General features: G+C 49.2%; 2 protein-coding genes and 2 pseudogenes across 2 annotated transcripts in view; 1 reads left to right on the top strand and 3 right to left on the bottom strand.

Annotated features, from left to right (window-relative positions):
• LOC144130257 (uncharacterized) overlaps nucleotides 1-16,452 on the top strand; it is a 118,242-nt gene extending 101,790 nt beyond the window's left edge. Inside the window, exons 7-10 of the mRNA XM_077664221.1 lie at nucleotides 72-256; nucleotides 2,131-2,240; nucleotides 9,496-9,586; nucleotides 15,897-16,452. Coding sequence (XP_077520347.1) covers nucleotides 72-256; nucleotides 2,131-2,240; nucleotides 9,496-9,586; nucleotides 15,897-16,220 — 710 coding nt within the window. The 3' untranslated portion in view covers nucleotides 16,221-16,452. The remainder of the gene's footprint in view (nucleotides 1-71; nucleotides 257-2,130; nucleotides 2,241-9,495; nucleotides 9,587-15,896) is intronic.
• Nucleotides 16,453-45,456: 29,004 nt separating this feature from the next.
• Nucleotides 45,457-105,335, bottom strand: LOC144130255 (scoloptoxin SSD976-like). Its single transcript, XM_077664219.1, has 6 exons — nucleotides 105,264-105,335; nucleotides 103,133-103,226; nucleotides 96,184-96,365; nucleotides 55,909-56,018; nucleotides 52,144-52,237; nucleotides 45,457-45,921 (listed from the first exon to the last, which is right to left on the bottom strand). Exons 1-6 carry the CDS (start codon nucleotides 105,273-105,275, stop codon nucleotides 45,601-45,603), a joined length of 813 nt encoding a protein of 270 aa, XP_077520345.1. The 5' UTR covers nucleotides 105,276-105,335; the 3' UTR covers nucleotides 45,457-45,600.
• On the bottom strand, nucleotides 90,262-90,425 carry LOC144130712 (U2 spliceosomal RNA; annotated as a pseudogene).
• Nucleotides 105,336-117,649: 12,314 nt separating the features above from the next.
• Nucleotides 117,650-118,479, bottom strand: LOC144129675 (uncharacterized; annotated as a pseudogene).
• Nucleotides 118,480-144,179: the final 25,700 nt, after the last annotated feature.

The raw sequence follows: 144,179 nt of genomic DNA, 5'->3' as shown, positions 1-144,179 counted from the left end.
CAATGACCGGCACCGATTGTTTATTTTGTGGCTGTAGTTGTTTACGCCCGCTCTCACTTTGGACTGCGCAGACGAAGATTACGAAGGAGGCATCTCCCAGAATACGGGATCTATCTTCATCAAAAAAACGGAGAAAGCCTCGCAGAAAGGATTCGCAATTCTCCAGAACTGGTTCAAAGCCAGGGAGAAATTCGACGTCGCGGGCTTGGACAAGTACGTCAAACAAGCTGACGCAGATGTTGAGAGGTTCGCTCAGGTATGAAATCAAATCTGCTGTCGAAAAAGCAACTTTTCTGGATTGAACGCGGGTTAAAGAGGAGTTCTACACTTAGATGTGTCGAGCTTGGAACTTTGAATGTTAAAGGAGTACGGACGGCAGATTTTGATTGCGTGTTTTTCCTGTAAAGATGCGGAAGACATTACTAGATAATCAGCTCATGGAATACGCCTGCTCACTAAATAATTATCCCTACTTGATAATGCTTCGCAAGTAGAGAATTAATTCAAAATACGAAAAACTATTTTGAGGTACAAAAAGTGAGCTGGAAGATAAAAGCTTCAATTGGCTACGTAAACTGTTCCCTGCAATGTAATAGGGTGTTCGTTGTTGTAAAATATACATCAGCATGCTCTGTATAAATCTACTGTTCAATGCTCACCCACCTCTTTGAAAAATCTGTGGAGGAGGTTCTGAAATGTAAAAAATACATAGGCATTAGAAAGAAGCATTAAAAAGAAGTATTTGATGTTTTTAAGAAAAAACACTGTACCAATACTCAAACCCTGAAAGCCGCCCTTTCCTATTACCTATGAGCCCTTACTAGCAGTCTTGTGAAATCTTTTGAAGATATTCTGAGTATCAGATAACCTTCGTATTTGAATTCCATGAACTGCTCGATGGTCAGCTGTATGTTTTAAAAAGCAGGCCGCTCTACTTGCCGTCTAGTTCGCCATGATAGTAATGTCCAAGAAGCGTTCGTGACCGCAGTTCCTTTCAGTCGACGAGGTGAGAGCCTTCAATTTTTCTTTTGATTCAATATTTTATTTTAAATATTCATTAAATTATTTAACACATCATTATCTATTCTTCACTGTTCCAAAGTACATTTGTTAAATGCATATAACACTTATATTGGCCTGGGAAACGTTCAAAATATGCATTCGCGAGAAGTGATCGACTGCATTTTGCGCGCAGTCTGTTTCAATTCTGCTAATCAAGCTTATGAACAAGAGTGAGCGAACAATGACTTCTGTTGCGACATGATTAGTTTAGGTTACTCAAACAAAAACCTTTAAGTCTGGCTATATATGAAGCGAACTGGATCGCCCTCTCTGTGCTTTATATTCAAACGTCCCAGAATTGAAGTGTTCGTCAGAGATCTGATCTGAGCGCAAACATTTGGGGCCTCGGGTGGCTATGCCCCTCTGGAGAATTTTTTTTGGGACGGGGGAGTGGGACGATTCTCTTTTCCCTGCCCTTGCGGCCCCCTCTCCCAACTCTCTCTGCTCTTGAAGTACTCTTCGATATGGAAGCTAGTTAGTCTTTGTCACAATGTCATTGTCAAAATAAACCACGACACTGCTGATGTGGCTTGAAAAGATGTCCTGCAAGCTAGCTGCATCCACAAGACACCACGGGTGCATCCGCGTGACTAGTCATTGTGGAACCAGCTCGCTTAACCGCGATTCGGCGCGCGCGATTGGCCCCTTCGCCGCATGACGTCAGCCGGCCTCAGCGTGCCGTAGGCAAGCATGTCAGGATATTAGCGCTATCCTTTAACTCGTCTGTTTCGCATCGGCATATCCGATGCTGGTTTGGCACTGCTCCCAGCGCGCCGTTCCTTCCAGCAAGCTGCCGATACAAAAGCACCTTCGAAATATATTCTGCACATTTCACTGGGCAAATGAATGATTCTACGAATTTGTATTACTTTCCTGGGTCCTCATTCCTCTGTCGGGGAATTGTTGCCCCCCCCCCCCCTTCCTCTGAGCAGCCCGCATGCACGCATTCCAAGCAGTTTTGCAGTCGATGCGTGGCACTGATTAGCCTGAAAGTGTTTTGCCTCTCTCTCAGGCGACCACCACTGCCGCCCCAAGCGCACTTACTGTGCATGCACTCCTCCATTGCAGCTCATCTGGGCGAAGAGTGTTCGCATCGGCTGCGGCTACGTAAAGTTTTCGCTCAAGAGCCAACCCGATGCAGACCCGGAGGAAATCCTCGTGTGCAATTACAACCCCGCGTGAGTTGGAACCGGCCGCATTTCTTTCGTACCGCAGGTACACAGTACACATGCCGACTAATGCACGCTTGTGTGTTGAAACATTACGCCATGTTCCGGTAGTTCGAGTGTCGCAAAGGAAAATGGCGGGCGTCGTTCTGTAGCCTCGCAGATTGTCGTCCCCACCTTCCAGAAGCACGACCTACGTGTCGCCTTCCCAATGCGCACCCTTCAGCTAGGAGGCGGTCTAGCTACCCTACCCTCCAGAAGTGCCAATAGCACCAGACCACCTCCCTCAACCCTGCATAAAATTTTCATCCACTAGAAGTCTATGCAGGAGCGGAGCGAACAAGTGATGGCGAAATCAAATTCAAAGAAGAAATGGGAAAGCCAACTGCCCTCCACAAGCTCCACCCAACAGACACCTGTACGTCCCACATCCATAACGAGGAACCTACCCACCCGCTCAACGCCGCCAACCTTGACCCTGTTCCGCCCGACTGCACCCTCGAGAAAAATTCTGTCGTGTTTGTGAAACCTTGGCATAGAGTAAGCATATCCCTTAGAGCAAAAGTTTCGAAATAACAGTCGAGGGCAAACCCAACTGCTTTCGCAGAATTATCGCGACAAATGTCTGTACGTACGACAATTTTTTCAAAGAAAACCATCCATTATCGCGTTTACCCATTGATACCTAACGGAACGCCGAGCCCCAATGAAAAATAAATCCCCTTTTCATCGGTGCACTGATAGCCATCACGTAGGATTAGTACAAAGGAAAAATCCATACAGTTTCTGTTTCCAAACCACTGTGTTATGCACCACTCTCTCTGAACAGCCACTCATATCGGTTGGATTCGTCGAACACGCGACTAATGCACTACGCATTAGGATTTGGTGGTGGTGAAAAACTTTATAAAGTAGAGCAACCTTAATTGTTACATCTTAGCGATGGGATTGTTCTTGGATGCTTGTCGTGGCCGGAAGGTGATGCTTCTCAGCGACTTCCAAAGCCCAGTCCACTAGCTGCCATTGGGCAGCCGGGTCAGAACTGGACACCGCAGCCTCCCATCGCTCGAGGTCTGTGAGTTTCCAATCGGCTGGTGGAAGGAGCTCAGAGCAAGAATAAAGAATGTGTGCAAAATCCGCTTTCGGAGCGCCGCAGAGGGTGCACACTGGCGTGAACAGTCCCGGGTGAACCAAGGCTAAGCGGGCAGGGGAGAGGAAGGTGCGGGATTGTAGCTGTCGCCACGTCACCTGCTGCAATTTAGTGAGAGACTTGTGCGGAGGGGGATACGTTAGCCGTTGCTCACGGTAGTGTAGAGTGATCTCGTGATACGCGACCATTCGATCTCGAGCGTCTCCCCAGGCGTCGGTGGCTCCTGCTCGGCTGATGAAACCTCGAGCTAAAGAATGAGCCGCCTCGTTACCTGTGTGGCCGGCGTGGGCCGGGACCCAGGGAAGCTGAATAGATGGGGTAGGGGCGGGAGACCGACTTAGAAGCCGGAAAGCTGGTTCGGAGATGCGGCCTTTCGCAAAGTTACGGACCGCGGTCTTTGAGTCGCTGAAAATGTGGGTCGCCGATGTAGTAGCGATGGCTAAGGCCAAGGCTGCCTCCTCCGCTTCCGCAGGAGTGGAGGCAATGACAGTGCCTGCCGTAAAAGGGGTGTACGAATTGGACACTACCGCCAGGGCAAAGGCGGAAGAGGAGGTGTAAGAGGCTGCATCAACGTAGACGCTCTCCGGCTGTGCGCCATAGTGTTTGTGTAGGGCTGCAGCCCGAGCAGCACGACGAGCCGCGTGATGCTCGCGATGCATGTGCTTGGGGAGGGGGTGAATGGTGATGAGGTCCCGTGTGCGGTGTGGGAGGGAGAAGGTGTGGGTATAATAGCCAGGGGGCTGTAGGCCAATGGCGTCAAGAATATGACGGCCGGCTAGGGTGGAGGAGAGCCGATCAAGTTGGGCAGATCGATGGGCCTCGGTGAGCTCGGCGAGGGTGTTGTGTACGCCCATCTTAAGAAGGCGTTCATTCGACGTGTGCTGGGGGAGGTTGAGGGCCGTCTTGTACGCCTGACGGATGAGGCAGTTGACTTTGTTCTCCTCTACTCGGGAGAGGAAGAGATAGGGCAGGGAGTATACTACCCGGCTAAGGACGAAAGCCTGGATCAGGCGGCGGAGGTCGTGTTCCCGCATGCCTCGGTGTTTACGATTCGTCTGATGAGGCGAACGGTTTGTTGAACGGTAGCAGTGAGCTTGGTGATTGTGGCAGTGTTCTTGCCATTGTTCTGGAGAACCATCCCCAGGTTGCGAACTTTGTGTACCTCTGGTATGCGGGTGGCATAAATGGTGACATCGATGCCAGGTAGGGGAGTTTTGTCCAGTATTCCCCGAGGGGGGCGAAGGACCAGACGTTCCGATTTTGTAGGAGAGCATGCAAGGCCGACCTGATGGGCATAGGAGGTCACCACATCTGCCCCAGCTTGTAGTGTCTCTTCAATGGTGCCGACATTACCCGTGGAGGCCCACAGGGTGATGTCGTCGGCATATAAAGAGTGCAAGAGGGCGGGAATGGCTGAAAGAGCGTTTGCCATGGGGATGAGAGTTATATTAAATAGAAGCGGGGAGAGTACCGATCCCTGAGGGGTACCTAGCTACTGAGGGTGAAAACAGGGGAGGAGAGTGAGCCAAAAGTGATTTCAGCTGTGCGGTGGCGGAGGAAGGCTGAGATGTACTGATGGGTACGAGTGCCGGCGTGTAGGGCCGAGAGGGCGTCCAAGATGGCCGAATGATGTACAATGTCGAATGCCTGTTTTAGATTCAGGGCCAGGACCGCGCGCGTGCGCCTCGTGTTTCGGGGGTGGAGGACGTCTTCTGAGAGCTGAAGCATGTTACCTTGGGTGGAGAGGTGGGGACGGAAACCAACCATCGTTGGGGGGAAGAGGAGGTTGTCGTCCATGGGTTCCTGGAGGCGACCAAGGACGACGTGCTCAAAGAGCTTGCCGATGCAAGACGTAAGGAAAATGGGACGGAGATTCCTTATCTCACGAGGCTTTCCTGGCTTGGGGATGAAAGTTATGCGGGCATGAGTCCACTGCGAAGGGAGGGTTCCCGTTCGCCAGCAGTGATTGAACAAGTCTGCAACAGCCTCCACGGACTGGCCGTCGAGATTGCGGAGCGCCTTGTTGGTGACTCTGTCAGCGCCGGGGGCGGTCGTGCTCCGAAGTTTGTGCATGGCCGCCCGAACCTCCGCCGGAGAGATGTCCGCGTCGAGTTCCGCGTTGGGGTCTCCCGCGTACGGGGTGAGGGGGGTGGGAGGGGTGGTGGTGAGATATTGATCTTTGAGGGCTTGGAGGAGTGCATCGTCTGAGAGGGGGAGCTGGTGCAAGATGCGTGTGACATGCTTGCGTTGGGTGGTCTTCGTGTGACCCGGGTCTAGGAGATATCTGAGGAGAGACCAGGTGTCTTTGAGGCCTAAATTGCCACTCATGCGATCGCAGACCTGTCCCCATTGTTGATGGGCCAGGTCGCGTGCATGTGTTTCAATCTCGCGTACGAGATGAGCGATACGGCGTATGAGGTGCCGATTGTGCTTTTGATTGAGCCAGCACCTTTGCAGGCTGGCATGCGCTTCCCACATGTGGAGGAGCCGGCTGTCAGCAGCCGACGTGTCCGCAGGTTCGGGAATGGTGGAGGTAGCGCGGGCGACATCGCGGTTGAGACTGGCGGTCCATTCAGAGAGGTCCGTGATGGTGTTCGGGATTAGGCGCCGAAGTTGGCGGAATTTGTCCCAATCCACCAACTGTGTCCCTCGTCGTTTTGGCGAGGTAATGGAAGAGATATTGACCTCTGTGGAAATGATATAATGGTCGCTGCCAAAGGAGTGTGTCGTCTTGATCCATCGGCTGTCGCGAATATGTTTGCTAATTGTGAGGTCTGGGCTGGTGTTGTGCTGAACACTGGAACCAATACAGGTGGGGATCGTGGTGTCATTCAAAAGGGAGAGGCCTTCGTCCTGAATGAATGACCACAGGGAGGTGCCTTTTCGACAGTTCTTGCGGTACCCCCCACTGGTGTGATTGGTGTTGAAGTCGCCCACTACCAACAGGGAGTTGTTCGAACTGATAGAGAGCGTCTTGCGGAAAGCCGCAACAAGGGGGGCAGGAGGACCTTTTTGGAGGCTATATAAATTGAGGATGAAGAAGCTAAGTGACTTGCGTGTGCGAGGGAGAAGCTCCAGCAGGAGACCGTCTACGTCGTCTACCTCTAATGGGTGCTCTATCGCAGTGAGATTGCGATGTACGAGCGTGGCGACCCTGGTCTGTGGCTGGGTAGAAGGTTCGTATGTGGTGTAGTTTCGGAGCTTGACTGACGTCAGAGTTTCCTGAAGTGCAATGACCGCGGGGGCGTCGCGGCTAGAGAGGGTTTGTAAGTAAAGCTGCAGGTTATCTCGCTTTGAGCGAAAACCCCTGCAGTTACACTGCCACACCTTAATGCGTTGGGGTGTCGCAGCCATGTTGGACAATGACGGAGAGAGCGGAAGATGCAGGGGGTGGCGTATGACCTCTGGGGAGAGGCTCGTGAATCTTAGTTTGGAATTGCGCGACATTGGCCTCCAGATTGCTCTGGCGGGTTTCGAGCGCCACCACGCGGTCAGAAATGTTCTTCATTCAGGTTTGAGTTTCGGAGCGGATCGTGTTTAGCGTCGCCATCATGCGTTTCTCAAAATCTTGCATGAAAGACGTCACCTGGCGTACAAGGTTGTCAGTGACTGGTTGGGAGGGAGAATTGGCGTCATCGGCGGGCTTGCGTTTAGCGGGGAGCCCACGTGCCGGTGACGTGGCGCGCGAGGAGGAGGCGAAGAGGGAAGAGACGGAGGAGGAACGGGGCACGTTTGGATTTGTCGGGGTTTGCCCCACTGGGGGCAATGTCGGTGGGGAGTGTTCACGCCTTAAAAGGTTTTGCAGTTGCTCTTTTAGAGCAGCAATTTCGCGACTCTGGGATCTGCGAGGACAATTGTGCTTTTAGCTCCGCGTTTTAGGATTTCTCGTCCTAGTGGAACTGTGCCGCCATTGGCTATGCCTAAAAGACATGCACTCACTGCTCTTAGGTTTCTTGCTTCTGCAGAGCCTGGTGTTGAGGCTCACGGCCTCCCTGGTGCCGCAGGGCCATTATCGTGAACACCCTCCCTGTCACGGCAGATGACGCAGCAGTTTTGCTTGGCTCCGTCATGCATTGCAGATCCCGCCAACTTTTGTCGCCGACTGTACATCCTATGCCCCTTCACGGAGCCGGGTTTTTTGCGGCTCAGCAACTAAGGGCGAATGAATGATTCAATGCTTTCGCTACCAAACTCTAAAGGAAGGATTAAACTCACAGGACGGTGACAATTCTTGGTAATGCATTATTACAACTTCTGGGGATTTTTATAGTTGAATGATCGTGCTTGTTTGTACCATGTCTATTTTTTGAGGAATGACAATTAGAATGATAAAGGCTTCCTTGAAGTCTCTTAAATGATCGCTTATGTACCCGAACTGCCATACCATGAGCTAACTTTATGACTGGAGATCTACTAAGAGCAGCCTCGAGGTTGAAATTTCATTTTTCGGTGTCTTCATCTGCATATTGTAATGTTTTGGTGATGTCAGTGCTGACGTGTTATTTCTTTCTTATATCGTTCTTTAAATCCACGAGTAGGGTGGAGGAGAAACTGCACATAAACGGATCTATTGTCAAGAGTCGTAAACATTCTGGGGTGACGCAATAGGAGAGATAGAGACGGCAACGACGAGTGGTCAAGTGTCAAACTTTGCTGCACACTCTTTGCGATGTCAGTGCAAGTTAAAGATCCCCAGGTGGTCGAAACTACTCCGGAGCCATTCACTACAGCACCACTTTCTTCCTTTCTTCTTTCACTCCCTCCTTTGTTCCTTTCCTTACGGCGCAGTTGAGGTGTCCACCGATATATGAGACATATACTTCGCCATTTCCTTTCCCCAAAAACAATTTATTTTTATTATTACTTCACACTCTTCGGCCACATAGTGTATGAAGAGGCCGACGGGTATGGCCGATATTTTAAGCCTCAAGTAATTTGGCGTTCCTGCCTATTTATTCCTTTCTCTTCGAGCTCGGCAGCAATACTTGCAACCCCTTAAATGCTAAGCCTCGTTCTGTTTCATTCTTGTTTATGAGAAATATCAAGCAGGAGTTAGGGCTAGTAGTTGGTAGTTGTGTTTGTCTTCTGGCGTGTGCATTGACAGAGCAGATATAGAGTTCGGCTACCAACTAGCAAGCAGTTTGTCACCATCCTGGCACCTACAGTTATTTGGTTGAGTTTTGCGATCATTGTCGTCCAAATTTATCAGCAAGTGCTTTCTCCCGATCGCCTTTCCCATTTTAGATTTTAGAGTAATCAAGTTGGTGAACTCGAGGCCACCGTCTAATATTCGAAGAACCGATCAGTGGCCTCGGAGAAGTCACGTGAGTGTTGGCGTCGCGAATCTAAGACGCATTCAGGAGCGTAAGCCAAATTAATGTTAAGGAGCTTTGAAGAAAATACGTTAGGTGCAGTAGTTTGAAAATCCACAATGTCTAGGTCAAACCAGCAGATGTAAGAAAATATGAATGCACAGCACGGAAATAAGCGGATACTTAAGCTTTCAACCCTGATTATTAATTGCGTATTCCCTTAAAGAGAATGGTAGCTAACTAAGGTTTTTCTGTCCGTACTTACCTATTAGTCCCCTAGCACGCCTAAATAAGGGTGCAAATCTTGCTAATAAGCGCACTTCGAGTCATAGAAAACGTGCAGCCTTAAGCGCTTAAAAGCAGCACGCGTTAGAAAACGAATGCGGGAGGAGGATATTACCGCTCAACTTGACAAGAGGAAATGGATATAGAATTGATGTGTACTCCTCAGATAAGACAATTGCAGTATACTGAGCATGCAAAAAGCGAATTCTAAGAAGAAAGTTCAACTCTGGCACGACACTAGCTCGGAAACAGTGGTGGCAAATAAAAATGTAGAGAGGCCATATCTTCCTATTTGGCAAGTCTAATTCGAGGCTTGTATGTGAGGCCTTAGTGGTCACGAATCACGGGTTTGATACTGTAACTTTTTGCCTCCCTGCTGATGCAGAAAATGTGGGCGGAGTTTTGAACATTGTGCAAATTCTGTGAGCTAGCACGAATGATGTCGACGCTACCCATCCCCGTCAGTGGCAGAGCTGCATGCGCTCTCATGCACATGCGCAATGGTCTGTGGCCTCCACAGGGGACGAGTGGAAGGCCAGCCGGTTTACGAGAAAGGCGAGCCCTGCACAAAGTGCGAAGATAGACTGTGCAACGAGGAGACCCAACTCTGTGTAAGTTTGAACTATTTATTGATTGATTTTACTCTGGACACATTCGTTGAAGATACTCTTTTGGCAATACCTTCTAGATTCCTCGGAATAGTTGCGGAGATCAGTGCAATAATTTTATTTTACGTAATAATAAATTCCAAGCGTAGCAAAAACATGTAGTCTCAGGAACACACTTCTCTAGGAAGCATGAACGGCGTTCGAAGCTAAATGCTAACAGCTCTGTTTTTAGCGGGAGCCTCGAGACCGCACCTGTGGAGATCATAGCCCAACGTACGTCCTCTAATGTGTGGTAAGGAAATGGGGTGGTCGTTGGAAGACATTGCAACTATGCGTACTGATTGCTTTTCGCGTGTCCGGGCTGTCCCCGGTTGTACTACCGTGAGCAAAATTAATAGAGCCTGCGGCCGCGGCTGAACTGTGCAAAACTGCACGCTAGCGCCGCCTAGAGAAGCATTCATGATGTAGAGACCGAGCGCGCGCTCTACTCGAGATTGATTGATTGATTGATTGATTGATTGATTGATTGATTGATTGATTGATTGATTGATTGATTGATTGATTGATTGATTGATTGATTGATTGATTGATTGATTGATTGATTGAAATTTTCTATTGAGCGAATTAGACCTCTCGAAAAGTCGGTGGCAGGTATCCTTATTTCAAAACGTCGGTGATGAGCTTGCCCTGTCTTCCGGATCATTGCTGAGCAGTGCTGCCTCTCACACCTCGAACGATACATCGTATGTCATCACATGAACGATGTTTATGTGATGATACGTGAACGTTACATGTGAGACACATGCGACCATGAGCCCGAAAAATGTACTGCGACTGCCGCATCATGGGCAAGTGAAAGGGTTTTGGAACAGAGAAATAGACGGTGTAGTAGAGGACTCCACATCAATTTCGTTCAGCTGGGGTTCTTCACCGCGCACTGATATTACCCAGTGCATAAACGTCATATCCATTTGACCCACTTCGAAATGCTACCGCCATGGATGGGATTTAATCATACTGTTATGGAATTAGCAGCCGAACACGCTATCTTCTAAACAGCACTGCGCAGTAATATAGAGGGGGCACGCACTCTAAACTAGAGCGGCCTTGACGAAAGGCTGGGTAGCGTGTCTAATCGGCTTACCTCCCCCTCTTCCTGCTGCATGTCGGAAACTGGGCGTTATACGCCGGAAAGGAGTTTATCTGACATCGAGTGCATACCCGCGGGTGTATTCAATTGTATCGCATTGTATTTTATCGTATTGTATTGCATTCTATTGTACTGTATTGTATCGCATTGCATTGAATTGAGTTGTATTTCATTGGGTTGCATTGTGGGGTTAACCTCTCTAAACGACAAACAGGCAATGATGGAAGCTGCAGTGAAGTGCTCTGGACTAAAATTGACCACCTGCGGAGTTCAGCGTGCGCAGACGAAGCGTTAGAACACGCAATACACCTCTTTCTACTAGAAATATTTGCCGCCTTAAGCCCGGGTAGTTTAATTAGTTGGCCTTTATGGCTGTTTTGGGGTGTGGCATCAATGCAATAAATCAGACAAGAGAGCAAGGTACAGCAGAACCCTGACATGGTGGGTACAGCTGGGTCACCATGCGTTAAATTTGGGCTATGCAAGCTTCAAGTTTGCTTGAGCAAATTTTTGCCCATGTTGGCAGTGCATAGCGAAAGGTGCACTTCCTTTTCCTAAGGCGTGGTTGAGGTTTCCACCCGGAAGGGATACAATCACAGAGCCTTTTCCTTCATGAAAGTATATTTTCACTGTAGAGAGATACGGATAAAGCTTTGACCACATGGAAAGACTGCTGTATACTCCAGCAGCCAGGTTATGTGGTGTGGCAGTGTAGTTATCAGGAAACGAAAGAAGCTATGCCTCCCCTATGGTGGCTACCTGAACCACCGCGATAAAAGAAATGAAGATGCATGGCGGATTAAGGGAGAACAAGGTTGCCTTCTTTTACTTGCTCTCAGAGACTGTGCTGCTGAGCCCGATGACGCGGAGAAAAATCTCAGCCGCGAAGGCCACGTTTCAATGGAGGCTACGATATCAGTTCGCTTTTCAAGTCCCCGTGCCGTGGAAATTATTCTGGAGCCCTCCATTAAGCTCCTCTTTCTCTCTTCCATATTCAATCCCTCCTTCCTTCCGTTCCTCATGGAGCGGTGGAGATGTCCGCCCACATGAGAGACAGTTACTGCATTTTCGCTATTTTCTTTCCTCAAAGGCAATTTTCATAGTTCACGAACCCGCCGCGGTGGCTCAGTGGTTAGAGCGCTCGGCTACTGATCCGGAGTTCCCGGGCTCGAACCCGACAGTGGCGGCTGCGTTTTTATGGAGGCAAAACGCTAAGGCGTCCCTGTGCTATGCGATGTCAGTGCACGTTAAAGATCCCCTAGTGGTCGAAATTATTCCGCAGCCCTCCACTACGGCACCTATTTCATCCTTTCTTCTTTCAGTTCCTCCTTTAATCCTTTCCTTACGGCGCGGTTTGAGGCGTCCGCCGATATATGAGACAGATACTGCGCCATTTCCTTTTCCCAAAAACCAATTAATATTATTATTGTTAAAGTTCACGGATGCGGATAAAGATTTGACCCTTTTGGAATGACAACTGCAGCTTTGATAGAGTCCTGGCTGCTAAAGCCGCATATTTATGGAAGCGAAGTGCAATTATAAGGTTACGTTTAGGCATCTCTCTTTGAGTCCCTAAGTAGTCGCTTTTGGTAACGTGGTTTTCCGGTGTATGAATCTTTCGCGAAATGCGATGCATTAACACTGCGGCTACGTTTGGAGCGGATGGGTGAGGATGGGATCATTAAAACTGCAATGGTTGCGAGAGGCACCGAGTAATTTTTGTCTTTTGAAAATAAAATTCTTATTTTACTATGAAATTAAGACAAGCTTGGTTCATCCACAATGCCCTTTCGCAATGAGCATACCACGTTGGATTCGGCTCCTTTCCCCATAAAATCTTCTTCGTGTCGAAGCATGCCGCCGTAGTATGAGGATGGCGGCTACTGAAGCTTTGTCCAGCGTAAAACAGGTACCTATTTTCGAGTTTGCATGATTCCGTTGTCTCAACGCTACACTTCCACAGCATTCGGTTAACCGTTCAAGGTGCTATTAACGCAGTTACAAACAAATTGAACTTGCCGCTTCTTCTTAAAGTGATATCTAGCAGTGATTTCTTTGTTTTATGTGAGTTGAGCTTCTTTCATGTCGCAAACGGTGTGTGTGTTTTTTATCCCATCTCCCGAGCGCAGTACATAATATTCCACATTGGGAGGAAAGCTTGGTAGCAGGCCCAGCATTATGTTCCAGCAGGCAGACTTTGCCACCCGTAATAATGTCATTTCATTGCGTATTCACAGCGGGATTTACGTCTTTTAATGATATAGGATGCAGTGATACCACTGGAACTTATTTTCAATATTAAAATTAGAAAGTATCGCACAAAACTGCGAAAATCTAATCGCTAGCGTTGCTCGTTGGAAAACGAAAGAATTGGCATTTTGGATGCCGTGATCTACTATTCATGATACCAAAAAAATGCAAATGTGAAATACAGAAAATGCTTGCTTTGAATACAAAGAACGAGGGGAGCCCAGATGGGTTAAGCAGAAGCACCCCCCCCCCCCCTGGCCTCAACCTCATACGAGTGTGCGCAGTTAAAAGCACTCATTCCCGTCCATTTTGCGGTTCAATGGATTAGCACACTGGGTGGCTGAACACGGAACACAGCTGTTCGAATGTCTATAAATAAATTGTTTCTAGTCTTTAATACACATGCGAAAAGCAACATTTAGATCAATAACCAGTTACTGTGGGTGCATGTTACCTTTCTGGTAACATTCTGGGATACGTTTGAAGCGAAATCAACGTTTAAAAGCTGTGTGACTAGCTGCGAGGCGAAATTAGAATTTGGGGCACTGTACCATACAAGGGCGGATTTACGCTCAGACCACATGTCTTGCCATAGACCAAGTTGCAAGAAAGATATTCACTGGCGGGGATACAAGTGCCGCAATGTCAGGGCTAGATGTACATACACGTGACAAATCTCTGTACAAATGGTGTATCACCAGCGTGGCAGTGATCTCCTGAAGGTATAGAGTTGAGCATTTTTGCTCTAAATTCTTGTATCTTTCTGTGAACCAACGGTAGAGAAGTGCGCATGTGATTCTCGTCTAGAAGGTCTGCAAGTTGCTCTCTCAGTTGACAGTCGCAACAAGATTTATGTATTTCACGGTAATTGCGGCAATTCCGTAATTTTCGCTAAGATTCCGCCAGCCAAAATTGTTAGTAGGAAACACGCGGGACCTTGTTTGCGCTGCGCAGGATCTCCACTATGCTTTCAACATTTGAACTGCCTGGTATTTTATTCTGTGACCCGTCTGCGAAAAAACACGATGCTCGCGTATGGCTGCAGTACAAGAGCGTTTCTCTCTTTTCGAACTTATTCACCACAAACTACACGGTCGTTTGTGCAACCTACCACCTCTGTTTTTTGTTGTTTTTTTTTTGCTCTGAAAAGGTTGCATTGAACCGCTTAAATCGACAAGTTGCACAGTACGGTGTGCAGGCTACTGCGCATTCCCATTCGTAAAGCCTTTGACTACCCACACAATACGCAAAATATTTACCATTTTCTAGCGAACAGATCATGCAGAAAGGAGAAACTGGATGTCCACGTTTCTTAGGCTTGCGTCTCAATGTTCAGAAAGGTACCGGCGATGCAAAACCGCGAATAAAATCGCGGCGAGGCAATATTGTTGTCTTCAAACGCACTACTGCTGAAAATGTTCAACCTTTTTTTTCTTATGTGTTTTTCCCTGCATCTCTTAATAGGCAGAGCATAAAAGCGCACCGCTACGTACTAAAATAACGCATTAATTGTTCGCAGTCACATTACAGTACATTTCCACAATGCCTGAAACAAAACGATAGAAGGCACTTTTCTGAGCAACGTCGACCGTCACGCTGCCGGCTGACTGCTGTGTCTTGAATATCGAGGGACGAGGGGCGCTTGTATGTGCACCTGTACTTAAGGCACTGTTATTTGGTCGCTGGCTCGTGATGATGATGACATTACTCACCTCCAGTGACGACACGGCGGCGAAAGTTATATGTCCCTGTCCACAAAGGAGACAAGACCTGCTGGCGCCTGCTCATTAGGGGCTTCTTTTAAGCTCTTTTTCGGCTTACGAGAGACACACTTAGACCGTTAGGTGAGCGGAAGTTCTTCGCTGTTATTGGCCTCCTCTCAACTATGCACTAAAAACGCAACGCAACGGTGATTCAACCCACGATCCCTGCGAATCAGGTCAGCAATCACCAGCAGGACTAAAGCGAATGCAAAAGTAGGAGCACTGCTCATCGTCGTTATTTTCGTTCTGACTGGACGTGAATGGGCTGCCCGCGCAAAGTGCGCATTCCGGCTCCACATCCTGAGAGCGCTAACATCGGCACAGGCTGCCCATTGAACGCTGCACGTAGGACAGTGGACATAAATAGGTGAAACTACTTGCTCAGTCGAATTTGATCTCGAAGTCCTGCTTCAACTTGTTTGCATGAAACGCACCATTTTTAGCCTGCTGTTTCGAAGTCGGTGGTGCCGTCTTCCATGAAAAACTTCGCCTTAGAAGAGAAATTTCGGACCTTCCTTTCAGACCACTGCGTGTGAAATGTACGAATCATTAAAATTTTTTCAGCTCAGGAGGCCACACTTCATTAGTAGTCCACTCGTTCTCTGCGTCACCGCAATGCTGATGCGCAGCGCGATATGAGTGCACATACAAGAATTTTTGATGGTCAAAACTAATCGGTGACTATACACTACGGCGACTCACATAAATCACACGCATCTTGGGAACGTTACACTCCAAGCACCATCCTTGCGTAACAACACCGCAAGTTTGCGAGTAAAAAGCGCTTTGATCTCAAATCCTCGAACGTGCTCTTTTAAATGTCTTGAAAGGCAGACAACTTCAAAGTGGTGTGCCCTCCCTGCAGTTCTGTTTCGCGAATGTCCTTTTGCAAAATGTATTTGGAATAAATAAAACGTCTTGCGTCGGCCAATGTGCTACGTTAGAGTCCTTATAGGATAAGCGTGGTTAGATGGACGGGTCTGCTGAGGTCATCCTTTTCATGAGGGAACAAAGATACTGACGGAGTAAAACTCCTGCGATAATTCTATTCTTTGCGGCGATGTCTCTGCGTTGGCCCGATAGAACAACGAGGAATTCCGAAGAGACATGAAATATATATGCTAACCTTTCCTCCGCCTCGACATTGCAGAGAAACAAGTTCGACGAGACTAAGGAGCGGAAATTGGGTGGCGACGACGCCGGCGCGCTGATGGGCATGGTGGGCATCGCTGCCGCCGTCATCGCCATCTTAGTGGCCATGGCGGGCGTGTGTTGTATGCGGAGTGCGCGCCGCGGCGCCGCCGAAGCAGCCGAAGAAGTGCCGTTGGCCGGAGGAGCTGCCGAAGAAGCCCCATTGGCCGGAGGAGCCGGAGACGAAGGAGCCGCTGCCAAGGACGGCTCCAAGGAGACTCAAAAGACGGAAGGCAACGAAGGCATTGGGAGCCAGGAGGCGATCACCAAGAGCACCGGATGATGCGCTTCTGTGCCTCGCTGTGGGGCAGGTCTTCCACGCTGCTCTAGTCTTTTTAGCAGTGTGCGAGCGACCTCGCGCTGAACACGATAACTATACCTAAATATCGAAATAGAACTCTAACAGCGGTTGAATGCGGTTCATTTGGTTTGGTGATTAAATTTTCTTCCGCTGCGCAAAGTGCAGTGGACAGAGGAGGTGGACTTCAGAGCTTGCTGTAAAAGGTGGTACGGTTGTACGCTGGGGGAATTGAAGCGTTTTGTTGAAAACTGAAATACATGACTGCAGCGGCAGCATTCCAATTTATATCCAGAAAAAAACTTTCAATGATAAGAGAGCAAGAGTTTGGTAGTAACGTGTTTGATGTAGTAAGAGACCGCGCTGTTGATACAATACGGAACACCTGGGTATAAAAGCAAAGAAGCGTACGAAAGCTGGTATTGTTCTCGGCGTCATATCGCTCACGCAACTCCGCTTTAACCGCTGTTCTTTGTAATTGTATGAGTTGCTGCTTCCTGTGAGACATGGCTGATTGTTCCGTTCTTGGTTCTAAAATGTTGAAACTCCTACTGTTCGTGAACATAGTTAATTCATGAAAGCGTCTTTGCTGAGCAGTGATTTCTGAATGCTCGTAACGCCGACACCCACAACGCCGGCCCCGGAATTTCTGTATAACGGTGCTTTTAACGCTATTGAGTACTTAAACGGGCTTTTACCGCTCTTACGTACTTGACCGTCCGTTCTTGCCATGGAAAAAAATGTCCAGCAGGTGCTTCACTTATTTACGATCATCAGAAGCCCGCGGGCCAAGCAGAGGGGGTAAGACAGCAAAAGGAAAAAAAGGAGGAATCGAAATTCAGTCCATTCGAAAACAATAATCGCAAAAGAATTTCGAATGCACACGAAGCACACGCGCAGTGCGCGGCAAAAAAAATAACACTCGGATCACACTTTATGAAAAAAAAACGCGGCAGACATCACCGACTAAGTTGCTCCGCTGAGCGACAGCGCGCATAAAGAGTTTTTTTTTTTTTCACTAAGCCACAGATGATCAATCCGATTCATGCAACCGAGTATGTGTGGGCATATGTTCCCCCTGGCAGTGCCGGGTGGAGTTACCCTGTTCGCGTCATACTCCCTCTCTACTTGCTCCATACGACCCAGCAATCTAACTGTGCGGTGCCGTGCCCCCTTACCAATCTGCCCACTGAGTCTAAATGAAGACCGCGGTTTCCCTAGCTACCACTATCCTCCCACCTGATCTCCCTTTCTCTAATTTGCCCTGTACCGCGCCTTTTCTCTCCTCACTCGCATGCTCTTTTCCTTTGCTTCATATGCCACTAACGCCACATACATTTTTGCGTTAATGGGGATCCTGATATGCTAACGCATTAAAAGAACCTTGACATTGAAGTGGGTCAATATAGTATGTAAGACTAAGCGAAGGCGCGGCTGGTCATGAGAGCTCAAATTCAACGGCTGGGGATAAAGGAAATTACTTGATGATTATCTATAACCTTTGTACGTAAAGTTCCGAGACTGTACGTGTCTATTAAAAATGAGTTTAACATTGAAATCATTTCTGCAGCACCCCTTCGAAATAGTCTCCCTTTAAGTCCGTATACAGCTTACAACGCTTCTTGAGGTCTTGGAAACAGTTGGAAAACGCTTCTTTTGGCAGGGCTGTCAGCTCCTTTGTCATGGTGTCTTGAATGGCCTCCACGTTCCCCATCCAGCGACCTTTTAGTGCTCTCCTCACACGAAGAGAGAGGAAAACTTCGCATGGGGAGAGGTCAGGCGAGTCTGGCAGATGAGGAATTGCAGTAATGGTGTGCTTGGCGAGAAATTTTGTTATGATGAGAGCAGTGTGCGGCCTTGCGTTATCGTGGAGAAGGCTCCATTGTCCAGATGCCCATAAGTCAGGGCGACGGCGTCGCAATGCATCACGCATGGGCTGGAGCACGCGGATATAAAACAACTGATTCACCGTCTGCCCTTGTTGGACGAACTCGGGGTGTATGACACCTTTGGCATCGAAAAAAACTATCAGCATCGTATTTGTTTTGGTATTCTGTCGCCGCACCTTTCTCCACGCCGGAGAGCTTGTGGACCGCCATTCGACGCTCTGCCTCTTTGTTTGAAGATTCGTATTGAAAATACCATGTTCCGTCTTCAGCAATGATGCTGTCGACGAATGCAGCATCCTTCTCTGCCTCGGAGAGCAAATCAGCGCTCAATGATTCCCGCGTGTCCTTCTGGCCCTGTGTGAGGGAGTGCGGCACAAGTCTGGCATTCAGCTTTCGTTTCCCCAAGTTCTCACAAAATTTGGTGGCATGTTGTCTGACTGATGTCGAGAACATCTGATAGCATGCGCACTGTAATGGTGCGGTCTTGCTGTACGACTTCCCTGATCCGAGGCACGTTGCTTTCATTCCGTGAGCTTGAAGGGCGCGCCTGCCTTGTGTCGTCTCCCACCGACGTTCTCCCCGAAACGAACATCTTTTGCCACTGGAAAACTCGCTCCCGCGATGATGTCTCGTTGCCGTAAGCGTCACGAAGTAGCTCATACGTATGTGTGGCTGTCTTGCCAAGCTTCACACAGGATTTTATGTTTACACGCTGTTCGAGGGGGACGTCAATCTTTCCGCATTCACTCACAGTAGAATGCCCTGACGATTAGTGACAACGTAATTTTCCACATGTAGTGCCATCTATCGGCTGCCACAGCATTTAACATAGAGAGCTCAGGTTAGCCCAAAAAGAGTTCGCTACACATACTCACCAACATTTGTTTTCGGGAATCATTTCTAGAGAAGAAATTAAAGCAGACTCGAAACTTTATGGACTAAGGTTTTATAATTATAATTTATTTCTCATAAAATCATACGAAGGATAGTAGAAAAGCCGCACGGGGCAGCTTCAAATACCAACCACCCTCGGTTACGCGCGGCAGCATCGGCAAAGAGACATAGTATTTGTGGGCAGCGACTTATTGAAAATACAAGCTAATTAGCAGAGTAGCCTGGTGCCTGCTCTTCTTTTTCTGAAAGAGGGAATATTCATTTGCGGCCCTGAGTTCGAACCTTGCCAAGAAATTACTCTGCACATGAGTATTTTTCAACGCGGAGCTGTTTAAACACAACTTTTTCATATATCGTAAGAATCCAGCATAACAATCATTATATCCGCTGACGTCCCCTCGGTGGGCTTGCATTGTTTTCCTATTAGCCTTTTTCCTATCTCCAGAAAAGTTCTGATTGCTTTCCTATCGCAGTCTCTATAACTCGATGCAAGGGATACACAAATTTAAAATATTGTGAGACTGTGTACGGAGCGAGCTTTTATTGGCCAGTATGGCGGCCATTCCTCCGAAAAACGAACATTCGTGATGATGATGAATATGTACAGATGAAGACGAAGGTCGCGCACTGTGCTTGCACTTGCTCCCCCTACGGACGAAAGCGACCGGCCCGGGCGCACGTTAGATCAATGTGGGGCGACGGGCAAAGAGCTTTAAGCGCGGCACATGAACAATCTCTACACCGCGACAACGACGGTCATTGACAGGATAGGTAAGGGCAACGCGATAGTTCACGTGGGACGTTTGTTTGAGTACAGTGTACGGACCAATAAAGCGGCTGAAAAATTTTGCGGCGGAATGCTCTGACCGTGACGTGCAAACCTGGGCCGTCCAGCAGGTCTAGGCGGCTCTTGAGCGACAAAGGCCTCAGATCCTCCGCTGAGTTGCCGCCTGGGCCCCCGTCACGGCGCCATTAGGTCATGATGCCATTAGGCCATGACGTAAATAAAGTTGTTCCTCCTCCTCCTCTCACAAGCCGGGGCTGCGCACTGGAGTCCGCACCAACACTTCATCGCCAGGGAAGAAACACACTGCACCGTGTTTGAAGTCATAGGTGCTTTTCCGGGAGGCTTGGCAGGCGTCAGTGTCCAGACGGGCAATGGTGCGGCAGTAGGCAAGACGGGAAGTAAATTCGTCATAGGAGAGTCCGGAAGAGGTTGTGGGGGCAGAGAAAGATGGTTCGAGAGTTAAGGTAAGTGGGCGACCATACACAAGAAAAAAATGCCGCCATTGTCTGGAAGACATTGAAATAACGAGCGTTAGGTGTTTGGCTTACTATAATTGATATGAATGAGATTAAAGGGAGGTTTCGGCCGCCCGACTTTCTCGGATGTATCCGAGTATGTCTCAATTCTTGGACTTATTTCCCAGATCTTCTTCGGCCACTGCGTAAGATGTCGATGCTTTGGAATCATCCATGCCCTTCTTCAAACACACAGTGGTAGTGAACGTATCGGCGAAACGAGCGCATCTGAGAAGAGCTCCCGAGGGAGACAGCTCATTACTGATGGATGGATGGAACATAAGAGCGTCCCCTTGAAACGGGGTGGATTGCCACCACGTTCGGCTACGCGTGCACGCACGCCGCCTAGCGGAGCGATCGACGCCTAGCGCCATCTATCAGAGAAATTACGATGCACGTCTACCCGTTGTCGAGTAACAACCCTCAAGATACGTCCCAAACGAAATTTGCTTCGTTTGGGGGGTGAAGATGGGTCTAGAATACGACTTGCGGTGCGATATGGTAACGCTTCAATTAGTAATTGCATGTATGCAATGTTTAGCTATTATTTATTTGTGGTTTTTCTTGATGCCACAAACCAAGGCGTTTTATTTATCTATCAAAATCGGTATGCAACTGTCTCCGGATGGGTTCTCCTTGTTGCTGGAGTATATATAGCGGAACGAATGCACGCGCATACAAAAACTATTGTGGGATGATAAAAATGTAGTGTGGTAATCTTCATCGATATAACCACTGACATGCGTCGCGTGCTGCCGCTCTCAAGGACGAAGAAGTTGTTCGCTGCCTTGCTCTTTCGCCACGCCTGACGCTTCGCTGCGAGTCTCCCCTGAGCGGCTGGAATCATCTGGGTTCACCGAATAAACACACCCCTACAATTGGTGGAGGTGCTGGGTACGTTCCCGTCCACCCTGGAACTAAGAAGCCGCACGTTACCCTCTGCTTCCAGCATGCCGGATGACACTGCCACGACATCGTCGCCCCTCCCAACCACCGTGCTGTGTTCTGGAGCTCTACGGCAGCGTGATCCGTGCTTCTTCAGTGGCACAGCCGACCAGGACGTCGACGATTGGTTGGCGGCATATGAGCGCGTCAGTAGCTACAACAGATGGGACGACGCTATCAAGCTAAGCAATGTAATCTTTTATCTGACTGACGTGGCGAACCTCTGGTTTCGCAACCATGAGGCAGACCTGCCATCTTGGTCTGCATTTAAAAAGAATTTTGCAGAAGTGTTCGGCCGCCCTGCAGTTCGCAAGCTCCGGGCAGAACAACGCTTGCGTGAGCGCACTCAGCAAGTCGATGAGTCGTTCACTAGTTATATAGAGGACATCGTGGACCTATGCAAGCGTGTCGATCCGCTAATGACTGAAGCGGATAAGATCGAGAACATCATGAAAGGCATCTCTGACGACGCGTGCCAAATGCTCTGGGTAAAAAATCCTGCCACGGTGAGTGACGTGATCAAGCTTTGCCAGAGCTACGACGTGCTTCGTAAGAAGCGCGCTTCTACCCGGCGGTCCGGTGTTAGAGACGACGCCATCTCTACACTTGCGCTGGGCGGTTCTACCCCATCAGAGGACAGCCCTTTACTTCAGCAAATCAAAGCCTTCGTTCGAGAAGAGGTCGCCCGCCAGCTATCGCTGGTCCCTCAGTTACAGGATAGTGGCCGCCTTGTTCCTGACATGGCTCCGTCTTTGGCCCCTACCATACGGCGTGCCGTTCAAGATCACATCGCTGACGTTCTTCCTCCCAGCTCCATGCTCCCGCCCAGCCCTGTGCTGCCGCCCAGCCCCGTGCCAGCGCAAGTAACGGCACCACTGACTTACGCCCAAGTTGCGGCCAGGCCGCTCATGCCATCAGCATCTCTTTCCTACCAGGCCGCTCCTTCCAACCTTCCTTCGCCTTTGCCTGGGTCTGCATTCCATGTCCCTATTCCAAGGGTACGCCAACGCCCTACGAACCCTTGGCGTACCGCGGACAACCGACCAATCTGCTACTCTTGCGGGCTGCCGGGCCATGTCGCACGCCTTTGCCGCCAACGCCTTCCACCTTCTCGACCTGAACTATGGAACTACTCCTACAATACAGACCAGCCCTCGCCGAGAAATCCGCCCAGTTCCGAATTTGTATCTCGTGACAATCAAACGTACACAGCTCGCCGATCACCTTCCCCTCGTCGCCGTTCCCCGTCCCCACTCCGACGTTCTACCGGCACCGTTGAGGGAAACTAACAGTCGCAGTTCCCGGGGCAAGAACTGCGCTTGGTTCGAACTCTTCAAGTCCTCGGTGTTCTCCCACTAACGTAATTCAAGTGTTTGTCGACGGCGTCGCAGTACTCGCTCTAGTCGACACGGGCGCTGCCGTATCAGTCATCAGTGAAGCTCTTTGCCGTCGTCTTCGTAAGGTGACCACCGCACTTTCCGACTTTTCGCTTCGCACCGCCTCATCACAGCGCATTCATCCCTCAGCGGCGTGCACGGCCCGTGTTCTCATCGAAGACGTCTTATACACCATCGAGTTTATTGTACTGTCTCGCTGCTCACACGACATCATCCTGGGCTACGATTTCCTTTCCACTCATCATGCCGTTATTGACTGCGCCCGCGCGGAAGTTTCCTTTTTACCTCTTTGTGATACCGTCTTGTGTGACGTCCCTACCCGGCCTGCAAAACTCCTCGTCGCCAGTGACACAGACATTCCTCCATTTTCTGCTGCCCTCGTTCCACTCTCCTGTGAAAGCGTTATTAGTTCGACTGTCTTCTTCACACCTTCCGACGCCGCTTCACGCCATCCCTGCCTCCTGCTTCCATTTGCGGTCCTCAAGATCGAAGATGGCCTTAGTGCAATGTACGTCTCAAATCCATTTTCGTGCCCGTCCGTCCTGCTACGCGGCGAGTGTCTCGGTCGTATTGAAGAACTTGATCCCGCGCTTGTAAATACTCTTCCTGCAACGCCTACTTCATTAGACGTTAATGTGCTCAGCTCTTGCGATACAGCGACCGCTTCGACACCACCCGATGTTCTTCAACAAGCTATTGACGCAGATCTCCCACCCGCACAACGCGATCAACTCGCTGCTCTTCTACAGAACTTCACTTCTGCCTTCGACCTTCCTCACACTGCTCTGGGTCGCACGTCTGTCGTTACGCACGCAATCGACACTGGTACAAACGCACCTTTACGACAGCGTCCTTATCGCGTGTCGGCCTCTGAGCGCCAAGTCATTGCTGACAACGTGGACGACATGCTTCGCCGGGGCGTCATACAGCCATCTAACAGTCCATGGGCTTCTCCGGTTGTTTTGGTCACCAAGAAAGATGGTTCCATCCGGTTTTGCGTCGATTACCGTAGGCTTAACAAAATCACGCGCAAAGATGTCTATCCTTTGCCGCGAATCGACGACGCCTTGGACTGTTTACAGGGAGCCGAGTATTTCTCCTCTTTGGATTTGCGCTCCGGCTACTGGCAGGTACCGATGGCTGATAATGACCGCTCGAAAACTGCCTTTATAACACCGGATGGATTATACGAGTTCAACGTTATGCCCTTTGGCCTCTGCAATGCCCCGGCTACTTTCGAGCGCCTGATGGACACTGTTCTTCGTGGACTCAAGTGGCAGACCTGTCTTTGTTATCTGGACGACATCGTAGTTTTTTCTGCCGACTTTTCTTCTCACCTTCTCCGCCTAAAGGATGTCCTCACGTGTCTCGCCGGCGCTGGGCTTCAGTTGAATTTGAAGAAGTGCCACTTTGCCGCTCGAAAACTCACAATTTTAGGCCACGTAGTTTCTAAGGACGGCATTCTTCCCGACCCCACCAAACTTCGCGCAGTTGCAGAGTTCCCGAAGCCAACCTCCCTGAAGCAGCTTCGGAGCTTTATCGGCCTCTGCTCCTACTTTCGACGTTTCATCTTGAACTTCGCCTCTATCATCGCTCCTCTGACCCAGCTCCTTGCCGGCAGCTCCGACCTTTCCGCCTGGACTCCAGCCTGCGATAAAGCCTTTGACACTTTACGCCGCCTTTTGGTTTCGCCGCCCATTCTACGCCACTTTGATCCGGCTGCGCCTACGGAGATCCACACTGATGCCAGCGGTATTGGGCTTGGTGCCGTCCTTACCCAACGTAAGCCTGGTTACAGCGAGTATGTTGTGGCATACGCCAGCCGAACATTGACAAAGGCAGAATCTAATTATTCAGTCACAGAAAGGGAATGTTTGGCCATTATTTGGGCTATCGGAAAATTTCGTCCTTATGTGTATGGTCGACCGTTTTACGTTGTGACCGATCACCACGCTTTGTGCTGGCTTGCCTCTCTGAAAGACCCATCCGGTCGCCTTGCTCGCTGGGCTCTTCGTCTCCAGGAGTTTGACATTCATGTCATTTATCGATCAGGGCTGAAGCATACGGACGCGGATGCTCTTTCCCGCTCGCCATTGCCTAGAGATAATTCGTCTGACCACGTCTGTGCCTACGATATGTCGACTCTTACAACTATCGACATGGCTACCGAGCAGCGGAATGACCCCTGGATCAATGCACTTTTGAATTTTCTCTCAAGTCCTACTCCCGGTCATTCCTCCAAAGCGCTCGTCCGCCAAGCACACCACTTCTCCATTCGTGACGGTCTTCTCTATCGCCGCAATTATTTGCTTGATGGACGGAAGTGGCTTCTAGTCATCCCGCGTCATCTCCGCGCCGACATTTGTGCTGCGTACCATGGTGACCCACAATGTGCTCACGGTGGCGTATTGAAAACCTACACACGCCTACGTCTGCGATTTTACTGGCGTGGAATGTACCGCTTCGTAAGACATTTCGTGCGCGCTTGCGAATCTTGTCAACGCCGAAAAACTCCTCAGAAGTCCTCTGCTTCGTTGCAGCCGTTACCCTGCCCTGCTCGTCCGTTTGACCGCGTTGGCATAGATCTCTATGGCCCTCTTCCGACTACTCCTGCTGGAAACCGGTGGATTATTGTGGCAGTAGACCATCTGACTCGCTACACTGAAACATCACCGTTACCCTCTGCCTCTGCAAGAGACGTTGCTTTGTTCATTCTCAACAACTTGATTCTTCGCCACGGGACTCCGAAGGAACTGCTCAGTGACCGCGGACGCGTTTTCTTGTGCGACGCTCTCGAGGCCCTACTGAAAGAATGTCGCATCATTCATCGCACCGCTACTTCTTACCACCCTCAGACGAATGGCCTGACAGAACGCTTCAACCGTACTCTGAGTGACATGCTGGCAATGTACGTCAACGACGCTCATTCCAACTGGGACCACGTTCTTCCCTTCGTAACCTACGCGTACAACACTGCGATACAGACCACCACTGGATTCTCTCCCTTTTTTCTTCTTTACGGGCGCGAGCCAACCTGCACAATGGACGCGCTTTTTCCCTACCGCCCTGATGTTTCTGAATCGACGCCACTCTCGGACGCCGCCCAGTATGCAGAAGAATGCCGTCAGCTCGCTCGTTCGCTCACAAAGGAAAATCAATGGCAACAAAAACACCATCGTGACACTGGTGAGGCGCCTTCATATGCGCCCAACTCCCTGGTGTGGCTCTGGGTTCCTGCCACAACCGCCGGCCTGTCAAAGAAGCTTCTTGCTCGGTATCACGGTCCATACCGAGTGCTTCAAAAAACATCTCCTGTGAACTACGTAGTTGAGCCCGTTACGCCATCTGCGGACTTGCGTCGCCGTGGACGCGAAATAGTTCATGTGGACCGAATCAAGCCCTACTACGATCCGTCTGTCCTTTCGGCACCATGAGTCGCCAGGATGGCTCCTTCTCTGCCCGGGGGGGAAACTGTAGTGTGGTAATCTTCATCGATGTAACCACTGACATGCGTCGCGTGCTGCCGCTCTCAAGGACGAAGAAGTTGTTCGCTGCCTTGCTCTTTCGCCACGCCTGACGCTTCGCTGCGAGTCTCCCCTGAGCGGCTGGAATCATCTGGGTTCACCGAATAAACACACCCCTACAAAAACAACGAAAGATAAAGTGGTCCTACCTGTACCAGTAAGTATAACGGGCTTGTATGCACATGGAGTGGTTCCGTAACGGGACAGTTTTCCTGCCGGTTATTGGATATTTGTTGCGGAGAGGGATGGGAGGGTGCATCCAATTTTTATAGCCGTCATCCTGGATTTGAGAAAGATAAACTAAACTCTATTTCGACCCTTCACGTCATACCCACATAGTTCCTCCTCTATCCACCTGTCGCGAATTGGTAGCGCTTCCCCGACTTTCCGAAGGGGAACGCTATCGCGTGCAGGTTCGAACAAGAGAACAAAGGGATCAAACAAAACGAAGCCGTTTTTATAATTTAAAGAAAAAGAGCCGAAACGAAAACAATGAACAAACTCTCACCACGCGTACAACACTACAGAAATAAAGGAAAGATCGAGTTCACCAGCTACTGAGCATCCCAGGTGATGCGGGGATGCCTTGCAGACAGGGCAGACGCGGGTGGTTGTAGTGCGACGCGTCGCTGGCGTTACGTCAAAGCAAGCGGCGGAAGGGAGCCAGAGGGGGGGGGGGGGTAGGAGTGGAGAGGAACACAGGGAGACGCCAGTGGACTCCCGGCAGCAGCCCGAATAACTTGGCAGCACCAGAAGAAAGAACAAGCGTATCCGGGTCCCGTTGACGGCGTCACGAAACGCCGGAGGCTTAAAGCAGGCTGTCGAAGAGTTCCGTTCGGCAGCACAGACCCTCAGTCCATCGGCTGCCACCTCCACACTTGCAGAGAAAGCAGGAGGCTTGCGTTGGTGATCCAAGGGAGGTCACGGCAGCACGGACCCCACGTCCGACAGCTGCCACCTCCGCGCTTGAATGGCCCGATCGGCGCTGCGTTGTCTTCCTTTAGACCTCGGTTTTCTGACACGTCAGCTCTCCATTCATCGTGCTCGCCACGCTCTTTGTCGCCGTCGCCTCGCACACACCCTTCGCGCGCGCACACGCGCAACTCTGGGCTGGCACGCGCAGAGCTCCGTTGTGCGACGCTTCACTGTCGACGCACCACGTCCACAAATCCTCCGAGGATCTTTTGTGCACCTCACACCACCATATTGGACCATGACGTCATAATTGGCACGCGGCAGGTGGTTGTTTCTACGATGCTATTGTAGATGGCGCTGCAAGTCTCAATGTGAGATATGCTGTTTTCTAGTTGTTGCCACAGACGGCACTGTGATCTCTGGGTGGTAGCAGACCCCGTGAAATCTCGAAACGTGTTCAGTAAGAGCTAACGCTGTTGATAACGGGGAAAAGCTGGTTGTTCGTTGCAAGGCAGTATTGTAGGCAAACGACAAAAGAGAGCATGGTGTCCCAGTTGATGCGGTCTGGGTGGATATACGTGGACAGCATATCTGACAGAGTGCGATGAAACCGTTCGGTGAGCCCATTGATCTGGCAGTGATAGGCTGAAGTTGTCTTATGGCCGGTTCTGGAACCGTGAATAACGTCTGCAAGGACGCTGGAGAGGAAGGACCTGCCGTGGTCGTGGGGCTCCATTGCGCTGAAGTATGGCGTTGAGGAAGAAATGGGTGATCTCGCAGGCAGAGCCGGACGGAATGGTGACTGTTTCAGCCTACCAGGTTAAGTGGTCGATAGTGGTGACGATCCATCGGTTGCCCGTTGACGTTAGTGGCAAGGGATCGTAGTGGTCCATCACAACGACTTCGAAGGGTGAAAAAAGGACAGGGGAAAAAGAGGTCGTAGTAGGCCCGCAGGACGAGACCTGGTGCGTTTACGGCGTTGGCAAGGAATGCAAGATGCAATATATTTGGTGACAGAGGTTGAGCGGCCAGGACAAAAGAAACAGCGCTTGATACGGTCATAAGTTTTCTCTAATCCTAAATGGCCGGCCATGAAGCGCCTGCAAAATTTCACGGCGGCGAGAACGGCGAATGACAGGTACCCACGCGTGACCCAGGGGGCTATGATTGTGCCAAAGAAGGGTGCTGTCGACCAGCTTGAAACAGTTAAGTTGGTGACGGAGGCGGGCAGTTGAAGGCCGCGTAGCACCACACTGGCGATCGATGAGAGTCCGACAGTAAGGGCAGCAATCATGTACAAGCGAAAAAACAGGCACAAGGAAGGACTGGACAACACGAGCGCTTACTTCCAACTAAAGAGTTATTGACAAACAAGATCATTAAATACACCTTGCTGCATGACGTCAAACCGACCGCACTGCCGACATCAAGTGGCCGCACACAAAAACATTGTTTCCTTTTTAGTCGGCGAGACAGATGGTGCGCTGACGCAGGATGGGCCCCCTTTCCTAATCAAATCTGCCTCTACTATCTCTCTAACGTCCTAGAATCTATGATTGGCCATTATCTTGCATGCGCCGAAGAAAGTTTACATGGTTTCTTGTTCTTTTCAGCGCAGTCATGACAATGTTCAGAAAGATTACCTTGTCTATAATTGCCTATCTTCCTCCTGTGCTACGCCAATTTTTTATTCAGACATCGGCCAGTTTGACCGATGTACCTAGAGCCCACGATGGAGGAATTTCATACACTAGTTGAGAAGTACATTCTACGAAAGTATTTCGGTGCTTGATACCACATTTGTCTCTCGGCTTTTGGAAAGGATTGGTCATTTTTACTTCTTTTTCCAGCTTCTCGGGTGCCGAGAGCACTACTCTGATGTCACTGCGTTTTGCAATCTTCTTTAGGTGATGCAAGGTGTTGTGCAAGTATGGAATGACTACTATCCTATTTCCATTTTCTCCGCTCTGGTTCTTGTCCTTTTCCTTTGCCGTTTTCAACATACCTTCAGATACAGATACAATAAGGCTGACCAAGTGTCCAGCTGATTGGAGACGCGTCACCTGCTTCTGGAAACTATGGCTTATTGAATGGCAACACGACTTCTTTAGTGCAGTCTTTAGACATTGCTTAGCGATTGCTCTGTAAACAAGTTGAGAATGAAATCAATGAAACGCTAAGAGAGGTTTGCTAGCACTTGAATGGTACTCCCAAGACGTAGATTTCTCAGTGAAAATTAGCTTCAAATCTAAAAACTGTAAAACACCATCTCTTGGAATTTCATGCGTCAGTTCCAACGGATTAAAACACTCTCCAAAAAGAGCTAAAAGCTGGTTAACAGTGGCCGGAAAATCCCTGCACCCTTGTAGTGAAATTAAAAAATCATCAACGTATCTAAAAACAGTCGCATTGTTAAAAACCTTCGGGCGGTCGAAAACGACTCTGTCAGAATGGGCTAAAACTATGTCAATAAGAAAAGGCGCAATACAAGAGCCTATACAAACCCCTTGCGTTTGAATGAAAACTTGGTCACTCCATTCAATGTAAGTTGAGCAGAGATAAAATAGAAAGCAATTCCAGAAAACTTTCCACGGACAAACCTGCTGCAGTCTGAAAAGCTACCGACCTAAACAATCAGTGCACTCGTCGACACATCTAAGGAGTTTTTCCTGTGGCAAGGAGCAATATAAATCCTTTATTTCAAAAGAGCAGGCCAAAAGACCTTTGTTATGATTCTTCTTCAAGAACTCCAAAACTTTTTCTGAACTTGTAATCTCAAAGGGATCGTGAATCACTAAAAGATTGTTTCCTTTGCAGGAAGAGTGCGACTGATTTTTGCAACGTGCGTTTTTCTGATACAACCACCCTTAGGGCACACTCCACTTTGAGGGTTTTAGCAGGGAACATGACCTGGAAAAATGCAGCATTACGTTTTTAGACGTTTTTCGCCAATCTTTCAAGGTTCACTTTGTTGCACACACCTTTGCCAGCCGACCGTAGTTTTTTTCCCAGATACCGCTTGTGCCTTATGCAGGACTGACAGTACCGCTTGCGTGGCCTTCTTTCCAAACTGATCTCTTGTTAGCATAAAAAACCCCCTTCTTTATCTGAAGGAAGAACGAACAGATTATCTTTTCTCACATTTTAAGCTCAATGGCTTAGCGAAACGCGCTGAATTACACCTCTAGCCCGACTTAACACGTCAACCCCATCCGAAATGAACCTTTCGGCTTCACTGGTTTCAGCATACAGCAGCGAAACACGTCGTACAAGGGACAACTGTTCCGGGGCACTCAACTTTGGCTCAACGGCGAACTTGGGTCCAAGACCGAGGATGCGATCCATGTTGTCTGGTACATGAACTTGGCCAAAGGTCTTGACCTCGCACCTCGTCGTGGGGGGCCGTTTGGGCTCGGCGGCCTGAAGTTTCCTCAGCTCTTGCTGCCACAAGTGCTCGGTGATGCGGTCCACTGACAGGAAGACGGAGTGTAGCTTTCGATTCCCACCATTTGGCTTTGTGGTATCCTGAAGACGCGAGTAGAGTACACCTCTGAACAGACGCGCTTGACGCAGCCACTCTGATCTCAGATTCTTGCATACCCTCGTAGCATGACCATTTGATGGGATAAATCCGCCAAAAGCCAAATTGATTTCATCTGGTAGAAGCTTTTTCCGGAAGCAAAAAGAGAAAGCACGCCCACGGCAATCGGCATTCACAATCAGAGAAGCGGTGAAGCAAGGTTCCAGAGACAAACACGAAAAAACAGGGCCCGATGTACGAGAAATGAAGCTCAAGAGTACAGACCTTTGGGCGAGTTGGTGCATTGCAATCATGTACAAGCGCAAAAAACAGGGGCAAAGAAAGACTGGACAACACGAGCGCTTACTTCAGACTAAGGATTTATTGACAAACAAGAACTTTGAATACACTTTGCTCCATGACGTCAAACCGACAGCACTGCCGACATCATGTGGCCGCACAAAAACCATTGTGTTCTTTTTAGTCAGTGAGACAGATGGTGCGCTGACGCGGGATGGACCCCCTTTTCTAATCAAATCTGTCTCTATTATCTCTATACCATTCTAACATCTATGCTTGGTCACTATCTTGCATGCGCTGAAGAAAAATTTACATGGTTTCTTATTCTTTTCAGCGCAGTCATGACAATGTTCACAAAGATTACCCCCTCTATAATTGTCTACCTTCCTCCTGTGCTCCGCCAATCTTTCATTCAGACATCGGCCAGTTTGACCGATGTACCTAGAGCCCACGATAGACGAATTTCATATACCACTTCAGAAGCACATTCTACGAAAAGACATCAGTGCTTGATACCGCATTTGTGTTTTGGCTTTTGGAAAGGATTAGACATTTTTACTAGTTTGTCCAGCTTCTCGGGTGCCGAGAGCACTACTCTAACGTCACTGCGTTTTGTAATCTTCTTTAGGCGATGCGAGGTGTTGTGGAAGTACGGAATGACTACTATCCTATTTCCATTTTCTTCGCTCTGATTCTTGTACTTTTTCTTTGCCGTTTTCCACATACTTTCATATATTTTCGGAGGAGGTTGACGTGCTAAGTCGCGCTAAAGGTGTAATTCCACGTGTTTCGCTAAGTCGTTTGGCTTCAAATTTGAGAAAAGATAATCTGTCCGTTCTTCCTTCAGATAAAGAAGGCGGGTTTGTTGTGCTAACAAGAGATCCCTTTGGAAAGAAGGCCATGCAAGCGGTACTGTCAGTCCTGCATAATGCACGAGCGGTATCTCCGAAAAAACTACGATCGGCTGGCAAAGCTCTCTGCAACAAATTGAACCTTGAAACATTGGAGAAAAAATCGAAAATAAGGCTGCATTTTTGCACGTCATGTTCACTCCTAAAACCCGCAAAGTGGAGTGTCACCTACGGGTGGGTGTATCAGAAAATGGCACATGGCAAAAGTCAGTCTCACTCTTCCTGCAAAGCAAACTATATTTTTTAGCGATTGACGATCCCTTTCGGATCCGAAGTTTTAGAAAAATAACTTGCAAGAGTGGCAGATCGGGCTAGTTGGTAATTTTCCATAATGCGATACAGCGCGAATAAAGACGGGGACGAAGCGAGACAAGTCAGCGCTGTGGTGTCTTGTCTCGCTTCGTCCCCGTCTTTATTCGCGCTGTATCGCATTATGGTTTTAGAAAAAGTATTAGAATTCTTTTAGAAGAATCATAACAAAGGTCTTTTGGCATGCTCTTTTAACATAAAAGATTTATACAGCTCCTTGCCACAAGAAAAACTCTTCAGATGTGTGGAAGAGTGCATTGATTGTATTGGGTCAACAGCTTTTCAGAATGCAGCTGGCTTGTCCATAGAAAGTTTTCTGCAATTGCTTTCATTTTATCTCAGATTATCTTACATTGAATGGAATGACCAAGTTTTCATTCAAAAGGAAGGGGGTTTTATAGGCTCTCGTATTGCCCCTGTTCTTAGTGACATAGTTTTAGCTCATTGTGACAGAGTCGTCTTGACCGCCTGAATGTTTTTAACAATGCGACTGTTTTTAGATACGTTGATGATTTTTTTTGAATTTCACTACAAGGGTGCAGGGATTTTCCGGCCACTGTTAACTAGCTTTTAGCTCTTTTTGGAGAGTGTTTTAATCATTTAGAACTGACGCATGAAAATCCACGAGATGGTGTTTTAGAGTTTTTAGATTTTAAGCGAATTTTCACTGAGAATTCTATGTGTTGGGAGTACCATCCAAGGGCTAACAAACCTCTCTTACCATTTCATTCATCTCATTCTAAACTGGTTAAGAGAGTAATCGCTAAGTAATGTCTAAACATTGCACTAAAGAAGTCGTGTTGCCATTCAATGAGTCATGGTTTCCAGAAGCAGCTTACGCGTCTCCAGTAAGCTGGATACTTGATCAGCCTTATTGTATCTGTATCTTGAGGTATTTTGAAAACGGCAGAGAAAAAGGACAAGAACCACAACGAAGAAAATGGAAATAAGATAGTAGTAATTCCGTACTCGCACAACACCTCTCATCGCCTAAAGAAGATTTCAAAACGCAGTGACGTCAGAGTAGTGCTCTCGGCGCCCGAGAAGCTGGAAAAGCTAGTAAACATGACCAATCCTTTCCTAACGCCAAAAGAGCCATGCGATATCAAGCACCGAGATCCTTTTGTAGAATGTGCTTCTGAAGTAGTACATGAAATTCCTCTGTGGGTCAAGGTACATGGGTCAAACTGGCCGATGTCTGAATGAAGGATTGCTGGAGCACAGGAGGAAGGTAGGATATTATAGAGATAGTAATCTTTCTGAACATTGTCATGACTGCGCTGAAAAGAATAAGGAACCATGTAAACCTTTCTTCAGCGCATGCAAGATAGTGGCCAAGAATAGATGTCAGGATGTTATGGAGATAATAGAGGCAGATTTTAGTAGAAAAGGGGGTCCATCCTACGTCAGCGCACCATCTGTGTCACTCTCTAAAACGGAAACAAAGTGTTTGTGTGCGGCCACTTGATGTCGGCAGTGCTGTCGGTTTGACGTCATGCAGCAAGGTGTATTTAATGTGCTTGTTTGTCAATACATATTTAGTTGGAAGTAAGCGCTCGTGTTGTCCAGTCCTTCTTTGTCCCTGTTTCTTGCGCTTGTAAAGGATTGCAATGCACCAACTCGCCCAAAGGTATGTGCTCTTGAGTAAGGGTCGGCCCGCTGTGATGTTGCGACATCGCCGAGAGCGGGAGCGGGCATAAAATCAATGGCTGCGGCAGTCAAGGTTTGGATAGCCATTGAATTAGCAGTTTGAAGCGATGAAGCAGCAGGAGGGGGGCACGGATGGTGTGTCGAGGCGAGGGGGCAACGGAAGTATGGGATCAGATGGGAGAGCCTGCTTTAGAGTCGTAAAGGCAGCCTCGCAGGCTTCAGACCAAACGAAGGGCGTGCTGGCGCCAAGAAGCTGATGCAAAGGGACGGCGATAGAAGTGACACTTCCGATGAAGCGACGAAAGTATGAGGCCAGTCCTAGAAAACTGCGCAGGTACTTAATCCGTGATTTTCGAGGTAAATGCAGAACTGCAGCAACTTTAGCAGGTTCAGGTCTTATGCCCTTCCGACTAACTACGTGTCCGAGATTTTTGATAGAAGCTGAAGCAAAGCAACATTTCTTTGTGTTTAACTGAAATCCGGCCGTGGAAAGAGCACTTAGAACCTTATCGAGGGCCACAAGGTGCACAGAAAAAGTCCAGGAGAAAAGTCCTAAGTCGTCCAGGTAGCAGAGACAAGTTTTTTTATTTCAGCCCACGGAGTACGTGTCAATCATGCATTCGAACGTGGGCGGAGCATTGCACAGGCCTAACGGCATAACGTTAAATTCGTATAAGCCATCTCGCGTGGCGAAAGCTGTCTCCTCTTTGTCGTCTTCATGCATGGGGATTAGCCAGTAGCCGGATCTTAGGTCGGGACTAGAGAAAAATTGAGCACCTTGGAGACAGTCGAGGGCGTCGTCAATCCGAGGAAGTGGACAAACATCCTTTCGAGTGGTCTTATTGAGAGCGCGATCGTCGAGACAAAAGCGTACTGAACCATCTTTTTTCTGTACCAGTACAACTGGTGAGGACCAAGGACTTGAAAAAGGGCGTTTGATGTGGCGCTTGAGCATGTCGGTTACATTGTCTTGTATAATTTTGCTCTCATTAGAAAACATGCGATACGGGCGGCGGCGTTTAATGCGCGAACCGTCAGTGTGGATGTGATGCGTAGCCGCGGAGGTGTGGCCCAAAACTCTCGACTGAGTATCAAAAGAAGCGGTATGCTTGTTATTGTTTCCTTAGACTGTCTCTAAGAAAACATGGAAGAAAGAAAGGAAGAAAGGAAGGAAGAAAGAAGGAAAGAAAAAAGGAAAGAAAGAAAGACAGAAAGAAAGAAAGGAAGAAGGAAAGAAAGGAAGAATGAAAGGAAGGATGGAAGAAGGAAAGAAAGAAAGAGAGAAAGAAAGAGAGAGAAAGAAAGAATGAAAGAAAGAAAGAAAGAAAGAAGGAAGGAAAGAAAGGAAGAAAGAAAGAAAGAGGGAAAGAAAGAAAGAAAGAAAGAAAGAAAGGAAGGAAGTAAGAAAGAAAGGAAGAAAGAAAGAAAGAAATAAAGAAAGAAAGGAAGAACGAAAGAAAGAAAGAAAGAAAGAAAGAAAGAAAGAAAGAAAGAAAGAAAGAAAGAAAGAAAGAAAGAAAGAAAGAAAGAAAGAAAGAAAGAAAGAAAGAAAGAAAGAAAGGAAGAAAGCAATTCTGCTTTTTGAGCAGGCGTGAGATCGTTGCTGATAGTAGCGGAAATAGGTGCAATGGAAGAAGCAAAAACAAAACAAAAGGCGCGGAAATTCACTCAGCAGCTGGGGCGCGGGACCGGTACGCACATGGCTGTACCACTCACGCATGCGCTCGTCTTACTGCAGTCTTTGCTTCGTTCGACTGCCAACCAACCGTTCCAGGAGAATCAACTTAACGGCGTATCAGCACACCGGTCGCCGGACAGGGAATCGTCGTTCATCTCCCCGCCATGGAAAGCCGCCAACTTTGACCGCAACGACAGGGATCAGGAGGTGTGCTTCAACGCTGAATTTGGCCGCTGCCCGCTTCCGCCCAACGAAACCTGGACCGATAATCCAGTCTGCTACAGACTACAAAAAGCGCGGAACTTCACTCAGCAGTTGGGGCGTGGAACCGGTACGGACATCGCTGTACCATTAACGCACTCGCTCTTCTTACTGCAGGTTAGTGGTACCGATTTTCATCATAGGCACTCAGTATATGCGCTGCCGGTTCCACCCCTGTGCTTTTTTCAAGTCTCATTTCTCATTCGATCCACCATAGTTGCTTGTGCCGAAAACAGCACCACTTTGTGTTATATCGCCGTTTTGCTATTTATTTTCTGCTGCTGCTTCTGTGCGGAGACGTTGAGCTAAACCCGGGCCCTGTCGATGGCACAGTCCTGCAACAGCTTCTAAGTGGTGACCAGGAGATAAAAAAGAAACTGTCTGACATTGCGCAGTATCAAGATGAAAATAAATCTGCAATGGCCAGCCTAAATGCCCGCATAACAAAACTAGAATCGGCAATAGCTAAGATTGATGAAATGCAAAACACCGTGTTACAGTGCAAAAAAAGTTGCGAAGCGAGGGACACAAGGCTACGCTCTATCGAACGTAAAGTGGAGGACGCTGAAAACCGTAGCAGACTGTTCTTTGGTGTTGCAGAATAAAGACGAACGAGAATCACATCAGACGGTAGAAAAGAAAGTGAAAGACCTATGCTCCTCCGCTATGAAATGCGACAATGTTGCAATTGAAAGGGCACATCGCTTAGGGAAGTTTTCAGAAGATCGGCATCGACCGATTATTGCTAACTTCAGTTATAGAAAGATAAGCAAGAGGTTTTGTCAAACGCGAAGGAACTTAAAGGATCCAAGATAAGAGTATCTGAAGATTTTTTTGCGACCGTTAGAATGAAAAGGACGTGGTTTTTAGGATATAGTAAAGAGGATAAAAAGGAAACTGACAAAATGCATCTAAAGTACGATACCATGTAAATAAACGTTGTCAAGTATATATTTGATGAATCACTTGACCAGGTAGTTCCTGCTCATTGGCAAAAGTCGGCGAATCGGTCTCTTTTTTCGGTCTTGATTGCAATCTGCAGGAGCATTAAGAATAAAAAAGATGACTTCGCTGCCCCCCTTGACTTGACTCGGCCCTCTGTGGTGCTCGGATGCGAATCCTGGCTTGATGAAACTGTTAGCGATACAGAAATTTTCTCCGGAAATTGTTTGCTAGCGGAAGGACCGAAACTGTCGTAGAGGAGGTGTCTTCATTCTAACCGACGAGGCGATTAACTCTAGGGTACTTGAAAAAGAGGTTGGCCAAAGTGAGGCCATTTGGGCTTTCATTAGACTTGAAAATGGCAAAACTGTTTCTTTGTACTCATTTTACAGCACGCCGAGTGATCCGGGAAATGTTTTGCATAAGCTGAATGATGCAATTGAGGCTGTGGAAACGGACTATGTGGTAATAGGAGGTGGCTTTAGTTTTCCAGAAGTTAGCTGGGGGGATCAAGGGCCTACCTCGAGAGTACAAACTGCGTCAACCAATGCAATCATTGAAATTTGCTGCTCTTATGCTCTGGCTCAGTTGGTCCATCAGCTTACGCGTGGAGCTAATATTTCAGATCTGATATTCACGAACGTTCCCAGGGCTGCGAGACCTCCTGTAGTACTTCCAGGTATCAGAGACCATGATGTTGTTTTCTGTGAGGTAAATTTGCAAATATTTTCGCTTCTTCATCGGCAATTTTGCCTCTATAATTTCCCTTTTAACGCAGCTTCTTGCCGGCAGCCCGAACCTCTCGTTTTGGTCACCAGCCGGCGATGCCACGTTGAACACTTTACGTCGCCTGCTGGTCACCCGCCGCCCCCCCCCCCCCCCCCGCCCCCCCCAATCCTTCACCATTTCGAACCGACTGTCCTACAAAAATTCACAATGACGCTAGCGGTGTGGGCTTGAGCGCAGTTATTGCCGAGCAAAAGTCGGGGTATATGGGCTATCTGATCGCTTACGCTAGCCGCGCCCCCACCAAGCTATTATCGACCTATTGTGCCACTGCAAAAGAATGTCTCGCCATAATTTGGGCGATTTACAAATTCCGCCCTTACATCTACGGCCGGCTGTTCTATGTCGTCACAGACCACCATGCCCTCTGCTGAATGCCCTCCCTCAAATATTTCTCTGGCCGACTTTTCCGCTAGGCTTTACGTCCCCAGGAGTATGATATTCAGGTCATTTATCTCTCTGGACGCAAGCACTCTGACGCCGACGATCTTTCTCGTTCACCGCTCCCATGTCATTCAACCTCTTCCCTCGTCTGTGCCTACAATTTCTCGTCGTTCGACAGCCCTAATCTGCTCTCCGAACAACTGAAGGATCCTTAGATCACCTCGCAGCTCACCTTCTTGTCTAATCCCTCGCCACATTTCTTGTCCCGGAACATTCGCCACCAAGCCCGCTATTTAGCCTTTCGTGATGGTCTTTTATACCGTGGTAACTACCTCTCCGACAGGCTGAAATGGCTGTTGCTAATCCCTCGTCACCTCTGTACTGCCATCTGCGCCTCTTTCCACGCAGATCTACAATGCGGCCACGCCGGTGCACTGAAAACGTATGCTCGCCAGCGTCTGCGATACTACTCGAGCGGTATGCACCTCTTGATACGTCCGTAGATTTGGTCATGCTGCGCCTGCCAACGTCGCAAGAAACCTGCCCGCCCCGCCGCCGCTCCCTTGAAGGCGTTACCTTGCCCTGGCCGCCTCTGTGACCGCGTCGGCATTGATCTTCATGGCCCGCTCCCGACTACTTTTGCTCACAACCGCTGGGTCATCGTAGCCGTTGACCACCTCACCCGTTGCGTCGAAACGTCGGCTCTCCAATCTGCTACCATACAGGATGTTGCTTCTTTCATCCTCCACCGTGTTGCTCTTCGTCACGGCGCCACGAAAGAACTCCTCAGTGACCACGAACCGGGTTTTTCTCTCGGACGCCGTCGAGGCGCTGCTAAAACAATGAGAAATCGTCCATCGCTGTACCAGAGCATATCACCCTTAAACAAGCGGCATCACTGAGCTGTCCAACCGCGCACTCAGTCACATGCTCACCATGTACGTTGATACTGCCCACTCCAACTGGCACCAAGTACTCCTTTTCGTCACGCAGGCGTATAATACTGCTCCGCAGATAACGACAGGATTGTGGCCATTCTTTCTCTTGCGTGGTCGGGGGCCTACATCCACTATGGACGCCATTCTTCTCGATAGACCCGAGCCTTCCGAGACCAAACCCCTTTCCGAAGCTCGCATGTATGCCGAAGAATGTCGGCAACTTGGCCGTTCTTTCACCACCCAGCTACTGTGGCACAAGAAGCACCGTTGGGACTCCTCAGACCCTCCCGCTATCACGGACCTTACTGCGCTCCACAACAAACTTCTCCCGTGAATTGCATAGTTGAGCCCCATTGACACTTATCCAGATCACCGTCGCCAGGGGCGCGAAACTGTCCATGTTGAGCTTCTTAAACCCTACTATGATCCGCCCATTCTTTCCTACCCGTAAGTAGCCAGTATGGCTGCTTTTTCGGCGGGGAACTAGCTGTAATGGGAAGGACCGGTAGCAGTTCAAGCGGCGGGACGAAGAGGTGGACGAAGTGCAGTTCGGGATCCTGAGTGACTACTGGGAGTGTGCTCGACGAAATAACCGGACCGCAGTTCAAGTAAAATGAGGGGCACCGCTCCGGCTAAAATATTGAATATGCTGTTTCACTTACTGTAGGAACATGCGGATCATAGCTCCAGCAATACAGGCACAACTTTTTTGCAAAAGCGTTTCAGGTATTAATTGGAACCGTAGGTGGAACTGGACTAATAGTATTCGTACACGCGGAATCACAGTAGCAGCACCATCCTTGTAACAAGCGTTGCGATCGTTTTGATAGCTGAGATTGCCACAAATTCTGTAGGCCTTAGACTTAATTATTAGTCGTTAGTCGAGGACAGGTACAAGCTCATCGACTTATCAGCTGTTAGCCGAGGACAGGTAGCAGCTCAGCGACAGCTTGCGCAGAGTTAAGAAAGCTAGGAAATATTGCGCCAACAGTTCGCAATAGTTGTCGGTGTTTGCAGATTAGTTGCTCATTTCGCAGAAAGAACGTCGTTGACAGGAGGGTGCTGGTTCGCAGCGCCTGTTTGGGTTCCCACCTTGTTGCCGAAGCAGTACCGCTCGCAAGGGCTGTAAACAAGATTTTTTCAACGCATACCACGGAACATGACGCATTTAACCTCACTTTTGGCGTACGTACACCAGGCCAATTGTTTGACAGTGCCGCGCGAGCATCGTCCAACTGCTTGCCTGCGCCTTACCGCGGCGCGGAGCGGCGAAGCCAGCGAGAATTTACTCTCGACGGACTTATGCAAAAGGTTCATTTTTTCGCGTTCATCGGATTAACATTAAACGAATCTAATTATTACCGCCGTCAACGTGTACTAAAAAATTCAAGAGCCGGAGGTCCTACACTTACCTTGAGATGACCTCTAACCTTGATCGCTGCAAGAAGTCCCCATGCCTTAAGAAACAAAAATAAATTGAAAAGTGGTTTTGAGGAAAGGAACTAGCGCTGTAACTGTCTCACATACATCGCTGGACATCCGAACCGCGCTGTAAGGGAAGGGATAAAGTAGGGAGTGAAAGAAAACTTAGTTGCTCTTCAACTACTGCTGAATCTAGTTAGAGAGCGAAAGCGGCAGTGTATCGGTAAGTAGACACGCCTTGGGCTCTAACGTTGAGTGCGTTCCGCACACTGTATAGGCAGCGCGCCCACCCTGGCAGGTGGCGGTCAAATTAATTGTTGATCACGAGAGGTTGGTCACCCAATGACCGCTGCGGCTTAGTGGCTTACCTCGGCTATGACAGGATATACGTAGTGGAAAGTAAGGCATAGCATGGTTAGCCTTGGATAACCTTGATTGAAAGTTCAGGTGAGTGTAATTGTCTAGCTATGTTGTTATCGCATTAAAGACGACACAACTGCGGTTGCGGCGCACTCGAGCTCTCCCTTTCAATCCTCCGACATGTTATCAGGCATGCGACGCAGCTGGCGAAGCGAGCGGAGGCGAGCGCTACGACGAGGAACGCAGTGTGCCGTCATACCATACGGCGGCGGCAGCGAGGCGCGCGGTGTGCATGCCGGATGGCGCAGCGAGCGCGCAAAGCACAGTAACCGCCTCACATATCTCGGTGGACACCCGAACCATGCCGTAAAGAAAGAGATAAAGGAGAGAGGGAAAGAAAAAAGAGAACTGAAAATTGAAAGTTGCATTTTGAGGAAAGGCGCGGCGCTGCGCAGCGGCGGAACACCTGTGGCTCGGTGCTACTAGTGGCGCATGCGCAGTTGTGACTAGGGAGCGAGAGAGAGAAATGCGCCGTGTGTCGTCACTGCTCCTCGCGCATGCGCAGCACGGCTCTCCAGGAATCGCGAAACTGCTCAACCTGCGGCCAGTAAAGCTTTCGCTTTAAGAAAGGAAGAAAGAGGTGCCATAGCGGAGGTCTCCGGTTAAATTGCAACCATGAACCTGGGAATCTTTAGCCTGCACTGACATTCCACAGCACACGGGCGCCTTTTGCGTTGGCCGCTGGGTGCAGAAAGGCAATTCTAGACAAAGCAAAACATATTTTACGGGTGTATCACAGCACCTTTATGGTTCTACAACTCTTGTAAAAATTGGAACACGGAAGCCCAGAGAGCACTTCCTCACGGTTAAATTGGTTTCGGCCTCAGTATTGACGCATTAAAAAAAAAAAGGCCGTAATAAACGGATGCACATGATATACATGCCGAGTGTGACAAGCTTATACAAAGCCTAAGCATGAGATCGCTGGACCCCAAATCCACTTTCCGTACTCGCGGAACACTTGACAAGGGTCGCTCAATGTCCCTTTTTCTTCCAAATCGCTCGACTTACGGTCTCGTCTGCACTTCTCCTTCCCCGCTAAATGACAATTGCAAAATGAGGTACTAATGTCAAGGCAATCGGTGCATTTTTTTAGTACCTGTCACATACAAAGTTTCCTCGAATGCCACGAATACAAGACAGGTTTCTTGGCATGGGGACACACTTTCCACTCTAGTATATTTCTTCTACAGCGAACCATTCTTTATGCTGCACCTATTCCGCGTCCTTCCTTCTTTTTCCTGCCATTCGCGCAACCTTTCGACTCAAAGCGATTGCAAGATTCCCGCATTCTGTATACCAAAGAAGGCGTGTTTCTACTCGGGGCGTGTTTCGCAGTTCCCAGCAGCATTTTCTGCCTCATTACTTTGGATGTGGTCACCACAAAGAGGGCAATAATCGCAAACAAAAGCTTATACGTGTAATGCAACGTTTTTTTTTTTTTTTTGGGGGGGGGGGTAACTAAGAAAAAGCATTGCCGCCTGCTGATGGCGCTCACCGCAGCGGAAGGGCTCATCGTGTCAAGAAACCATTAGACGCCGCAACGACGCCCTTCATTATTGCTGTCATAAAGATGCGAAACGAGGAAAACTGGAAAAGGCATCTTTGTGCGATTGATTGTGACTAATGTGCGACATCTTTACGGCTCTCAAGAGCATATCCGCACTATATGCTTTTGAGAGCCGACAATGGAAAAGTGGTACAACGTATCACAGGAGGAGGATTAAAGGGTACTGGCACATAAATAAAGCCCGAGATCTTTATTCTTTCTATGCAAAGTAAGGGGCAGTGTGACGTCTCAGCGCCGGGAGAGATTGGCGAATCCATATTTAATACTTTAATCTTCGCCAGAAATGGCAGTTGCGAGCATACGCTGTCGCAATGCAGTGAGCATTTTGGACAGGAGAAATGAGGGGGCATGCAGATTGGGCGCTGCTTTTCCCATTGGGTGGCTGGGCGTCATATTTCCGCCTTGATCTTTTACACTCACGAAATAGATCCAAAGTATGTCTCTCAGTGTTGTAAGGTTTTCTCATGCAACAAAACCTGAAGAGAAGCAGTGAATACCAAAGACAACAAGTACGAATAAACATTTTAGTAAAAGCCGGCAATGACCGAGACGCTGAAGTCAAGGCCTTTGAATGGTCTTCTGTGGTACGAGACCCGCATGGCCAGACATCACCTACTGACCAAAACCTTACTCTGTCAATCAAAGTTTTCAATCACTCATTCGACATTTACCTTCCACCGCTGCCCCCCTCTTTTGCCTTTTCATTGTTGCCGCGGTAGCTCAGTGGTTAGGGCTCTCGGCTACTGTGCCGGAATTCCCAGGTTCGATCCCCGCCGCGGCGGCCGTGTTTCAATGGAGGCGAAACGTAAAAGGCGCCTGTGCAGTGTCAATGCAAGCCAAAGATACCGAGGTGGTCGGTATTATTCCGGAGCCCTTCACCACGGCCCCCATTTTCCCCTCTCTCAATCCCTCCTTTATCCCTTCGCTTACGGCGCGGTTCAGGTTTCCGCCGAGAGGTGACAGATACAGCGCCATTTTCTTATAATAATAATAATAATAATAATAATAATAATAATAATAATAATAATAATAATAATAATAATAATAATAATAATAATAATAATAATAATAATAATAATAATAATAATAATTGGTTTTGGGGGGAAAGGAAATGGCGCAGTATCTGTCTCATATATCGTTGGACACCTGAACCGCGCCGTAAGGGAAGGGATAAAGGAGGAAGTGAAAGAAGAAAGGAAGAAGAGGTGCCGTAGTGGAGGGCTCCGGAGTAATTTCGACCACCTGGGGATCTTTAACGTGCACTGACATCGCACAGCACACGGGCGCCTTAGCGTTTTTCCTCCATAAAAACGCAGCCGCCGCGGTCGGGTTCGAAACCGGGAACTCCGGATCAGTAGTCGAGCGCCCTAACCACTGAGCCACCGCGGCGGGGCCCATTTTCTTACCTCAAAAGCCAGTTATTATTATTATTTTCAGTTTCCCTTCCTTATCGCACAACTCTTTTTTGCTTCACCGTCCTGTTCGCTCTGCTGCAGCGCTACTGGTTACGCCAACGACGACGACGACGCGCAAGCCAAGAACGGGAGCCTAAGAGCTCCACTCCGTAATTCAAGTCCAGTGCAATAAAACTTCTCAACGAATATTCAGTCCTTTGTTTATGGGTCTAGAAATACAGCGCCAATCACAGAAATGCACTATGGCGTCATAATCACTCATCATCTTTTTCAGTTTCTGTACACCAAATTTCCGGCCTCAGATTCTCCAGCAGCGGTGACGAAAACGATTGGTTTTTCATGAAAGTGTCATTGCTGTTAGTTCAGTCTTCAAATTAAAGCAAGTGTGACAAATATTAGTAAAGGTTTTATTTTGGCATTCCGTTCAACACCACTTAGTCGAACATAAAGTTTGCATTTGTATCCGCTTTTCGGTCATGTCTGCATTGCGTTTAGCTCCAATACGCTTCTCTACAACGAAGTACACGGAATGCGTAATCTTTCTGGCACGAAATGGAAAAATAATTGTGAGCACAATGAAAAGCTGTATATGAACCCACGGAAATAATTAGCCACGAAGAATGTGCGCCCCGTGAAATGATTCTGCGCTGCTTTACGTCGTAATGACTGTAAAGTCTTTGGCACTAAGTATATGAGAACACGGATTGACCACTGAGGACAACTTTCTTCTTTCAGCAGAATCTGTACGCTTCGCAATAGCGAAGTGCAGAAAATGTGCAGGCAATTACAAGCTCTGAATCTGGAAATACGATGACACCAGGTCTGACGGAGTACTTAGTGGGCGCTGTTTACCTGGGTGTAAATGCAAGGGAAGAACAGACCGACACTAAGCCGTGCCTAAACGCGGGATACGCACGATCACACTATCTGCAACGCCATACTTGAGATTAACGTAACTGAAAACTTTACACAAAAGGCTCTACACAATGCACGCAAGTCAGAAAATATACGGTTACTGAATAGCATGTGTTATGCACCATTAGTTCTAATATTGAATTTCAATATTTGTTTTGATTAAATATATTAAACATGTTGATTAGTATGCGGCAAACAGCGTGCATGCCGTCGCAGCTATACATGTTGAAAAGAACGAGCATGCACGCGTCTCCGCGCTAAATCAGATCTGCCGCAGCCGCCCCATATATAGCTACCAGCCATGAGATTCCAATATTTTTTCCTGCATTTCTGACAAGACAACATTCTGCTCCCGAACATCAGACGCAGCGAGGGGGAGGCGCCTGATACACACCAACATCGTTAGCCTCGTTGGGGGGCGGCAAGGCGCATGAGGCAAATTGTCGAAGGTGCTTTCCCGGTGCTCTAAGCTTTCGACGGGTAGTCGTTGATAGATGTACCAGAGTACAATTCTTTGGAAGTACGCTCTCGGCTGTGCCGTTTTCTTACAACTGCACTCGCCAGTCTTGTTTACCTTAGGAGCTTTATATTTAACGTTTAGCCTCGTACACATTCCGTAGCATTGCAAACGGTATCGTTACCTGTAAAGTAGTCCTAAAATTGAGGGTCAATCAAATGTCCACTGTGCCGAACAGTGCTCGTGAACGACATAGAACAAGCACGGGTTCAAGAACGGAGCCCGAACATTTGAGCACAACTAGCTACCGTAATCAGTAAAAAACTAAGAATGAGAACATAGTTTATCCCTAGAAGAATGAGTACAGTTTTCTCCATCACGGGATTCACGATCTAGCCATGAATAAAGTTCTACGCACAGATGGGCGATGGACAGACAATCTGTTTGATTTTCGATTACTTATTGATTACACTTCCTAGCGGCACTCAGTGCTAGCGCTTTGTTGCTGACACCGTGTATTACAAGAGCCTAAAGCTGGGAACCATGTATGTCCCACCAACTAGCCTGCGCACGGCCTATAGTACTTGTCTCTATTTTCCTTTGTACACATCACTCTCGTGGTCAGCGCGAAGCTCGTCGCATGCTGCCACCACGAGCACAGAAAGCAGCGAGGCTCAGCACATCATCATTCGGCCTTGACAATTCCCTCCTGGCTTCCCGCCCCCTCGGCGCCTTCCGGCTTGGGGCAGTCATGGCCGGCTCCTTCGTCTCCGGCGCCTCCAGCCGGCGCGGCGGCTTCGGCGCCTGGGGCAGCGCCGGCGCCCCGCAGAACACGCCCACCACAGCCACAAGGACGGCGACAACTGCAGCGCCGATGCCTAAGGCGGAAATCCCGGAGCCGGCAGCCTCTTGGGCTACCGCAATATCGCTGTCCTCGCCTTTCTGCAATGTGGAGGCGAAGGAGCCGTTAGTACACCCCACGGAATTCATGTGTCTACCATGCATGATGAGTGCGCGAAGAGGTTATAAATATTTTGCAACCTAACTGGGAATGCCATGCATATTGAGGGACTAGAAAAAGTTCTAGAGGAGTTTAACTGTATCCATGTCTTGGTTCTTCAGTAAAAATGGTGAACCTAGAATAACTCACCCCGTCCACAATTATCCTATAAGGACTCGTCGGTTGCTTTTGGTTAGCGAAACACACTGGACAGCACTCGGTGGTTTGCTCGTTCTGGATTGCACGAGAGACATTTCCGGAGTATAATAATAAACGAGAGATTGCCGCTTTGAAAAAACGCTCCCCCCTGCAAGGAGTCACGCGAGGCCCGTTGAAATAATTGACTTGCAAGGGTTGTCGAACGGGTTATTTGGTAGTTCATACTTGGAAAGAAAAATACTGTTGGCCTAGCTCTTTTAGGCCAGAATAAACGTAGCGAGAGCGCAGCTACTTCTGGGTCGGAAGAGTTAATATATGAAACCCGTGCATTCACTAGATGCGCCTTTATTCCTGTCGAAACACTGAGCCGTCATGGCAGAGTGGTAGCGTCTCCTCCTCGAACGCATCGACACAGGTTTCTCTTTTATTCATCGAGTGTGCGGGGGTTTCAATGGCTCCCATAGATAGCGCCACCTTGGTTAGCAGTTAAGCGCGTAAGGGCAGCTCCGCGGCGAGGCGCGCGGTGTGAAGTCAAGCCAGATAACGCGGCGTCCGCCAGCTGCAGCCGCTGCTAGGCAACGGCTTTGCGCCTCCTCCTAAGGAGTGGCACAGTGACATCGCAAGTTCGTGGAAAATGTAGCTTTCGCTATAAAAACAGCACACCGTAACACAATTAAGGACAGATGAAGATGCGACAGTGGAACAGGAAGCAGCGTTGTGTCGTTTTATCTTCCTCTGTCCTTGTCTTAAGATGAGCTGTTTTTTATTCCCATTAGAAATAATTGAGCCGCGAATGTGGTAGAGACGCATTCTTGAAGTTTCCGTCACGCAGAGATGGCTTCCGGAGTCTAAAGGGCTGCTAACGCGAAGATGAAGCGAGAGACAGCCGGAGTATCGATTTTTACGCGACAGCGTATACAGCTTGTTAGGTCGAAAAGCCGTCGGCGTCGTAGCATTTATGCGCACCGCGCGTCGGAAATATTTGAATCCACGCACACTTAAAGAATTAAAAAACTAGGGTCTAGGCCGGGAATCGACCCAGAGCCTTTAGCATTCGAGGCAGGGAAACTTCCACTCCGCCACGACAGCTAAACGTTTAGAGATTAATAAAGGTGCGTCTACTGAATGGATGGGTTTCTTAGAAGCGTATCTTCGAGATCTGTACTGAGACGTAGATGAGTAATCAAGAGCACGTAAATTAAAGACGTCGCAATTAAGCGAGTACCATGCGTTTCCGAAAAAATTTGCTCCTTGCTTCTCGTGCAGTCGTAGCGCCATCGTGTGGCCCACACTGAAACCCCCCTTCGCGATGCACGGCGCTGGCGCGGCAGATGGCGCGGACGTAGACGCCCTTTGTGCGTCGTAGTAGTGTCATTCGCTTCTTAACAAGTGTGATGGAACCAGAGCCGTCTACAAGTACTAGTGTTGAGCCGCGTCTGTGTTGTTTTCAGACGCCTCCTAGAGACTCCGAGCGATTTGTCCAACGGGCAAGGCGATGGCGTTCCGTGAACTTCTTGGCAGTGCTGCAACATGCTGTCGCGTTCCACTCTTACAGGCGAAGCTCAAGCGTCCTCCAATATTTACTCATAACAATAATTGAATGGAGTTCTCCACAGGGTGTTTAAAGGTTTAAAAGTTACTCGTGGCCTACGAGAGACTAGCGTCGAGCTCCGGATCAGTTTCGACCACCACGGATCTTTAAATCTGAACTTCTCACACCACATGAGTGCCTTTTGCATTTCGTCGAAATGCGGCAGGATTAAATCCGGATGCCTATCAAGCTCGACAGCATGACCACACCATCGCGGTTTCGCAAGAAACGAGTTTTCTACGAGATGACTGCAACTGATTTTGAAGCGAAAGCTTCACTACGCCAACTCGTAACGATTTCGCGGTGCTTGCGGTTTTAACCTTCAAGTGAGCCAGAGGTCAAACGAAGACTAAGCCATGGTATAACTATGGTGTCCTAACACATGCTGCCACAGGCACCTCAAGGTCAAATTAAAGTCTAAGGTCACTGTTAAAGATCAAGGCCAAAGGTCAAACACAAAGTTAAGAGATATTAATGAGATTATGACGTCAATGGTAAGGCCAATGATCACGCCGAATGATTGTACATAACAGGCGATGCGTTCCGCCTGGGGCCAGAGGCGATGTGGACGAGGATGAGCATCGAGCCGTTGCGGCGCGCCGAGGAACACTCTCGTGCTGCACTCTAGCGTAGATATGCAGTGAAGCCTTCGTTTACACACTAGTTTCAACCAAGATAAACCATTGCTAATTTTTTTGCCTTCCTACATGTGTTGTAATTTTTTCAATTCTTGCTGGATTACATAAATGCTGCTCTAAGATGATTAACTCTCTCAATAGAATTTTTTTCTGTTTGAGAAATTAACACCAACGACGCCGAAACAGTGACCTGGAAATTGAGGTTTACGTGAGCGTACACTGGAGCTGTGTGATGTGAACAATTTTTAGACCATGCAAGCTGTTTCACATCGTTGTTTCAGTTGGTGGTTCACTTTCGGCTGAGAATATTGCGCTGAACAGTGCGGCACATATTACAATTAAAATGAGTACACGGAGCTAACCGCTAAACAACATAGAAGGCCTACAGCGCATGCGGTGCAAACCTTTTGGTACACAAATGACGAATACTGGTGATATACGACCACAAGTATGAAAGATATGTCCGCGAAACCATATAAGTCGCAGTATATTCTAATGAGCAGAGATATTAAAAGGAGGTACTTTATAAATCTCGAACCTTAACTTATATCTTATTATTTCCACCCTTGTATTGCAGTGCTGCCATACGCCAACTCGCCAGTCTTATGTGGCATATGGTCATCACTGTTGACATATAAGTTCTCTGATATTTTGCCCGGTGCGTAATAGTTATTTTTCATGGCCGGGGAAATAAGTAAACAATAAATATAGGCCACAATAGGCATCACATTTTTAGGTGCTGAACGTTTCATTACGAGGACATCGAGAAACTTATGCTATTTACAGCGGAGGCAGAAAGGCGGAGCAGTCCGTGGCCATGGGGACGATACCTCATGTGACGCAGCGATGGCGTCACAAGCATTAGTAGAAAGCACTGCTACGCGCATTGAATGCCTTAAGTATAGCGTTTGAAAATGATGAGTCCTTTCAGAAAAGGCCTGAAATGAGCTAGCGAAAGTATCAATTTTTTTTTTACTGAAGCATAGAGCTCTAATTCAAGCTTGTGAAAATATGCGACATCGAAATTGCTTTGTTGCCCGTAGCAATCATCTGTGCAGCCACGAATATGACGCTTTAAAATCGATATGCGCCAGAAGGAATATGTCGTATCACTTTTGGTGGAAGAGATCGGGAGCGAATGAAACTTCATTAGAAAATGGTGAAGTCTAAATATATTCAATGATTTCAATATTTCACACGAACATACTGAGATACCGGTGTTTCAGCGAAGCACAGCAGAAAATATAGAACTAGGTTTTCATGCCTAGTTTGTAAATTAATTTAATTTTTAATTTATAGAAGTGTTGGCTGGCATTCGTAATGAGAAGAACCACGTTAACTTCCTAAGTCTTTCGCGCCGTTCACAAATAAAAGAGTGCATCGCCAATTCACCCACCATGCTATCGCTTTTTATCCAATGCCCACATTCTTAATTTTTTTTAAATGGAAGGTATAGCTCATATCCACTGGTAAGCCGCATTTTCCTAAGCTCAAAAAATGTGTCCTCACCTGCATCACTGAGCGAGGGGTGCGCGCATTAGTGTTTTCACACCACTACATAAATCTTCTGTTCGTTTACAAACTGGCTTGACAGCTTAGCTTTCATTTTTTCTACCCAATGTGCCTCCATGTCCAATTTACAGTGATTAACGAGCCCTTCAGGGTCAGACACGTAATTAGACGAATGCAGATGTTTGTAAACAGGACAAGCTAGTAGCTGAGCAGGTTCTGAGTTCGGAATGAGAATCATTAATCTGGATTTCTCTTCCGAACCCCGAAATATTCAGATAAGTACTCCGCTAGCATTTAGGTTAAAATAGCATGTGCCAAAAGCAGCTAAAAATAGAAAAAAAAATACATGGCGCACTGTATATACGCGACGTGCCCAATTCTGCGCTGATGTAAGTCCATATCTTTAGTATAAAATGTCGCTTCTGCAGGAAAGCTACACTTAAAGTGAACTCCCACAGTACAGGTCCACACGGTGGAAAATATTATGCGCGCACAGCAGTTTTTAGAAGAACCACATTGTGTTAAGGGAAAGCCATTCTTGCAAGTAGGTAATCCGAAGCGAGAAAGCGTTTGTCACTTATATTTTTAAGCGAATAATTTTTGAACGTTTTATTCGTCGCAGTTAGTGAGCATGTTTAGACCGGAAACTAATGTGGCAATCGTATTCCTGTACACTGTCATTCAGGGCAACTCTGAATGGCACGCGTTTTTCGAGATAGTTATCCACCTCAAAACTTGCACCTAAATGCGAGTAATTTTTTGTGCAAAACGGTGGATGCTGGTTGAAGACTCCTCATTGGCGTGACGCATCGGTTGTTCATAGCATGTAGTCTATGAGTAGTGCATAGCATCAGGGGAAGCGTCACAGCTGTGTCAAACCAAGGATGAATTTGACACCACCCGTTACCGCGCTGCATACGCCATTATTCTCATTGAATTGTGTATTGGGAGTCAGATATCTCAGAACACGAATGGGCTAAGCAGAATCAACCAATTGCAGTTGTATATTAGCTGTGCGCCTTCTAAGCTCCCAGTATGGACATGTACGCTAACTTTAGGGAATAAAATTTTTACATTTAATATATTCATTAGGAAATTGACGACGGCAATCATCAACTTTGTGGCAGCCTGGTCCTATAAACTGGGTGTAACAAATTGCTTTTTCATGCTGCTGATATGCATTTTTAATATCTTGGTGATACACCTTTTCGATCAAGTGGGACATTTAAGATCACATGCTTAGTATAATGACAAGAACTAGTGAAAGCTTCTCGTCCAATGCGCAACATTTGCCGGGAGAGGCTGCGTAATGAACTGTTACAATGATTTAAAACTATTGTCCTTGCCATTCAGCCACCAATAAATCTAGACCCGTTTCGGCTGCCTCGAAATGCTGCTGTCAAGAACCATGACCTGACGTGAACCATGGCGATTCCATGACGCGACCTTGGTAGCAGCAGCCGAGAGCCATATGCTCAACGAGCCACCGCGGAAAAAGTGATTGCTTATCAACTTAAACGTTCCTATGCAGCGCTGCGAGCTTAACGAATCATCTATAGCACAGAACAACGGATTAACGTCGGTCACATAAGGTTCCTAAACAAAAACAGAAATTTACGTCCACGGGCGTATATTTTTGCCTCTCGCCTCCACTCAACTGTAAACGTACAGGCCAAAGTCTGGCTAAAATGCAAAATTAAAAAAAAATACAGGAAAGGGACAGTGACTGTCTCACTTTCGGAGGTCACGACAAATGATTGCTTGAAACGCGGGCCAACTGTCTCACTTCTCGGTGGACACCTCAACCGCGCTGTGAGGGAGCGAGGAAGGTGGGAGTGCAAGGGGGGGAGGGAGAGGTGCCACAGTAAACGGCTCCGGGAGAAATTCTACGACCTGGTTATGTTGAACATGCACCTACATCGCAAAGCAGACGGGCGCCTTTGCGTTTGGCCTCCATGGAAACGCGGCTGCCGAGGAGAGGTTCAATCCCGGGTACTCCGGCTCAGTTGCCCCCGGGGTGGATGGAATGAAAGAGGGAGTGAAAGAAGGGAGAGCTGAGGAGGCCGGATACGGGAGAACTGCGGATTGATTTTCATCCCCTGAGGTTCTTCTACTTGCAGTCTAGAAAAGCTGAAGCAATGGTGGCGTCTGGAAAGGGGAGCGACAGAGAAAGAATGTCTATAGTGGCGGCTGCTAACGAAACCGCAGCATACTTAATGGGTGCCTTGGAGGGCAAAGCATTCGAATGTCGGTGGGATACTTACGCAAAGTTGGATCGCTTCATCGCACTGTCTGCCGTTTGCGCACTGTGTGCAGGGGTCGCCTTTCATGTAAACAGGCTGATCCTTCTCCCGACCCCTGCAAAGAACACAGACCGTAACGGGTTAAGCATGAGTGCTGGCGCTGGGGTTGGTGGGGATAACTAGTCACCGACATTTGTGCCAGCCTGTGTAAATATAAGACTTATAATCTCGGAGACCCATCTCCCCAATTTCTATTCTATTCTTGCCGTCGACATAGGACTCGAAAGTTAAAGTAGAAGGCACGCAAATCGGAATTGCTAAACCCTCTCTTACTGCCCTCGGATTAGCCGCGCTTTTTTGAAGACGTGGCCGCACTACATTCAAGAAACGCCACAATTTCTGCCGGAGTTCGCGCCGCTTCCGATTCCCTGTTTTTTTCTGTTCATTTATGTTGTCACCTTCAGTTGAGCGCCAATTGTCCTTTCTGCACTGCACACATAACGTCCATATTCACCCCCTCTTCTCAAGATGACCAAAACATTCATCACGTTTCTTCCGCAGCCCCTCAGACTAAGTTTGTTCTCTCAGTTAAAGTTACAGGTATCGTCCACTATCGGCCAAGGTTGTGGCCCTTCGTCTGCATCAGGGACGAGAAGAAGGGCAAGCGATGAGCTCGGTTTTTAATCTACTGCAATGGCAGAAGACAAGCACTTGCGGGGTGGGCAGAAAGTTGGGTGCACGGATTTGATTAAGAATGTTTCGTGAATAAGGTATCCGTGGCTGGCACTGGTCAGGGTTAATTGGAAAGATATGGGAAAAGCCTTTGTCCTTCATTGGGCGTAGTCAGGCTATGACGATAATGACAGCTACTGAGATGAACTGATACCGTGGTCAGGAAGAGTTTAGCAGGGTTGAATACGTACTACGGATTTCAATACAGCGCTTTTAATCTATATAACTGAGAGCAATGTGTGGGGACAGCACGAAATGAGCCATATTATTCGGATCTATTTCAACTGATGCAAGGTAAGCATGATGACGGTGTCATATAAATGTGTTTTTATGCATGGTTAAGTTGCCCTTAGAATTTACCGTTAGAGGCACCTTACTGTCATAGTTACCTTACGTGGTCCTCGCTCTTTCACGAAAGGGAGCCAGTAGTTGGTTAGCGGCGCAAGATTTTAAGCCATGAAATTGTGCTGTACAGAAAACTGTGTTCAATAGTATTTTTTACAATGGAGTCTAATACGAATAGTGCAGTCGAAACCCGAATCGAGAACGAATGGGACAACCAAACAATCAAATTGATCATGAATCGAACATTTGTGATGATTTGTTACCTTTGAAAATAATCGTACATAAGGAATACACATGATTCACAGCGAAGCGCTAGCCAGATCGTTTAAAGTTTTAGACGGCTTTCGACACCTCTAGCTGCAGAAAGATGCAACACTGATCTCAACCAAGGGGCGCGCAACGCAGAGTCTGTATACTGGCATGAAGCTTCGAAATGCTTGTTTTTTTTTACGCTCAAGGCCATGGGCACACTTTTTTATGACTTCGCTTGTCACGAGAGATGCTACCACTTTATCTGGAATGTTTGCAGCCGCACGCAGTTGGTTTTACATTGGTCGACATTGTTCTAGGCAGTTATAGCGCATTATCCCGCAGGTTCTTTGCCAACATTAAAGGGAAAGCGGCGGGGAATCTGTACTTCGACGACTGCCGAGAACGGTTATTGCTGCTGCCGCCGCCACTGACTCATTCTTTTTTTTTTATGGGGGCGGGGGGGGGGGGGGGGGGCGTAAGCCGTCATCAGTAGAGAGTTTCTTCAGGAAGCCTTTAGGTGCCTTCCTGACTGGTGTTCTGTCGTCACCACTACATAGCAACATTTTAACTCTCTTACCGTCATGGCATAGGCACAGGGAAATCACCCTTTGCTACAGATGACAAAAATTGACATACGATTAGGATAGCTGGTAATGCGAAATTTGAGCGCTGCTCTTAAGACGCCACCTGCCACCGCTGGCAGGTGGCGTGCTAGACTGCTAGCCACCGTCCTAGATGTTTCCATGGCAGCCAACTTCCGCGGATCTTGTCATTTCAGGTGACGCTGGCTATTATCTGCCAATACGCCACCTGTCATGTCCTCTGAAATTGACGACGACACGGAATGAATGAATGTGCTCCTAAGGGCTGTGCTCTAAAAACTGGCGCCAAGTCTGAATTGATGAGAGGAATGAGAGTTTGATCCATGGCCTCCGATGTCGGGCATGAAGGCAGCGTTTAAACCCCGCCAGGCTCTCTCGCCCCAGTATTGAACGCCTATGCATGAGCATTACGAATAATTCTTCACGAATCGACCAATTCGCGGCATTGAAGGCCGCCGTGGTGGCTGATCGGTTATGGAGCTCGGCTGCTGGCCCGAAAGACGCGGGTTCGATCCCGACCGCGGCGATCGAATTTCGATGTACGCGAAATTCTAGAGGCCCGTGTACAGTGCGATGTCCGTGCACATTAAAGAGCCCCAGGTGGTCGAAATTTTCGGAGCCCTTCACTACGGCGTCCCTCATAGCCCGAGTCGCTTTGGGACGTTAAACCCCCATAAACCAAACCAAACCAGTTCGCGGCATTGGGCCCACCTGCCAACACAAGTCACAGCAGCCCGCTATGCACCATCGGAGGAGGCCCTGTATATGAAACAGTCGTCAAAAACTTACATAGGGCAGTTAAGACTACTTATGTGAAGAGGAAAGCATTCACTTTTTATCTACCCAAAAATCCACTGCAATTTACGTTTAATAAAACGTAATACAGATTTTCACAAGATATCCAGTCTTAACACACCGCAATCACCATAATTTACCTTCATTCCACCACAGTCTGCCAGAATTCACCGAACTGCAAATGAATCCAAAAAGATCTGTTTTGAATAGAACCCAATGAAACTTAATCCGAAACAAACCACACTTAATTGAACGCCATCTGCCAGAATCTAGCTGCAACCTTCCATAATCATTCGTAATCCAACTTAATCCACCGTACTTCAATGTAAATAAATGTAATGCACTCTAACTCCATCAAATTCTTTCTTAATCAAAGTTAGTTCAACGTAATGCGCCACAATACACAGTAATCGAACTTAATACTCCATAATACACACATTCCACCTCAGTCCACTAGGATCCAGCCGTGTGTTATTTTCGAAAACGAAGTGTTATTTTCGAAAACGCATGACATGAAGGCCATATAAACTGTCCTGTTGTGATGGCCGTGACGGCCATAGACTGTAATGTAATTATATCTGTCGGAGAGAGAAGAAAGTAACGAAGCTAGCTGAGGAAAAGAAGGAAATGAGGGGGTGCCAGCACCTCGATGTAAACATGGGGGTAATTCTGCGGGGTATTTGAAGATTATTGTTACACCACCCGTTTTCTCCAAAAGCAAAGGAAAAAGAGAACCATACGCGCATGAAAACTTCAAGTGCGCACATATCCCTCTTTAATATCACAACACTAGCAATATTGCAGCTTAGCGTGTATTTGTAGACATGTACTGTCTGCGTCACCCTAGTCCCTGCATCACAGTATTTAGCTTTGAGCTTTGAGGCAATGGTTGTGCGGAAGTGCAGCCACACAGACCTGCCAACAAGGCTGGCGCGAGCACTTTGCCTGAACGACAAGAGCGGATTTCTAATCTCAGTTCTTGCTGCATGGTACGCACTGCTCAAGCGCTCTACACAGGGGGGATGCTTACTGTACTGTTCCTCTACCGTTCTAAACTCACCCGGGGTGGTAGTCGCACACGAGGAGTTCCTTCGCGCCGCCGGCGGGTTGCACCTTGCTCGTGAATTGTATGTACGAGCAGCCAACGCGAAGAGTCGTTGCCCAGATGAGCTGCAATGATGGAGTGCAGAGTCAATAGGGGCACTTAAGAGGACCACTAACGGTGACTTGAGAGATGCGAAAAAGAAGTACTAAGCGATGCTATACGCCTCGATTGCTTAACTGCTTGGAATCATTGAATCCGCGTTGCCCTGAGTAGAGAGGCGAGGACGCTTGTCTACGCCTCTTAGCAGGAATAAGATTGTATGGGAATAACAAGGGAGTGAGCTGTACTCTAGTGTACTCCCTTTTGGGGGAAGATTTCAATCACTCAATACATGATAATTAAAGTTAAGAATTTAGGGATTTTTTTTTAATACAAAGAGCAGTGCAGAAAAGTGTTTTGTACATGGGATGCGCGGCCAGGCGTACGCAAACTGTGAGGGTAATTGTCATCATATCAGTAATGAACTAAATGCAATTATTAACTATGAAGAAAGATTCAGTTCTTAGCCTGCGCTGTGTTGCCTTCCTTGGTCTGTCATCTTTCGTGCTGTTACAGTATGGCAGATTGCATCATGCCGGCCAATAACTTAATTCCCTCTCCTCACTATTTTGTTTTTCACTCCATTCCACTGTGAATATCTTACCAAGATGTGTACAGAACATTTTGAACACTGTCATTTTAAATTCTTCGTTGATGTGAAATTTGGTTTAAGTCCACGGTACTACTATATTCAATTAATGGGTCATTGGAAACACTAAGTCATCTAAGTCACTAAGGCAATTATTGACAAAGTATTTCATTCTTTTTCCCTGTACGATTTGCATCGCGTTAGTTCTCAGTTAGCACAACTTTTTTCTCTAGAGGGGTGGGGAAGGAATTTCTTTTTGGAAACTAAGATATACCAATAGCCTCTCTTTACCCAAGAAGATGACGATGGGGAAAGTTTTTCCCTCCTGGATTTCAGCTTTTTGCATGAAGGACAAGACAGGCCCATTGGTTCCTATGCTACAAGAAGAATTGTTGATGCTGGGTACCAAGAGATGCTAAAGAACACATTGTAAGCGTGATGGCGTCTTTCGTTAGCCTTTCAGTATTTTTATATATATGTTCTATTACTAATTTATTTTACTGGGAATCATATTTTGCAGGTACCCTTCGAAAAAGTTGTTCCAGAAAATAGGATGTTCACTTGTGCAGCGCTAACCACACCTAGCTGATACATACGGTAGTGGGCATGTGAGTATTTTGCGGTGCAACTTTTAGATGATTTTGTTCTAATGCGATACAAACTGATGGCAGGGCAGCCTTCTTCCGTTTCAAGTACAAGTAGACATCTAATTGCCAGAAATGTTGTTCTGTAAATTCTGTAATTCTGTAAACAACGCCCGCAGCGCATTTCTCACACGGGTGTGCATTCTTTGTTTGGCATTGTGTTTTCTCTCTATTTGCCAGGTTTGATTAGGTGACAGTGATGTGGGGGATTTTGGGGAGCAGAAAAAAAAACACAGGATTTAAGTACTAAGGTTGTGAACAGTAACTCTCAGCGACTCTGCTTAGCCAAAGAAGGAAAGCATGCTGGTTTATTTTTTTAATCTGTCAAAGCTTTTTTGCCCTGTGTATGGTCATACAGGGCAGGAAAGCTTTGATAGATAGATTCAAAAGGTAAGCCAGGCAGGCGTTCCTTTGTTTAAGCTCAGCCGCTGAGGGGTTACTAAAAAAGGTTGATGCTCACTCCCACAGAGTTGCTCATGATCTGAAGCCTGTTGCTATCAATTGGTACAAAGTTCATATGGTCTTTTCTGCTCCCTGAAAACTCTCTTAGTCAAATGTTCAGGGGAATCGCCCAAGGTGGAGTAGAATTGTAATATGTGAGTAATTACACATTGACATTCATCCGAGGGCAGCCATACGGCTACAAAGGATACAGCTTTCTCAGAAACTTCGTAGTTAGAGAAATATTCGTCCTGCTCGAGGAAAGCTGTTTAGCGTTCCTTTGTAGCCGTATGACGGCGCTCGGGTGGATGTCAATGAGTAATTACTCCCTAATTGAAAAATCCCTTATCCCTGCACCCGCCACATGATTGAATCTCTTAGTACAGAGAAAATAGAATGTCAAATGAAGCATGCAAACCCTTTTGCGACGTGTATTGCAAGGTTCATTTATAGAATTGTGTTGTTGTGTGGGAAAGTGTATATCGGCCAGTTGGACTGAAGTGTCAGTGACTGCGCCTAAGAGGAAATATCGTTGAAAATAGTACAGATTCACATTTGCCACGCCAATGTCAAGACTGAGGGAAGTAAGAACAGAAAATAAGTGAAGCAAGGCCTCAAGATGTTACTACTGTAAGAGGAAGTAAAGAAGCCAAACACCGGCACGTGATCTGATAGAGCCGCACTATATCAGAAAAAGCGGGGGATCCTCTGTTGGCACTCCATTATTGATTATACACAAAATTGAAAATTAGTTGTTCAGTATGTTTCAAGAAATTCATGATTGACGTGTACTTTCCCTAGCATTACACATGTTCTGCCACGTGCCTATATACTTGTTTATCTTCCTCTCCCATCACTCCATCCTCGCCTCAAACTTATTTAATCAGCCACTTCTGGAATCTATAAAGAGTTGCAAGTAGCATATGTCCTGTCGCGCCTCCTTCTGTGTGCTCTCCTTTTTTTCCGCTTGATCTTGAGTGATTTAAACACATCTTACATGTCACCATCGTTCAATTGTTGAAACAAAAATGGCATAAAAATAGAAACTAAATTACTAATTATTCAGCAGTTGCAGGGTGATCCATGCATACTAATGGTGGTCTTCAAAGACCGCGTGGCGACACCTTTGAACAATGAACAAACAGTACAAAGATTCGCGGCATTACTCCCCTCTCAAAGAAGCGTCGACTCGGTGCTTTAAAACAGATAAGGTGACTAGAATCAAATAAAAACCGAGACTGTAAACACAGTGTCCTTTAGCGCGTATAATAGGGCCTTAGACGGACGACATGGATAACTTCTGGTCGTACGCGGCATCACCGGTATCCAGTCATTTCCTCAGGGAAGACTTGATAGTCCATTTCACCCCGCAGACGAAGAACCTTGTACGAGCTGAAATAGCGGCGCAAAAATTTTCATTCAATCCGCGGCTGCGAGTGGGCGTCCGAACCCAGACTCGGTCTGCTGGCTCGTATTCCGGGTTGCGTCTTCGTAGGTTTTAGCGTCTGGCATCGGTCCGCTGCTGGTCTTTGATCCGTAATTAGGCATGTCTTACGTGCTTTCTCTGTGCGCTGAAGATAGGCGGCCATGTCGATGCTATTTTCTTCGGTACGTTAGGCAGCATGGCGTCCAGTGTGGTCGTTGCCTCCCTGCTATAGACGAGCCTGCACTCCTGCACTTCGGTGTCTCCTGCACTGCGGTATTGTAGCCAGGATGACGTCCCAGGTCTTGTGTTCGGTATCGACATATATGGCGAGCATGTCAGCGATGGTTTTGTTCAGACGTTCCATTAGTTGTTGGTCTGCGGATGGTATACGCAGTTGTCCTCCGGTGGCTTTTTTTGGCTGTAACCCAGGATAGCTTGCGTCATTTCTGCCGTGAGCGTTCTTCCTGTGTCCGTGATGAGCACATCGGGGGGCGCCGTGTTGCGGAAAGGTTGTCTCCACGAAAAATTTGGCGACTTCTGCTGTTGTTCTTTTCGGTAGGGCTTTTGCCTCAGCATAGCGGGTCCGTTGGTCTGTGGATGGTATGCTGTTGCCCTCCGGTGGCTTGTTTGTCTGTAGCCCAGGACAGCTTGCGTCAGTTCCGCCATGAACGCTGTTCCTCTGTTCGAGATGAGCACATGGGCGGCGCCGTGTCTCGGAAGATTGTCTTCGCGAAACATTTGGCGATTTCTGCTGCTGTTACTTTCGGTAGTGCCTTTGCCTCAGCATATGATCCACTTATTTACAGAGGTTGACTTCGGGAAAAGAGGAAGCAGGTCCATGCCGATCTGTTCAAAGGCCCTTCAGAAAAGGGTTCAGACATACTGGTGGTCAACGAGAGGGGTCTTTCGTCGCTGACCATCTTGTCAGGTTTTCACATAATGTGCGACATCGGCAGACAGTCGGGGCCAGTAAAACTTGTCATGGATGAGGGGGAGGGTGCGAGAAAACCTGAGATGCCCGGCCATCGGGTCGCCGTCTGAGACCTGTAGAATGTCTTTGCAGAGACTTGCAGGAGCAACAAAGAGGTAGGGTGTTCTGTTTGCTGCAAAGTTGTGCACGAGGGCGTCATTCTGTAATCGGAAGGAAGACAGTCCTCGGTTGAACGAGGCGGCGGTGGGGGGGGGGGGGGGGGACCTTGCCTTTCAATTACTGGACGAGGCGTTTTAGGTCGGGGTCCAGGCGTTGCTGCTGTACAAAAGAAATGAAGCTGATAGGTCCCAGGGAGGCGTCCTCATCGTCGGTCGCTGGTGGTGCATCTACGGGGGCTCTTGACAGCCAGCCGGCGTCAGAGTGTTTGTTTCCAACATGTAAGCGGCGGTGACATCCAACTCCTGGAGGCTCAGGTTCCATCGAACAAGGCAGCCGGAAGGGTCCTTCAAAGCTGAAAGCCAGCACAGTGTGCGGCGACAGCTGACCACCTTGAACGGTCGTCCGTACAGGTAGGGGCGGAATTTCGACGCAGCCAAGATGCCGTACAGATATGGGCGGAATTTCGACGCAGCCAAGATGATGGCAAGGCACTCCTCCTCATTTGCCAAATCGGCCTTGGATAGGGAACGGCCAGCGTATGCGATTAGTTTCGTCGGTCCTTTTGTTTTCTGAACGAGGACGGCGCCTAAGCCCACTCCGCTTGCGTTTGTATGAACTTGAATCTCAGCGTTTTCGTCAATGTGCGCAAAGTTAGGTGGGAACTGCAAACAACGCTGAAGTTCCTTGAAGGCTCCTGCTTGCGGCGCTATCCACTTAAGTGGCATGTCTGCCTTTTTTAGTCTGGCCAGAGGCTCAGCGATGCGCGAAAATTTCTTGATAAATCGCCGGTGATACGCGCAAAGTCCGAGGAATCTGCTCATAGGTTTCTTTTTGGTCGGCGGTGGAAACAGTGCCATAGCAGCTGTTTTCTGCGGGAATGGGCGTACTCCCTGCTTCCTAAAGAAGTGCCTTAGAAACAGCAGCTTTTCATTGGCAAAGTGGCACTTCTCTGCTTTCAAGATTAGACCGGACGACTTGACGGCCTATAGTACTGTTCGAAGCCTATATAGGTGCTCATCAAAGTTTGGGGCGACGACAACGACGTCGTCTATATATACCAGACAAATTTGCCACTTCAGGTCTGCCAGCACGATATCCAATACTGTCTGAAATATGCTGGTGCGGTATAGAGGCCCAATGGCATCACCTTGAACTGGAAAAGGCCATCCGGAGTAATGAATGCGGTCTTCACGCGATCTCTTTCATCGACCTCAATTTGCCAGTAGCCGCTCATGAGATCCAATGATGAGAAATACTCGGTGTTGCAAAGCCGGTCCAGAGTGCCTCGATGCAAGGGAGGAGACGTCCTCCTTCGTTGTGTTGTCCAATCGGAGGTAATCGATGGAGAACCGAAGTGCGCCGTCTTTCTCACTAGAACAACCGGTGCCGCCCAGTCCATCTTCGATGGCTGATTGACATCGTCTCGAAGAATATCTTCCGCTTGGTCCCGGATGGCTTGGCGATCTTACGGTGCCACACGCTAGGGGCTTTGGCGGAGAAGTATGGCGTGTTGGTTTGTCGCACCTTCGGCGATGAAAAGGAGCACTCGCTGTAGCTTCGATGCAGAATGCGGATCTTGAGATTTTGGTGCGGAGCAGGGTTGCGTTTATTTGGAAGACGTTCTTGTGGTCTTCCTTCAGTAAATCTTCTTGGACTAGATCGGAGAGGGCGAAGGCGTCGCAAACGCCGGACAGTTCGTCGAAGAAAGCAATCGTCGTTCCTTTGTTAACGTGCGGGTATTATTCGCATAAGTTCGTCAGCAGCACTTCTGCTTGGCTATTGCGGAAATGTACAATGACTCCTGCGATACGGATTCTTTGCACGAGAAGCAACCACGTGTTCCCCTCGATGATAGTTTCCATGTTCTTGGCATACGTAGCAACTACGGTGACCATGACGCTTGATCGAGGTGGGACGCTCACTTCTTCATGACACCCAAGGCAACATGCTGCTCCATGGTTGTCACAGAAAGGATGTCTTCGTCCGTCGAAAGCGTGATGAGCTTGGATCGAAAGTCAATTATCGCCTGATGTTCATATAGAAAATTGATGGCCAGTATGATGTCGCGGGAAGATTGCTGTAAAACTACAAAGGTCGCAGGATAGGTATGCCCTTTTACAGTCACACAATGTGCATTGTTCTGATGGCGTAATCAGCGGGCCCATTGTGTTGATAATTTATAGGCCATACCTAGCGGTTGTGAATTTCCTCATCTGCGCAGTGAATGTCACGTCACCGAATCGCCGGCTCCTGGGTCGATTAGAGCCGTAGCTTTCCGGCCGGCGATAACCCGCCTCTTGCGTTGCACGTCGTTCTTGGCGTCGGGTCACGGCTTCATCTGGCAGGTCAATAATGAGTAGGGCGTGCCATCGGGGCTCCTTTGTCGCGGCGCAGTTTTGTAGGTGGTTCGCGTCATGGTCGAGATTGTCACTGTATCAGGGCTTCAGGGCCGGCGTCATCATGCGGCGCCGTCATTGGAGAATCTTCGACGTTTCGATCGTCAGCAACCTCACCACTAGAGTTTGCTGTCTTTATTTCTGCTACAAGGGCTGGGAGACCATCGTACCGCGGCTCCGTAGCTACTGCGTGGCGACGCAAAAAAGCGAGGCTGACGGTGTGGGAGCGCGCAAAACGGTTCGGCGCATACTCCTCTCGACGCAGGTACTCGTCTATTTCTTGCGGACGTTGGCCGAAGCGTGTTCGTGGTGCGCCAATGGCAAAGCTACAAAGTCTGATACGTCGGTATCGGTTGTGACGAAGAATATGGCCAGCTTCATCGCAATCGAAGCACAGCGGGCGGTTGTCGGAAGTCCTCCAGGCGTCGCATTTCCTGGGGCTTGAGCGTCATTCGTTGGGTGGGTGGAAGGGACAGGGGGGCGGCGTTAATTAAGGAACAACTGCTGCACGTCGAAGAGAGGTAGACTTAGGATGTGTCGCTGGGGCTGAGGTTTGCGTGCTGCAGCAGCGTAGGTCAAGGCTGGAGCTTCAGCTGGAGGCGTCGACGACAGGGAGTCAAGCGCATTCCTGCACTTCTTCGCTGACGATTTTCACAAGGGTCGCTACTTGAGGCTGATTGGAAGTTGCAAGATGGTAACAAGTGATGCACCAAGCAATCTAGAGGGTTGTTGAGGTCGCTTAGAGCTGTCGAGGGAAATAGATAGCGGGCTCATGCTTCCACGGTTTCCTCAACTGTGGCTGCTTCGCTAGTGAATTCATCGACGGTCTTCGGTGGATTGTGAGTCAGATCACCGACAACCGCCTCTTTAGCGCCACCTGTCACAATATCCACCTTCTCTTCCGCAATATCAGGATCTACACGTCGAAAAACGCGATTCATGTCTCCTACGTATGCGGTTCCTGTTTCATTAGAGGGCTGGATTTGTGACTGTAGGAGCAGCTGAGCTCTATATTTAATGAAGATGCTTGTGAATGCCTTCAGGAAACTCTCGATTGAATGATTCCCACGTCGCTAGTGAAGCTTTGTGCTTTTCGCACCGAAATCAGGTTCGCTCTTCCAGGGTGAAGTATACATGGCTCACTTTAGTCTGCATCCCATCTGTTGAATGCAGTGACACGGTCGAACCGTTTCAGTCACTGTTCAGGATTCTCGCTCTGTGAACCGTTGAACGTGGGCGGCGGTCGGGGCTCGTATTAGTCTCTATTCAACTAAATGCCTCTGGAGACGACGGCTGCTTCGAGCTTGGGGCGGCTTCTCCGGCATTCTCGTGATCTTCTTCTTTGAGACGGCTCGGTTTGCTTTGGCGGCTCCCAGGAGATGAAGGTCGCAGATATACCCGTTAGCACCTCCACCAGATGTCACGTAATGGTGACGGCAGTCCAAGCAGTAAGGGAAGCAGCGAGAAGTGAATACAAAAGAAAACTGCTTATTGGGATGACCTGCGCCCACCCAGGATAATGACTCGGTGGCGGAAGTAACAGGTGTACTTGGAGGTCATAGAACATGATCCTCGCCGCTCCCGGCCGTGATCAATTTAAGGCTGATTACGAACTTTCCAGATACGGCGTGCAAAGTTACAAAAGTCAAGAACAACTTAGAGTCGACTCCGCCTGGATGCGATTAATCGAGATTAATCTGGTCGCGCTTGCATCACAAACACAAAGCGATAGAGGCGCCTGGCGACACCTATGAATATTGAACAAACAAGCAGTGCAGATTCACAGCAATACGTTAGAAATACATTTTTAGTACAGCATTTCTTTGCTAAGGGTTGGTGTGTCATGATAACTGGTAAAAATATAGATTTAAAAATTGTTGTTTTCACATTTAAAGCATGCAATTAGGCAAGTTCTCTCCGTAATTTTTTCACACTGTATGATGATTGCGGAAAACATCAGAATTTTAATTCACTTATATCAAGAGTGGTTAGTGCTTGTAATTACATATTTTCAACTGTTCAACTGAGAAAAAACACAACAAAAATAAAGGTCAATAGCTCTTGAGTTCGTGAAAGAAAAAGAACTAGATCTTCTGTGTATTTCAATGCCAGTGAGTTTTATGCATATGTTCCGCTTTTGGAGCCATCCACTACGGCACCTTTTTCTTTTTTTCCAATTTCGGTCTTCTTCCCTTCTCTTAGGGCGCGGTTACGGTGTCCGCCGAGAAGAGATAGAGTAACCGCCCTTTCATTTCCCGTTAAACATTATTTTAGTGCCAAAGAACTCATACGCTCATTGGAACCAGAGGAACACGACAGAGTGCAGTGCTGTCTCCTCTCCTATTCAACCTAGCTATGAAGCCCCTGCCGGCCCAATTGGGTGCTGTCGGTGGTGTGAAGCATGCGCTGCATGCTGACGACATCACCCTGTGGGGTACGCAGGGCTCCCTTGGAGACACTAAAGCCAACCTGTAGCAAACGGCGACCATAGTGCACCGTTATGCTCGCCGCTGCGGCCTTCAATGCTCCACTCAAAAATATGAATTTGTACACATTCGCCTTTACCAAAGTGTACGGCCAAAATTGAGCTCTCTTTAGAGACAGGACCAATTCCTAAACACACAGAAGTCTGGGTAGTGGGGCTTTTTATTCCCCAACACAGACCGATGGACACTACCTTGGCCAAGCTCTGTAAGATGGAGGACTAGGGGGCCGCATGGTTCGCCATGTTTCCAAGAAACGAAGGGGAGTTGCGGTGCAAAGATGATTTGCAGCTAGCGCATGCATTTGTGACCAATCAAATCTTGTATTCTCCACAAAATTCTTAACAGACCCGTCGATCAGCCCGTGACCACCTCCATCCCGCGTCTCCCGGGCCTTGGCATGGTGGACATGTTCCGGTAGCTCCCAGAGGCTCACTTAATCACACAATACACACGCTTCTCTAAGACACTGCCGGGCCGCTGCCTCCTTGCCCGACTACACATCCAACACACCACCCTTAAGGAAGATTGAGTACGGCTCTCTTTGGAGTGGAGCAGCGCCCTCCCCGTATGTCTTCTTCTAGCAACGTCACACGTGAAGAACATAATAGCTGGAGCCTGGCACGGCCGAAAGCCCTGGGCCACAGTTATGGGTAAAATCCGGCACTTATCACGCGGATGCCTCCGACACCGATCACAGGGGATGGTGCACAGCCGCAGTCGTACACCAGTCAAAAACTGTTAACGGGCTCGCGTTTTGCGCCCGCGACATAACTCATGCAGAGGAGGTCGACATCTCACTGGCTGCTACTCTCTCTGATTCTAAAACAATTATCTCCGACTCGTGAGGGGTCTGTCGGAACGCCGAGCAAGCGTGGACACCATAATTAGTCTGCTGACTACAAAATTGCAGCTACACCGGGGACCCCGCTTACCGGAACATAACATGGCTCCTGCACATATGGATCTCGAGGGTAATTAGTCAGCCGACGCCGCCGCCTGCGTGCTTTCTTTTCGGGCTTCTTTTCTTGACCCCCTAGATCAAGATATAAAATTGAAACGCGCGTGTTATAAATACATTTTCTTTCATTATCAATCTTGCAATAGTCTTTACCCTGGCCCGAATAAAGGTCTAAGACGGAGGCGCGGCTTCTACTCCGTCTCTGTAACAATACTCTGTGGTTCCCGGCAGCAAAAAACATTTGGTCCTTCCTGCACGGGCACTTGTCCGCACTGCGCGGAAAAGCCTTTGGACATCTATCACATGGTGTGGGCCAGCCCATCCAGTCCAGCTATTCCACCTCACCTCAGCCCTACTCGGGGGAGTAGGGCTCCTGCTCTGCGATCCTGCTCTGCTGCTAAGACCTGCAGGCTCAAAAAGCCTTGGTCGAGCGCACCGGGCAGACGCCGACGCCATTGAGGTTCCTTACTTGGGACCCAACGTAGTGAGGGCAATAAAAGTTTTTCTCTACCACCACCAACACCAACCAAGAATCTTGTCATCTTTCGATCTAGTGCCATCGCCTAGGGACATCGGCGTCACGCTTAATTAAAACCGAAATCAATATCCATGACTCGGAGTCGAACTTGCGGCAGCATGAACAGACCGGCTTTGCAGGGCGCTTCGCGAGAGAACCAGGCTATCGCCGCAGCCAAAGACGCCTGGTGTTCAACTGCAACATACTCCCGAGCTGTGCATTGCACATATTCGTCTTCTTCCACTAATACTGCTATGAAACTAATATTCGTGCCTTCAGCTATTTCGCGGTAGTGATAGATGTGCCCTGCCTGGGTTGGCGTTGATAACGTTGTGCTCACGACGCTGTAAAACATTCGCCGTCACTGACAACGTTGCTGCAGAAACGCGGCACGGGTGCATAAGCCGCCGCATGAAGTCGGGAGAGAAGTCTGGGGGCCATGTGATCTGTAAACGAAGTCTATAGTTCCATTACTAGCTGTCGGTTGGAGATCACAGTTGTGGATGTGAAAGTCAGAAATCGCATATTTCGCGTCTGCAAATGCGGACTTAAGCCGGCAGCTAATAGAGCTATCGGCTTAGTTTATGGATCACGTGGTCCACAGATTCTTGTCCCTTACTGTACTTTAGAGAAGTTAACATTGACGATGAAAATTTACAGTCGTTCAAGATCTCCTTGGGTCAGTGGAATCTTTGTCGCGCTTCAGGCGCTTGGTCTTTCCTCAACCAAGTTAAAACCCTGCCATTTTTGTGTTTGCCTTGTTCCGTCCATCAAATGTGTGGGCTAGCACATTTCGTAGTCGGAGTGGAACAGCATGCGCCAGATTTGCGGATGTTTACTGGCAACGTATTCGTGAGCATTCTCTCAAGCGTAAGCTACATAAGTTGGGTCAGCCGCTTGCCTTCGGGCTACCCCATACCGGGTACCTGCTGCACTTGAGAGGCGTTTCGAAGTGTATGGGGCATATACAACCACGCCTGCCAACCCTTCACCTTCCCGAGAGGCATGGGAGGCAGCCCTGCTCAATTGCTTGGAACTGGAGTCTCAAAGGACTCTATAGTCCAACGGGCGCGAGTAGCGGTCTCGTCCAGCAGGGTCCCGGACTAAGGACTCCACCTATGTAAAGAGCCATTTTTGGCCTGCAAACTCTCTTCATTGAACAAATATTTTTTGCGAGCACCACCATCCGATGACGGAAAAGACTGCGCGAAGCAGGAGGTGAGGAGCATGCAAGAGGAGGTAACGCACCTCACTCCCCCGTCACTCTAGCATGCGCCCCGCCTAAGACGAGTACGCGTTTAAAATCCCCAAGTAGCTGAGTGGTTAAAGCGCTCAGCAATTGAGCCACAGTGCCCGGGCTCGAAACCATCTGCGGCACATGCGTTTCGATGGAGGAAAAGCAAAAAAGGCGCCCGTCTGCTTTGCGCTGTCAGTGCACGTTAAAGATCCCCCGTTGAAATCAAGACATTATTCCGGAGTCCTTCACTATGGCCGTATTTTCCCTTTCTTCATCAGTACCACCTTCCTTTCGTCCCTTACGGCAATATTTAGGTGTCTTAGGTGTCGCGAGTGTAGTGAGACGGTTCTCCCGCTCTTTCTTTTCCTCAAAAACCACTCCTCCCTCCCCCCGGCCATTCTAGATGACACCCCACCTGAAAACGGCGACAGCACGTGGCACATGCACAGGTGGAAGGGCACCGCACAGAAGCATCGGTTGAAGTAGTCGGTTAGCGCTTTGGCGGGTAGGGGGGGAATTGAGGTTGCTTAATGCCTTGTCGTGTACTCCATCGAGGCCAGGACCTGAGGACGCGTTGAGGCGCTGAATTTCAGCCCTGACCTCCGCCTCGGTGATCGATTGGTAGTGGAAATATCTGGGGGGGGGGGACAAAGCCTTACGCCCCGCCCGCACTCCCACTCTGCGAATGCAGCTTTCCCGCTCGCTAACCGCGGATGGGGTTCGTGCTCGAGGGACGAAGGGAGAGGACGACACTGCGTGAACACTCATATGCTATTTATTACACTTGCAATTAATACACAGAGCGGGCCAGCTAGCTACAAAACATCAACGAGGCATTCCTCGGTAATAGAAGTCTACGTAAGAAGGGCTTCCGACTTACCGGCTGGGCAGGGGTGCGACTTCGGAGGTATCGGCGGCGAACATTTGTATGCACCTACAATGGCGGCCGGGTTTCCCCGTGCGCGCCGCATTCTTGGGGCAAAGCCATCCCCTAGCATTTTCTGAGAAGGTGACCAGAGCGCGCGTTCTGCGCTCGCTTCGCTGCCTGGAACCAGAAGTCCAGCGGCAAGACACAACGGATCCCAGTGCGCCTGCCGCGGACGGTGACGAGAGCGTGCCGCTTCAACCGCTTGTGACGCTGGCCGGATCCCGAAGAGACTGTCCGGTCCCACAGAATTCAGCGTAACCTACGAGGTGGCGCTCCCGTCGCCGTTCCCTTTCCCCCATGAGGGAGACTTCCTTCCTCGCCCAGCCGTGGCTGTCCGTCCCGACGGCCGACGATGAAGATGGGCCGCGTCGAAATGGAGGGGGGAAACAGGTTTCCACATGGTCGAGAAGGTCGCTGGGGGAGGCTGTGTTGTCAGGGTGGTTGCAAGACGCCAAAGTAGACTTTATTCCCAAATCCGGCAAATCACTTCTTCCCGCATGTTTCGTCCGTTGTGTGTGAGGTTGCTCATGGAGCACGTTCTCTAGACCCCGCTCAGCTGGTATTTAGAGATAAACCTCATGCCTTCGTGCATGTTTGATTTCCGCCCAGGCTTATCCACCCAGGACGTCTTTCTACACCTCGAACACCACATCTCTAACTCCCCCGCGTGTGACACCAAGGCTATCCTCGGCGCCGACCTAACAAAAGCTGTCGACAACGTTACCCACGCAGCCGTCCTAGAAGGCCTCCACGCCCTAGGCGTTGGCCCGCGAATGTAAAATTAGTCAGCGATTTCCTCTCCGAATGCACAGCCACACTCATCCTAGGCGACCACTGGCTGTGCGGTGTCTCACTGGGGGCACTCCTCAGGGCGCAGCGCTGTCTTCTATCTTCTTTAACACAGGCCTTCTCCATCTCTACCACCAACTAGCACAAGTACCCGACATACATTTCAGTCCCTATGCTGACGACATCACTCTCTGGGCGAATCGCGGCACTGATGCCGACATCGAACACAACCTAGAGTCGGCCCTCAATATCATCAACTCAGACGCTCGCGAGCGCGGTCTAGCCTGCTCCCCTTCCAAATCAGCACTCTTCTTCTACCGCCCAAGGCCGCACGACCACGCCAACCTTCGTATCTCACTCAAAATAGGGAACCACCCCACTCTCCTGGTCTCCAAGATTCGCATCCTTGGCCTCATCCTTCACTCCCACGGCGCGCACAGCAATGCCATCCAAGCTATCCAGACCCGAACCCAGCAAGCCACTCGCCTCATACGGCGCGTGGTGAACCGGCGCGGGGGTCTTCGAGAACGGAACACTCTCCGGCTCAACCAAGCCTACATCATGTGCCGCACGGCGCACTGATTCCCCTGCCTCTTCCTAAATCAGGAGAGGAACCGCATCAACGCGCTTCTCAGGAGCCGCACGAAGGACGCCCACCGACTACTGTCCAGCACCTCCACTCCCGGCTCCTCAACCTCGGTACCCACAACACGTTTGAGAAGGTGGCAGACGCCACCCTAACAGAACAGCTGACTCGCCTGTCGAACACCGCAGCAGGCCGCACTCTACACAGTCAGCAAGGCATCGCCGCGATCGCCCATCCTACCGATGGGGTCCCACTAGCTCCAGACATACCCTCCCATGTCAGCATCGTTCCCATCCTTAAGAACATGAACCCCGAGCACAACGGAGAACGCATGACAGCCCGCGCCGAAGCCCTGCAAGAGCTGTACGGCGACCGTTCTGTGGTAGCCTACGTGGACGTGGCAGTGTACTCGCAGGGCTTCCGCATGGTCCTCGCCGTCGCTACGAACCAGGCCCGACTAATTACATCAGGCCGCATGACCACACTCATCCGAAATTGCAGAGGAAGTGGCCATTGCGATCGCCCTCATCTGACCTCTGCCCCCAAAATTCACTCCTACTCAAAATCCGCATTATCCAATTTCGCCAAAGGTCTGATATCCCGCACCGCGGCACAGCTTCTATGCTTCTGGCACCCCACCCGCCCCGTAACTCTTTTCTGGACCCCCGAACACGCAGGCCTCCCGGGTAATAAAGGAGGTCCACTCCCTCCCCCAAGATCTCATTTTCCGGGCAGGAGTTTCACCCCCTCCGCCATCACAGGAGAGATATTCTTACATAATACCGAAATACCAGACGTGCTTACGCCCCGCCAGCTCCTTCCCTGACCTTAACCCAGGCCTCCCACTTGCGTCGACTCCAGACCCGTACTGCTTCCTACCCTATTCTCCTTCATTCCCTCTAGCCCAATCAAATACTCTACTCCCGTGAGCTCTGTGGTAAACCGGGAGATTTTCTTCACGTCCTCCTCACATGTCCTACCTTCCCACACCCTCCATCCCCAACCACAGCAAAGTCATACAGGGAGACTCTCCTGGCCAGCAGAGCTGCTACTGAGCACCGCCACATAATTACCGACGCCCTGAGGCAGATAGCCCTCCAAAGCTGTCCTTTGCGCTGTAAGGGCAGCCCCCTAAGGGTTGCCTCGTGTCATGTTAAAGGGCTTCCCCTTTCTGTATTGCTTGGGAATAAATGTTTTCACCACCACCACATGCGCATGGTGGTCACAGGATCACGGAGTGCAGGCCAGCGTCGGTCGTTGTGGTATGTTCATAACGTTCCTTCCTCCGCTGTCATACCGTGCCGTTGCCGACAATCCTATTGATGTGTCCAAAAATTGGCCGTCTTAACGTGCAGACTGCAGCACGCCAAACAGAAATATCGTGCTCGACGTAAGCCGCTACGCCATCGGGTTACGTTGCTGAATCGACTGCTCGCACCAAGCATGGGTAGATCTTCATTATTAAGATTTTCGCCGATGCCGGCTACGCGCCAAAAAACACCCATCAATGGTTTGCTGGCGCTGCTGACATAATGAGGGCAATGTAGACGTCATTAAGTGCCCTTAGAGCGGCTGTAGGGAGATTCTTTTGCCGGCTGTCGAGGTAGTCGGACGTGCGTTCGGCGAGCTCCGTCGACATCGGGGGTTGCGAAGCACTCAGGGCCCTGGGTGCTAACCTTCTTGGCTGTAATCAAGGACAGGGGACGCCCGATCAGCGGATTCACCGAATTTCACAAGGTGGGACCGTATTTTCCTACATTTCATGCCCGTGAAGTCGCCACATGCCACATAGGACGCTAAGACTACTAAGGCCTAGGGGCAAGACGGAAGACAAAGGAGGAGACCGAGGCCTAACGGCCCCGCTAGACGACTCCGTACGACATGGATGTCGTAGAAGGGACGGATATAGATCCCAGCGAATTGAAAATCTCTGGACAGTGGTTCAAGGCAAAAGGAAACGGGAAGATAGTCCCGGCGGAGACGGACAAGGTGGCCACGTGGACAAGGGCCAAGGTGAGTGGAGACGAGCGGCGGAGAGGCGTGAAGGGAGACGACTAGCGGCGAAGTCGGTGGAACGGCAATTCACAAGAATCCCAAGCGTCTTCGAGAAGATCGTTTGAGACCTCAGGGGGGTCTCGAGCAACTGCTGAAGCACGGAGGCGCTTTCCTGGCTGAGGCAATCAGCAAAGCGGCCGGCACCAACGATAGAGGCATGAACGACATCATAACATTCAATACGAAACAGCAATCCGTCCTCATTGCTACGGAGGACGAAGCGAAAAGAGACAAATAAGCAGCGGTCCAAGAACTCACGATAGGAAACGAGAAGGTGACAATAAAAGCATACGTGGCGGCACCGGAGAACAGCGGCAAAGGCGTAATCTACGACGTCTCATTCTTCTGGACGGAGAAAGAAATCATGGAGAGACTCGAATGCTTCAAAACGAGGAACCCCTCAATCCTAGGGGTAAGAAGACTAGGAAAAGACTCCAAGGATGTACTCATTCTCTTTGAGAACAGGAAGGTTCCGTGGCAGGTCTACCTCTCACCCGCACCGGCTAAGTGCATACTCTGCAAAAAGAGATACTAAGTTTGCTACGCATGCGGCCGTATGGGCCACAGAGCGGACGTATGCCCGGACCCAAAGAACAAGAAATGCAGACAATGCGGAGAGAAGAACCCGCAGGAAGACCACCAATGCAAGACCAAGTGCCAGCTATGCGGCAAGGAGCACTCACTTGACAAGAAATGCAAAGAGATATACAGAACCCCGTACGAGGTCAAGAAAAGAATATGGGAGAAGAAGATCGAGAAACAGGAGGAGCTGCAAAGACAAGCCCAGCAACGGGAGCAGGCCGCGGACAGAGTTAAGGAGCTCCGCAGGGACGGCAGCTTCCCAAGGTTGGGAGAAGAAAAGAAGGACCAGGCGACGCCCGGGAGCCAGGAGGCCCACAAAGAGCACAGAAGATCGAGGTCCAGGGACCCCAAGAACCCCTAGGGCAAGACGCGGAGAGACCCGAGCAGGGACCCGAAACAAGTAAGCTTTGTAGAAGGGTCCTCCCAGGCTAAAGATGACGTGGATAGGGAGATCGAACAGCTAAAAAGGAAGGTAGAGGAGCTTCAAGGGCTCCTAGCAAATTTTATCAAAGAACAGAAGGAGGATAAGAGAAAGGCAAAAACGGAATCCCCCTCTCGCACACAACTAGCACAGCCAAAACAGATAGTCCAACAGGTCACCCCCCAGCACCCAAACCGCAAGGAGTAGCAGGCGAGGTGATGGAGGAGGAAGAAACAATCTGGAGACCCCCGCTCAAACGTAGGGTGGAGGAAGAGGCCGACATATGGGTAGCATTCAAGAAAGAGGGAGAAGCTAATCGGGCCGCAACTAAGGCAAATCAGGCAGAACTCAGAGAATTCATGGCACAAATGATGCTTGCACACAATCAAGCGCAAGAGAACGCAAACCAAAAACACGAAAGCGCACAGGCGCAGACAGTATAAAACTGCAAGCGCAGAGAGCAGAGCTACAAATGAAAAGAGCTGAGATGGTTGCCCACGCGGAGCGGCAAAAAAACGTTGAAGGGATTCTAACTCAGCTACAACATGGCCAGAAACGCTTGAAATAGTTCCGTAATTTGGCAATGGAACTGCCGAGGGTTCCAACGCAAGCGAGCGCTACTGCCACAATACATAGACACCCTAGAAGAAAAGCCGCTGGCAATAGCGATGCAGGAAACCGGTAAACTAGCAACCCTCCCAGGATATCAGGCATTTCACTGTCATAGGGGAGAGAAATCACACGTAACGACTCTAGTGAAAAGAAACATAGCGACAATTGAACACGAAATCAACTCTAAAGACATAGAAGAGGTTTTAGTAGAGATGCTCACGGGGCGAAAGGAAGAGCCGAGCCTCTTTCTCTTAAACATCTACTCGCGGCCAGAACAACGGAAAGTCAGATTCAGGGTCATCTTTAGGAAGGCCCTAAAGGCGGCGGGGAGAAATCCCCTGATTATAGTGGGCGACTTAAATGCGCAACACGAGAAGTGGGGCTACAGAAAAAGAGACGGCAAGGGCAGGCAGCTATGGGAGGACATACAGGAGCTAGGTTTTACACTACACACCGACCCAGGCTGCCCGACCAGAAGAGGCAATGGCGTGATGGCGGACACCACGCCTGATCTGACGCTGTCCAAGAACGCAATAGCGGTTACTTGGGAGAATACAGAGCAAGACTTGGGAATTGACCATTATATAATAGCCACAACATTAACGAAAGGGGTGAGGGAAAACCGGCTAAAACAGCCGAAAGTCATGGAATGGGAAAGATTTAGAAAACGACGGGGGGAAATCTCGATCGAACCATCACGGACATTGGGGATTGGACAGATACACTAAAGAGACACCTCGCCGAGGAGACGATATCTTTAGAGGGTTCAGACGCTCCAATAATAGCCGACAGCAGGCTCCTACACATGTGGGAGGCAAAATGTGGCCTAGAACGCAGACTTAAAAAGCAAAGGTGGAATCGAAACCTCAAAAGAAGGATAGCCAGACACAACCGGGAGATCGAAAAGTATGTGATGCAACTTTGCGAGCAAAACTGGTGTAGCTGGTGCGACGACATGGAAAGAGGTATGAGCCTAGCAAAAACGTGGAGCATTCTGCGACACTTGCTAGATCCAACCAAATCAAAATCTCAGGCAGAAATCAGGCTAGCCAAAGCGCGACACGTATATGATGGGTCAGACGAGGATTTTATGGAGGGAATCATACAAACATACGCAGGAGATGTAATTCGCTCTAGCCTACCGGAGTATAGGGGGCCTCCCAGAGAGGAACTCGATGCGCCTATAACGGAGGCAGAGGTGAGAGCAGAGATAATTAAGCTCAAAACGAAATCCGCTCCGGGCCCGGACGGAATCACAAACACAATGCTGCGGAATCTAGACGACGAGTCGATCACAGCAATTACAAACTGCATCTAGCAAGTGTTGGAAAAGGATGAGCTCCCCAATCAGTGGAAGAAAGCTAGTATTATACGAATTCCTAAACCAGGCAAACCACCAAAGCTGGAAAACCTTAGACCGATCTCTCTTACGTCCTGCGTAGGAAAGTTAATGAAGCACGTGATCCACACGAGAATGACTCGATTTATGGAAGACAACGAGCTATGGCCAAACGAGATGATCGGCTTCCGACCGAGCTTGAGCACCCAAGATGTAATGCTGAGACTTGAGCACGACATCATAGATTCGCGGTCGAGAGACGCAAAGGTAATCTTAGGATTAGACTTTAAAAAAGCCTTGGATAATGTCAAGCACGAGGCAATCCTAGCAGAACTGCAAGAAGTAGGTGTAGGCTGTACAACCTACAACTACGTAAAAGACTTCCTGTCTGATAGGACAGCGCGTATAAAATATCAGGACATAGAATCAGAGGAAATCACGTTGGGAAGCAGAGGTACCCCCCAAGGATCTGTACTATCCCCGCTCGTCTTTAACCTAGCAATGAGAGGCCTCCCCACGAGACCCAAAGAGATAGAAAACCTAAACTTCAGCATGTATGCGGACGATATAAACGTTTGGATTAACCAGGGTAGTGACGCTGACATCGAGAGCAAGCTGCAGGAAGGCATGAATATAGTGGTAGACTACGCCGCAGCTAGGGGGCTCTCGTGCTCACCAGACAAGTCAGAGCTCCTGTTGTACAACCCTAAATCTCTGAGACTTAAACAAAGCAATGACTTTAACATCACATCGAGGATAAACCGGTCTCCAAGGTAGACAAGATCAGGATTCTTGGTCTCCATATCCAAAGCAATGGATTTAATGATGCGACTATAATGAAGCTGGAAGGCTATGCGGCACAGGTCATATGAATCTTTAGGAGAATAGCCCTCAAGGGAAGAGGGCTTAAAGAGAGGAGCCTAATTAAGCTGGTGCAGGCCTACGATATTAGCCGTCTGAGCTACGCCACACCATACCTTAATATACAGGCCTCGGAACGAGACAAACTAGATTCGATAATCAGGAGATGCTACAAGCGAGCACTCGGTATACCCATAAGCACTTCAACCGAAAGACTCTTAGGAATGGGAGTTCACAACACATGGAGGGAAATCGCCGAGGCTGTTAAAACAGCCCAGCTGGAAAGACTTAGCCAATCCAGCACAGGTAAGGCCATCCTAAACATGGTAGGACTACAAATAGACAGGGTATGCAAAAGAAGCAGGACATCCCAAGAACAATTAGAGAACAACTTAGGGTGGATCCTCTCCCTAGGAATATGCACCCCACCTTTCACAAGGAAAGGAGGGAGAAGAGAGCTGAGGCGCTAGTCAGGGGCTTCAGCGAGAAAACAGTAGCGTACACGGACGCGGCGAGTGGCAAGCTGGGAGCGGCGGTAGCCTCGGTGGTGGATGGCCGGGGTGAGGCAGTCTCATCAGCAACCATACGCAGCCGCAATCCGGAGTCAGCAGAAAAAGCTGCAATAGCGCTTGCTTGCGTAGGGACAGAAGCAAAATTCATAGTTAGCGACAGCAAAACAGCCATATATAACTATGGTAGAGGTAGGATTGCCCCAGAAGCGGTGCGGATACTAACAGGAGGAAAGATAGACAGGAAAATTAGCCTCGTATGGGCACCAGCTCACACGTCAGTTCCAGGCAATGAGGCGGCACACGCTCTGGCTCGAGATCTCTACTTCCGAGCCGGACTGCAAAGAACTCGACGAGATATTGCAGAATTACACGGAAATAACTTAAAACTACAGATTACAAAGGAGTCTAGTCCCTCCACCGGACAGAGAGCTCGGAAACAAAGAGGCGACGATCTGGCGCAGACTACAGGCAGGAAATTACATTAATTCGGTCTGGGCATCGCACGTCCTCAAAGACGAAGACATAGATGATAAGTGCAAAAATTGTGGAGAGAGGGGGACCCTCGATCACGTAATTTGGGAATGTGTAGACTCCCCAGGGGCTAACGAAGGAATTGATAGTAGAGAAGCCTGAGAGGCCCTTCTGCGGAGCACGGACCCCGTCAAACAGAAGCAAGCCATTCATCTGGCGGTGGAGGCCGCGAAGAGCCAGCAACTCTTTGCCTGCCTTTAATCGCGGGGGTCCCGGCCCCTACCCCCTAGGCCTGCTTGCCGGGGGTAGGGAGTAGGGGGCCTCCCTTCTGATGGAAATAAAGGTTTTTGGAATGGACTAGAGCGGCTGTAGGTACCGTGCTGATCTGTACTACCTAGTTTGGCATTGCTCAGACATCCGCAAGGGACGCGACAACCTGGTCACCAAACATGTTTTTTTGACGAATGGCGAGAAGTTTCATGCATTCACCAGAGCCTGAGCGAACAGTATCTCAGATGATATCGGTAAATTTGCTAAAATATGTGGCCTCTAGACAGGGACTCCGGAACTTTTTTTCAGTGGGGGGAGGGCAAGACTTTATTTTTATTAAACGCTCATTTACATATTAAATTTAAAATTTTATTATTCCTTCATTTTTCAATGTTCAAAGGTTGAGGTAAACTGTCATGTTGTGGTGACGACCCTCCAGCAGTCAGGAAGACAATGAAAAGGCTTCAAAAAGAAACCGTTTAAGGGGCTGACTCGTGCCCACTAAGAACTGAATGACTCGCCGGTGGCGATAGCCACATGCATGCTCGGCGGTCATCAAACTGAATGTCTGAAGTTCTTAACCGCGCTCAATTTAAAGCTGGGAAGGAACCTTCGAGATAAAGAACCAAAAGCAACTACAACAACCTGTTAAAATGTGGAATCCTTTGCACGAGGCCACGATTAATGGAGATATGTCTGGCCGCATCTCGCGTTAGAAAACAAAATTATAAAGTGGCGTGCTGCGTGGCGGTTTTGAGTGCGAACGAAGAAACGGTGGAAAGGTACACGGCAATATCAAACGAATTCAAACTGGAAGCTTTATAGATGGGAACCTTTACGCACGCGGAGTGATCAATTGCATTAAAAAATTTTGTGCATAGTGTGTTTATATTCTGCTGATCTTGACCATGCACACAGGTCAGACAGTCGACTTCGGTTGGGACATGGCTGATTTAGGTTAATCATACACGGAATGCTTTACAACTAGCTACGAAGCAAAGTAGCTCAGCCCCACTGTGCTTTGCATTAAGAGAGTACTAGAAATGAAGTGTTTCAGTTGTTAGAAATCTGATCCAAGAAGTCTAACCCAAGGCGGGCGCTGCCCTCTCTAGAAAAATGTTTGGGGGGTGGAACGACCACCCCCCTTGCTCTCCCTTCCCCTGTTCCGGGGTCCCTGCCTTCAGACAGGTGTGTAAAGCGTGGCTCGGCCACCCAAGACGTCCCTCCATGTACCTAAAAGGTGCCTACTTTTCCCTTGCCTAACCATCGAATTTTCTGACAAATGGCCTCGAGCCTCCCTATCTAAACAAACAGCCCATTCATTAAGCCATTCAGTCATATCAGAGCTGTCCTGCAAAACTCATTGCTCGAGACATGCTTCCCTGCAAACAACCGCTTGTGAAGCGCTGAACACGACACGGCTCGCACGACGAAGGAAAACATAATTCAAGCAAAGAGAAAAAAACTGTTTTTTCAGGAAATTAAATGGCGCAGTAACTGTCTCAGATATCTAAGTCTATCCCTAACCGGCTGCAAGGAAAGAATAAGGGCACTTAGGTCTGCTTACGTCCAAGAATGCCAAGGCATATAACTTTCTAGAAAGCGGTTTTTTTTCCACAACGGCAGGACGCGCTTTATTTTCTTCATTTCCCAGTTCTTTTTTTTTTATTTTCATATTCTTTCATTTTAATTTATTTTCATTATGATCCTCTACATTTGTTTTTACTTTATACTTTTTCGCTCATTATTATTATTTTTTATTTTGAAGTTCGTAACTTGTAATGTTTTTTACTTTTATTATGTTTTATTTATCTCTTATTTATTTGAGTTTTGATGGCGTCATTTGATTGACAGGTGAAGCGGACACTTCCTGTGAACGCAAACTTCCGGCGGACACATGAGGCAAGTAATTAATAAAGGTTCGAGTGGAAGAAGAAAGGAAGAGGTGCCATAGTGAAGGTCCCAGGAAAAAATATGCCGCCACCTTCTGGAAGACGTTGAAGTAATGAGCGTTAGCTGTTTGGTAGCGCCATCTATCGTCCATGCGATGTGTTACCACTTGATTCGGGCACGGTGAAAGACATGGCTTAGGTGAGCGAACGCCGCCGCCAGCCCTCGGACTATACTATTGTGCTTCCTTCTCGCTCGACAGATGGCGCTTCCAACTTGTGCCCGTAGCGGCGCCGTTCGTGGCTTTAGCACAGCGTCTCCGTATGCAGCTCCAGGAAAACTTGCGGTCATCAGCAGATTTTTTAGGCGTTTGTTATACTGTGAATCATCGTCTGTGTGTGAAAGCGGCTGAACGCATGCCGTAGTTCTGTTACGCGAGAACTGCATGCGATTTCTGTGAGGATGAAAGTGGGTGTTTTCCGTAGCCCAGAAAAATTTAAAACCCAGGTAGAACCTTATGTGTTTATTTCACACATGAATCAAAAATTAGTCACTGCAAAACTGGATTACGCACGGAACACCTAAATTCCACTGTTGTGTATACAATCAAAATAACAAACAGTACACTCAGCTCGGCTGCTTGTGGTCACCCAAGTTTGGACATTTTACGCAAGTCCTGGCCTTTTTCAACGTGCTTGCGTTTCAACTGACGGCAGTACTGACGCATACGAAGGCTTATATAATAATGGAGTAGCTTGGCGAGAATGTCCTCTTACACTCTTACACCGTGGATTCGGGTAATTTTCCTTACTTCACGGTAAGCGGGCGCCTACCAGCTTGAGGTCGAATATTCTTGGCCAATTTGGGCTGCAAGAGTTTTTCGACTCATTCGGAGGCCATTTTATCATTCCTCAACGTGGTAGTGGCCGGTCCCCATGAGGTATGAAACTGTGGGCTGCCGAGTGATGATATCACAGCCGCCATGTTAAGCCTAACCAGAACTAAATATTAACCTAATAAGAGTATATTGTTGCTTAACGTGTTTTACTCATCGAGCCCGTTACGAATATGCCATTAGTTATATCGTGATGTTATCGGTTAATTCATTGTAACCAATTAAATATAAGCCTGACCATAACTAAATATTTAAATTCATTAGTTAATTTTGGTGTCTAACGTGTTCTACTCTATAGAGGATTCCGAATAACTAATTGGTGTTATGATGACCTCATTAACTACTGAGTTATAAGCGATGAGACATAGTACGTGACTAGTTAATTATGACATTACAAAATAAGTGAAATCGATAATCTATCGGCAATTTAATTGCTACATCGATTTACTATGAGGGCCGCCACCTTGAATTCCACGGACTTAGAAAATTTCACGCCGAAGAGAGGTGGTAGCACACCCCATGATATCGAGAAACATGATAGATAAGAGCTAACGCTCTCGAAATTTTGGCCACCTGGCGATCCTTAACGTTCGCTAAACCACAGCACAACTCACCACGGTTGCTCAGTAGTTAAGGCGCTGCTCTACTGAGCCGGAGTACCCGGGTTCGAACCCGACTGCGGCTGCCGCGTTTCGATGGAGGCGCAACTCAGAAGGAACTCGTTTGCTATGCGATGTCAGTGCACTTTAGATATCCCCAGGTGGTCGAATTTATTCCACAGACTTCCACCACGGCACCTCTTTCTCTCCTCCTTTCACTCTCGCACACCTCCTTTCTCTTACGGCATGGTTTCGGTGTCCACCAACAAATGTGATACCGATACTACGCCAATTCGTTTCCTAAAAAGCCCAGTTTAATTTTTTCGTACACCACATGGAGGCTTTTGCGTTTTGCCTCCATCGAAACGCATAGCTAGCGTAGTAGTTGGTTGGATTTTGAAGAAGAGAAAAAATTACGCCGCCACCGTCTGGAAGACGTTGAAGTAACGAGCGTTAGAAGTTTGGAAGCGCCATTTCCCGTCCATGTGATGTATTACCACTTGATTAGGCTAGTTTTCCATACCTCACAGCAAGCGGGCGAGTACCGCCTTGAGGTCGGATATTTTTGACCAATTTGTGCCCTCCGACTTTCTGGAGGGCCATTTTTCCTCAGCTCTAGGCAGTAGGTGCCCGGTCGCCATCAGGTATGAAATTGTGAGCTACCGAGTGCTGACGTCACGCCCGCCATGTTAAGCATAACCATAACTAAATATTAACCTAATTAGGCGATATGGGTTTCTAACATGTTCGTCATCGAGCACGTTACGTGACTAGTTAATTATAATTTCACAAAATCTGTGACGTCACCAATAAATCACCAATTCTATATACTATAAAGACGTCGCCAATCAATCAACGATAGCGTTTTTATGTCGATTTATTATGGGGGCCGCCGTCTTGCATTCCTCGGAGTTCGAAAATTTCACGACGAAGGGAGGCGGCAGCAGAGCCCAAGAAATAGAGAAACGTGATGAATAAGAGCTAACGCTCTTAAAAGGCGCAGGAATTGCCTCACATATCTCTGTGGGCAACCGAACCGCGCCGTAAGGGACATGAGGAAGGTGGAAGTGAAAGAAGAGAGAAAGAGCTGACGCACAAGAGAACACCGGATTAATTTCGACCATTCAAGAATTTTAACGTGCACTGCGCGGACATCGCAAAGAACAGGGCGCCTTTAGCCGAGCGCAAAAACCGCTGAGCAACCGCTGTCTGGTCGACCCCCTGTTTGCTATCTCTAATTTTCAACGGCGCTGCGGCCAACTATAAAGTTGTCCTCAGAGAGCAAGGAGAGCAGTTCGGTGTGCACAGGCTACGAAAGCGGTTTCAGCCAACATCAGGATTCTCTGTGTGGGTTCATCTGCCACGATAGTTCTGTGGTTAGAGCGCTCGGCTACTGAGCAGGACTACCCGGGCTCGAACCCGGCCCCGAAGAGACTTGGTATTCTGTACAAACGTGTGAATAGAGAAGAGACTGGACGATCTGAATGTAAGATTAAACAACAGAATCCATTTGTGCAGTGTAAATGTACGAAATATCGCTTTCCTGTGGCAGGGCCTATGTTGTGCAAACTGGAAGATAATCAACGACAGGTTGCGCGAGCACGCTAATTCTCAAAATGCCACTATACGGGGTCTAACCTAGTCATTCATCGCACCAAATGCAAATTCTCTCCCCCGCTTGAGAAAGCCCGCATCATCAAGAAATATTCCAGCCAGCATGCTCGAGAAATCTGGGAAGCTTTCATCATCAATAACAAAGATCACACTTGGGTCAGTGCGCCGTCTATCACATTACTTTCAAAAGAAATCGCTTTTCTTGCGCATCAGCCCTGATACTCGCCAGCCGCTTCCCCGATGTGCCTCAACTCCTGTTGGTGCTTTTCTTGTTTGTTTTCACCAGATCATCCCCCTGTTTGGTGTCGTTTTATCGCCCCTTTTTCCTCCTTTCGCAATGAGCACGTTCCTTTCACCTCGCCACTTTCTTTTCATCCTTGACGCGCGCCTGTAGCAGAAATAAAATCTTTATCCTTGTGATTGTTTTTTTTTGTTTATTATCATCCGGTCACCCTGTTGTTAGCCCCATTCACCTTTTGCCGGTTAATCTGTAATTAGGTTTCTGTTGTCATGAGCTTGGCACGTGCCTTTTTTCTTCACTGTCTTATATATATATATATATATATATATATATATATATATATATATATATATATATATATATATATATATATATATATATATATATATATATATATATATATATACAGTATTACGACAAACGCGACTGTTCGTTTTAAAGGTTTATTGTGCCAACAGTTTCGGGAATGGTATTCCCTTCGTCAGGGCAGGCTTACAATGAAACAGTCTTGTCAATATAAGGACACAAAGCGGGCGAGGATGTATAAACTCCGCCCTCAAAGCAAACTTGAAAGTGAGGGCAAGGGGCCGTATAATGGACCGCGCAGCAGCTCTCACAGGGGCAGTGGCCAAATTAAACACAGAAAAAACACAGAGCAAAACGGGGAGGTGGAAATAGTAAAGGAGTAGAAAAGACAACGAGTTTGAACAGCGATAGAAAAGGGAAAGGAGCGTTAAAACCGGCTCTCGGCGCACCGGGAGGCCGCAGTCCCCCCCTTCTCTACGACACTCCCGCAAGACGCCGCCGAGTCCGCGCCGCCGGCCCGTATCAGGTTTCCTGAGACGCTTGCTGGGGACGCGCACGAGAGACACTTGTTGCGCGCCGCAGCGGCAACCTGCAGTGGTGTCGCATGCGTATCTTTGCTTCTTTTCTTCGGTAGGCCCTTCCGTCGGGCTTTGTCTACCAGACATCCTGGCGCACTTCTTCCCATAAATAAACTAGGCCGTTTCAACTAGAGTCCGGCAGTGCGCTTCCCGTGAAGAAGTGGCAGCCGTGGGGGAAAAAAGACAACAAATATTGAGCGAAGCCCGAGTGCGTAATGAGAAGGCAGAGAGGAATTTGGGAGAGAAAACGAAAAGGAAAAAGAGAAAAAATTAGTAGCACAAGAGAACTTTGAAAGAAGAAAATATTAACACACACAAAAAATAAAAAATAATAAAAAATATATATATGAATAGAATGGGGCGCCAACCAAATACCAAATGGTTAATGAGAATGAATTGGGCGCGGAAGACATAGCACAGAATTCAAGAAATGTATCGCACGGTAGTTAAAAAAAGAAGAAAGAAAATAATAATAATACATGTGTGCGGAAACCGTGAAAGGTTTGCGGCCCGCGGGGCAGCCGCGTGGTCCCAGTAGGCTAGGTGATAGAGTTAGAATATAGGTGTTTATTCCAGATAGAACACGGAAGCTGGCTGTAAGTTGAACAAAGGAGATTACTGACAAAATAAACAATATACAATAAAATAAACAGCTACATTCCCAGCCATTTAGAGCGTGGTTGAAGTTGTCGAGAACAACATCCGGCGTATTTTGATTTATAATGTTGTCCAGATCCTATGACGGGTGAAATTTTCTACGTTGCCTCCCTCAAGCAGGAGAGCCTCCCAGGAGTAGCGTTCATGCCATGGGAGAACGTGCGAAACTTGTGAATGAGGTATGACTCCCTTTGTTCCCTGTAATAGGTGCTAGGGAACCCGGACTGGAGAAGGATGACGCGGATGTTTTCGAAACTGTGGAGTGGCAAACGCAGGTGCTTGGAAAGGGGTAAGCTGGGTAATGATGACACGTGAGCTTTGTGGTTATTAAAGCGGAAGCGAAATGATGTCTTGGTCTGACCAATATACTCTTGTCCACACACCTCACAATGAAGTTTGTAAATCACATTGCTTGAGTCGCAGTCGAGGTCTTCGCTTATGTGAAACACAAAGTTGTCGAACTTGGATTTTGCCAGTTTGGTGTCTAAAATGTGCGGACAGACTTTGCACCGAGGTTTTCCACATGGGTGGCACCCACCCTGGGTAGAGTTCTTCTTTGTTTTCGCATTGACAAGCAAGTCTCTCAGGTTCTTGTCCCGGCGGTACACCACTCTGGGCGGTTCCTTGAATATTAGTGACAACTTATTACTCTGTCTGATTATATTAAAATGACGGCTTAGTATGTTACTTACTCTGGGAGCCGTTGAGGAGAATGTAAGGATTAAGTTTGTTTTGCTGTCGTCTTTGACCTTGTTTTCTGCCAGGATGGATGTGCGCTCTAGGTTGCGAGCGCGTTCAATCGCGTCATCGACTATTTCCCCGGGGTATTTCTGTCGTGACAGAGCGGCTTTGAGAGTCCTTGTATGTTGGTCAAATTCCTCTGTTGTAGAACATATTCTTCGGTATCTGTGCGCCTGAGAGTATGGAATGCTTGTTTTGCAGTGTTTCGGGTGGCTACTCTGGAAATGAAGATATTGCTGCCTATCTGTGGGCTTTTTGTATAGTGTAGTCGAAAGGCAGTTGCCGTCTACCGATATCTGCACGTCGAGAAAATTAATTATAGAGTCGGAGATACTGTGGGTGAACCTGATTGAGGGGTGCAGGGCATTAAACTGAGCTATGAATTCCAACAGGCTTGCCTCATCATGTTCCCATACAAGAAATATGTCGTCCAGGAAACGCTTGTAGAAAAGTGGTTTTTTTGGCTGTTTCTCAAGGAACGGAATTTCTAGTGACGCCATGAATATTCCGGCGTAGTTAGGTGCCATTTTTGTGCCCATCGCAGTACCGCTCATCTGGAGGTAGTGCTCACCATGAAACTCAAAATTGTTCGAATTCAGGACCAGTTCAAGAAGGACGGAAAGAGTTCCAGTGTCCAAATCTACCGACGATTTTGAGCTTTCGAAGGCTGCCAGTGTTGCCGCTATGCCGTCGGAGTGCGGGATGTTTGTATACAGGGAGCAAACATCCATAGTCGCTAGAAGGCCTCCTGTGGGGATGATCAAGCTGGAAATCTCCCGAAGGAAATGACTTGTGTCCTTGATGTAAGAAGGAAAACTGGGAGGGATGTCCTTGATGAGAAAGTTGATAAAATTAGATATGTTCTCCGTCACAGCCCCATTGCTGGACACGATTGGACGGCCAGGATGGTTGGCCTTATGTATTTTAGGGAGGAGATAAAACCGGCCGGGAGCTGGATTGCTCGGCAACATTGATTTTAACATTGCCGCACTTATTCTACCGTTCTCAGCGAGTCCAGCAAGAGTGTCCTCTATTACTGTCACTAGTTGGCTTGTGGGGTCATTCGGAAGTTTCCTGTAGAACTGAGCATCGTTAAGCTGGCGGTGGCCTTCATTTAAATATTCTGATTTGTCCAGGATTACTATAGCTCCACCCTTGTCAGCCGGTTTTATTACTATGTTTTCGTCTTTACGCAACGCAGAGTAGCCACCCGAAACACTGCAAAACAAGCATTCCATACTCTCAGGCGCACAGATACCGAAGAATATGTTCTACAACAGAGGAATTTGACCAACATACAAGGACTCTCAAAGCCGCTCTGTCACGACAGAAATACCCCGGAGAAATAGTCGATGACGCGATTGAACGCGCTCGCAACCTAGAGCGCACATCCATCCTGGCAGAAAACAAGGTCAAAGACGACAGCAAAACAAACTTAATCCTTGCATTCTCCTCAACGGCTCCCAGAGTAAGTAACATACTAAGCCGTCATTTTAATATAATCAGACAGAGTAATAAGTTGTCACTAATATTCAAGGAACCGCCCAGAGTGGTGTACCGCCGGGACAAGAACCTGAGAGACTTGCTTGTCAATGCGAAAACAAAGAAGAACTCTACCCAGGGTGGGTGCCACCCATGTGGAAAACCTCGGTGCAAAGTCTGTCCGCACATTTTAGACACCAAACTGGCAAAATCCAAGTTCGACAACTTTGTGTTTCACATAAGCGAAGACCTCGACTGCGACTCAAGCAATGTGATTTACAAACTTCATTGTGAGGTGTGTGGACAAGAGTATATTGGTCAGACCAAGACATCATTTCGCTTCCGCTTTAATAACCACAAAGCTCACGTGTCATCATTACCCAGCTTACCCCTTTCCAAGCACCTGCGTTTGCCACTCCACAGTTTCGAAAACATCCGCGTCATCCTTCTCCAGTCCGGGTTCCCTAGCACCTATTACAGGGAACAAAGGGAGTCATACCTCATTCACAAGTTTCGCACGTTCTCCCATGGCATGAACGCTACTCCTGGGAGGCTCTCCTGCTTGAGGGAGGCAACGTAGAAAATTTCACCCGTCATAGGATCTGGACAACATTATAAATCAAAATACGCCGGATGTTGTTCTCGACAACTTCAACCACGCTCTAAATGGCTGGGAATGTAGCTGTTTATTTTATTGTATATTGTTTATTTTGTCAGTAATCTCCTTTGTTCAACTTACAGCCAGCTTCCGTGTTCTATCTGGAATAAACACCTATATTCTAACTCTATCACCTAGCCTACTGGGACCACGCGGCTGCCCCGCGGGCCGCAAACCTTTCACGGTTTCCGCACACATGTATTATTATTATTTTCTTTCTTCTTTTTTTAACTACCGTGCGATACATTTCTTGAATTCTGTGCTATGTCTTCCGCGCCCAATTCATTCTCATTAACCATTTGGTATTTGGTTGGCGCCCCATTCTATTCATATATATATTTTTTATTATTTTTTATTTTTTGTGTGTGTTAATATTTTCTTCTTTCAAAGTTCTCTTGTGCTACTAATTTTTTCTCTTTTTCCTTTTCGTTTTCTCTCCCAAATTCCTCTCTGCCTTCTCATTACGCACTCGGGCTTCGCTCAATATTTGTTGTCTTTTTTCCCCCACGGCTGCCACTTCTTCACGGGAAGCGCACTGCCGGACTCTAGTTGAAACGGCCTAGTTTATTTATGGGAAGAAGTGCGCCAGGATGTCTGGTAGACAAAGCCCGACGGAAGGGCCTACCGAAGAAAAGAAGCAAAGATACGCATGCGACACCACTGCAGGTTGCCGCTGCGGCGCGCAACAAGTGTCTCTCGTGCGCGTCCCCAGCAAGCGTCTCAGGAAACCTGATACGGGCCGGCGGCGCGGACTCGGCGGCGTCTTGCGGGAGTGTCGTAGAGAAGGGGGGGACTGCGGCCTCCCGGTGCGCCGAGAGCCGGTTTTAACGCTCCTTTCCCTTTTCTATCGCTGTTCAAACTCGTTGTCTTTTCTACTCCTTTACTATTTCCACCTCCCCGTTTTGCTCTGTGTTTTTTCTGTGTTTAATTTGGCCACTGCCCCTGTGAGAGCTGCTGCGCGGTCCATTATACGGCCCCTTGCCCTCACTTTCAAGTTTGCTTTGAGGGCGGAGTTTATACATCCTCGCCCGCTTTGTGTCCTTATATTGACAAGACTGTTTCATTGTAAGCCTGCCCTGACGAAGGGAATACCATTCCCGAAACTGTTGGCACAATAAACCTTTAAAACGAACAGTCGCGTTTGTCGTAATACTGTACTTACACTTGTAAACTGGCGCATTGGAACCCCTACAGAATACAATATATATATATATATATATATATATATATATATATATATATATATATATATATATATATATATATATATATATACACAGCAAGGCAGGGTACGATAACAAGTTAGGAAAGGGAGAAACCTATTTAAAGAGAATCCCCGGCCGAAGGATGCCACCAACACGCTGGGATCACCGAACAGAGAATGCGGGATCAAAAGGAGGAGGTAATAATAATAATTGGTTTTGGGGGAAAGGAAATGGCGCAGTATCTGTCTCATATATCGTTGGACACCTGAACCGCGCCGTAAGGGAAGGGATAAGGGAGGGAGTGAAAGAAGAAAGGGGCCGTAGTGGAGGGCTCCGGAATAATTTCGGCCACCTGGGGATCTTTAACGTGCACTGACATCGCACAGCACACGGGCGCCTTAGCGTTTTTCCTCCATAAAAACGCAGCCGCCGCGGTCGGGTTCGAACCCGGGAACTCCGGATCAGTAGTCGTGCGCCCTAACCACTGAGCCACCACGGCGGGGAAAGGAGGAGGTACAAAATGATTGAGTCACCCAAGTCTGCCGATTCGCCAAAAAAGCAGGCACCTGCAGCTCGCGCGTTTGAAGGCCAGTGTCTGCTACATTTGCAACAAAGAGGGCCGCATCTTGTTCAACTGGAAACGGCAAAAGATGGTGTTCGCGAGCATGCGAGGTTCGAAGGAAAACCTCAAAATGCTGGAGCGACACATGCAGGACGTAGTGATAAATGGCAAGAAATGCAGAGCACTGAGTGATTCAGCGGCTACCATGGATGTTGCTCACCCGTCCTGTGTTTTCTGCGCGGACTACACCGGCGAATGCGCTTGAATTAGGCAGATCCCCGAGGAACAGAGTGCATGCTTGCGAATAGCGGTCACTCTAGAGGGGGCTTTTGGCTGGCTAAACACAGAAGCGGCAGCTAGCGCCTAATTGCTGACACACTTGTCCTACCTTTTTGTGGCGTGAGCTACAATTGCCGAGGTGGAGCAGTTTCGTGTAGCTCCTGGAGAGCCGTGCTGCGCATGCGCGAGGAGCAGTGACGTCACACGGCGCACAGCTGGCGCGCCGAAGCTGCCGCCGCCACGCGCGCCTCGCCGATCATAGCCGCAGCAGACGCACTGGCGCCGGCGCGTGCCCAGCTGTGCGCCTTTGTTGCCCAGTAGCCAAGTCTGAGGCTACGCCGGAGCCGCTTGATAGCGCCTCTCATTTTGTGCGCATGCGCGAAGGTATCATTGAGGGCATACATATAGCGGGGCGTTTGTCAGTGTGGTATAGCCATGCGGAAGGAGAGCGAAATTGCTGCTGAGCTGCAATTGATGCTCAGCGGCTCAGCGTAGCTCACGCTACGTATATCCTGGCATAACCTACCTAAGCAACTGCTAATTTTTTCGAATAAGTCCGAGCAGCTGTTGAAGGACAAAGGCCTCTCATTCACCACGGCTTGGCTTGCAAAGCGCTAACGCGTTCTTGAGCTCCAGAGCTCGCAAGAATCTTGACTGCGTCCCGATAAATGAGCAGACACTGAACCATTCTCCCGACCAGCGCGGGGGCTCCTTGCCGGAAAACTGACCCGTCTAAACCGCATGAGCATGACCATGAAGACGTTCCTGAACCAGCAGGAGCTCCCGAAATCCAAGGAACTGTCGATTCCGTGGAGAATGGGGCAACAGCAACCGACGCGAAGGGTTCGACAATAACAACTGCTTCGACTTGTTGGGAGGAATTGACTAAGGTTGACAGAAAAAATTGGCTGTGATTTAGCTCTGGTTAACCCTACTTGAATTTCGAAAGCTTCATTTCCTCGGCACGTCGTCTATGCAGCGTCTCATTCCGACGCTCTCGAGAACTCAAATCGGCCTCTTTCGTAGCTGAAGTGTCACTCCGGGACGTGGCACGACTCCTTCTAGCCGCATCTTCCTTACGACGCATCTTCCTTACGTGCGGCGCGTTCTTCTGGCGTCTCTTGAGCGCGTTGTCTCTTCCTCGCTTCGTTCTGTCGTTGTTGCGTCTCTTTCGCGCTCTCCATAAAGACTACAATACTGACGGACTGATGTTTTTGAGAGGAAGAAGGAAAAGGAAAGTGCAAGGGCCTGCCTACTGGCGCAAGCCGAGCCACGCTCGCTGTCGCGTGCTGAAAGTAAGAGGGGTTAAGGATAGAGAGCAAAGAGTGTAAGAAAAGACGTGTCGCGCTAATATGCCCCGGGCCGATCCCGGAGGCAGTGAAATACCGGGCCGACCCCTGCCAGAGTGCTTTAAGCCAAGCACTCTGCCATATTTCAAAAATAAGTTTAATATTTTAGGTCCAAGGACCCGCAGCAGATAATATATATATATATATATATATATATATATATATATATATATATATATATATATATATATATATATATATATATATATATATATATATATATATATATATATATATATATATATATATATATATATATATATATACACGCCCCGCGAGGCGACACCTCCTCAACCTCTACCCCAGAGGAGCACATCTGATGGAGCGAGCGGCGACGGCAGCAGCACCGGCACTGGTGCCATCTGTTGGGGTGCGGCTGCGGCGTTGCTAGGCAACGGCGGCTCAAGGTAGTTCGTCAGCCACTGCATACGGTGTACGGCACACGGCACACGGCATACAGCGCGATAAGCCGAAATGGCTCGCTGGCTGGCGTAGTAAAGCTTTCGCTTCAAAACACTCATTGCAGAGCAGAAAAGCGACCCATTATTAGGAGCTCTAAGAAATAACTTGAGAGAGGGAGTCGCCATAAAGAATACCAGCTTTTACGAAAAATCAGGCCTTAAGTGCCGGATGTACTGCGACTCAAAGGGACGCGCATATCAGCAACTCCTAGTGTCCGAGAAGTAGCAACGACAGCTTCTAGAGCTCGCGAACGGAAATGCATGGGCGGACCACCTGGGCACAAAGAAAGCAAAAGCTAGATTAGCCCTCAAATATTACTCGCCTGGCTGCAGGAAAGATATGGAACAGTTTCTTAGATATTGTGACACCTGCCAGCGGGTCGGCAAGAGGACGGATAAATGGAAAGCCCCCCCCCCCCCCCCCCACACACACACTTGTTCCCATCATTACAAAGCCCTTTCGGCGTCTTGTAAGGGATATATACTGTTCGCCCACTGCCACCATACATTTCTGGTTTTCTGGTTGTCGGTACATTCTGACCACACTGTGCGTGGCAACCTAATTTCCCGAGGCCGTTCCCTTGAAGGAGATAAGTTCCACATGAGTTGTAGATGCCCTTTCGCAATTTTCTCTCGCGTAGGGTTCCATGCGGAGATACAAAGCGATAACGGGAGCGTGTTTACAAGCTGTTTAACAACAGCGTTCCTTGATCGATGTGGGATTAAGATAATCTGCAGTCCCATTCATCACCCTCAGTCAAATCATGTCGAGCGCATGCACTCAGTGCTAAAGCGGATTGTTAGGTCTCTGTGTTTTGAACATTAGGAAGATTGGGAAGGCTGCATTCCAACCGCCTTCTTTGCAATGAGATCTGTCCCCCAGGAAAGCACAGGATCTAGCTCCACTGAGCTAGCTTAATAGCGTGACTTGAGGACCCCGTTGCGCATGCTGAGGGAGTCATAGGAGTGGAATACGTTCTGAAACTGCTGGAAACACTTGCGAAAACCAGATACCTTGTGGAACCAAATGTCAGAGCAGCGCAGTCACTGTCTAAAGTGTACTACGCTAAATCTGCACGCCAACGCACTTTTCAAACTGGCGACCTTGTAATGTTGTTGAGCCCGTCAAAAAGGAAGAAGCTTGAGGTGCAATGGGAAGGGCCAGTTAAGGTGGTGTCCAAGCTTTCGGGCACCAACTATGAGGTAAAATGTAAGAACAACCACAATCGTATAATCCACGGTAATGTGATAAAGCGTTATGTGCATCGTCAGGCTATGGTCAACATGGCACTGAATTGCCAGAGGAAGAGATCTCAGACCTTATGTCCCACACAAGGACGAGCAAAAAACCAATGAGCTGCTAGATTCAATCGACAGAGAGCCACGTTTGACGGAAAGTCAGCGAGGAGACATGAATAACGTCGTCCGCGACTTTGAGGCGGTGTTTTCAAACAAGCCAGGAAAAACAACACTCATCGAACACGACTTTCAGCTGGCCAACGGGCAGCCGATCAGGAACAAACTGTACCGTGTGGCTTCAAGGCAAAAGGAAACCATTGAGACTGAGATCCGCCGTATTTGCTAACTGATCGTCATAGTGCCCTGCGAAAGTGACTGCACGTCACCAATCATTGTTTTGGAGATTCTAGGCAAAGATCCGAGGCCTTGCGTTGATTATCGGAAGCTGAATTCTATCACAGTGGACCAGACCGACCCAATCCCGAACATCAAGGACAGGGTTGAAACAGTCGCTAAATTAAGGTATATATGCACACTGGATTTGATTTGTGGTTACTAGCAGGTGCCACTCACTGAGCGCGCCAGCAGGTACGCAGAATTTGTGTCTCCCGCGGGCACGTTTCGCCCTATAATGTTGAGCTTGGGCTTTCAAAATGCTCTGTACTGTTCTTCAAAGTTAATGAATCAAGTGTTGCGGGTGATTGCAGATTTCTATCTCCCCTACTTAGACGACGTGGCCGTTTTCTCGAATACCTGGCAGGAGCACATTGAACACCTGCGTATTGTGCTGAGCCGACAGCTTGAGGCTGGTTTTACTGTCAGGGCCAGAAAATGCCACCAGGGGTGCGCCTAAGTCTTGGGCACGTGGTTGGACGTGTCCAGCGCAGATCTTCTGAACTTAAAGTAGCTGCCGTGCTGGAGTACCGTCCCTCAACCACAAAATCAGAACTCAGGGCTTTTCTTGGCATGGCGGCTATTATCAACATAATTTAAAGCAATACTCTGATTTAGCCAGTCCCTTGACCGACGCCTTTTGAAAAACTGAGCCTACCAATCTCTCTTGGGACCAAAAGAAAGAGAAGGCATTTCAGAGTTTAAAACAGTACTAAGCGAGCGCCCAATGCTGGCAGCGCTAGACTTTTCTAACGTCTTTATCATAAAATGTGATGCAAGCGACCGCGAGAGTAGGCGCTATTCTTTGCCAGGAAAGCGACAACGGCCACACATGGCCTGTCCTTTACTTGAGCCGCAAGCTCAGCACGCGGGAAGAGTCGTATAGCACGTCTGAAAAAGAGCGCGCTTGCCTCGTTCGGCCTTTTGACAAGCGTACATGATAGGTCTCTGCGTCCCGTTTCACGGTAGAAACGGACCTTGCTCTTTGATTTGGCTGCACAATATGTCGCCCAAAAATGGTGGTCTAATGAGGTAGAGACTGGCACTCCAGCACCACAGCTTCGTGCTCGCTACAAGAAAGGCAAGTTCCACACAAATGCCGACGGGATAAACCGATCCTTTTAGCTGATAAAGATTTCGCCATAAGAGGGTGTCCGCCATTTTGTTAGTTTTGAAGAATTATTTCATATTCTTTTTTCTAATGAAGAGTGTATACCTCCCACTTTCTTTCAGTAATGTCGTTTGTAATCATTGTAACATACAGAGGAGTACGTTTTTCTCCTTTTCGGCCAGGCATAAGGAAGAGCGCGTGGTGTAATGTACCTTGGCTATGAGCTTTTGGGACGGGTAAAATTGAACACCTCGTCAGCTAGCCATAGCCAGGCACCTTTTCCCTTACCGCGTGCACTCTAAGCAACAAGCTGATTTCATTTAGCGAGTTTTCTTCAGTGAAGTGTACCTCGAGCGGGAGCACACGCCTTGGACAGGTCGATGTCTAAATTCCTCGTCGGGGAGACACCATGTGTTCATTTAGACAAAACATTTGATTTCTTCAAGTTTGAGTTCAATTTTGTTAGCTAATTGAACTTAGTTTCGCCCCGAGTTTTGGTCTGGCTGGATGAGTGGGTACTTGCAGAAGATCCTTGCATAGGATTTCCGAAAACGGCCATCTCACGAGGGGAAGCGATGCCGTAGCTTCTGCGCTGAAGGTTATCCGAAGACCCCCAGAGAGTCGAGCCGCGTGCGAGCAGTTAAACTTCCGGGCGCAATGTCTAACTGCGGGTGTGCTGTTATGCTCGGGCTCCTTCCTACATCTGAGTTCGGCGAATTCGGACATGGGAAGAATTCCTACAAAAGCACCGTGAAGGCGAATTAGCCTGCTGGAAGAAACGCGGCTGTCTGGACTGGCGTTCGCGGAACCAGCGGCAGAAGCAGTGGTGACAATGGCGGCCCCACGTGGCCGAGTATACCATCGGGTCGCCGGACGGAGCATTGCTTTTATTAGTCACGCTCGTGTTGACAATTGACGGGCGGCTTTGTCTTCGACATAGTTACCGCGTTTCGGACAACAGACGAGGAAGTGCAAGATCGTTCACCCCCCCCCCCCCCTCCCTGCTGGGAAACGGCTGGACATTCCTGTGCCACGTGAGCGCCCACCTGGCTGCTGTGCTGACAACGTGGCAGTGTCTCTACCCTTTCAATCGGCGAACTGAGAGAGCAGCAGCACCGCATCCTGCCGTGGGCGGTACCACCAGTGCCTTCGTCTGATCGCTTGATTGGACTTCGTTCTCCGAACTAAGGTTCTCGTTCCCCAGCTAGGGATCTGAGAAACGGCGCAGCTCCGGAGCGGCTGAAGGTCAAACCGACAAAGTCCGCCAAACTCGCGGAATATACCATAGCAAAGCCTTCGCTTTAAAATCGTGCATATTAATCGTAATGTGTGTGGCTAACATTTTTTTTTTCATTTAAAATTGGTTTTGAGAAAAGGAAATGACGCAGTAACTGTCTCACGTATCTCTGAACACCGGAACAGCGCCGTAAGGGTAGGAATGAAGGAGAGTGTTGTATCAGTCAAAGTGGCCAGCGAGCAAAAGCTGTTTGTTGCTGAACGTGCAGTGTTCTTATAGCCGAAGGGAGTGTGGCAAACAAGGCGCGTATCTAATCTAGACGAGAGCGATCAACGGCCGCACCAGGCATGGCACGTACGTCGTTCTCGATACAGGAGTGAAAGAAGGAAGGAAGACGTGGCCTAGTGGAGGGCTCCGTAATAATTTCGACCAACTCAATGTCTTTATCGTGCACTGACTTCGCACAGCATACGGCAGCCTTTTGCGTTTCACCTCCATCGTAATGTGGCCATCGCGGTCGGGTTCGAATCCAGGTACACCGCCTTAGTAGACAAGCGCCTGAACTACTGAGCCACCGCGGCGGGTCACGGTCATTTTAGTAGGCGGTTGCGAGTTCCCAAACGAAATTTTCGTCTTCGTAATGTGCTTCATAATGCGGCGTTTATAATGTTAACCCACACTTAAAGGTACGCATAAGTTGTGATTATTTGGCCACAATAGGTTCGGTTTGCAGTTTGTGCGTGTTTAACGTCCCAAAGCGACTCAGGCTATGAGAGACGCCGGAGTGGAGGGCTCCGGAAATTTCCACTACCTGGGGTTCTTTGACCTGCACTCACATCGCATAGCACACGGGCCTCTAGAATTTCGCCTCCATCGAAACTCGACCGCCGCGGCCGGGATTGATGCCGCGTCTTTCGGACCAGCAGACGAGCGCCATAACCACTCAGCCACCGCGGCGGTTTGGCCACAATATTTGGCGGCTGTAATTTGCGACTATAATTAACTAATTGTTTGCTACGTACTCTGTGGTGTGAGTTAGCCGCAATAAAGGCCTCTAATCAGTCGCTCCACAGTGGCTGAGAGGTGTTGGCAGCCGGCTTGCGACCCCAAGGGCAGCGGTCGGACTCCCCCCCCCCCCCCCCCCCCCCCCGACAACGTTTGTCGTTTCGCAGAAGCAGCTTTATTTCTTCCGCGACAGTTCGCAATGGTGCTTGAATGACGAACCACTCCTCTATGCCAAAGAAACTGCACTGACGTCGCGACACCCCCGACCAATGAGCGTTTTCTGTGCAACGGGCAACTCCCCCATTTTTTATAGGGTATGGGAAGGGTAATGCTACTGCAGTAATACGCAGTACAAATTTGGTATCCGTCCCCTGTAACGTCGCAAGTATTATTCTGCGTGCAATTACGCGTAGAACTCTTGTTGAACTCGCTTTCAAAGAAAACAAGTTGTTTATCTGAAAGCAGATCTCATCTCTTACCTGCGCGAACCTCTTGGCATCCGCGTCAGCAGGGTCGACGTACTTCTCCAAGCCAGCGACGTCAAACCTATCCTTCGCTTTGATCCAATTCTCTATCACCGCGATCCCTACCGGCGAGGCTTGGTCGCCTGTGACAGCAGCCGATCCAGTTTTCTGGCCGATGTTTCCTTCGGGGTCTCCCTCTGCGTGGTTCGCAATGGTATCGTGTGTGAACAACATAGAACCGTTTTAAAACTAAGCGAAAGCACCAAAGTTCAAAAGTCAGCTACCGGAATAAAGTTTTGGGTTCCACTGATACCATGCTCGTGTTCCTGCGTGTATCAAAATATGGCGAACCCTTCTTCGTCACCAGCGACTCAGGCTTGATCCCCTTTATGGATTGCGGTTCCTTGCCTGGAAGAATCGTCCGTGAACAACTCGCCACCAAGACTGTTGACAGTTTGACTTAATTATTTACTGAATGACATAGTGTCCGCTTGCCGGAATGTAAACTAACATAGGCACTTATTCATGAAACGAAAAGAACGAATTCGTAATCTTATAGCAACATAGAAACTACGCGTAGCAAGCTTCAGCGGTGCTTTTCAACTATACTCGCTACTTCTGCCGAAAAATGCACCTTGGCTCATTTATCGGGCATCTAGAAGGAGCGCGCGCACACCTTTGAAGAGTTCACACAAATACTCTGTTTAACCGTCGAGTTAACCACCCTCCCTTAACTCCCAGCAGATCCCCTTGGGACACCTCAAGACCCACTCTCTCTCATCCCCCCAGCTGCTACGATACTTACTAACGTGGCACTTCCCCTACACGCTCCGTATACGAAAAAAGAATGGCAAGATTGCTCTTTCACTATCCGCGGCCGCCGCATTTCGATGGAGGCGAAACCCAAAATGCGCCCATGTGTTGTGTGACGTGATATAAATAAGCTCCAGTGACATCACATAGCACATGGCCACATTTTGCGCTTCTCGTCCATCAACGCGGTCGCCACAAGTAGTGAGACAATAATGTACCCATTTCTTTCATTAATCAATTTAAATACATACATCTAGCGCCAGCAAAAGCACGTGCCTAGCGCTAGCGTTGTCCTCATAGGGTTGGGCTGGTGAGTGACAAATTTCTTCCCTGCTCACCCGAGGTTCCACACAAGTATTGACATTTAAGACGTGCTGTGTAAATAAGCGCAATCTGAGAAAGCAGTATCAGCTGTCCTCGCTTGTGGCACGTGCTACTTTATTGTAAACTGACTATAAGGCACTGAAAGACGCATTAACGATATCATTCGTGCTGGGGACGCTATTAGCGCACCGTGAGGATTGGAATGAACGCCTTATTAAATGATGCAAGACAAAGAGGTTCTGTAGGTAGTGGAGGGCTCCATAATTAATACGCACCAACTGGAATTCTATAAGTGCACTCTTCGCATGGCTGGAAGACGTTTGGTTAGATGACAGCAGTTGCATGCAAATGCGCGGCAGCATTCTCACACTATGTGGACAGTGCACCATGAAGGAAACGGTTAACGAAGGAGTGAAAGAGAACAAAATTTTAAAAACGTCACTGCTTACGCGTACGTTCGCTGAATTTCGTTATTGGTGCAACAGCTGGTAAAAATTTACAAAGCTTTCTTATTTTCACAGCATTGCTAGTGTGCTACAATGAAGTGTTGAACTCTATCCTCCAGAAGCGTCACCCATCACTCACAGCATGATCTCAAGCTTCAGGGTTGCGCATCCACCTACAACCACCTTCGATTACCCTCCACAAGCCAGCCCCCGCCACCTTCGCAAGCGTCAAGCGTCAAGTACCCACCACCAGTCGTCAGTCGTCGACAAGACTCCCGCCTACTAAAAGCCGACTAAAACGAAAATTGAGGGATGGCTTATGCTTCACGTTAGGGATATAACAATAGGTTTAGTTAATGGGTGCCTTCAGCGGCCTTGGAGCTTTCTTAGCGCGACACTTCGTAGACAGTGTTCTTTATCTGTGTTCTCTTTTCTTTTAAGTTATCGCTTAAGAATTTTAATCATCCTCAGTTATTTTGTTTTTACTTTTATATTGCTTTATTTCATTTCATTTAATTTTTATTTAACGTGTATTGTCCACTGAAAAACACTCAATGCCTCCTTTTTACTAAGGCTATGCAACGTACCTCGAAGGCCTTGGGGTAGCGTGTCTGGCTCCTGACCCAACCTAGTTCGACTCCTATCTGAGCTGATTTTTTTTTCTGTGCAATTAATTTGCTCTGCATTCTTTGACGTGTCATAATGATGCTTGGGTCACGTGGAGGCTTTACTACCACAGTTTTGTCTCGTTTCCAAGGTTCTTTCTTCCTTTCTTCTTTCACTCCCTCCTTTATTCCTTCCCTTACGGCGCGGTTCAGGTGTCCAATGATGTGAGACAGATACTGCGCCATTTCCTTTCCCCAAAAACCAATTATTATTATTATTATTATTATTATTATTATTATCATTATTATTATTATTATTATTATTATTATTATTATTATTATTATTATTATTATTATTATTATTATTATTATTATTATTATTATTATTATTATTATTATTATTATTATTATTATTATTATTATACGCGCGCAAGGAGTAGAAACAGGCAGTACGTCACGCTCCTATAGGTCATTGACCAATCAGAACTACAATTTCACACCCCGGGGTTGGCGCAGGAAGTGCGCGCGCTCTAGCGCTATCGCGTTAAACTGCAAGTTCCCAACCGAATCCAAACACGAAGTGCGGAAACCAGCTGCCCTACCGAATTACCGCAAACCAGCCACCTCCTAATGCCACCACTGCCTCATCCGCCCACAACCGCCATCGACCCACCTTCTTAATCCAGGAAAATTTTGTCGCCTGTCTGATGTTTGGCCTTCAGTAAAAACATCGAAGTAATCATCCAGGGCACATCTAACTGCTTTCGCAGAACTGCAGTATTAGGTGTCCGATCGTCCTTAATTTTGTTGTCTAGCACAAATGGTCCCCGGACACAAATAAACCAATCATCCATCAAAGGTGGCACGAGACCAATCTTGGGCTTGACATCACGAAAACTTTCGATAATGTCTCATGTGAGGCGATCATCACGACCTCGCAGTTCCTCAACCCAGGGTACCAAACCTATAACTTCATTGACGAGTTCCTGGCAACCCGTAAGGCGGATCTCATCATCGGAGACCTCATGACACCAGCTTTCCCAACAGGCAGCTTGAGTGCCCCTCGGAGATCGGTGCTCTCACCTTCTTTTACAACCTCTGCCATCTGCTCCTCCCGGCCAGTCTAGCCGAAATACCTAGCCTCTCCCACACGTTCTACCCGAGCGATATCACACTAAGGACCAGAGCAGGAAACGACGCCGAAATACAGACGACGACGCTGTCATCAGTAGACGTTAAAAAAGAGTGACAGGTACACGCTGATATTGGTCCACACAGCAGACCGAGTTACTCTTCCAAAGTGGCGAACACACCAATAGCCAACGCATACCGAATACCGTCAAAACCCAAGTGATAGGCCTGATCCAAAGCAGTGCGAAAAACGAGGATGCGCTAAACGCCACACAAGAAAAAAGAAAAGGTCTGTGCTACGCGCACAATCAGAATGAGAAGAAGCATTGCACCCGCCGCGGTTGCTCAGTGGTTAGGGCGCTCGACTACTGATCCGGAGTTCCCGGGTTCGAACCCGACCGCGGCGGCTGCGTTTTTATGGAGGAAAAACGCTAAGGCGCCCGTGTGCTGTGCGATGTCAGTGCACGTTGAACATCCCCAGGTGGTCGAAATTATTCCGGAGCCCTCCACTACGGCACATTTCTTCCTTTCTTCTTTCACTCCCTCTCTTATCCCTTCCCTTACGGCGCGGTTAAGGTGTCCAACGATATATGAGACAGATACTGTGCCATTTCCTTTCCCCCAAAGCCAATTATTATTATTATTATTAAGCATTGCCAACAAACACCATCGCATGAAAGAAGCCGACTGGAAGCCACACTCTTCGTGTGCCTAACCCAGGCAGTCAAACAGCGACTCGACGGCATAATCAGGGCTGCCCACCAAGCGGCCTTCTAGGAGTATTTAGCGACAGAGCCACCACAAAGCTACTACAATTGGGCATTGATAATTCCCTACACAAGCTGATATAGGGCCACCTCATAGACCGTTTCAAGAGACTGTGCAAAGCACACGAGAACATACCCTCTCTACCTCCCCCACATAGGGCAAGAGAATACTTTCTGCGAGACTGCTCCGATTGTACAGAGTCGGCTGAAGCTACTCCCCGATTCCCCAAAAAGGAACATTTAGCACCACAAGAACAGGGAAGACGAATGAGACAGAATTCTCCACAAACACTACGATCACCTAGAGCACGGGCTTTGTCAGCGCAGCGGAATGCATCCATGTAACCGCATTCATAGCAGCTATTCACAATAGAACACCATGGGGCACCGTTAGCTTCAGGCACTAAACGTACCGAGGCGTCGGAAAATGCTGAGGTGGTGGTGGTTAAAAGCCTTTATTTAATGAAAGAGGTGAGGCTCTTTAAAGAGCCCCGCAACGGGTGGAGTCCTTATTCCGGGACTCCATTGGTCGAAGCCGCCAGCTTAGCCCTCTTGACCAAAGCCTTTTGGGACTGAAGGTCCGAACAGCCAAGCAGGGCCTCCTCCCATTCCTCTCTGGTAGGGTTGGGGTGGGTGGAGAGAGCTGAGTTGCGCTGGCAAGCCCAAACCATGTGGTAGGTGTCAGCCACCTCCCCACAGTGTTTGCACCTGCCAGTGAACGCGGGATCGAAGTGTTTTAGTACTGCCGGGCACCGCATTGTGTTCGTGAATAATCGGAGGCCGCAATTGCCTTGGCCAAAATCTCGGCCTCCGCAAAAACATCCCCAGTGATTCAAAATCCATTATCGGCAACTTCGCCAGATGTAGGCTATCCCGCGCCGCAGTCTATACCGTCGGAAACACCCCATCTCCAACGATCGTCTAACTCCCATCGCATGTAGCTGCTCCGGGTAGTCGCATAGCTCTCGCCTTGCATGGGAACGAGGCAGCCCACATTATCGTCCGAGGAGTATCCCACCAGGCAGTTGGGAACCCTACGCCCACTGATACTAAGACAATATGTCACCTTTGGCCACCTTCCCGCCAATCAAACATTATGGTTACCTACCAAATCACTTAGAACATTCGAAATATCCACCGGGACACAAAACCCTGTGCAAAAAGCAAGATGTGATATGGTGGTGGTGGTGAAAAACATTTATAAGCAATTAAATTTTTTACAGAAAGGTGATTGGGGTAGGACCCTATTGGCCCTTTCCCCTCACAGTACTAGGTGGAGCCCCTATTCCGGGGCCCCATTCGCAAGCAACGCCGCCCGCGTCCGTTGAACCAATGCCTTTTGGCTCTTCAGGTCTTGACAGCCGAGCAGGGCCGCCTCCCAGTCCTCTCTGGTGGGGTTGGGGTTGGGGGGGATAGATGGGTTAGATTGACACGCCCAAACCATGTGGAAGGTGTCCGACACCTCCCCACAGAACTGGCACGTGCCATCAAACGATGTATTGAAGTGTTTAAGCACCGCCGGGCACAGTACAGTGTTAGTGAGAATTTTGATGAGGAGGAGCTCGTCAGCGCGATCCAGACCCTTACAAGGGGCCGGGTAGCGCCGGTGCTCCTCCTTGTAGTAATCGGTGATTTGTTTGAATGTAATGGCCAGATTGTCTGATTGGGAGTACCCTTTCAAGGACAGGGAGATAGCCCGGGGAGAGAGTGCGCGGGCGGCCTGATCGGCCTGTTCGTTTCCCTGGAGGCCCTGGTGACCGGGGGCCCAAATCAGGTTGCGTGGATTTGGATCTTCAGATCGACCCTGTAGTAGGACGGAAACACTCAACTAAAAATGAAATGAAAATTGTTTTTTGAGGAAATGAAATGACGCAGTAACTGTCTAAAGTATACTGTTGCACACCCAAGCCGTGAAGTAAGGGAAGGAATAAAGTGGCGAGTGAAAGAACAAAGAAAGAAACAAGTGCTGTAGTGGAGGTCTCCGGAACAATTTTGACCACCTGGGTATATTTAACGTGCACTGACCGCGCGCAGCACACGGGCGGCTTCGCGTTTCGCCTCAATCGCAGCGTGGCCGCCGTGGTCGGGTTCGCACCCAGATACTCCGGCTTAGTAGTCAAGCGCCTTAACCACTGAGCCACCGCGGCAGGTTAGGCGAGTTAGTATAGATGCGTATTGGGTGTAACAGCGCAGCCGGACTTCATACACAACGAAACAGCACTGCGCTATCCCACCCATAAGTGTCCAAATAAACCCCCTACCCAACAACGCCCTATGTGCAGCCATAAACGGCAGTCAACGTCTCCTCCAAGAAATGCAGCCTCAGAGTGGATGTAGTACATGTGCTATAAGCACGCCCAAAACACCCCTTGTACGAGGAGCTGCAGCTCAGAAGTCCCGAGCAGTCGGAAGCCACCTCACTCGCTTCGAACCCAAAATCCCAACAGCAGCCCACTGAGAGAGCCAAGGAGGCGGTCAGCGCGCAAGGGCTCCTGACAACCTGAATGGACCCTGAAGGCAACGCTGTTTTTGTAGCGATAGCTACATTACGGTAGCATTTCAAGCCTTCAGCGTGGCGGCACCGTGGCAGGGGCGGCTCGGCCAACCTGTGTCTGCGCTGCCACACTGTCACGTGGTTGGTCACGTGGTGCGGAGGAGCTCGCGGCGGCGCGGTGCCGTGGCTGATTGCGTGGTTCGTCACGTGGTTGGTCACGTGACCGAGTTCCACTCAGCCAGCTGTAGCTATCGCGTCACTCCAGGTTTAACCAAAGCTAAACCACCATCAATTTTTTTCTCTTTTACATCAATACACGTTTTTACTACTCCACCGGGCTACAGCCACGATGTGGACTTACGTTCAGCCCTCAACAAAGCTTACCCTCTGCCTTTAAATCTTCGGCATTTCCTTCCCGAGTGAGGTCGCAGAATTCCGCAGTTTTGTGGGCTTTCTTGGCTAACTTTGAGTCCCACACCTGGAAACAGAGAGCGGCACAAATAGCACACAATGAGGAGCTGCAATACTGAAGCCGAGGTAGGACGCGCATGCTGCTACCCTGACATACAATGACATCTACCTCACAATGATGGCTGCTGCTGCGTTCCTTGCTTTGTACGCACCGCCTTAGAACTCCTTGTGACATACTCGCCAATTTAGATGCGAACGCATTAGTAGTTCCATTAAGAGAAAATCCGGCGGTGAGTGTTAATGTATTCGCTGATTGTACAAAAAATACCAGCGATCGCAACGAATATAGGGCGGCATCGTCTTAGCGGCAATAGCAAGCACACAGTAAGCCGAGCATAGTCATTTCAGAAAATCATATGCATGTAGTTCGTCTATATATAGCCTCTCCTGGCTGACTGCAATATGGCGCCAGTGTTCCTGATTGAAACATTGGTTTTGGGGGATAGGATAGGAAAACATTTAACGTCTAACAGAAAGAGGGTAGCCAGAGGGCTACCCGCCTAGACGACGGTTTAATAAATGGCGCAGTATCTGTCTCATATATCGTTGGACACCTGAACCGCGCCGTAAGGGAAGGGTAAAGAAGGGAGTGAAAGAAGGAAGAGAGAGGTGCCGTAGTGGAGGGCTCCGGAATAATTTCGACCACCTGGGGATCTTTAACGTGCACTGACATCGCACAGCACACGGGCGCCTTAGCGTTTTTCCTCCATAAAAACGCAGCCGCCGGGGTCGGGTTCGAACCCGGGAACTCCGGATCAGTAGTCGAGCGCCCTAACCACTGAGCCACCGCGGCGGGGCAGGGGAAAGGAAATGGCGCAGTATCTGTCCCACATAACGGCGGACACCTGAACCGCGCCGTAAAGGAAAGAAGGGACAAAGGAAGGACTAAGAGAAGAAAAGAAGAAAGAGGGGCCGTAGTGGTGGGCTTCGGAATGTTTTCGACCACATGTGGATCTTTAACCTGCCCTGACATAGCACAGCACACGGGCGCCTTAGCGTTTTTCCTCCATAAAAACGCAGCCGCCGGGGTCGGGTTCGAACCCGGGAACTCCGGATCAGTAGCCCAGCACCCTAATCACAGAGCCACCTCTGCGGGTGATTACATTCGTACTAAAATTTAGAGCAAGTGTTTGTAGTACAGCGTTCCGGGTGGTGTCATGCTTTTTCTTGTTGCTTATAGATTGCGAGGCTAGCTTGCGACAGGGCTTCCAACCGACGGCATACGAACCTTCAAATTTGTGCGTTCCCAGACACTTGCGGTTAAGGTGGCCACTCAGATGTGAGACATCCACTGCGCCGTTTCCCCTCGTAAAGAACAATTTTGAGGATCAAAATTATGACGCAACCGTTAGTCGTACACCGCTGCGAGTAGTGCGCACGATTTCTCGTTGTATATACCATACGTCTCTTAGGTTAGAGGCTAGTTTGTGATAGGTATTCACTCGTAACCTTGTAGATTCAACTTTTGTGGCATAACCATTCGGAGGCGCGTCTTCGTTTCATCTCTCGGTGCGCAACCTGCGTCAAGGATGGACACAAAGGAAGAAACACTAATGCTTTCGTTTTCACAGCACGCATGCAGTCTCAGTGCTCACTGAACATTTTTACCCGTTGGCTGCCGCTGTTTCAGCAGCGCGGACGCACTCTCAGCATGACTGTGTATAAACCAATGGCCACTTTTGACGCATTTTGCCTCCAGGGTAAAGATCCGAGTGGCAACTCTGCTAACCCAGTGAGTTCCGATCATGGTATTGGAAAAAATACTTGCACAGAAAGCGACAAAGAGCCCAATTGCCTGCTTCCACAAACGTTTAAATGAGTTGAATATTTTCGGCTTTGAACCATGCAGTTGAAGAAACATCGCTAAATTGGTACGTTCGTAGCTTTTATCATGGTACCTGTTACAGTCGAGGGAGCTTAAGGGATTGCCCTACCTAGAACAAAGCGGGCAAGAATAAAAGGCGAGGAATCAGCGTGCGTCCTACTTGCTTAAGCAGCAGCGTTGCGGACTCTATGAACGCATGCAACCTGCTTTATAACGCACCAGCCTGTTCATGTCGACCGCCTTGGGATATTTCTCCACTTTGCCGGCGGCGATGTCCGACCGGGATTCTTCTTCTTCTTCTTCACCCCAGGTATATGGCGCATACCCACGCGGGGGGATTGGCCAACAAAATTATAGCACCAATCGTGAATTTTGAAAAATCAATGAATAAAAGCAACAGAACAATATAACAGTTCAATAACAGACAGCATTTTGGTGAAAAAAGAAGAGCTCGTAGAACTTTAAAAGATTTAGCACATCAACCTACCAGTTGCAATTATGTAATCGCGGAGAAACCCACAAATAGAACCCAATGCAAATCCCTTGGCGTTCGCACCAAACGATAACAATACTGGCAAATATAAAGGGAGCCCTAACCTGGAGAGAGGGACCTCCAGGTAAATCTTGCTCTGAAGTGCGAACTTTGGGCAGTGGAGGAGAAAGTGGTCTGAAGATTCAACTTTCCTACATGCGTCACATAGGTTGGTCGGTGTCAACCCACACCTGCATAGATATAAATTCAAACTTGGAATCCTGCACTGCAACCGCGTCATTGTTACCTCACATAGCCTGGATTTACACGAACGGACCTTCCAATTATATGCTAAGTGCTGATAATCAGTGGTGTTTAGTAAGGGATCTCGTAACCTGGCTGATATATGTAGGAACCGCTGAAACCCGGAAATCGCCAGCAAACTGAAATTCGGGACAGGATGTGTCACTGACCCGTCAAGAGCCAACCTTGCTATGTAATCAGCCACCTCATTTGAATGAATACCTGCATGGCCAGGGACCCAGACAAAACGGACCACCTTCAAAGTGCATGGGACAAAAAATCGCAGGATACGGCTCAAAAAATCTTCTTGTGAAGTGTCAAAGGAGACTAACACTGACAAACAATCAGCGACAATAATTACATGAGACACATGGCATGGAATTTTGTGAAGGGCCATTCCAAGAGCCAAACATTCCGCAAAGAATGTAGGAATATAATCTGGGATGCGGACAGAATAGCTCCATGCCAAATCCTGCGAAAAGATGCCAACTGCAGCTTTTTGGCAGTTGACGGAGGCATCAGTAGCAAGCACCGTATGATGGGGGTATTCCTTTATGTGGTCCGAGAGAATACCGTTTAAAATGTTTGTGGGCATGTGTTTCGCATGAGATGGGAAGATGTGGTCGAAATGAAATTCCACTGCTGCCGGCGTGTCATCAACCCACTGCAAAGAACTGAGATCAACACCAATCGGTGTTAAAAGGTTCTACGTTAACATAATTTGTGGCATTTGATACCATCTTCACCCCAGGTATATGGCACATACCCACGCGGGGGGATTGGCCAAGCTCTTAAGGAGCGCTTCTCTTCTTCTGGTTTTAATCCGGCGATTGTCATTTGACAGTCTGGGTTTGCGGCCTGTCTCAACAGAATGGCCAGGAGGTTCTTGAAAGCGGGTAGCGCGACCGCCGCTGCTGATTCTGCATTGTGCGCCACCGCCATCAAGGCTAGTAGTAGAGCCCGAGTCGCCGCCATGATCGCCATAGCTAATCTTCTTCTCCATCATCTCGCGCTGTGCGCGCCCCTCTTGCCATCCACGCAGTCCTCCTCCTCTTCTGTACCGTTCGTTTCCGGGACGCGTGACAAAATCCAGACCACGGCATGCGGCGGTCGCCTTTCGAAGGAGGCGAAACGCAAAAAAAACACAAAAAACTTGTGGCTCCAATCCACGCAATGAAGGTGGTTGGAGTGCGAAGCTGTAAAACGACACCCAATTACCCATTGCGACGTCACTTTATAACTCACACACGTGACTCTACAAAGACTGAAACCAGATACAAGTGAAATGTACTGATATATAGTACTTAAAGGTCTCCCCGCTATATCGAAACCGTGGTGGCGTAACTGCGTGATTTGCATGCTGTTGGGCACCTTCCTACTCGGAGCGGCTTACGCAACCCTAGTCTTTAAGAGGAAACACATGCGGGGAGAAGGAACCTGCTTTTCATCGTTTGCAGGCGATGTTATCATACATTATGTGGCTTGCACTTCGCACGAGGACTTCGAATGATGTCAACACCTTTCCAAATAGCTGCAAACTAATGTTTACCAGAACGCGTGGGATAGTGTTCCCATTGTTTGTTACGCGCCTTATCATCAGTCATGTGGTTTCGAAGCATGTTTTGCGGTATTGATATTTTTCCTTAATTTCTCTTCTTTATTTTTTTATTTCTTCTTTTTCTTTTGGTTTCTTTCCTTCTTTATTTGTTTTTTTTTCTTTTCGTACACGAATACTGAACTGTATGCTGTATACCTGACTTCGAAGGAGATATGCTGTTTGCATTCAAATTTTCTGCCTCGCGTTTTTGCTGAAGGCGACGATGACGATGACACGAACGTTTCCTTGGACGGTCGCTGTAAACCCCTGTGTGCTGAGAGATGAGCCCCAGCCGGTCGGAATTATTCCGGAGCCCTCCACTACGCCTCCTCTTTCGCCTTTCACTCCCATCCTCCTCTCCCTACTCACAGCGTGATTGAGATTACACGTGATATGTGAAACAGTGACTGCGCCTTCCATTACCTCAGAATAATTGTAATGCGGAAGCATTACTAGTTCCATTACGAGAAAAGCCAACGGCGTGTGTTTGTTGGTGATTGTGCTCGCAGAGAGTACTGATTACTGAGTCCCAGTGGTGGAACAAAATTAAGATGCCGTCACCAAGAGGCCGTGTGACGCATGAAAGCCGAGAACCGCCACTTCAGGCATTTAAATACCATGTCGTTCATCCATGTCTACTCACAACTGAAAGACATCAATATGGCGCCACTTTTCCCTTGAACTTTCGCGGCAAAATTGTGACCCAACTGTTTCTCGTCGAGCGTTGTGGGTGGTGTGATATCACTTCCCGTTGTCGAGTTCCGTATGCTTGGCTCTAGAATCTGCCATGTTATAAACTTGGAGAAGCACAGATAACTAGCATATGTATCCGGTGATGTTGCTTAAAAAATAATTTCTAGTAAGATGGCAGAAACTTCAGCGATCAAGTTACCTCAGCATTTTCCAGCCTCGGATTTATAACTTAATAACATGTGCGTAGCGCGCAGAATGGCTGAGCGGCAATTTATGCGGAAAAAAGACGACACAGCCTTGGAGACTGCCTACAGTAGGCTGAATTCTGCCGTTCGAGGACATGCGAACAAGCTCTGCAGGTTGGAATGGACCTCCTTCTGTGCTAACTTGACTGTACTCTCGCCGATGACGAGAATACGACAATGACGAGAATATGAACTCCGGATCAGTAGTCGAGCGCCCTAACCACTGAGCCACCGCGGCGGGTTGAAAGGGCATTGGCAATTTCGAAATTATAAAAGCTGATATGGATATTACTTACAATACTGATCCGGAGTTCCCGGGTTCGAATCCGACCGCGGCGGCTGCGTTTTTATGGAGGAAAAATGCTAAGGCGCCCGTGTGCTGTGCGATGTCAGTGCTCGTTAAAGATCCCCAGGTGGTCGAAATTATTCCGGAGCCCTCCACTACGGCACCTCCTTCTTCCTTCCTTCTTTCACTCCCTCCCTTATCCCTTCCCCAACGGCGCGGTTCAGGTGTCCAACGATATATGAGACAGATACTGCGCCATTTCCTTTCCCCAAACAACCAATTATTATTACTTACGATGTGAGGAAAATAACTTTTATTATACAAAAAAAATCTTCCACGGTGGTTTTTTTCTCACCTGAGGCTCCGAGCAGTGCGGACATGCACCGCTTGGCCTCTGACCTCGTGACCAGTTTTTGGCGATTTTCGTTGACTTCTGTTGCTGTGAATTGTGCGGAGGATTCGGAAAGGTGCTCTATGCCAACCGATACTGAATCTCCCCTGGTACCACCAATGGTTACCTATTTTTCGGTATTTTAAGTGTGAACACTTGGCGAACAGCGTTTGGCCTAACGCTAGGCCAAACGCCGGTGCCGCCCCGCATGGACCCTCTCGCCATGGGGACCACCCAGAACGATCGCATCATGGAATACGCCGTAGAGGGCGAAGACATTACTCCGGCGCAGCTTGCCGAAGGAGGATGGAAGGCCGTTCTCAACCTGCAAGGACGCTACTGGCGCCTCAGAGCGAAGAACGCCATTCATGGGAGCGCAGAACCGACGAACGCACCGACGACGCCGAGAAAGGAGCACGGCACCTCTATCGGCATTCCTCGTAACGAATAATAATAATAATAATAATAATAATAATAATAATAATAATAATAATAATAATAATAAAACAATAATAATAATGTTTTTGGGGAAAGGAAATGGCCCTGTATCTGTCTCATATATCGTTGGACACTTGAACCGCACCGTAAGGGAAGGGATATAGCAGGGAATGAAAGGAGAAAGGGATAAAGAGGTGCTGTAGTAGATATTTCCAGAATAGTTTCGACCACCTGGGGATATTTAACGTGTACTGACATCGCACAACTCACGGGCGCCTTAGCGTTTTGCCTCCACAAAAGCGCAGCCGCCGTGGTCGGGTTCGAAACCCGGAACTCCGGCTCAGTAGTCGAGCGTCCTACCACTGTCCCACCACGACGCGCAGATCTCCTTTGGCGGCAACACGTTCGCTCCAAAAATTGATTTTGAGGAAAGCAAATAACGCAGTAACTCTCCCCAAAACCAATTATTATTATTATTATCAGTAACTCTCTCACATATCTCGGTGGACACCCGAACCGAGCCGTAAGAGGAGGGATAAAGGAGAGAGTGAAAGAAGAGAGGAAGAAAGGTGTCGTATTGGAAGTCTCCGGCATGATTTCTACCACCTGGTGATCCTTAATGTGCACTAACATCGCACAATACACAGGCGCCTTAGCGTTTCGCCTCCGTCGAGACGGGGCCGTCGCGGTCGGGTTCGAACGCGGGTACTCCGGCTCTGTAGACGAGCACCTTAACCACTAAGCCAGCGCGACGCGTAAAACACGTTCGCTCGTCCTCGAAAGTTTAGAAACAGAGCTATTCCCGCCATCGTCAGACAGTTTTAGTTGACTGGAGCAGCGTCCCGCTCCGGTCAGGCAGCCTAGCGAGAACACAGCTGCGCATGCGCAGCGCGCTTGGCCGTGAGCGGAGCGCACCTCCCGTTCCGCTCGCTGACGACCCTAGCGGAGCTAGCCTAGCGATGCGGTCCCGAGCAGCGGAGCTAGATGGCTGCCCCCAGCGAGGCAAGCACGCAGAGTTCGTCGTCGACATTTTCCGCCAGCGGTGCTAATTAGGCTCTGGAATCGTCTTTGTATATGTACAAAATGTGGAAGATGTACGTACATACGTACAGTGGCTCGTGAAATCAACATCAATGACGGGAAAAACTAGTACAACCTTGGCTAGAGTTTCTGTTGGCTTGCTTTGGATATCGAGAAGACTCGACCTGTCGAAGTACAACAACATATGTCAAAAACATTTCTGCAGCCTAAATTATTTTCAACCGCATATAAAATGCAGAATAAACAGTATGTTTTAAAATATAAACACAAATAACTCTATATAGTTTACAAATGTAGTGTTTCCACTTTAGTTGCAGAGAGGGTGCTACGAAAGTCTCCTCCGCAAAGGGAAATTCGTTTCACGTGCAACAATAAGGATATCGGTGTTAGCACTCCGCTACCGCTTACCGTACTACCGTGAGTGGAGAGGGACCGTCGCTCCGGTCAACTAAAACTGTCTATTAGTAATTGATGGTTCTGTGGATTAGGCCAGATGAGCTAGCGCAGCAGCTTTTCACATTTCTTATTTTAATACTGCCTGGTCTGTTCGCTTTACTGAAGTAAAGGCTGATAGCACTGGCTAAGGCTGATAGCACTGCAGGTGAGGCAGCTTTATGGAAGTTCGGATCTTGTCCGTCTCAATCTGTTGTGATCCTGACGGATTTAAAATCTGCCCTCCAAAGGTACATCTGGAGTTCCCGGGTTCAAACGCGGCCGCGACGGCTGCGTTTTTATGTAGGCAAAACGCTAAGGCGCCCGTGTGCTGCGCGATGTCAGTGCACGTTAAAGATCCTCGGGTGGTCGAAATTATTCCGGCGCCCTCCACTACGGCACCTCTTCCTTTTTTCTTTACTCCCTTTTTATCCCTTCCCTTACTGCGCGGTTCAGGTGTCCGCCGATATATGAGACAGATACTGCGCCATTTCCTTTCCCCAATAATAATAATAATTGGTTTGGGGGAAAGGAAATCGCGCAGTATCTGTCTCATATATTATTGGACACCTGAACCGCGCCGTAAGAGAATGGATAAAGGAGGGAGTGAAAGAAGAAAGGAAGAGAGAGGTGCGGCAGTGGAGGGCTCCGGAATAATTTAGACCATCTGAGGATCTTTAATGTGCACTGACATCGCACAGCACACGGGCGCCTTAGCGTTTTGCCTCCATAAAAACGCAGCCGCCGCGGTCGGATTCGAACCCGGGAACTCCGGATCAGTAGTCGAGCGCCCTAACCACTGAGCCACCGCGGCGGGTCATTTCCTTTCCCCAAATCCAATTTTCCAATTTTTTTCAAAGGTAAGAGATCCGGCTACCTACTGATGCCTTGTCTCTTAGCTCTCTGCACATGGTGCGTAATCTGCGCAGCTGACGCTTCTCCATACGATTCCAACCGTGGCCTCACATACAGGTGTAATAATCAATGAGTTAGCCGACAGTCTCACTCTTAAAGCACTCTCAGGTAACCCATCAAGAAAAGTCTCTCAAGGCGCCAAGAGACTGTTCAGAGAAACGGTGCTCACCCATTTCAGTGCCCTGTGTAGTTCACCTAACAAGCTATGTGTGACCAAGGGACTAATTAAGTGCCAGGCCAAATTACTACATCGCATCCGCAAGGGCACGGCTCGTACTCTACGTGGAATGTATAAGACGCGTTTGGCATCGTCTCCACTTTGTTCCACATGTTGTGTGTGCGCTGATATAGAATATTACCTTATGTCGTCTCAAGTGTACAAAGCGTGGGGGGGGGGGGGGCGTGGAAACAATAATCGAATGTACAGTGGACAGGAGGTATGTGTGGATCAGCCCGTAAGGGACAGGCCTTTACAAGCACTAGGTGGAGGTCCCTTGTTTGAGACCCCAGTGCCGGCGGCCGCCGCCCGGGCGTGCAAGACCGAGGCTTGTTGGGCCTGTAAGTCGTGGCAGCGTAGAAGGGTCACCTCCCAGTCCTCCCAGGCTGGGTCGGTGATGGAGGGAATTGCCGAGTGGAGGGGCAGGCCCACACCATGCGATAGGTGTCCGAAGACATCTCTCTGCTGTGCGGACAGCTGCCGCTAAAGGCGGAGTCAAAATGGGTATGTGTTGTTCGCTTCCATCAATATTACAGGATCCCCTCGCAGTTCCCTTCAGGACAAGTAGAAAGAAGGAAGCTTCACGCCTTTCTTTATTAGTTTTTTAGTACTCGGATTTCCTGTTAAAGGTTATTGTCCTTAGGCATATGTGGATTACTCAGGTCTCGGTATGTGGCTGATTTGTAGACGTTATTTAGCACTGAAGTGTCGCTACGGTGGAGCAATTGCCGGCAGAATCCGCAAGGCTAACCCCACCTGTAGCTTGCACCAAGCTGAACCTCTTCTATTTGCATATAGCTTTTCTCGTCAAGTTGGATAGTAGCTTGTGACAGGGATTCGAACTGACGACATGTAGGCCTTTCATTGTATGCCTTCCCAACTCTTTTCTTAAGGCGGTATTTCCGTGCCCACGAAGCAGTGAGACAATTCCTTCGCCATCTTCTTTCATCAAAACAAAATAAATGTAAATTATAATGCAACCGTTCGTCATACAGCGCTCCTGGTGGTGCCACATGCGCAGGAGTGTGCGTGGGTGGATGTCAGTGCACCCAGGGACAGTAAAGCTTTCTCTTTCCTTCACATAAACAGTTTTCAGTGTCTACCGAATTTTTAACGCACTAGCTTACTAGCTGCGGTGAGCTATATCAGCGATATTTTTGTGGTTCTTCTCCATTGCGCGAACTCAAAAATAATTCCAGGAAAAAAGATCCACGGGTCGAATTCGAGCCAAGGAATTTCTTGTGGGAAGCAACTGCAGGACCTCATAGCCACAGCGAGCACAACCTGTCACGACCGCGCCACATTGCATGTCTTCGCTTGTTGCGAAAGTTGCGAGGAAATCAATCCCGCGGCATTACCAAACACTTTGCGTACACACATACCATTCCGCAATGCAGACATACATTCTCATGTCTTCGTACACTACACTCCAAATGCAGATCAAAATTTCGGGTCACATATCCATTCGTCAAGAATCGCCAGCCATTCAGTAGCCAGTCCTGCGCTACTTAAACCCCTCTGCACCAAGGCGCACTGTTCACTGAGCAGAGACAGTTTGGTTTATGATTTATATATATGGAGTTTAACACCACAAAACGACTCAGGCGATGAGGGTCGCCGTAGTGAAAGTCTCCGGAAATTTAGACCACCTGGGGTTCTTTAACGTGCACTGACATCGCACAGTACACGGGGAGCACAGGCTTAGATGAACAAGGCGTACAATCAGAAAAGACAATGAGATATCGCCGCACACTCTAAGGTTCTTGCCTGTCGTAAAAACTCCTGGATTCCATGCGATCTGTTAATGCTGATTTTGACTTTTTAGTCTGTGGAACAGCCGCATGAGGGATCGACACGCCGAACCACCTCGAGTAGCGACACAGATGAACGGAATGGTTCCCGTGTCGATCCCTTCCCACCAACACCCCAAATCTCCACCCCCTTGAGCGATGGGAGACCTTGTTATCCAACCCCGCCCTACCGATTCAGCTCGCACTGACGGACAGGGGCCAGGAGCTGCTGGAAACATATGGGTCCCATAAACAGGGAACCACCCCGTCTGGTGCTTGCGTGCACCACCGATTTATTTCGGGCTTAATGAATGTTCATTCATCATCATCATCGATTCCTTATGAGGCCCTTCCACAGGCTAAAAAGTCCAAATCAGCATTAACAGATCGCACGGAATCCTGGAGCGTTCAGGACATGCAAGAACCTTACAGTGTACGGCGATATCTCAGTCTCCTTTCTGATTCTCCACTGAAGTCATTATAATAATCATCATCAACCTGACTACGCCCACTGCAGGGCAAAGGCCTCTCACATGTTTCTCCAATTAAAACTGTCCGTTGCCACCCTGTCCGTTGCCCTGTATGTCCCCAGAAAGACACTGCATCATTGCGCCACACAGAGAATCGATCATCTCTGTTTTACCTCCGTGGAGGCCGTTCACCAGCCATGGGACAAAAGTCCCTTAACCGGCCGCGGTGGAGCAGTGGTTAGCGCGCTCGGCTAGTGAGCTGGAGTTGCCGGGTTCGATCTCGAACGCGGCAACCGTGTTTCTATGGAGGCAAGGCGCAAAAGGTGCCCTTGTGCAGTGCGATGTCAGTGCACGTTAAAGATCCCCAGGGGGTCGAAATTAGTCCGGAGCCTCCACTACGACATCTCTTTCATTCTATACTCTCACTTCCTGCTTCATCCTTTGCCTTACGACGCCGCTCAGGTGTCCACTCAAATGTGAGACAGATACTGCGCCATATCCTTTCCTCAAATACTAGTTTTTTTTTCTCCTCGTTGCGAAGCCAGACCTTCACGGGTAGAGTCGAAACGTGGTTTAAAAAAAGGTTTCCTGCTGATTGAATATATACTCCCTGAGCTCACTACAATGCACTAGAATCCCTAAAGCCAAGGAAAGACTGCCGCCAATACACGTGCATAGGGAAAGACATTCTATTAGTACTTTTCTCATCTGCCTCCTTGACTGGTCGAATAAATTTTCAACGAGAAGCGAACAGACAGGAAATCGAAGGTATCAGCAACCTTCAGGAAACCCCAGAAAACTCTCTCACGGGGCCACGACGAGTCAACGTAAACAGATAAGGGAGACAACTCAGTCGGCTTCAAAGCAGAGCTACTAGAAAGGGGTGGCTTGCCTTTCAAGAAGAAAAACCGTGAAACCGGCTGGTGTGGGGGGGGGGGGGGGACCAGGCCAAATTTTCCAGAACTCAGAGAAAGAAACAAATTACCTTCACGCATAGGCTCCCATCCGGTAGCGCCCAACGAAGGTAGCATATAGTCTGCGCAGCGCTCGTACCTTCTTCCTCGCAAAGTGCATCACTTGCCTCTCATATAGAAGTTTTGCAACTAAGATGTTGCAATCTTCTGCCCGAGCATAAATCGACAGATCCTCACCCATCCACTCCTGCGTTTGGCGCCTCACAGAGAAGATTTGTGACTCCTAGTAAGACCCATTATTCCTGATTTGATGAAGAGTAACCCTAAGATACTGCAGGGAATCAGAGTCGCATCTTAAGCCATTAAAATTATTAGGTTTCATAACACAGTAACCCAAACAGAATGCTTTTGATGTAACCAAATTTAGAGACACGCCAGAGCCGTCATGGAACTACGCTGCTAGATACAAAACTTTAAGCACACTCTTTTTATCATAACAGAAAAGGGCGCCATTATCACCATATTTTCCCATATTTTGACTGATCAATTGAGAATCCTCGAATTGATTCGGATCTGATGATACTAAGTCAAGGAGCTCGAGATACAAAGCAAACAACGTAGGTGATAATGGAATCCCCGCCGAACAGACGAGATTAGTGCAATCGGTTTGGTAAGTTCATTACTTCCGACAACCTTGTATGGAACGGTTTGTAGCATAGTCTAATGCCATTAAGAAATCGTAAAAAGCTTCGAAAACTTCCAACAAACATTTGACAAGCCACGCGAAAACGTTCTGTAGAATTCGATACCCAAGCCATCCGGGACACAAGATTTCTGCCTCAGCAGAGCGGGAATAGCCAATCTGGCCTTGTCCAAGCAGAGGGGACCCTCGATTTTATCTAGGTGCTCTTCGTCAAGTCGAGAAAACGCATCCTAGAAGGGACTGATGTCAGACCCAGAAGTCTACGTGCAACCACCTCCAAAGAGACACACACAATAGCCATAAAAAGCCGCGAGAATTCCTCGGGTGTACCACAAAGTATTTTCACATACTGAATCTGTAATAAGTGTTTTGCCACAGCAGCCTGCCTTTCATCACCTCTTGCCCGTCGAGGTGGTTGTTCAAAGACCCTAGTTTCAGAGATCTAATTACGGCCCCTGATATTTTTCTGCGGTAAACTTTGGCACCTGCGCTTTATTTTGTTTATGTCATCGACATGAGTCCCGGATGAATCCTTTCTAGCTCATTCAGGTCACATAAGGTACGTCCATGTTCACGAGGTGAGGACGTTTCAGAGGTGCGATTCGTTATGACGGTTCGGTTGCCAGATCTTTAGTCTCGTGCTTGAATAGATCCCGTGACGAGTACCGTGTTACTTGATGGATAGGGACGAACGCCGTCTTAGCGGCAAAGCAGTAGCCTCGACGACAGAACTTTCTATGACGTCATCGTAGGTGGTGGGAGCTAACAGAACGTGCCTGACGAACACAAACTCCGCAAACGTGAAGGAAAGAACGTACGCACTTGCCTATAAGACCTCCGCCAGTCGGGCAGAGCATCGGATTATGATGGTTAAAACTATTACATCCAATGAGCGAAACCAACTCGAAAGTAGATTGCGCAGCTAAGATTAGGTCGGCAGTGGCTTCGCGGAAAAATATGAAGCTGGCAAAAGATAAGAAAATATTATTAAAAAACTCAACAGTGACTCCCGAATGCGAAACCAAATGTAGGGCGTTAGCTAAGTTTTAACTTGTGCTTTCAACTATGTTTTACATTACTATTAGCGATGACTATTAACGCGCACATTCGTTATATCCGCCGATAGGGTGGCTCAGTGGTTATGGCACTCGACTGCTGTCCCGAAAGGCGCGGGTAATATGCCAGCCGCGCTTGTCGAATTGCGATGGAACCGAAATTCTAGAGATCTTTGTACTGTGCGATGACAGTGCACGTTAAAGAACCTTTCCTTATAGCCCTCACCTTATAGCCTCATCATCATCATCGGCCTGACTAAACCCACTGCAGGGCGAAGGCCTCTCCCGTGTCTCTCTAATTAACCCTGTCCTTTGCCAGCTGCGCTCACCCTATGCCTGCAAACTTCCTAATCTCATCCGGCCGCGCTGGTCCAATTTCGATGGAGGCGAAATTCTAGAGGCCTCGGTACTGTGCGATGTCAGTGCTCGGGACAGCAGCCGAGCGCCATAACGAATTCGTCACCGCGGCGGCGGATATAACGAACGTGCACATTAATAATCATCGCTAATAGTAATGTAAGCATAGTTGAAAGAATGGATGAACAACTTTATTTTTAAGCAGGATTCTCGCGGTGTGGGTGGGTCCCTCGGTCCAGGGCCTCAGGGGCTTTTGCAGTCTTGCGAGCCCTGTAGATCAGCCGAACTAGCCCATTTTTTTTACTTTAACGCTGTGGATCAGCTTGTGCGCTTCTTCCGGCTTCGAGCAGGACAGCGCAGCCTCCCACTCCCCCAGTGTTGGAGTGTAGTTTATTGAAGCTGCCTGCGTTTTTTGACAGGCCCATGTAATGTGATAAAGTGTTGTGTGTTCCCCGCAGAGCGAGCATTTGCTGTAATATGTGGAAGTAAAGATTTTGCTTAATTAACTAAGATTAGGGTATATATTAGTGTCCAGATGTCTCCAGGAAACCGACAGCTCTGTACTATTTTTTTTTGTCTGTAGGAGGTTCGGTCCTGCTGAGGGCTCGTTGGTGTTTCAAGATGGCTCCATACTGTCTAGTAAACTGCGTCTAGTTTCCTTTCCGTGTGCGGCTCCCGTTGGGCGTTTGCTCGGGCATTAACGTCCGCACGTTGGTTCCCTTTGAGAGCCTCATGTCCAGGTGCCCACGTGATGAAGCATCTCATAAAGGTAATTGTTCACGCCTTGAGTATGCGGATGGCTGCAGTGGATATGCGACCACTGCTCTACCTTACGCACGCCTCTTGCGAGTCTGTAATTATGTGTGCATAGGGATCCTCTCCATTTTGGGTGATGGCGAGTGCGATGGCTGCTTCCTCAGCCTCGAGGATGTTGTTGGGTTTGATAGAAGCGCAGTTGATTTCTCTGAGCTGGTGATCCGCCCCGCTGGCTACCGAGCCGTATGGTTCTCTGCTTGTGGTTGCGTTAACGTATAATACGTCTTTTTGTCCGACGAAGCATGTTTCGCGGGCTTTCGATCTTGCCTTCCTTCTCGCCTTGTGTGTATCTGGATGCATGTTTCTGTGAATTGGAGTGACCTCAATGATCCCCCTCATTTCATTCGGTACGCTCGCTCTGCTATTGATTTCTCTCAAAGCATCCCTTATGCCCAGTAAACGCAGCGTGTTCATGCCTTTTCGGAATTGCACTAGTCTGGTTTTCTGCCCGAGAAGATGTGCCTCAATATGTTCTTGTACTGTGTTGTTTATGCTCAGTTTAAGGAATTTCTCCGTCGAAGTTGTGACCAGCCGTCCGAGAGTGCCTTTGTATGCTTTCCTAAGAATTGCCTCTAAATTTCGTTTTGTTGCTCGAGCGGTGCTTGGTAAAGGGACGCTGCATAATATTCAACTGACCACGAGGGCCTCTAATAGTCTTCATGTGACCTCCTCTTTGATACCTCTTTTTCTGTTGGAAATTCGTGCAATCATCCTTGTTATCTGTGCTGTGGTATTTGCTAGCAGTCTGGCTGTGTGAACTATACGAAGGCTACTCTGTATCCAAAGGCCAAGGATCTTAACTTTTGATACTTCTGGAATCTTCGTTTCCCTAATGAAAATGTCGATGGAGTTTCGCAGATCATACCTTCTTCTGTAGGCTGTGAGCACCTCGGATTTTTCAGGGGAGCATGCAAGTCCCTTGTGTTGGGCGTATGCATTGACTGTGCCTGCTGCTCGCTCAAGAAAGCCTTGTTTTTCTCCTCAGGATCCCCATGTGACCCAGATTGTGATATCGTCATTGTAGATGGCATGCCTGATCCTTTTAATTTCTTCGAGCTTCCTTGTTAAGCCAATGATAACATGTCAAAAAGCATAGGAGATAACAAAGAGGCTTGCAGTGTTCCTTTTTGGGATGTGGTTAATGTGTCAGTCCTGATGCCTCCTATTCCAGCGGAGCGATGCTGTTGCTGAGGAAGGCTTTTACACAGTTTTGTATTCTCTTCCCACAACCCAGGTTGCTGAGCCCCTCCAGCAGAGCCCTGTGACTGACGTTGCCGAAGGCCACCTTAAGATCGATAGTGAGCAAGATGTTTTCTCCATATTTTGGGACAGTTTTGAGCACCTCCTCCTTGATCTGCAGGAAGACGTCATGTGGCGATGGGTATTTTAGGAATCCAAACATTGTGTGCGGCATGAGTTAGTTTTCCTTAATGTGGGTCTGCAACCTCTGATGTACAACTCTTTCAATACTTTTCCAAGCATGAAGTTAACGAAATGGCTCTAAGAGTTTCCAGGTTTGGAGTCTTTGTGGACTTCGGAATCATTTCTATTTCCGCATGTCTCCAGTCGCTTGCGATGTTCCCCTGTTCGCAGTGTTTGTTGACAAATTTCGTGAATCTTATGATTGAATTGTCATCTAGGTTCCTTATCATGGCGCTGGGGATGCCATCCTTTCCCGGTGGTGTTGCGTTCTTTGTGGCGGACATCACAGCGTGTCAGACTTCTTAAATGGTAAGGGGCTCGTCAGAGCAGGGTTTGCTTCACCCGTGTACGCCAAATTGCTGTAGGCGTGTGTCGCATTACCGATATAGCGCTGCTTGATGTTCTGCAGCATTTCCTGGTCAGTGCCTTGGGATTGATGCGCGGTCTTTTGGATCGTCTTACGAGTTTCGGATTTTGTCTTTGTTGGGTCCATGAAAGCCCTTAGCAAGGCCCATGTCTTGGCCCCACCTAGTGTCCCCTGCAGTTCGTTGCAGTTTTGGCCCCAGTCGCGCCTCGAGAGCTCCGTCGCATATTCCTCGGCTTCCCTGGTCAGCCTGGCGATCTTAAGCTTGAGCTGCCTGTTACGTTTTTGCCTTTTTTGTCTTCTTAGCAGTCCTCGTCTGGCGCCTCAATGGTGTAAGAGATGTTTATCCACCTCGGGTGTGTTGGTAGTAAGGGCGACCTTCCGGGTTAGTTTTTGCCACTCTGTCTTGATCCTTGCGACCGATCTTTCATGTCCCTGATTTCAGCATCTGCGGACTGTGTCCTTGATTTCCTGTAGGCTTCCCAGTTTGTAAGTCTAGCGTGGCCATGTTTGTTCCTAATGGGGAGGGTTTTTTATATGGATGCGTAAAATGCAGTGGTCACTGCCTAGAGTTTCGCCGTCGTTTTCCCATCTTGCGTGCCTTACCCCTTTGACAAATTATAAGTCTGGGCACGAATCTCGGTTGATGCTGTTCCCCACTCGCGTGGGTTGGGTGTGGTCAGTGATGAGGGTGAGCCTTCTACGATCAGCTTCCCTGGCTAGATCCCTGCCTTTCGGGGTTTCCCGAACGTAGCCCCAACTTTTATGCCAGGCATTAAAGTCCCCCAGAATAACGATACCGTTCTTGCCTGCTGCTTCTTCTGCTTTGCCTAGCAGGTAGCTGAAATTGGCTTTCCTCTGGCTTGGCGGGCTGTACACGTTAAGTAGGAAGGTGCTTTCTTGGCTTCTCTTTTGGGTAATGATTTCTATAAGGACGTGGTCAATGTCCGTTCCGTCGGTGTCGTGTCTGATTGCGGTGACTGCTTTTGCAACCAGCGTGGCGACCTTGCTTTGCCCCTGCCCCTCGTAGACGGATACCCCGCGAGAGTGAGTGAGCAGCCGGTTTCCTGTAGGGCGATTATGTCTGGCGGAGAGGTGCAATTTGTGATGTGTTGTTTAAGAAGACCCTGCGTTCGGCGGATCCCACGGCAGTTCCACTGCCATATTTCAAGGGTTTCCAACTTGACCGAGCGTTTACGGTTGCTCGCCATACTGGGATGGCCTGTTATAGGGTTTTCCTCTGGATTTCATGGCTGTGAATTGTACTAGACGCTCTCTATCCTTGCGCGTCTCGTCTTGGATGTTGGAGATGAGGTTGCTAAGATTTTCCAGTGCATTTTTAACAGCAACCATGGCAGTTGTAAATTCCTGGCGCCCTATAGTTGTCGCCTGAGCTTCGTCTGTTTGCGGGTTAGTGCTGTTCTGCCTTGTTCTTTAGGCCTTTAGTTCGTCTATCAGATCGTTTAGTTTCTGTCTCAGCTCGGCGTTTTCTGCCCTGAGCGTCTGAATTATTTGTCTTAGCTCTTGAACGTCCTCGTTAGCTTCCCCATTAGCGTTGTTACCTATCACTGTTTTCTGTGTGTTTGTGTTTTTTGGAGCAGTGGGAGAGGTGGGGAAAAGATGCTCTTTCCAGCTCACCCTGGTTGCTTCCTCCTTTTTTGGTGCGGTCTTCTGCTCCTGCTTCTTTTTGGTTTCTGGATCCTCCCGGGTCCTGGACGCCGATCTCGACTTTGATCCTGATCTCGATGCCGATCTGGACTTGGATCTCGAACTGGAGTCCTCGCTGAACCAGCGTTTCCGGGCCCGGCCGCGTCCGCTGTTGTCTCCGCTGCCTGGTTCCTCTTTTTTTCTCGTCCGTGGTCTCGGTTTCCTGAGGCGTTCCTTGCACTCCTTTGCCCCCGTAGGATGCGCTTCCGTGCATAGCACACACCTGGGCTCGCAGGAGTGTCCGTCCTCGATCACTGGCTCGGTGCATTTAGAGCAGACGACAACGTCAGGTGTCGGGCATACGTCCGCCCTATGTCCGGCCTTTAAGCATGTATAACACACTTGCCGCGATGATCGATAGAGGTAGCAACGTATCTCGCCGCCGTAGTAATAGACGTAGCGCGGAACGATCTTTCCCTCGAAGGTAATGACCGCGCTTTGGGATTTGCCAAGCATTCTTGCATAAAGTATTTTGACTGCTTGGGTACGTACCCAAAGATGCGATAGTAATTCAGTTGGCGTGGTCCCTGCTTCCAGTCCATGAATCACACACACACGAACTGTCCGGCGCGGCCACTTAAGTCGTCACAGCATAGTCTTTTGCACAAAAGCGTAGACTTTAAACGCTGTGAACAGCATTGGCAGTCTCCATGCTTGGCGTTCTGAGTATAGCGATGTTCGATCCGTTGCGCAGCCGTATAAGAAAGCGGCCTTCGTTGCAGATGTATAGTTTTTCGCATGGTTTGGTGACGCGTGCTCAGTTCGCTGATGTTGAGTCCTGTGTTGTTTTGATGTCGATGTTGATGTTGATTGTTCGGTCTAATTATGACTTTGAAATCGTTTTTTTTTGCTAGTGGAGGTAGCTTTTGTTTGCGAATGGAATTCCACTATAGTTTGGATTGGCTCAGCGCTGAGCTGTCCTCCGCGTCAGCCCCGATCTCCGGAACTGCAATCAGCCTCGAGTTGTGATATTTTACAGTGAACCGTCCCCCTTTGTCGAATGTTGTCTTGTGCGAGAGGTCGGTCGCGTTGTCTTCGGGCTGAAGCTTCTCTCACCGATCGGTGTGGTGGCTGCAGCCGACGCCGCCGCGTCGTCGTCAGCCATCTTCGCGCATCCCGCGTGAGCTGTAGCAGCGCTCCTTCGGGCCGACGGCCCGACGCCGCCTAGGCTTAGCGTGGCGATATCCGCCTTGGATTTTCAGACGTGCAGAAAATGGTGAAATCTGGGCTTCCGGAGAAAAGCCGGTTATCTACGGATTTCGCTTCATGAGTAGAAGATGATGGAGTACTCCATTTTCGACTACGTTGAGCTTTTCCGGGTGCAATGAGGCGTCGAGGCAGGAGCACATGCGAAGCGCGTTCGCTCCGTTTGTCACTCTATAAGCCCCACCGTATATCAAGAATTTCACTCCCTGATATGGTCCCCGTTTTGCAGACGACGCCATATGTGTTTCTCCATGGTAGTGAGGGAAGAGTTCAGGCCAAGGGCATTCGGCAAGAGCATTCGTAATGAGTTCAGCTAAAGTACACGCACGGTCCTTTGAGAAACCCCTCATCAGGTCCACTTGTGCCCGGTTTCTAGGCCCTCGCGCTAAAGAATTGGCGGCCTCATTGCCGGGGTTTCCGGAGTGCACGGGCACCCAGATGAGCTCAATGCAGCGGGAGGAGGGGGGGGGGGGTTCTGGGTCAGTATTTGGTAGGTGGCAGGGTAGACTCGGCCCCTAGCATAATTTAGCATTGCAGTTTTTGAATCAATGAGTACATGGGTAGCACTGGAGCTGCCGAGCGCAAACGCTAAAGCTATTTCTTCTGCTTCGTCTGGGTTGGTTCCATGGAGTAATTATTTTATAATTGGAGGGGTATGCGGGGAGTACGCAAGCCACTGCGGCTCCGTGCTGGTCGCGTGCAGCATTTATCATATGACGTTCTGCTCATCAAACCTCCCAAAGTTATCGAAATTATTTCAGTTTCAAACTCTACTACGCCACCCTTTCTCTCTTTCGCCTTTCAATACCACCTCCCTCATTTCCTACGGTGCGGTTGAGGTGTCCATCGAGAGGTGGCACGGTTGAAAATTGGTTCTTGGAGAAAGGAACTCGCGCAGTATCTGTCTCACATCTCTACCGACACCTGAACCGCGCCGTAAGAGAAGGGATAAAGGAGGAAATAAGAGAAGACAAGAAGAGGTGGTGTAGTGGAGGGTTCCGGAATAATTTTGACCACCTGAGGATTTTTAACGTGCACTGACATCGCACAGCACATGAGCGACGTTGCGTTTCGTCTCTATAGAAACGTGCCTGCCGCGGTCGGGTTACTGCGCCACTTCCTTTACATAAAAAACAAAAAAATGTCTTCTTCCACTCTCTCTATTACCCCTTCTCTTACGGTGCCGTTCGGGTGTCCAGCGAGATATGCGAAGCAGTTACTACACCGTACTTTTCTGAAAGCCAAAATTTCATTTTGGCTTAACTTTATTTAGACGAAAAAAGAAAAAGAAATCTTCCAGGGTGGTCCCCTACTGGTCTAGGATTGCATGGGCTTGTCCATTACATAAAGCCCGATCAACCTGTCGTTTCTGGCCGGCGCGCTGAGCGGTCCGTAAAGAAGCCTCCCAGGAAGAATTATTGGGATTGGGGATTGGGGTTACTGCCTGTGCTGAAGCACATTCCTAAAGGTAGTGGAAAAGTGTGGATCCGGGCATGCCACAGATGTTACAATGAGGAGGAAAGGTGGGGTGAAAGCATGAGATACGGTAGGGTCGCCATGTGGCGCTGGCAGAACGTACTCTGGGGTGGTGGTAATGTTTTTCAGCTGAGTTCGAGACCGCTCGGGGGCCGGCGAGTGCGAACGCGCTTCGCATCGGCTCTGTAAAAAGCACGGCGATTTTGTCCGAATTTCGACTCACGCAGTGCCCATCTTTTGACTGCACCATTCGTAAAGCTGAGCGCTACCATCTATTCAGATTTCGGTGCCGGTCCCCCCTAAGTGGGCCCACGGGCCGAAAACCGCCCTTTGCCGATCAGCTCCCGCACAAGTCCTCGCTCCACTGTGCGCTAAGCCTAAGCAGCTTCTACCTTCCCAACATTGTCAGTATTGAGGTCCAAGAGATCGGAGAGAACATCAACCCAAATTACTACGATCCCAGGGATTGGAACCATATCTTGAGCTTACCCGCCCGTCAGAAAGGAGCATCGAAAATCCAGGACCAGGCGAATGCCACAAACCGGCTAACGACCTGCCCTTTCCGTACACCAAGCGTCCCAGCTGCGCGCGATGCGTCTCGCAGCGCAAAGGTCGCAAGGCCAGCCGCGGTTGCCTGAGGATGCCTACAAGATAGTGTTCCGTTCAAACGGGGGACTTAACTTAAACGACCTTCAACCGCGCCAGCTTCGCCTGGCCCTGATAACTGCAGCCAAGGACCTCCAAGCCCCAGACACCACCAACTTGCGTATCCACACCCTCAACAACACCTGCATGATGAGTACCCCCATCAAGCCGACGCGCTACGCCTGGTCGCCATCAAACAAATCTCAATTCGAACCCAAGCCTACACCGTCACCACATACATGGCCCCCCCGGGTGGTGCAGTAAGAGAAATAATCACTAACGCCTAATGGGAAGAAACCCCAGCACAGATTCCGGAAGACCTCATCACGGGCAACCCTGGCGTCACCATGATTGATGCACGCCGCATTGGACAGAGCCGTTCGACCCTCATCACCTTCCGGGCGGGTCCGTTGCCCCGAACCATCTCCTACGGAGGAGAACTCCACAGCTGCACTTTATATAGAGGACACCTGGACGCTTGCACAAACTGTAGAAAGCCAGGGCATCGCGCGGATGTATGTACCCTTCAGCATACGCACAACTGTTCAAGATACGGTATCCCGCAACCCCGAGAGGACACCCCGACATGCACCCCAGCCTGCATACTCTGTGGAGGCGCCCACGTGACGGGTACTAAAGGTTGCAAAGCGAGGGGACGCCGCTCACCGCCCGCTTCACCACAACAGCACACCTCCCGCACACCGTAGCGAGACGCGAACCGCGCCAGCATACGTCGCTCCAGCAAGTCTCGCTCATCGTCTCGTCGCCGCCAAGACCAACAGCCTCCACAACTTTCCTGGGCAGAGTAGCAGGCAACAGACTCAAAGCTACCAGAATGCCCTCAACCCCGCCCACACAGATGGACCCCCGTGACCGGGAGCTCCAGGCCCTGCTAGAGGAGGTGAGTCGTCTTACCTCTCTCATCAAGACCCCCACCTCCACCCCTCTACCGCTTCCGACAATAGTTCCTCCCACGTAACCCACGCTGCTACCTCAAACACCCACTGAAAACATGGAAAAATCGGACTCCCAAACCCCCACCTCACCACAACCCAAGAAAAAACGCACAACAGAGCAACCACCCGTCACCCAGACCGACCTTCAATCCCTAGAGGCCCGCATGAACGCTTAACGCGCCGAAATGAACGCGTATCTAGAGGCAAAATTCAATCACCTCGACGACCACCTGTCCCTACGCTTCGAGCAACAAATTGAAGCGGCATTTACGCGCATGGTGCACTCCCTTGAGATGAACCTTGCACGGTACGACACCCGCCTCCAAACAACAGAGCAGGCCCTTCCCTCGCTGCACCTACCCAATCCCCCTATCAATCCCGCCCACCTACCCCACAGAACCCCTACCCAACCCACCTACCCTCACCCCACCAAAGCTACAGTATGGCGGGGCGAACACCTAATTCCTTATCAATTCTGCAATGGAACTGCCGCCGCTTCCGGGGCAAGCGCGCACCCCTCCAACTCCTCCTCGCCACACTTTCCACGCCCCACATCTTCATCCTTCAGGACACACATGCCCCTGCCACACTTCCCAGCTACACATCTGCTCACTTGGACGCAACGAATACACCCAGGGCTTCCACACTCATACATCGCTCCATTGCACACCAAACGCATCAGATCAACTCCGAGACGCCCTGCGTGATCACAGAAATCATACCAGATGCACACTCCACACCATCTATTTTTATTGCAAATATATACCACACACCGTCTCATCCGATGGCTGCATTGGAAACGCTACTGCGCGATCTCCATCGTAATGCAGGCAAGCATCCATTAATCATCGGAGGGGACTTCAACAGTCAGCATACTGACTGTGGCTACCGCAACACCACCGGATGAGGAAGGCGACTCTGGTCCTTGGTACAGCAGCTCCGCCTCAGAATACAAAACTTTAACACTCTCACAAAAATTGGCAACAGTGTCTGCGCGGACACCAGCCCGGACTTGACACTGAGTCGCAACCTTGCGGGTATTACGTGGAACACAACACATCACACATTAGGGAGCGATCATTTCATCCTCTCCATTACAGTACCGTACAAACAAAGAACGACCCTTCACCTAACACACAAACTCACCAACTGGGATGTGGTCCGCGCCGCACGGGCGGCCCTTCCTGACGCTCCCATTACAGACATCGACCAGTGGGTGGCATCGCTCATGAACGATGTCTCCGCACACACTCGAACGCTTGACACCACACCAGATACGTCCACCCTCGACACTCGCCTGGCCCACCTATGGGAGGCCCACCATAGCATCCTAGAGCGCTGGAAAGGTCAAAAGCTCAATCGAACCCTTAAAAAGCGGCTAGCCGCACTGCGAACACAAATTACTGAGCACTCTGAGGAGCTCTACCGATCCAACTGGAGACAGATTTGCGACAGTATGGGTGACATTCTGTCCTCTAAACGCAGTTGGCAACTTCTCCATCACTTAATTGACCAAACGCAATCCAAAACAGCCACACAACACCACATCACACGCCTTACACACAGGACCAACCTTTCTCCGGACGCACTCATCGACATACTTAGGAACACGCATACAACTCCCGGTACCTCAAACCTCTTGCCCCCTTATGCCGGCACCCCGAATGCGAATCTCGACGCGGAGATTACGGAAGCAGAAGTCAGAGCGGCCCTCCTGACTCTCCGCTCTAACTCCACTCCAGGAGTTGACCGTATCTCCAATAGCATGCTCCGGAATTTGGACGATCAGTCTATTGCCCAGCTCAAAGGGTAATTCAACACATGCTGGCAGGAGGGCACCCTTCCGCAATCCTGGTGTCACGCCAAAATCATATTCATACCCAAGTCCCACAATCCCCTTACACCAGCAAATCTTCGTCCCACCTCACTAACATCATGCCTGGGCAAGCTTTAGGAGCATGTCGCAGTCGCCCGACTCACCCAACACATGACGGAGCAAGACCTCTACCCGCACAGTATGGTGGGCTTCCGTCCCCACCTGTCGGCACAGGACGCCATGCTCCAGCTCACACGGGATATTTTGACCCCTCGTACCGGGCCACACAAAAGCGGTCCTCGCCTTGGATCTCTCCAAGGCCTTTGATCGCCTAAACCAAAAAGCGATCATGGCGGCGCTCTCCCCCTTGAACATAGGTGAACGTATGTACACCTATATTCTAGCACTCCTTACTAACCGCACGCCCGAAATTAGCCTCGGTCCCCACACATCCCGCGCATACACACTTCGTGGGGCTGCCACCCCCCAGGTATCTGTCCTCTTCTCTCCCCTCTTCAATCTCACACTCATCCCCCTTGCCCGCAAACTACAAACCATCCCTCACCTTCGGCATACACTCTATGTTGATGATATCACTCTATAGACCACCCATGGCAGTGATGGAGACATAGGGAATACTCTGCAGTAGCGGCTACCCTCACTCAAACACATGCACGGGGTATCGGACTCTCATGCTCTCCGGAAAAGTCAGAGCTCCTCATAATCCGCTCCACAACCCGAAACTGCGCAACAGCCCCATAACTGTGAAAATGGAAAGCAGGTACATCCCGGAGGTACACACTCTCCGGGTGCCGGGCCTCCACATCCAGAACAACAGGAAAAACACTCTCACTATCCCGAAACTCAAGCAGTCGGCGGTGTCAATATCTTACCTAATACGCCGAGTTTCTGGACACCACCGGCGCATGAAGGAGCATGACCTATATCGTCTCATTCATGCCTTCGTCCTCAGCCGCTTTCTCTTCACGCTTCCCTACATAAAACTCAAGGGTACAGAAATCTCCATCCTGAATGCCATGACTCGAACAGCATTTAAGACAGCACTACACCTACCCCTAAATACCTGAACCGAAAAACACCTCCAGCTAGGCTTACACATCACGATAGGTGAGCTTATCGAGGCCCACAGACAGACACAATACATACGTCTCGCGTGAACCACCACCGGCAGACACATCCTACACACTCTCGGCGGCATCAGGATTCCCGCCGCGGATGCCACACAGCTCCAGGTTCCCCACCACATTCACCGCGAACTACTTATTAAACCTCTCCCCAAAAACTTGCACCCCACCTACCACAAATCCCGCCGCAGAGCTCGTGCACGGGCGCTCCACAAACACTACGGCATGGAACCGGATGCCGTGTGGCGAGGACGCGGTTGTAGTCATCACGAACCCCTCCCTACAACCGATTGCACCCTTCACATATCCCCCACGGCCACTTCGGAGGAGGCTGAAGAAGCCCCTATTGCCCTAGTCATCACCCGCACGGAGGCCCGGTATATACTATGGGGCTCTAAAACTGCCATACTAAATTTCGCCTGCGGGAGAGTTCACGTCCCTGCATTTCGCATAATGAACTCCCTCGCCGCACACCCGCCCCGCCACATGCAGCTCATATGGGTGCCTGCCCACTCCGCGAATCCCAGAAACGAGGCTGCCAACGCTCTAGCCCGAGGTTCTCTCAACCGGGCACCGGCGGCCTCCAATCTGGGGTTCTCACTGGAGCGCATGCATTCCTTCAATGAACTAAAGCAGGCCTGCTAAGCCGAGCGTCGGCTGTACCCCCCACCTTATCCTTCCCTCGACAATTATAATCAGACACTTTGAAGGCGGCTCCCAACACGCACCTTACCCTCCCCTTGCATACGCTCGCGCTATCACCAGGTCCACACGAACCCCTCCTGTACCCCCTGCCACAACCCCAATGCCACTCTCGATCATATCATTTTCCTCTGCACGGTGGATCCTCCCCCGCGGGGCATAGAGCACCTTACCACTTGAGAGGCTTGGGAGACGCTACTACGCACCGAGGACCCGGCCAACCAAGCCATCGCCACAGGCCGGGCTGCAAGCGTTATGAGCCTCCGGGACATGAACGTTTGAGTGCACTGGGGACGTGCGGGGGCCCAAGGACCTGCGCGTCCTAAACTCCCTTGTGTGTAATAAAGTGTCCACCACCACCACCACAGCTTACTTTGTAGAATGTGGTGATTTGGTGACGATTTGGTGATTTGGTGACAAAGTACCGATGGGGCCTCTTGCGCAGGGTTGGGTGCCTGATCGTCCGGGGTCCGAAATGAGAGTTCTCGGCCCAGCGCATGAAACTACCGAGGATTGAGGTATGCCCAGGGATCCACGACAGAGTAACCGTTCGATCCAGAGAGGTGGCTGTGGCAAAGATACGGTGTGTGGCGGGCGTCGAAACGCCCTTAAGATAGCGGCGGTATACGGCCTGGGAATCTGAAAATTTCGCTTATGTTTTTGTCAATGGTGGAGTTCGCCAGCCCAAGTGCGATGGCGGCTCCTTCCGCCTCTGCAGTCGAATTAGTTCGGATAGCGCCGGCGGCCAATTATAGTTGTATAAATTCTTAATACTAATAATAATTAGTTTGGGGGGAAAGGAATTGGCGCATTATCTGTCTCATATATCGTTGGAAACCTGAACCGCGCCGTAAGAGAAGGGCCCCGCCGCGGTGGCTCAGTGGTTAGGGCGCTCGACTACTGATCCGGAGTTCCCGGGTTCGAACCCGACCGCGGCGGCTGCGTTTTTATGGAGGAACAACGCTAAGGCGCCCGTGTGCTGTGCGATGTCAGTGCACGTTAAAGATCCCCAGGTGGTCACAATTATTCCGAAGCCCTTCACTACGGCACCTATTTCTCTCTTTCTTCTTTCACTCCCTCCTTTACCATTCCCTTAAGGCGCGGTTCAGGTGTAGAGCGATATATGAGACAGATACTGCGCCATTTCCTTTCCACCAAAACCAATTATTATTATTATTATTATTATTATTATTATTAAGAGAAGGGATAAAGGAGGGAGTGAAAGAAGAAAGGAAGTGAGAAATGCCGTATTGGAGGGCTATATATTTGGTTTTTTGGGGAAAGGAAATGGCGCAGTATCTGTCTCATATATCGTTGGACACCTGAACCGCGCCGCAAGGGAAGGGATAAAGGAGCGAGTTAAAGAAGAAAGGAAGAAGGAGGTGCCGTAGCGAGGGGCTCTGGAATAATTTCGACCATCTGGGGATCTTTAACGTGCACTGACATCGCTCAGCACACGGGCGCCTTAACGTTTTTCCTCCATAAAATAATAATAATAATTGGGTTTTGGGGAAAGAAAATGGCGCAGTATCTGTCTCATATATCGTTGGACACCTGAACCACGCCGTAAGGGAATGGATAAAGGAGGGAGTGAAAGTAGAAAGGAAGAACAGGTGCCGTAGTGGAGGGCTCTGGAATAATTTCGACCACCTGGGGATCTTTAACGTGCACTGACATCGCACAGCGCACGGGCGTCTTAGCGTTTTTCCTCCATAAAAACGCAGGCGCCACGGTCGGGTCCGAACCCGGGAACTCCGGATCAGTAGCCGAGCGCCCTAACCACTGAGCCACCGCGGCGGGTAGATTCTTCCGTTTTATAGATTCTTCCATGTTCAAATACCGGGGTACCCGGGTTTTAACAAGACCGCGGCGGCAGCGTTTCAATGGAGGCGAAACGCAAAGGCGCCCGTGTGTTCTGCGATGTCAGTGTACGTTCAATATCCCCAGGTAGTCGAAATTATTCCGGAGCCCTCCACTACGGCACCTCCTTCTTCCTTTCTTTTTCACTACATCCTTTATCCCTTTCCTTACACCGCGTTCAGGTGTCCAACGATAATGAGACAGATACTGCGCCATTTCTTTTCCCAAAAACCAATTATAATAATATAGATTCTTCCATTTTCATATTCCGGGGTACCCTGGTTTGAACCCGACCGCGGCGCCAGCGTTTCGATGGAGGCGAAACAAAAAGGCGCCCGTGTGCTGTGTGATGTCAGTGTACGTTAAAGGTCCGCTGGTGGCCGAAATTATTCCGGAGCCCTCCACTGCGACACCTCTTTCTTCCTTTCTTCTCTCAGTCACTCCTTCATCTCTTCCTCTGAGGCGCGGTTCAGGCGTCCGCCGAGCAGTGAGACAGATACTGCGCCATTTCCTTTCCCTCAAAAATCAAAATCCAAAAAGCAATTTTGCAATTAAGGAAGGGATTGAAAGAAGAAAGGAAGAAGGAGGTGCCGTAGTGGAGGGCTCCGGAATAATTTCGACCACCTGGGGATCTTTAACGTGCACTGACATCGCACAGTACACGGGCGCCTTAGCATTTTTTTTATGGAGGAAAAATGCTAAGGCGCCCGTGTGCTGTGCGATGTCAGTGCACGTTAAAGATCCCCAGGTGGTCGAAATTATTCCGGAGCCCTCCACTATGGGCACCTCTTTCTTTATTATTTCCCTCCCTGCTTTATCCCTTCCCATACGGCGCGGTTCAGGTGTCCAACGATATATTAGACAGATACTGCGTCATTTCCTTTCCCCAAAAAAACAGTTATTATTATTATAGTAAGAAATGGTAGGGGTAGGGCGACAATATACGCTATGTGTATTGCCAAACCAAGTAATGTTCAACAGCCTACCAAGGGAACAGCAATTCACAATTGGCAGCGAGGTGCTGAAAGTGCAAATGAATATGCTACTTAGGGCAGGTAGTGACAGGTGATCCGGGTCTTGAGAGGGAAACAACAAGAAAGATAAGAATGGGGTGGAGCGCATATGGCCGGTTCTCTCAGATCATGAATGAAAGCTTACAAATATCCATCAAGAGTAACGTACAACAGCTGTGTCTAGACGGTAATTACCTTTGGGGCAGAAACGTGGAGGTTAAAGAAAAGGACTCAGATTAAGTTAAGGACAAGGCAGCAATCCATAGAAAGAAAAGTGACTTGTGTAACCTTAAGAGGCCGGAAGCGGGAAATGTGCGTTAGGGAACAAACGCGGGTTAGTGACTTCCTAGTAGAAATCAAGGGGAAGAAATGGGCTTCGGCAGGGCATGTAATACGAAGGCAAGATAATCGCTGGTCCTTAAGGGTAACGGAGTTTATTTCAAGTGCATGCGTAGCAGGGGGCGGCAGAAGGTTAGGTGGGCGGATGAGATTAAGCAGTTTGCAGGCATATGGTGGATGCAGCTGGCAAATGATAGGGTCAATTGGAGAGACTGGGGAGAGGCCTTTCGCCTGCAGTGGGTGTAGTCAGGCTGATGATGATGATACCTTGTGTACAAATGCAGAATATCATCGTAAAAATTGCCCAAAATCGTGAATGCGTAGTGTGAAGCTGACTTTCACGATGATCTCACAACGATGACGTCACAAAGACATGCACAGGCCTTCAGTATGAGGTGTTAGCTAAGCACGGTCTCCACTCTCTCCAATTAAAACTGAAAGGCAAGGTCAGGTACCCAATGGTCATAGTCATATGATCACGTGGTCATACTACCATAGCACCAAGCAGTCAAGTTCAGTGTGGCCTTGTGAGGCACTGAAGGGTTTTGTTCCGTCCACATCGAGGTCTAAAGTTGTACCCCAAGGTGTACAGCTCTGGCTCTAAAAAGAGATGCCGAGGTAGGGGGCTTACAAATAATTTAGACCCACTGGTGCACTTCAACGTGCACTGAAAGACACATGCGCCTTTTGCGTTCTGCCTCCATGGAAGCGCAGCTGCCGCCTGCCGTGGTCGGGATTTCTTGGGCGGTGGCTGAAAACTTTGTTATCGATGGAGCCCTTATAGATCAAAATTTCAAAGGTGGGCTGGCTCCTGGTTGTGGGTGGTGGCCGGCAGCCCGTATCTGACGGCGACCTTCTCTTCCCACTCTGTTGAGAAGCCGTGTCGGAGCTAGAGACTACGACCTCCCAACCCTTCGAATCCACGAGGGCCCATTGGGCCGGTGGTTGCAGTTGTCGGCATATGACCATAATGTTTTCGAATGTGGCTCTCGGGGCCCCACAGAGGGAGCATTCGGGTACGTGAGTAGAACGGAAGAAAAGAGCAAGTAATTAATAATAATAATAATTGGTTTTGGGGGAAAGGAAATGGCGCAGTATCTGTCTCATATATCGTTGGACACCTGAACCGCGCCGTAAGGGAAGGGATAAAGGAGGGAGTAAAAGAAGAAAAGAAGGAAGAGGTGCCGTAGTGGAGGGCTCCGGAATAATTTCGACCACCTGGGGATCTTTAACGTGCACTGATATCGCACAGCACACGGGCGCCTTAGCGTTTTTCCTCCATAAAAACGCAGCCGCCGCGGTCGGGTTCGAACCCGGGAACTCCGGATCAGTAGTCGACCACTGAGCCACCGCGGCGGGTAGAGCAAGTAGCGCTGAGGAGAGAAATGTGCTAGCTAGGAGTTGTCGCAAGGTCGTCTGTAATTTTGTCAGCGATCTGTATGTCGGGGGGTAAAGTAGACGTTCTTCGCGGTAGTGTAGAGTGATGTCGTGATATATGTGATCAACCGGCCTCTCGCGCTGCCTGGGTCTTCTGTTGGTGCCACTCGGTTGGGGGGTGCTCGAGCAGCGGAATGGGCCGCTTCGTTACCGGGATTGCCCGAATGGCCGGTAACCAGAATATTTCGATTGGGCGATGTGGTTGGAGGTGTGAATTTTATAGTCGGGAGCATGTATCTACCCGTGGGCAAAATATTGAATGTCGGTTTTGGAATAACTCAGGACAAGAGTGGCAGTGGAAGGCGGTAGCTCTTGTGCTATGGCTGCTTTTTCGGCTTCTATCGAGGTGTTTGCCTTGATCGAGCATAATGTCGTGTGTTGTGAGTTGTAGGAGAATACGCAGAGGGAGTATGCTAAGGGTTGGGAGTACTCTGCGGCATCTACGTAGACTATGTCAGGTACATTTTCATATGTTCATTTTAAATCAAGACGCGGGTGCGGACTGCCCGTCCAGCCTGGTGGTGGACTGGGTGCATGTTTTAGGTAGGGGGTGAATAGTGAGCTGGTCCCTGATGTATAGCGGAACCATGTAGGTGTTAATGGGAGGTGGACAGATCGGTCGGAGCTATAATGAGGATAAAATGTGGCATCCAGTGGCAGTGGAAGACAGTCTGTATATCTCGGCTATGCCGTGTGCTTTCGGTTTTGGTTTCTGCAGATTTAACGTCCCAAAACGACTCAGGCTATTAGGGACGTCGTAGTGAAGAGCTCAGAAAATTTAAACCACCTGGGGTTCTTTAACGTGCACTGACATCGCACAGCACACGAGCCTCTAGAATTTCGCCTCCATCGAAATTTGACCACCGCGGCCGGGGTCGAACCCGCGTCTTTCGGGTCAGCAGCCGAGTGCCATAACCACTGAGCCATCGCGGCGGCTCGCGGTGGGATTCCATCAGCTCACTGAGCGTGTTGTGGACTCCTATGCGTAAGAGACGAAAGGTGGAGGTTCGTTTTGGCAGAATTAAGGCCGTCTTGTAGGCTTGTCTGATTAGTGCATCCACATTTTTTGTCTCCGTTTTGATGAGGTAGAGGTAGGGCCGAAAATATACCAATCGGCTGATCACGAATGCGTGTACCAGTCCTCGGAGCTCGTGTTCGCGCATGCCGCGGTGTTTATTGCATATGCGTTTGATCGATCAGTCGAATGATATTGTATGTGGTGACAGTGAGTTTGGAGATAGTCTCTGGATTAAGCCCGTTGTCTTGCAGGAACATACATAGTACGCGAAGCTTGTGCACTTCTGGCGCCGGCTGCCCATATATATAGTGATGAGCTTTGAGAGGTTATCCTTTTCACGTGGGATTGGGTGCAGTAACAGGAGTTGGACTTGGCTGGGAAGCAAGCGAGACGTGTCGAGGCCGCGCACTCCGCCATCACATTCGCTCCGACCTGAATAGTTTTTTCCATGCTTCCGACATTTCTTGTGGTAGCCCACACGGTAATGTCGTCTGCGTAGAGGAATAGGAGAGACTCAGAATCTGTGAAAAATTGTGGGTCATCTGGATGACTGTGATGTTAAAAAGAAAGGGAGATAGTACAGACCCTTGAGGCTTTCCTCAATTACCAAGAGGGAAAGCGAAGGATTTCATAATAATAATAATAATAATTGGTTTTTGGGGAAATGAAATGGTCGAAATTATTCCGGAGCCCTCCACTACGGCACCTCTTCTTCCTTTCTTCTTTCACTCGCTCCTTCATCCCTTCCTTTACGGCGCGGTTCAGGTGTCCAACGATATATGAGACAGATACTGCGCCATTTACTTTCCCCAAAAAAGCAATTATTATTATTATTATTAAGGAAATGGCGCAGTATCTGTCTCATATATCGTTGGACACCTGAACCGCGCCGTAAGGGAAGGGATAAAGGAGGGAGTGAAAGAGGAAAGAATAATAGGTTCCGTAGTGGAGGGCTCCGGAATAATTTCGACCACCTGGGGATCTTTAACGTGCACTGACATCGCACAGCACACGGGTGCCTTAGCGTTTTTCCTCCATAAAAACGCAGCCGCCGCGGTCGGGTTCGAACCCGGAAGGATTTCATGGGACCGACCCGAATTGCGGCTCTGCGATCCCGGAGGAAAGCGGAGATGTAGGAGTGCGTTCCACTGCCAACACTGCCCCCAAGCTGGAGTAAATTTGCAATAAGGGAGAAATTACTCATTGGCATCCACCCAAACGCATCCATACGGCTACAAATGAAAGCCATACAGCTTTCTCAGAAACTTCGTACTTAAAAATTCGTCTTGGTCCGGGGTTCAATCTCGCGACCAATTGAGTTAACCGGGACGGCAAGCTAATGATAGGGCGAGAGCGAATTGATCAATAACTCTAAGTGGGAACAGTGTTGGCCAAATGTTTTTTAGGGGAATCCCCGAAGGTGGAGTTGATTTGCGATAAGGGAGTAGTTACTCATTGTCATCCACCCGAACGCAGCCATACGGCTAAAAAGGAAAGCCATACAGCTTTCTCAAGAACTTCGTAGTTAAAGAAAAATTCGTCGTGGTCCGGAGTTCGAACCCGGACCACCGCCCCACCGGAGCAGTCGTTCTTCCAATTGAGCTGTCCAGGACGGCAAGCTTATGGTAGGGCGAGAGCGAATTGATCAATAACTCGAAGTGGGAACAGTGTAGTGTTGGCCAAATGTTCTTTTGGGAGAATCCCCCAAGGTGGAGTTGATTCGCAATAAGGGAGTAGTTATTCATTGGCATCCACCCGAACGCAGCCATACGGCTAAAAAGGAAAGCCATACAGCTTTCTCAGAAACTTCGTTGTTAAACAAAAATTCGTCGTGGTCCGGGGTTCGAACCCGGGACCACCGCCCCACCAGAGCAGTCGTTCTACCAGTTGAGCTGTCCAGGACGGCAAGCTTATTGTAGGGCGAGAGCGAATTGATCATTAACTCGAAGTGAGAAGTGTTGGCCAAATGTTTTTTAGGGGAATCCCCCAACGCGGACTTGATTTGCAATAAGGGAGTAGTTACTCATTGGCATCCACCCGAACGCAGCCATACGGCTAAAAAGGAAAGCCATACAGCTTTCTCAGAAACTTCGTAGTTAAAGAAAAATTCACGTGGTCCGGAGTTCGAACCCGGGACCACCGCCCAATGAAGCAGTCACTCTACCAATTGAGATAACCGGGACGGCAAGCTAACACTGTTCCCGCTTCCAGTTATTGATCAATTCGCTCTCGCCCTGCCATTAGCTTGCCGTCCCGGTTGGCTTAATAGTAGAGAGACTGCTCCGGTGGGGGTCGGGGGTTCCGGGTTCGAGCCCCGGACTAGGACGAATGTTTCGTTGTCTACAGAGTTTCTGAGAAAGCTGTGCGGCTTTCGTTTGTAGCCGTCTGGCTGCGTTCGGGTGGATGCCAATGAGTAATTACTCCCTTAATCCTAACACCTAGATTGGAGAGAGCATCTAATAAGGCAGTGTGGTGTACGTTGTCAAAGGTCTTTTGAAGGTCTAAGTCCATCAACGCTCGCGTTCGTTTGCAGTACCGGGGGTGGATGGTGGTAGAGGTGTAAACTTTATTACATACAGTGGAGTTTAGGACGCAAAGGACCTTGGGCCCTCGCACGGCCCCACTGCACTCAAACGTTCATGTCCCGCAGGCTCATGACGCTGGCAGCCCGGCCTGCGGCGATGGCTTGCTTGGCCGGGTCCTCGGAGCGCAGTAGGCTCTCCCAAGCCTCCCAAGTGGTAAGGTGCTCCAGGCCCCGCGGGGGAGGATCCGCCGGGCAGAGGAAAAGGATATGATCGAGAGTGGCTTTGGGGTGGTGGCAGAGGGGTACAGAGGGGTATGAGTGGACTAGGTGATAGTGCGAGCGTATATAAGGAGAGGGTAAGGTGCGTGTTTGGAGCCAGCTCTAAAGTGTCTGTTGATAATTTTCGAGGGAGGCATGGGGCGGGTGGCATAGCCAACGCTCGGCTTTGCAGGCCTGCGTCAGTTCACTGAAGGAATGCAATCGCTCCCGTGAGAACCCCAGATCGGAGGCCGCCGGTGACCGGTTGAGAGAGCCTCGGGCTAAAGCGTTGGCAGCCTCGTTTCCGGGATTCCCGGAGTGGGCAGGCACCCATATGAGCTCCATGTGGCGGGGCGGGTTTGGGGCGAGGGAGTTCAATATGCGAAATGCAGGTACGCGAACTCTCCCGCGGGCGAAATTTAGTATGGCAGTTTTACAGTCCGATAGTATATACCGGGCCTCCATGCGCGTGATGGCTAGGGCAATAGCGGCCTCTTCAGCCTCCTTCGAAGTGGCAGTGGGGGATATATGAAGGGTAGCAATCGGTTGTAGGGAGGGGCTCGTGATGGCTACAACCGAGTCCTCGCCTGTGCATGGGGCATCCACCCAAACGGCATCCGGTTCCATGCCATAGTTTTGTGGAGCGCCCGTGCGAGAGCTCTGCGGCAGGATTCGTGGTAGGTGGGGAGCATGTTTTTAGGGAGAGGTTTAAAAAGTAGTTCGTGGTGAATGTGGTGGGGAACCGGGAGCTGTGTGGGATCCGTGGCTGGTATCCTGATGCGAGGATGCGTAGGGTGTGTCTGCCGATGGTGGTTCTCGCGCGACGTATGTATTGTGCCTGTCGGTGGGCCTCGATAAGCTCACCTATCGTGTTGTGTAGGCCTAGCTGGAGGAGTTTTTCGGTTGAGGTATTTAGGGGTAGGTGTAGTGCTGTCTTAAATGCTGTTCGGATCATGGCATCCTGGGTGGAGATTTCTGTGGCCTGGAGTTTAAGGCAGGGGAGCGTAAGGAGAAAGCGGCTGAGGACGAAGGCATGAATGAGACGACATACGACATGCTCCTTCATGCCTCAGTGTTGTCCAGAAACTTACCAGATTAGTTGGGATATCGACACCACCGTCTGCTTGAGTTTCTGGCTGGTGAGAGTGTTTTTCCCGTTATTCTGGATGTGGAGGCCCTGTACCCGGAGAGTGTGTACCTCAGGGATGTACCGGTTTTCCAGTTTCACAGTTATGGGGGCTGTGGGGCAGTTTTGGGTTGTGGGGCGGAGTATGAGGAGCGCCGACTTCTCCAGAGAGCATGAGAGTCTGATACTCCGCTCATGTGTTTGGGTGAGGGTAGCTGCCGACTGCAGAGTATTCTCTATGTCTCCATCACTGCCATGGGTGGTCTATAGAGTGATATCATCAACGAGTGTATGCTGAAGGTGAGGGATGGTTTGTAGTTTGCGGGCAAGGGGGTGTTACGTTTCGCCTACGACGCGCGGTATAGCCGGCGCGGATGCAACGGACGCCGGGGCTTCGTTCAAAGTGGCGGTCATTTTGGGCCCGTTCAGTGCTGCCGTAACGCCTCCCGCCAAGCGCGTCCAGGCAGGTTTCAATGCCACGTGTCGTCGTGTGTGCGTGTGTGTGTGTGCATGTTGGTGCCCACGCTTGTCAAAGCGCGGCAGCCGGGGAGAGGAGCTCCCCAACTGGGAGGCGAGGAGGTCTGACCGGCGCCGGCCCGGCGGACGCGTCACTTCACGTCTCAACATGTCCGTGCGTCGCCGTCTCGTGCGACTCATCCCCAGCCGTTCCTTCTTGCCCTCGACTCCGAGGGTATAAAAAGCAGCTGCCCCGGACGCCAAAGAGACTTCGATTTCTTCCTTCGAGTAACGTGGTCGCCCTGACCGGCTGCTCTTTTGCGATGCCAGAATAAACAAGTTGTTCTGTTGCCAGTCGACTCATCCTTTGCCGGGACCTTCGGATGTTTCCAGCTTTGCCCCAGGCCGCCAGGCCAACGCTACCCTTGGGGCTTGCAACCCATTTGCAACAACTGGTTGCCAGCGGTGAGATCCCGACAACGGAGGCCAGCAGCGAAGATAAGCGGTTAACTGTATGCTGAGCAGCACAACGACCATCCGGGAGCAGTGCAACGAGCCCTGTGTGATGACTGGTTGCCTGCAGCGGAACGACTGCGCTGAATTCTTGGCTGCGAGGTTTGGTGAGTGCGGGACTTTCTTCTTCTGAGTTTTGCCAGGCTTTTGTTAGTGTCAGAAACAGAGCTGGTAATTGTGGTTGTCGTTGCTGCCGGGTTAGTTTGCGGCAAGACAATAGTAGGCAGTAGAGAAAGCAGCATTCGGAGCAGCCATGGATTTGAAGTCGTTGCGCAAACCGAAATTGCTGGAGCTTGCAAGAGAGTTGGGTCTGGATGTCTCAGACAAACTCGAACACCAGAACTGCTAAGGGCTATTCTTGAGTTGGAGGCTGAGGATGACGAGCTGTCGGAATGCCTTGAGACCATTGAGGAGAGGGAGCAAAAAGAGAAAGACGAGCGCGAACGTAAAGAACAAAAAGAGAAAGACGAGCGCGAACGTAAAGAACAAAAAGAAAAGAGAAAGACGAGTGCGAACGTAAAGAGCAAAAAGAGGAGCGCGAACGTAAAGAGCAAAAAGAGAAAGAAGAGCGCGACCGTCATCACGCTTTGGAAATGAAGCGTCTCGAGGTAGAGATGGAACGCGCTCGTAATGGAAGTCAGGCACACGGTGCAGGAGAACGGGTATCGTTCAAAATGACTGACCTGATGCGGCCGTTTAAGCTTGGAGAGGACATTGGTTTGTTCCTGGTTAACTTTGAGCGAACGTGCGATAAGCAGGGGTTCTCTCGGGAAACGTGGCCACAGCGCTTGCTCACTTTGTTACCCGGCGAGGCGGCCGACGTAGTCGCTCGCTTGAAGAGAGAGGAGGCAGAGGATTTCGACCAAGTGAAATCGAGTCTGCTAAAAAAGTACAGGCTGTCAGCGGAGGCGTTCCGTCGGAAGTTTCGGGAAAATGAAAAAGGCAGAAGCGAGTCATATACAGAGTTTGCCTACAGGCTTATGTCAATCATGCAGGAGTGGCTCAAAGAAGAGAAAGCGTTTGGTGACCACGAGAAAATTCTGCAGTGTTTCGGGCTAGGACAGTTTTATAGTCGGTTACTTGAGAACGTGCGGTACTGGGTCTTGGATAGGCCAGACGTTAGTACAGTGGCTAAAGCCGCGGAGCTAGCCGAGGAGTTTGTGACGCGTCGGGCTCGCGGAGCTAAGGACGGTCAAAAGGGTGAATTTGGCTTCAAGTCTGAGAGGCCGAAGTTCACACCCATGAGAGCAAGGGGGGACACACGTAATGCGGATGCGAGTGAAAGCAGTCCGACCGAACGTAATGAGACGGCGGCAGCCGAAGCCGAAGGCAGAAAGTGGTTCGAGACGAGGCAAGCGCGCGTGTGTTATACGTGCCAGAAGCCGGGTCACTTTTCGGCGCAGTGTCCAGAAACAAAAAGAGAAGTCGTGTGTTTGTCATTATGTAGCACTGACGAGAACATGAAGCTTCTCGAGCCTTACATGCGAGACTTCCTCGTGAACGGGAAAAAGTGCCGAGTGCTTCGTGATTCCGCAGCTACAATGGATGTAGTTCACCCCTCTTACGTAGAACCCGATATGTTCACGGGCGAGTGCGCATAGATCAAGCAAGCCGTGGAAGCTCATAGCGTGTGTCTGCCCGTTGCAAAAGTGCTTATTGAAGGACCTTTCGGAGCACTTGAGACGGAGGCCGTAGTGTCATCTATGCTGCCCCCCCCCCAGTACCCGTACCTATTTTCGAACAGGTCCGATCACCTCCTGCGCGAGAAGGGGCTTTTGTTTGGTGAGGCTAGCGTTCAGGCCTTAACCAGATCGAGAGTTCGGGAGCTCGCTGCAAAGGCGGTAGTTACGGGGCCGACGTTGTCGAACAATGAGAAAGGGTCGGAGGCGCAGCAAGCTGATATTCAGAGCACGTCCGAACTGAATAAAATTGAGCCTGTAGCGTTGAAGGCACCAGGTACTGGAGAGGAAATGCCCGACACGGGAAAGTTAGAAGAGCTACCGGTCGAGCTTCCGGGACTAGGCTCAGTGACGAACAGGGAAGACACTGATCAGGTCATTAGTGACTTAATCATTAAAGCACCGCTGTCGCCTGAGCAGAAAACCGAACTACACCAACTGTTACAAGAGTTTCAAGGTCAGTTCTCTGAGAGGCCTGGTAGGACTTCTGTCCTTACTCATGATATAGAACTTACCTCCCCAGAGCCAGTACGATCCAAGGCGTACCGGGTGTCACCCCGCCAGCGCGATATTATGGAGGCTGAGGTAAAGAAAATGCTACAGCTCGGTGTTATTGAGGCGGGTGAGAGTGATTATACCTCCCCTTTGATTTTAGTTGAGGTACCGGGCAAGGAACCTCGTCCTTGCGTCGACTACCGCAGGCTTAATTCCGTCACTAAGGATCAACTTTATCCGATCCCTAACATCGAGGAGCGCCTTGAGAAAGTTAGTAGCACTCAGTTTATTTCCACCCTAGATCTTGTCAGGGGTTATTGGCAGGTTCCACTTACAGAAGAGGCTAGTAGGTATGCGGCGTTCATTTCACCAATGGGAACATTCTGTCCTAAAGTTTTGAGTTTTGGTTTGAAGAACGCGCCATACTGCTTTTCAAGCCTCATGGACAAAGTGTTGCGGGGACAGGAAGAATTCGCTTTACCGTATTTAGACGACGTAGCGATATTCTCCGCATCCTGGTCTGAGCATATGGCACACTTGCGGGCAGTGCTAACCCGCCTGCGCGAAGCGGGCTTGACAGTCAAGGCTCCCAAGTGCCAATTAGCACAGGCCGAGGTTGTCTACCTCGGTCACGTGATTGGACAGGGTCGTCGCCGCCCCTCTGAAATAAAGGTGGCCGCTGTGCGAGACTTCCCGCAACCGAGCACGAAGACCGATATTCGGTCTTTCTTAGGTGTCGCCGCCTACTATCAGAGGTACATCCCCAGGTACTCCGATATCGCGGCTCCCCTGACGGATGCTCTAAGAAAAACAGAGCCCCAAACAGTCGTCTGGAGCGAGACAAAGGAAAGAGCTTTTAGCGCCCTAAAGAGCGCCCTAACAAGCCAACCTGTGCTACGATCGCCAGACTACACAAAAGGGTTCGTTGTTCAGTGCGATGCTAGTGAGCGAGGCATGGGCGGTGTACTGTGCCAACGGGAAAATGGAGAAGTGGAACACCCCGTCCTGTATGCTAGTCCTAAGCTGACCTGTCGTGAGCAGGCGTACAGCGCCACCGAGAAAGAGTGTGCGTGTCTCGTGTGGGCCGTTCAGAAATTGTCATGCTACCTAGCCGGCTCGAGGTTTGTCATTGAGACGGATCACTGCCCTCTCCATTGGCTGCAGACCATAAATGGCCGCCTCCTGCGCTGGAGCCTCGCTTTGCAACAATATTCCTTTGAGGTGCGTTACAAAAAGGGGAGTCTCAACGGTAACGCCGATGGCTTAAGTCGAGGCCCCTAACGTAGGAATCCGCCTCAAAGTTGTTTGTTACTGATGTTTTCTTCCTGAGGCAGGATTTTTAACATATCACTTTTGTTTAGTGTTTCAAAGTGATTATGTGCTTTCTAGTGCAATTTTCCAATTTGTGGACGCGTTCTGAGTGCTGCTTGACTACTGTAAGGAACTAGGCAGTAGTATAAAAGGGGAAAGAGCCTGGCAGAGCTTAGTGAGGGTTGTCTCGTGCTTGCTGACTGAGCGGTTGCGTTTCGGCCTAGTTCTAACGCTTGCTGGGAACGAGCACAAAAATGGCAACTCTCCCGAAGTCACTTTGCAGTGTCCTGTGTGATCCTGAACCTGAGAACGAGGCCTTCTCTGTGCGCTGCGCTCAAGCAACGTCGAGGGACGACCGGTTTCGATTACGAGCATCATCGAGCGACATCCCTCCGGACAGCGGATGCAGTCCCCTGACCATCGGGATCTCCTTCTCCCGGCGGGGCGGTCTGTTACGTTTCGCCTACGACGCGCGGTATAGCCGGCGCGGATGCAACGGACGCCGGGGCTTCGTTCAAAGTGGCGGTCATTT

This window comes from Amblyomma americanum, chromosome 4, assembly GCF_052857255.1.
Source record: "Amblyomma americanum isolate KBUSLIRL-KWMA chromosome 4, ASM5285725v1, whole genome shotgun sequence".
NCBI lineage: Eukaryota > Metazoa > Arthropoda > Arachnida > Ixodida > Ixodidae > Amblyomma > Amblyomma americanum.
The sequence above is the reverse complement of the archived record's forward strand: the minus strand, read 5'-3'. Positions and strand labels throughout refer to the sequence as shown.

Excerpts from the sequence above, each read along its gene's own strand:
- LOC144130255 (XM_077664219.1), bottom strand. Across the intron at positions 56,019-96,183 it reads ATGCCAAGAGGTTCGCGCAG|CTCATCTGGGCAACGACTCT; the intron begins GTAAGAGATGAG and ends CCATCATTGCAG. Across the intron at positions 52,238-55,908 it reads GTGTGCGACTACCACCCCGG|GGGTCGGGAGAAGGATCAGC; the intron begins GTGAGTTTAGAA and ends TGTTCTTTGCAG.